Source organism: Vombatus ursinus, unplaced genomic scaffold, assembly GCF_900497805.2.
Source record: "Vombatus ursinus unplaced genomic scaffold, bare-nosed wombat genome assembly UNPS02005659.1, whole genome shotgun sequence".
In the NCBI taxonomy this organism is placed as follows: domain Eukaryota; kingdom Metazoa; phylum Chordata; class Mammalia; order Diprotodontia; family Vombatidae; genus Vombatus; species Vombatus ursinus.
This window is the reverse complement of record NW_020945437.1, coordinates 147640-291818: the sequence shown is the minus strand read 5'-3', so window position 1 is coordinate 291818 and position 144179 is coordinate 147640. Positions and strand designations below refer to the sequence as shown.

General features: G+C 37.3%; 2 protein-coding genes across 2 annotated transcripts in view; both read right to left on the bottom strand.

Annotated features, from left to right (window-relative positions):
- Nucleotides 1-19407, bottom strand: part of EBPL (EBP like) — a 43768-nt gene extending 24361 nt beyond the window's left edge. The window contains exon 1 of the mRNA XM_027848294.1: nt 19118-19407. Within this exon, the coding sequence (XP_027704095.1) occupies nt 19118-19294 (177 nt within the window). The 5' untranslated portion in view covers nt 19295-19407. The remainder of the gene's footprint in view (nt 1-19117) is intronic.
- Nucleotides 19408-32159: 12752 nt separating this feature from the next.
- KPNA3 (karyopherin subunit alpha 3) lies at nt 32160-143443 on the bottom strand. Its single transcript, XM_027848318.1, has 17 exons — nt 143237-143443; nt 83397-83441; nt 73732-73821; nt 73525-73554; nt 73388-73440; nt 73148-73243; nt 60846-60931; nt 59669-59755; nt 59136-59305; nt 57809-57853; nt 51515-51646; nt 43976-44104; nt 40677-40781; nt 40424-40495; nt 40074-40236; nt 35059-35153; nt 32160-34409 (listed from the first exon to the last, which is right to left on the bottom strand). The coding sequence occupies exons 1-17, from the start codon at nt 143303-143305 to the stop codon at nt 34311-34313; spliced, it is 1566 nt and encodes a 521-aa protein (XP_027704119.1). The 5' UTR covers nt 143306-143443; the 3' UTR covers nt 32160-34310.
- Nucleotides 143444-144179: the final 736 nt, after the last annotated feature.

Genomic DNA, 144179 nt, shown 5'->3' with positions numbered 1-144179 from the left:
ACAGGAAAGAGAAATCATAAGAGACTTATTAAGGTTGAACTGTTTACATTCCTGCAGGGAAAGATGATATTTGTAAGTCATGAGTCCTTTGTCAGTATTAGGGTAGAGGGAGGGAAAAAATTATATGTTTGTATAGATAGATAGAGGACACAGGCTGAGTTGAAGATAAAGGGATATCTGGAAAATAAAATTAAAGGGTGGGAGAAGATTATACTGGGAGAAGGAGAAAGGGAGAAGTGGAATGAGGTAAAATATCTCACATGAAACAGACAAGAAAAGGCTTTTACAGTGGAGGGGAAATGGGGGAAGGTGAGAGGGAAGGAGTGAATCTTATTCTCATAGGATTTGGCTTAAGGAGGGAATAACATACACAATGGGGTATGGAAATCTATCTTACTCTACAGGAAAATAAGGGGGGAAGGGGACAAGAGAACAGGGGGTTGATAGAGGGGAGGACAGATTGAGGGAGGGGTTAATCAAAAGCAAACACTTCTGAGGAGGGACAGGATCAAAAGAGAGAATAGATTAAATGGGGGGTAGGATAGGAGGAAGGGAAATATACTTAGTTTTTCACAACAAGACTACTATGGAAGTGTTTTGCATGACGACACATCTATAACCTGTATCAAGATGCTTGCCTTTTCAATGAGGGTGGGTGGGAAGGGAGGAAGGGAGAAAATTTGTAATCCAAAGTTTTAAAAACACTTGTTAAAAATAAAAAAAAAAAATTTAAAAAAAAATATTATTCTGAGAAGGGGCTCCTGGCTTCATCAGCACTGCACAGAAAAGGCTGAGAGCCCCTAATCTGGAGCAGTGACTCAATGAGTAAGTGATCTATCTCTAAATTCACTTCCACTAATAGTCCTAACCTTCTCTGCTTCCTGCAATAAGCTGTTAGTCTGATGCTATGCCCTCACTGGCAAACAGTACAAGGTTATGTTGCCAGAGGCTGATGTGCAAGCCACCAGTGAAACCTGTCAACTGACCTCATTACTGACCACCTCCAGGAAGGTACAGCAGCCTTAGAAAAAGACATGCCCCCTCTTCTCAGTCTGCCACAGGGCTTAGGACACAGCAGTTTCAAACAATTTGTGCCCATACATGCTAATAAAACAAATAAAGCTTCTTGAGAGGGTCAGCTATCTAAAGTGGTTGTAAATAACTCAGAGTCTAACCGTGCAGGGTGACTCATGTTCAGCTCACACGAACATATATGAAAACCACCTTCTGCTCCCAATGAGACAGCAGAGTATAATGAAGGAAAGGGACAGATGTTTCTTCATTCTCTGCATCAGCCCAAAAAACCAAGTGAAAAGAAAAGCAGAAGGAGTTGGCTATACACAGGTTTTAGCACAATGCTTGGCACATAGTCAGTACTTAATAAATGCTTTTCCACTCACTTATTCATTGATTTATTCATACGAACTAGAGCATCCTCTTAGGCTGCTCAGAAACACCAAGTCATTTGCCAGCCCCTTTTGCTACCAGACAAGCTTTAATATTAAACAAACCACTGTTTAAACAGTAAATATTCATGTGAGCCACTTGATTATCAAAAGCTGTAACAAATATGCAGTACAAATGGGCTTACAATAGACACTCATCCTTTCTGCCAGTCCCATGAATATCATCGCTTTCAGCACCATGACTACCACCAAGCAGCCATTCAGAAATGTGCCTGTGCATCAGGAAAGGTTTTCAAAGACATAGCCTGTGTGGTTCTGAAACTGATGGAGGCCCCCATGGCTCTCATGGTATGGCTCAGGGTACCATAGTTACATGGTACTCTCAGCAATTCACCAGAACCAAGTCAGGTTTCCATTTCTGGTGACACAGTGAAAAATAAATGCTAGCACAAAAAGGATAAAAATGACAGACAAAAAGGAATGGCTCAAAAGGAAAAAGGGGGGAGCAAATTTTATCTTTCCTATTCATTATTCAAGGCTATCAGTGGCCATGCTCTCATTGGGTATGTCCCATCCAGAGTTGTGACGTTCATTTCTTCCAGGCCCTTTGCAGCACACACTAGACATGTCATCCTGTAAAAATTTCCTGCTTCCACTTAGAAAGCCACTTTCTCCTCATCCATCAGAGCGAGGCCGTGCCTGCTGATTATCACAGCATCTGCAGTGTTTCCCCTTGGGCCAGAATACTGCTGTTTCTGTAGGCTTTCCTTTATACTGCTCCTGTTTCCTCCAGTGACTTATTTAAGATGCAAACTGTTCTCCATTCTACTAACCTTTGCAGTACTAATGCAGAAGGGGAGCTGGATGACAGTCAAGGTTTTTGTTTGGTCCATTTCATTTTAACTTCCACGTGTTTCATAGCAATTAAAGAAAACAGAAAAAGATGTGAAATTCCATATGACCTCTGAGAATCCATAGTGAATTTGCTCCTAGTACAATGCAAACTCTTTGCAAACAGGGGGAGTTTTCATGTTTTTTCTTTAAATCCCCCATGCCTGGAACAGTAGGCACTTAATAAATGCTTGTTGAATTGACCTCTCTCAAAAAGGACTGGGCTATTAAATAAAAAATAGCAATTCTGAAAAATCCTTACAGTATAATGTCGAAGAAGAAAATCAGTCCTAAACTGAAATCTCTCATCTGAAAAACAAGATCAAATGACCAATTTCTAGTCTCACTTCACCTAAAAAGAATACTGAATTTTTACAAAGTGCCTTGATATCCTTAAAATAGAGCTCTTAACCAAGACATTAATAAAAATAAATGCTTAAATGAAGGAGCTACTGGGGTATAATCAGGCTGTTTCTTAAGGGAGATGTACTGAATTTTTTAGTTTCTAGCTTTAATTTAAAAAAAAAACCTCAAAGAAATGTTATGGAAATTTCAATAAAAGATTCAATTTAATTAGAACTGCAGTTGTATGAACATGTGTTTCAAGAGAACCTCAGGGAACACCATATAACATTTAGTGATGTTAGGTACAAAAGAAGCAGGACTGGTATATTAACTCTGTCCTAAACTCATTAGTTAGTTTCAAACCTGAATCACAAAAATGGTAGTCAAATGAGGGTTGATGTTGTCACGTCATGGCAACAAGATATAGCCCCATTGACTGAAGGATCAGCTGCCTCGACCTCCTAGGGCTGTGCTCCGTGACTAGGCTTTAGCACCCTTGCAGATGTGTGCTGCCCAGCTGTCCTTCTCCTAATGATATAATGACTTTCATTTGATGGGAACTGGCCATAGTGAACCTGCTGCCTCATGAAATTGAGATAGGACACAGGCTCTTTCAAAATGATGATAAATTAATGGATCAAATGGCCATCCCAGGTGGTTACCTGCCACATGGTAAGTAGGTTCTTGCCACCAGGGCTTCCAACACATTTCTCACCTCTTACCAAAAAAGAAAAAAGGAAAAAAAAAGCCTTTTTCTGCTTCACAAAGAATGATATTTTGAAAAGATGCCTTGAAACACATTTCCTAATCCAATTCACAGCATGGCTTGGTAGATGGAGTACTGGACTTGGAGTCAGAAGGTTGACTCTAGCCTCAGATGTTTAATAGCAGAGTGATTAAAAATAAATGACAACCTTTAACTTCACCTTAACCCCTCTAAGCCTTTCTCATCTATAAAATAAGCCTAATAATAGCACCTACCTCACAGGAGGCTGTGAGGATCAATTAAGATATTATATACAAAACCCTTTGCAAACCACAACGTATTATGCAAATAGGAACCATTATTATTATTTTAACTGTTTAATATAGTGACTGGATGAAGAGAAAACAAACCACAAATACAATCCTAGGCTGCACAAATAAAAAATCCAGGTAGAACAAGGGAAGTAAATGTCTTGATATACTCTGCCCTGGCCAGACATCTGGAGTGTTGTGCTTAGTTTTGAGAAACATATTTTAAGAGGGACCCCGATAAACTCAAATGTATCCAGGAAAAAGAAAGTAGGACGTTGCAAGGTCTGTAAGCCATGCCATAACAAGGAATGATTCAAAGAACATGAAGTATTTAGCCTGGAGAAGTGAAAATTAAGGTTCAAATGAGAGCTGACTTCAAGGACTTAAAAGGCTGACATATGAAAAAATAATTGGACTTATCTGAGGCCCAATTAGAAGCAATGGAAAGCTGGGATGGGACCAGTATCTACTAGGGTTCCATCTTCCCCTCTACTCCCCCACCAAAAAAAAAAAAAAAACAAAAACCCAATATGAGTTAGGCTAGTTTCCTCATCACCAATTCAGAGCGCTAAAGGCTCAAGCCTCTCCTCCCTTGATGAAGTTTCCTGGTAGCCTCTGGTCATATTGATAAACTTCATGTACACTTCAGGGCATAACAAAAAGGGTTCACTAGGAATCCCAGGCCTTAGGGTTTGGCAGCTTTCATAAGATCCAGAGTCACCACACTCTACCCTGTAGACCAGAAGCATTTCCAGATGGAGATAATGGAGTCATGCCTCTCCAGGTTTCAGTGCAAAGTGTCCGTCCTATGCTATGTAAACAGCTATGTAAACCTCCTTTTATTTACTGTTGAATGACCTATGATCATTTTGCAGAGCCTGATCTAACAGGACCCCAGCAGGAGTCAAACCTGCTCCTAACAAAAGCAATGGATACGAGTTCCAGGGACATGGATCTGTCCCAATTTGACCAGGACTTTATATATATATATATTGAAAGAAATAATTATTTCTCTCTTATATTAATAACCAATTATTAATTGAGATTAAGTTTTTTCCTTTCTATTTCCTCATTTGGAAATAAATTCCTGTAAATTATTTAGCCAGTCTCTGAAGGATATTGCTGATAGATGAGATTGCCTAAATCCTTGGGGTACTCCACCCAACTAGGAGACCTTATAAACAGAATCCAGTCTAACTGAGGTCTTCCCTTAGGAAATAAGCCCCTGTCTGTCCTTGGAACCTTCCATTAGAATGTAGGGCGACCCAGCTATGAAGGTGAAAACCAACCCAGAGAATTCTGGGTGCAGATGGATTCTTTTGCCCAGATTGCTGGAGGTGGCTGAGTCTCATAATTAGGTCATGTTTTCTGCAGGAGTTGCTGAAGACTTTTTGCCCACCTCCTCATTAATACGTCTACCCCCTCATTGATTGTTAACCAATCAGAGTTGATTTCCACCCCCAGGATATGCCCTTTTCCACGGACTTTTTAAACATTCTGTATTCTCCAGGAAGGGTTTTTGGTTTATGAGAGAAAGGCAAATGACCATCACTTAATTATCTGCTAGCTGTAATTAATAAAATTGATTATTAATGATCCAGAAGTTATGTCTCTCAAACTTTTCATATGTCACAATATCTAACAAAAACTGAAGCTATGTGGTGCTTGGTTAGGAATCAGGGTGTGTGAACATGATGTCCTACCCAGGATAAACTGACCATCTAGAATCTCATCATCATGCTGATAGCTCAGCTTCCTAACTCCCTCAGCTTCCTCTCCCCTCTGATTGGATGGTGGAGCCCTAAACTCCTCCTACAGCTTTCCTTTACAGAGGGTTGGGATCTAAACTTTCCAGCCAACTCTCCACTTTCTCCAGCTCTACTTGGTTTGAACTCTGCAAAACATGATGCCCTATGGCAAAGAACTGGAAATTGAGAGGATGCCCATTAACTGGGGAATGACTGGACAAGTTGTGTTATATGAATGTAATGGAATACTATTGTGCTACAAGAAATGATGAGCAGGCAGATTTCAGAAAAACCTGGAAAGACTTGTATGAACTGATACTGAGTGAAGTGAGCAGAACCAAGAGAACATTGTACACAGTAACAGCCACCTTGTGTGATGACTACCATTGATAGACATAGCCCTGCTCACCAATGTAAGGATTTAAGACATCCTCAAAGGTCTCATGTTAGAAAAAGCTATCTACAAAGAACTATGGAGTTGAATGCATACTATTTGCTATTTTTTTCTTCCATTTTGTTTTGTTTTCTCTTTCTTGTGGTTCCTCCTATTGGTTCTAATTCTTCCTTACAACATCAAAAATGTGAAAATATGTTCAATAGGAATGTATGTGTATCGCCTATATCAGATTCCATGCTGTTTTGGGGAGGGAGGTGGGGAAGGAGGGGGAGAAAAATTTAAAACCCAAAAGTTTATGGAATGATTGTTGATAAATCAGAATAAATTAATAAAAAAAAAGTGATGCCCTTGCCGGGTACCCCATCCCCTAATATGTCCCCTTTCCCCCCCAGTCTTCATTTGTATTCATTAGATAGAGAACTCCATCAGGGCAGGGACTGTCCTTTTTCTTATTTGTATCTTCAGCACTTAGGGCAGTGCCTGGGAATACAGCGGGCTTAATAAATGTTTATTGAATTGGATTGAATTGAATTGAATCAGGGTATGTGAATGGTCCAGACTGCTAGAACTTCTTTACAGGTCCTAGTAATCTTTCTAGTCTCCAGAGTAAATTTCCTAATGAGAGCTGTCCCCAAGTGGTATAGACTGTTATTGTGAGAAGTGAACTTCTCGCTACTTCAAGGGTTTTATCAGAGGTTAGATGACCATTTGTGAAGGAGGTTGTAAAGAATATTCCTTCCTATACTACATAGGAGGATGGATTAGTGTATCTCAGGGCCCTTCCAATTCCAAGTCTTTCCCAAGACCCCAGACACTGTACCTTAGTACACACACTACAGCCCTTGATCCCAGAAGCTCACAACTGACAACCACTACCACCCTGGCTATGCCCCTTTTCTTTAGAAATAAATAGCTAACAAGATACTGAATGAATGAATGAGTCAAGTAGGCCAGGGGAGCTGGAATAAGACAAATGAGTCTCTACTAAATGGACAACCACTGGAGCAAATCCTAATCAATTGTCTTTTGATTAGCTGAAAACACCACCCTTTTAAGCATATGATTTCTACAGAATTTGAAGCTGATATTCATAAAGCACCTTTAACTCTAAGGGATGAAAATGTTTCCTAACACCAAAGGACAAAAAGGACAACAACAGACAATTAAATACTCATGAAGAGTTGGCTCTTGCTTCACAGCCGTATAACGAAATAGAAAATTGTCTAAAGGAACAAATATCCTAAAGATAGTCATAGAATCGTGTCTATATATATAATATATATAGATATAGATATATAACAGATATAGATATAGATATAGATATAGATATAGATATATAACAGATATAGATATAGATTATAAAATCAATAGATTTAGCACTGGAAGGGTCATGAGAGGTCATTGAGTCCAACCCTCTTATTTTACAGAAGAAGAAAGTGAGGACCAGGTTGTTGCTGTTCACTCATTCAGTTATGTCTGACTCTTCATAACCCCATGAACCACAGCACTCCAATACTGTCCTTGGAGTTTTCTTGGCAAAGATACTAGAGTGGTTTCCCTCTCCGGTGGATTAAGGCAAACAGGGTTAAGTGATTTGCCCAAGGTCACAGAGCTAGTAAGTGTCTGAGGCTGGATTTGAACTCGGGTTTTCCTGACTCCAGACCCAGCGCTCTGGGAACTGTGGCCCCGCCATCTAGCTGTGGCTGAAGACCAAGTAGGTTAAATAATTTGCCTAAGGGTACTTAGAGCACATGCTGGAGCTGGGTTTCAAACTTAGGTGTCATAAATTGAAAGCTTGTCCCCTTTCCACTGCTCCATGCCAGACAAATTATTTTTCTGTCTGAATTCCCCTGTCCCAGTGTGTTTTCCACTTGTGGGAGGCCAACCAGTTGTTAGTAAATATACAATTTTTTACAATTTGAAAGAAAAAAAGGGAACCAAAAAAGTGAATGATCAAGTAAACAAAAAAGAGACTAAATCACAAATTAAGCCACAAAGTCTAAACTATTTGCATAGTGATACAATTTATTTTCTCCCCTGTGTTTCATCTCTATGTACACTGCTGTTCTGATTCTGCTTTCTTCACTCTGTACCAGTCTGTTTTTCCATATTTGTCATTTTTAAGTTCAATAGTATTCCCTAAATATTAATTTATTCTCCCTATTTCTTTCACTGGGGGGGGGGGGTGGGCAGCGAGATTGCAGCTTCTCATCCTTGAGTGGGTCAGAAGAAACTTCTCAGAACTGAGATAGGAGATAGATTGTGAGTAGAGGGAAAGGAGAGGAGAGGCCCAGAGAAGAATAAATATTGTGTGCAAAGGCAGAAAGGTACTAAGCAAGTTTCCTTTAACCCTCCTAAGGAAGTAGGCAGAAGGTTAAGAGGCAAAGAGCAAGAGGGCCTAAGTACTGAGAAGTAGAAGACCTTGATATAAAGGGCTATTCTATAGGAGGACTTCATTATAATACAGCTGATTCGGGATTTTGGGGTGGTTTTTTTTTTGGATGTGCTACAGGTCAATAAAAACTTACCATAAACCATACTGGGCTTTCCCCCATGGCAATTCTGCAAAATAGGGAATGCTACAATATTTTTCACTGGGTAGCCTACATACCCTCTGAGTCACACTGAATTTGGAATCTGAAGACCTAGAATTTTACCAGTGGGGATGCTCTTTCCACCAAGGCAGATTACAGTCTATTGCAGAACGGAAGTTCTTAATCTAGGGTTAACCTATCAACTTGTTTTTAAAAATACTTTGTTTAACTGTATTTCAATATAATTTTTGGTTTCCTTTGTAACCCTTTGTATTTTTACATTTAAATACAGTTTTCTGAGAAGGGGTCCACAGGCTTCACCAGATTGCAAAAAGGGTCCATGACACCAAAAAATTAAAAACCCCTGCTCTGCCTAATCTTTTAAGCTGCTGGAGAATAAGAGGGGTTAAATGACATGTCCACAGTTACATAATTACTGTATCTGAGGCTCAGTTGAACCCGTTTTCTCATTGCAGCATAGCTCAGGCACTGGGTTTGGAATCAAGATCTGGCTTGAAATCCCACTTCTGGAGAGGATTCTGGGAAGATGGTGGAGTAGGTCAGAAAAATTTCAAGCTCTCAAGATTTTCCTCCACAAAAGAAATAAAATAGCACCTCTAGGTGAACACAGAGCGGTGAAAACAAATAAGAGTAGGGGCAGAAGAGGGGTCCTCCTGGGACAATGGGAGAAGATCTGAAGAAAAATTCCGGACAAGATTTCCTCCCTGTGAAGAGGAAACACCTCCAGGCTAGGGTCCACTTCAAGTATAAGTGGACAAGCTGCTTAAACGACAAGCGGCAAGCCCTGGGGTTAGCTGGTTTGGCAGGCTGCCTCGGCCCCAGCTACTGGAACTTTTACCCCCAGGACAGCGAGGGCACACACCTGGTAAGTGCAGAAGCAGTGGGGTGGGGATGCCTCTGTTGTGGGCACTTACAGGACGCTGGAGGTCTTGGTTTGAATTCAAGGTCAGAAGGGTGAATTGAAGAGGATTAGAGGCACCATCCTTCATACCCCAGGACTAGAGGTGATTATAAAAACTAAATTATTACAAAAAAAAAAATGCACAGGCAAAGGATAAAGAATCCGACCACAGAGAGATATTATGGGAATAGAGAAGATCGGGGTTCGTCTTCAGAGGAGGATACTGAAGCAAAGAAACCCTCTTCTACCCCAAAGAGTAATGTCAAATGGTCACCTGCCCAAAGAGAACTCATTAAAAAACTTAAAAAAGACTTTAAAAATCAAATGTGAGAGACCAAGGAAAAACTAAAAAGAAAAGTAAGAATAATATAAGAAAAACAAGATTATGAAAAGAAAGTCAACCAATTAGAACAGGAGATCCAGAATCTCAAGGAAGAAAATGACTCCTTGAAAATCAGAATTGGGCAAGAGGGAAGCCAGCAAAGTCATAAGAGATGAAGAAACAAAACAAAAAACAAAAACAAAATATAAAGAATGAAAAAATAGAAGAGAATGTGAAACATCTCATAAGAAAAACTACAGATCTAGAGAACAGATCAAAAAGACAAAACATAAGAATAATTGGGCTACCTGAAAGTTCTGATAAAAAAAAGAATCTTGATACAATAATACAAAAATAATTAATGAAAATTGTCCTGAAGCATTAGAATGAGAGGGGAAGGCAGAAATAGAAAAAAATCCACCTATCACCACCTGAAAGAGATTCTATGAGGAAAACTCACAGGAATATTATAATCAAATTTCAAAACCCCCGATCAAGGACAAAATATTACAAGCAACAAGAAAAAAACAATTTACATATGGTGATACCACAATTAGAATCACACAAGACCTAGCAGTGGCGACACTGAAAGAGGGCAGGTCTTGGAACACTGTATATTGAAGAACAAGAGAACTGTACTTCCAGCCAAAAATATCATTTCCAGCAAAGCTAAGCGTAATTCTGAACAGAAAAAAAATGGACATTTGATCAATTGTCAGACTTTCAGATCTTTGTTAAAAAAAAACCCTGAACTCAATAGAAGATTCAACATACAAGAGCCAAGAGAAATACAAGGTACATACTAATGACCGATTGCAAGGGGCTAAATAAAGATAGAATGTTTACCTTTTATGTTTGAAAAATGTAAAACCTATGTCTAAGATTGTTACTAGTAATTAGGTAACTTACAAGAAAGATTGGGGTAGACCTGAGTATGATACGCCTTCAAAAAGTAAAACCATTCAAGTACAGCTAAAAGAGTAACTATCTTTTACAAATGAAGTGCAAGAGGAAGAACCAATACAGAGGAATTAGATGGGGGAGGGGGGCTGTTAGTTCTGGAGACCTACTGTCATTGGGAATGGGTTTAAGAGGGGAAATACATATACATCTAGAAGAGTATAAAAGTCTCCTAAATTTAGAAAGAAATAGAACTCTAAGGGAATAGGGAGGGGGGAGGAGGATAAAGGAGGTATCTTTAGAGGGTAGAGTGTGGAAATAGGTTAAAAGGGAGATATAGAAGAGATTTTAGATTTAGGGGAAAGGGTGGAGTGGGGGTAGGTTAAGTAATAGGAGGAGGTAGCAGGTAGAAGTAAAGTAGAGGAGTTAGGAGAGAAAGGAAAAATAAAGAGATATGCACAAGCATAAAAACAAAGATTAGGAGTAGAATCTCTTAGGGACAGTATATGAATGTATATGTATGTATGTGTATGTAGGTATAACTGTATGTATATATCAATACCTATATATAAATATATCCAATGCTTAACTGTAGCCTTGGGGTGGTGGGTAGGGGGAAAAAGAATAAAGTAAAAAGTGTACAGCAGAGAACAAAAGAAAATCTACAAGGAAGCAAAGAAAAGAAGGATAGCTTTCAACATAATGAACATTATTTAATATATAGGCTTTCTTGAAATGAAAAGTTATTACTATATAATGTGAATCCTTTCCTATGTTCTGCTGTGCACATGACATTTTTTTTTGTTTTTTCTTATTTTATATTTAAGTTTATGTTTCTTTTTCTTATCATGTATTTAAGTTTTAGCATTTGTCTAAAATTAAAAGAAATCCCACTTCTGATACCTTCTAGATGTATGAGCAAGTATATAACTTTAAGCAAGTTATGTAACTGCTGTGCCTCAGTTTCCTCACTTGTAAAATGAAGTTGTACTTGATGGCCTTCCCTCATTACACGAGGCTTTGCCTCTCACCAAGATAAAAACAAATACAAGGTGCCCACATACACACACACACACACACACACACACACACACACACAATGTTGTATAGGGTTGTTGCTTGTAATCACATGGCTTCAAAAGACTGATTTCCAGGTGCCTGGTTTGTTTTCAGACTGTCCAAAAGTCCTAGCACATGATCTCGCCTTTGTGAACAGGTTCCCAGGGCAGAGTTCTGGGATGTGACTGTTCATCTTTGACAGCAGTGACCTTGCCTCAGCTTCCTGACAGGCCTCGTGGTCTCCTGGAGGCCTCTTTTGGACACAGCATTCCACAGCTGCTCTACTTTGATTAGACAAGCAGGGCCAATGGAGAGAAAGAGTCCGTGGATTACATATAACATCCACTCATGTCTATCACAGAGTCACAGAGAGAGTGAGGCAGACAATAGGACAGCAAGAGAGAGGAAGAATAAGGTGTAGGGAAGGGGAAGATTGGGCTTTATGACTCATAGGACCCATAGGATTTAGAGCTGGTAAAGATCTTACACACTACCCTAACCTCAGCATTTTCCAGATAAGGAAACTGAGGCCCAGAGAAGGAAATTGATTTGCCTAACGTGACCCAAATAGTAAACAATAGAGCCAGGGGTCTGAACATAGGCCCCCTGATTCCAAATCTGTTTTAATACTGAGATAAAATATAACATAACATAACAATTTTAGGGCAGCTAAATGACTTCTTCATGAGGTCAAATCCAGCCTCAGACGCTTACTAGCTGTGTGACCCTGGGCAAGTCACTTAAGCCTGTTTGCCTCAGTTTCCTCATCTGTAAAATGAGTTAGAGAAGGAAATGGTAAACCACCTCTGTATCTTTGCCAAGAAAACTCCAAATGGGATCATGAAGAGTTGGAAACAACTGAAAAATGAGTGAACAATAAATATAATTTAAAAATATAATACCTAAACTGGAATCAAACCAGAGTAAGAAAGTGATACAAATATCTCTAAAAAACATCGATGCAAAAACTTTAAATAAAACATTAGCAAAGTGGCTGCAGCAACATATCACAAAGATTATGCACTATGACCAGCTTTGATATTTATAATGTGTGGATTTATTTATGTAAAGAGAACTGGGCTGCCCAGTGGGTAGAAAAGGGAGAAACAGGGACACATCTTTGTAAAATGCTTAACACAGGGGCATCTAGGTGCATAGAGCACCGGCCCTGAGTTCAAGTTCCGCCTCAGATGCTTGACACTAGCTGTGTGACCCTGGGCAAGTCACTTAACCGTGACTGCCTCCCAAAAAAACAATCAAAATGCTTAACTCAGTCTTTTCTCATGAGCTGCACTGTTCAGTGTTTCCTTGAAGGATTCTAGCAATTTTTGACAAGGGGGTAAATCACCCCTTACTTAATACTGCAGGAACACTGCTAGTTTAGAAATTCTAAGCAACATAACGAAACCAAGGAGGACACAATAGAAAGGGAAGTCCCATTCAAAAGAACTGCAAAATGCATAAAACAGTTGGGAGCCACCAATCTACCAGTGAACAAACAAGATCTGCATAGGTACAATTACATTAATCAAGCTGCCAAGGCGATATTTAAGAAAACTGAATATCAAAATTTACTTGGAAGACCAAGAAGTCTAGAATCTCCAGAAAAACAATGGAGAGGGAGCAGGTGGTGCAGTGGATGGAGGACCAGCCCTGGAGTCAGGAGGAGCTGAGTTCAAATCAGGCCTCAGACACATAACAATCACCAGCTGTGTGACCTTGGGCAAGTCACTTAACTCCAAAAAATAATAATGAAGGGAAAAAAAAGTAGGAATGAAGGTAGGTCTAAAATTAGGCTATAACACAGGGGCCATCAAGATTATTTAGTACAGGTTAAAAAATAGAAAAGCAGATCAGTGGGACAGATTAAATAAAGAATCAGAATCAAATGAATTCTTTATTTGGCAAGAACTGCGGGGAAAACTGGAAAGTGACTTGGCAGAAATGAGGCTTATACTCCTATCTAATACCCTATCCCACAATAAGTTCAAAATGGTGACTTGAATATCTTTTTTTTAAATAGAAAACAAGATTAGGCACCTGACATGATGACTAGGGAGAAGAGTTCTTAACTAAACCAGAGACAGAGATGATCACAAAAGAAAAATATCACATTACATGTCAGTTATGTGAAATTAAGGGAACTTTTGGTTAAGGTGGTGACATGAAAGATTACAGAGATGCCCATCTCTGGCATATATACTCCAGTAGGATCTGAAAAGAGCACTGATTGATAGAGGGCAATGATAACGAAAACGGAAAAGAGGCAGAAATAAGTTGCTCCATTCAGTCCAAAGGTACAAAGCCAGAAGGCAGCAGATGTGTGGGAGAAGAGGCCTCCGAGGGAAGCTTAGAGTGAGCTTCAGTTAATGAACCAGAAGCCTGCAGGGCAATCAATGGGAAAGGAGTCACACCAAGATGCCAACACAAACTCCAGGAAACAGACCTGAATCTAGCCATTGCTAAGAATTCTCAAGAAGGAAAGTTTTCCCATAGCCCCTCCAACCTTTTCCTTTTTCTTTAAAAACTATTCAATTTTTTTTTCCAATTACATGTAATGATAGTTTTCAGCATTCAATTTTGTAAGATTTTGAGCTCCAAATTTTTCCCCCTCCCCAAGACAGCAAGAAATCTGATATAATACATGTATAATGTATATATGTATGTACTATATAATGTAATATAGTAATGTACAATCATGTTAAATATATTCCCATGTTACTCATTCTATGAAATAAGAATCAGAACAAAAGAGGAAAACCATGAAGAAAAACAAAAACAAAAACAAGTGAAAATAGTATGCTTCAATCTGCATTCAGACTCCACAGTTCTCTCTCCCCTCCAATCTTTTTCATTTTCTGTTTTTGTCAGCTTTGCCAATCTGCTGGGTGAGATGATGAAGTTTAGGGTGGCTTTAATGTGTATTTCTCTTATCAGTGATTTGGAGTATTTTTTTCATATGGCTATATATAACTTGGATTTCTTTCTTAAGAACTACTTGTTAATATCCTTTGGCCATTTTTCAGTTGGGGAATTACTTCTTATAAATTTTAATCAGATCTTTATACATCTTGCAAAAGACATATTGCAGAAACTTGCTACAAAGCTGTTTTTCCACTTAACTATTTCCCTTTTAATCCCAGTTGCGTTTATTTCTTTGTGCACACCTTTTTAAATTTTATGTAATCAAAATTGTATATCTTATCTTCTGTGATCTTCTCTAACCCCTGTTTGGTCAGGAATTCCTCTCCTGTCTATAGGTCTGAGGGGTAATTTATTTTGCTTCACTAATTGTTTATGTGACCTTTTTTACTTATGGGTCATTTACCCATTTGGAGATTATCTTGTCATATGATGTGAGATGATGGCCTAAACACAATTTCTGTCAGATTTCTGTCCAGTTTTCCCAGCAATTTTTGTCAAACAGTGAGTTCTTTCCTTTGTAACTGGAGTCTTAGGGTTTATCAAATAATAGGTTTATTTGCTTCTCTACATTGTGTACTTACTCTGTTCCACCGAACAACTTCTATTTTTTAACAAGTAACAAACTGTTTTGATGATTATTGCTTTGTAGTAAAATAAAAGGTCTGGTACTGTTAGGCCCCCTTCCTTTCTACCTTTTTCATTCCCTTGAGATTCTTGACCTTTTTTCTTCTAGATGACTTTTGTTAATTTTTTTATAGCTCTATGAAATAATTTGATTGGTGTGATATCGAATAAGTAAATTAATTTATATAGTATTGTCATTTTTATTATATTAGCTCTGCCTACCTGTGGGCATTTAACATTTCTCCAATTATTTAAACTTGTCTCTCCACTGTAAAGATTATTTTGTACTTGTATTCCTATATGTGTATATCTTAGTAGGTAGACTTCCAGGTATATTACAAAGTCTGTAGAAATTAAATTGGAACTTTTCCATCTCTTCTTGCTGAGTTTTGTTGGTAATATACAAAAATGCTGATAATTTGTATGGATTTATTTTATATCTTGCAACTTTGCTGAAGTTATTGTTTTGATTATTTTTAATTGGCTTTCTAAGGATCTGTAGTAAACCATCATATTATTTGCAAAGAAAGTCTTTCTTCTTTACCTATTCCTTCAACTTCTTTTTCTTGTATTATGGTTATAGCCAGTATTTGTACCACATATTAGAGAAAAGCAGTCATCCTTGCTTTACTTCTGATCTTACTAGAAACACTTCCATTACATAAGTTCTTGTTCTTAGTTTTAGAAAAACATGCCTTATTATGTTAAGGAAAGGTCCATTTTTCCTATGTTTTCTAGTTCTGTTTTTTTAAAATAGGAATATGTGTTATATTTTATTAAAGCTTTTTTCTGACCTTACTGATTTTTTGTTGTTCATGTTAACATGGTACATTTTGTTGACAATTTCCTATTATTTAGCCAACCCTAATTTTTTTTTTTTGAGGCAATTAGAGTTAAGTGACTTGCCCAGAATCACACAGCTAGTGAGTGTTAAGTGTCTGAGGCCACATTTGAACTCAGGTCCTCTTGACTCCAGGGCTAGTGCTCTATCCACTGTGCCACCTAGCTGCCCCAAACCCTGAATTTCCAGTATAAATCGAACCCATCATAGTGTATAATCTTTGTGACATGTTGCTATAGTCACTTTGCTTATGTTTTATTTAAGGTTTTTGCTTTGATACTCATTATGGATATTGGTACTTAATTTTCTTTCTGTTTTGACCTGCTTTGGTTTAGATGTTATATATATTTTATTATGTTATGTTACATCATATATATTAGGACTACATTTGGAGAATTTTATAGGACCCCTTCCTTTCCTATTTTTTTCAAATAGTTTTTGTAATACTGAAATTAACTATTTTTGAAATGTTTGCTAGGATTTGTTTGTAAAATCATCTGCCTCCCCCCCTTTTACCTTTGGGAGCTTGTTCAATTTCCCCTCTTTCTTTTCTAATCTTTGCTTTAAAGGATGGCTTTCTGGATTAGGCAGTGAGGGATATGTTGTGAAATAAAGGTGATGTAAAAACAAAAGATAGAAATGTTTTTTTAAAAATCATCTTAAAGAACATTGGATGTGACAGTCAGAACTGAGTTTTCATTCCTGATTAGCCACTTGCTAGGAAACCAATGCAAAGGTGGAAGGGGCTGTAACAATCATCTATTCTAACCCATTACCACCATTTTGCAGAAGAAACTAAGCCTCAAGAGAGAGAAGACATTTCTCGTCAATGTCACACAGATAACAAGTAGAAGAGTCATAATTAGAACACAGGTCCTCTCCAGTACTTATTCTGTAGCAACACTAACCTTCTCTAGGCTTCAGTTTTTTCATCTGGAAAATCTGGATATTAATATTAAGTGGTCTCTAAAGTCTTTCCAGCTCTAACACCTACGATCCGATGACTATACAGTAGCTAAGATCCCCTCTCACATCTCCATCTCTTCCTCTCACCTTTCATTTTTGATATTTTGTGATTCTAGGAAAGTGTTGGGAGGAAATAGTTGGGATTTTTATGGCAGATATCATTACCTTATATTTCTTCCCCAAACCCACCCCTTTTCCAGATGTCCCTATTAGTAAAGAGGTCACCACCATCTCTATAGGGACGCAGGCTCTCCTAACAGTATCATTTTTAACTCCTCACCTCACATATCTGAACAATCGCTAAATCTTGTCAGGTCTATCTCCACTTTTTTTCACATGTCCCCTTTTCTCCACTCCTACTGCTACCATTCAAGTTCATGCCACATCACCTCTCATCTGGACTATTGCAATAGCCTCCTCATTGATCTTCCTGTGGTGGCTCTTTCCAACTGTCCTCTCTATAACTACCAAAGTGATTTTCCTAAAGCCCAAGTCATTCCCTTACTCAGTAAATGTCACTGGCTCCTTATTGATTCTAGGATACATTTTTTCATCTTTAACTCCTTTTAAAATTTAAATGATAGGATAAAATGATAGGCTTGGGATAGCTAAATAGCTCTATCAGCCCATGAGTTGCCATCACCTGTTGAATCTTGTATAAATTTCTTCTTTCAGCATTCAAAGTCCTTCAAAGTTTATCTCCACACTACGTATCCAACACTACCTCCCACTATGCCTTTTCATATACCGTATTCCCCAGCTACCCCAACTCCACTACTATTTCCCAAAAACATGGCTTGTACTTTCCAGACTTCCTCTTAGGCTTTGTCCACTTGATCCCATCTTCCTGAAATGCCCTTCTACCAATCAATCAACATGTATTTATTAAGTGTCTACTACATAGCTGGCATATCTTCTAGGTACTGGGGGTATAAGTACAGAAAATGAAACAAGCCCTAGCAATGGAATACTACTGGATCATAAGAAATTATGAAGGGGATCGTTTCAGAGAAACCTAGGAAGACTCTATAAGAACCAATGCATAGTAAAGTGTGCAGAACCAGGAGAACAATTTATTTGATAATAACACTGTAAAACCAAACAGCTCTGAAAGACCTTTAGAACTAGGATCAGTACAATGACCAACCATGAGTCCAGAGGGCTAATGATGAAATATACTACCTATCTCATGACAGAAAGGTGATAGAAAGTGAGCTGTAGAATGAAACACATCTTTTGGACATAGACAATGAAAGAATTTGTACTTTCTCTATAACTATGTATATTTGTTACAAGGGTTTTGTTTCTCTCTCTCTCTCTCTCTCTCTCCCAAAGGAGAAGGGGTGTGGGGAAAGAAAATACAATTTTGCTCATTGAAAAAATTAAATTAAAAAGAGAAAGTAACAGGTTAAAATTTTAAAATGAAGCTCTAATAGAGATTTGCAGTTTCATATACTGTCTTCTCTGTTCTATTTTGCATGTAGGAACACTTATTTTTTGCGTGTGTGGTTTAAAGGTGGAATAAAAAATATATAATGTTTAAAACTGGAAAACAATCCCTACTTGCAATGAGCATACACTCTAATAGGGGAGATAAGTACGTATAATCATACATGCAGCATGAATATAAAGTTCATTAATACAAATATATGCAGAGTAATTAAATACAAGGTAGTTTGGGAGGGAGGAAGGGCACTAGAACTTGGGGGGAATCAGGGAAGTGTTCATGCTTTACATCGGGTTTGTTTATGTTTGTTTTTTATTTATTGGTCTTGATCTCTGAAATCACTAGGGTAACCAACACTTAGTGAGGAAACTCCCAACACTAACGCAGATTGGCATCTGCTCCCCTACGGTATTAGAAAGTTGCTCAGGCTTGCTCAACCAGTGGGTACCAGAAGAGGGACTGGAACGCAAGGCTTCACGCCTCTCAGGCTCCTGTTTGTTACACACACACTACGATGCCCCAAATGTGGGTGCAGTGGGCAGCCTAGGGTGAGCGGCCTCCTTCTCGGCTGGCAGAATCCCACTGTGTAGGAGGCGCACTACTCTGGCCTCGGTCTGTGCCGAGGGCTCCCGGTAAAGGGCTCCGGCCTCCGTGCGCAGGGGAAGGCACAGCTCTGGTCTCAGCGCAGCAGCATCCTCCGGGCGCGCCAAGTAATCCCGGCCCAGGAAGGAAGAAGGGACTGCACCGAAGGCGGCAGGCCTCCACTCACTTACCAGCGTGAAATGCACCAGGGCGTCGTAGCAGAGCCAGACCAGCACCCAGCGGTCAGCAGAGCTCGCCCCGCAGCCCAGACTGCTGCCCAGGGCGTAGCCCGCCGCCAGCTGCGCGGCACACAGGAGCAGCGAGCCGGCCGCCGCCGGGCTGCTCAGCTCCGCGGGCCACAGGGTCATCCTGGCCAGCGCGCAGGCCCGTTCCCAGGGAGAGAGAGGAATGGAGGGGCAGGAGCTGAGGCAGAACCCGGGAGAGAGGCAGGAGGCTGGTGATAGAAAGAGACAGGGGAAGGGGAGAAAGCCTGCGCCTAGAAGCCCGCCCCAAAGAGGAGGGGCGTGGGGAAGGAGAGGGAAGTAGGTAGGGACCCGCCACACAGGCTCTAGGAACGGCCACAGACGGGTTTTTTCGTCTTTGTTCTCTGTTCTCCCTCCCTCCCCTCCGGTGGAAAATCAGGCTTCATCTTCTCGCCTAATTTACCTTTCAGGTTCCTTCCCACCCCGTATGTACTTTGAAGAATTCAATAGGGCGGGGAGGGGAGGAAAGTCGGTTTGTTTTTGTTTTGTCCTTGTCCACACAGGTCCTTCAGTAATGAGGGTGGACGCACTACCAAGTTTTTTCGAAGGTCACCACAGGCTTGCAGGGACCCTAGGCAAAATGATAGGATAGACGAGATCTGGTAATGGAGGGGGCTGTAGCGTAGAAGAGGGGTTCCTTGTTCTTTTTGGTAAAAGTGGAGGCAAAATCAGGTGACCTTGCCAAGGGGTCAGTTTAGGCTTGATCGTAAGAAAAGTTTTCCGACAATTAGAGCTATACAAAGATCTAGGAATAGGCTGGGGGAGTCTTAAAGTAGATGCAGAATGGCCATTTGTGGGCTATGCATGCCGCATGACCGGGATAAGAACTCTGCTTTTATGCTTCGTGTCCTGAGGCTTGCAGCCTCTGATTGCCTTCCTCTCTCCCCAGGGCCCTCATGGTTTGTCTCCTCCATCTCCCCTTCCTGTCAGAAAATGCTCCTTAGGATCTTAGTTGACACTCATTTGGAAATAACTGGGGGACTGAGAACGACTTAAAACTTTGACATCATCAGCAGGCATCTAATTAAAGGACTAAATCCCTGATTATTGCATTTCAAATAACAACTGGGAGGTGGGAGGAAGCACGGGAAAGAAGGCCCAAGGTTCAATTTACTTGGCCAGAAAAATCCTTTCGTAAGAGCTCTCTGCTCCCAACTCCATTTCAAGTTTAGAAGAGTAGTTTTAAATATTGGTAACAATTGGTGACAGTGGGGGCAGCTTGGTGGGGCAGTGGATGAGGACTTGAGTTCAAATTCGGCCTCAGACACTTGACACTAGCTGTGTGACCCAAGGCAAGTCACTTAACACCAGTTGCCTCACCAAAAACAAACAAAAAACCCCAAACAATTGGTGACAGTGGTAAAACCAAGTGGGCGTTGCACATTTGTTGGGATTGCCAGTCCCTATAGATGCCACTAGTGTTGAGTAATGCTGGGGTAGGGGGAGGAGGAGAGGTAGTGTTTGAGGGGGATGGTTAGGATTAGGGAAAAAATGAGTCTCATTTATATTGTGCTGTAAGGTTCACAAAGTGCTCACAGCCATTATCTCATTTGAGCCCTACAAACAGGTGTTATGGATATCTTTTCTGTCATAATAGAAAGATAAAGAAGGAAAGAGAAGTAAAACGGGCAGGAGAAGTTTCTTAGAAGCACAGTGGTTAGAGTGCTGGGCTTGAAATCAGGAAGACTCATCTTGAGTTCAAATGTGACTGTATGACCCTGGGCAAGTCATTTAACCTTGTTTGCCTCAGTCTCCTCTTCTGTATAATGGGCTGGAAAAGGAAACGGCAAACTACTCCAGTATCTTTGTCAAGAAAACCCCAAAATGGGTCACAAAGAGTCAGACAAGACTAAAACAACTGAACAACAAAATAGTAGAAGGGTAAAGGCTGCAGTACATTGTAATGAAAAGAATGTGAAATTTGAAGTCATAAAACCTGGGTGTGAATCCCAGTGTTGGGGCTTACTAGTGTGAAAGATGGAATGAAAAACATTCAGCACTAGCAGCAATGAGCCAGGCAGAGAGAAACCAAAAGGAATGGTCCCTGCCCTTAAGGAATTTGCATTCTAATAGGTGAGAGCTATTTACTTCTACTGAGTTTATAGTAGAAAAAATCAGTTTACTGGATTTAAAGGATCCAATAACTCAGCCACTCACTCTTCACTATGCAGTGGAAAGATCTAGAGTGAGCATGATTTATTGACTAGAGTACTGGTCCTGGAGTCAGGAAGACCTGGGTTTGAATTCTGCCTTAGTTATGTGTCCTTAGGCAAGTTCCTCACTATGGGCCTCAGTGTCCTCATCTGTAAAATAATGGGATTGGGGCTTGATGACCTTAAGATACCTCTCAGTTTCTAAATCTATGATACTACAGTTATTCCTTCCACATGGAAGAGGTTAGGGGTGCACACCTCCTCAATCTGGAAAATCCATGTAAAACTTTTTGACCTTCCCTTCATACCAGAGAAGAAGTCTGAATTTTTTTCTTTTTCTTTTATGGGGTGTTACAGTCCCTTGTTGTAAAATTTGGGTTGCTGTTATATAATACTGTACTTACATTTTATGCATCTCCGAGTTCCTAAACTTTTTTTATGTCGTCTGCTGGCCTTTGCATGTCATCTTCGGCTTCTCAAAGACTCTCCCCCAAAATGCTCATTTAATTTTTTATATCAAAACCAAGTTGGGGAAAGTCTTGAAGTAGAAGGGATATTCTAGGCCAGTAGTTCTGAGTACTGGGTTCTAATTCTAGCTCTGTTGCTAATTGGTTGGATACTCTTGGGTAAGTTATTTAATTTCTCTCTTGGTTTGTAAAAGGAGATAGGTAAGTTGACACAACTGCCTAAGTGATGTTACCCCAGGACAGTGGTGCCAAATTCAAATAGAAATAGTATGGAATTGCGTTTTGTCTTTGAAAATCACAAATTAACATTTTTTTTGTGTTGTATTGTATTTTTGTTTATTTTGTTAAAAATTTCCCAGTGACATTTTAATCTGATTTGGCATGTGTAAGTTTTGCAAGCATCCATCAGGCCTGAGTTTGACACCTCTGCCCTAGATTGTCTAAATGGTGCCCCAAACTTAACATGTCCACAACTGAGCTTAGTATGTTTTTTCCCAAGCTATCCAACTTCTTCACTCTTTCTGTCTGTGGCACTCCAACGCAATCTCACATAGTGTAGTTACTGGTTTCATTGTTGACTCTTTTCTCTACCTTATGTCTCTCAGCCAATTACCAAGTCTTCTTGGGCAGCTAGTTGATGCAGGCCTGGAGTCAGGAGGACATCTTTCTGAGTTCAAATCTGGCCTCAGACACTTACTAGCTATGTGTCCCTGGGCAAGTGACCGAACCCTGTTTGCCTCAGTTTCCTCATCTGTAAAATGAGCTGGAGAAAGAAATGGCCTATCTCTCCCTTATCTTTCTCCCCCCACCCCAAACCCAACTAAACCCAGATGGGGTTACAAAGTATCGGACACAACTGAACAACTTAATTATACCTTTGCAACATCTTTTGAATCCACCCCAGCTTTTCTATCCTTACTGCCATTGTCCTAGCACAGGCATTCATTACCACCCACTCATACCACATCTTTGGGCCAAATTTGGAGAGCTAAGAATGTCTTTTACATTTAAAAATAAAGTCTTATTGTGGTCAGATTTGGCCCTGGTTTCTTGTTTGCTGACCCCAGACCTCGATTGTTAACAACAGCTTCCTAACAGCTTTTATAGCCTGGCTGGCTCATAGATCCAACACACTGGAAAAGGTAGGAATAAGCATGCTCTTTACTTCTCATTGCCTCATCCACAATACCCTTCTATTACCATCATTCACTTCATCCACATAGAGGGTATCCCAAAAATCTTAGTGCAGTTTTAAATTTTAACAACTTCAGAAGCATAATGTTATAAACTTATGAAACAAAATCATTTGAAAATTTATTTTCATTTTTATACTCCTTTAGTTTTGTGAATTTTGAATAGCAACCTTTTAGTTTTAATAAGATTGAGCAACCTGTCATGCATTACATATGCAGCAATTTCTGGATGACACAGTTTTAGACCAGTAGATCCATAGGAGGTCCTTGATCACCTGGTCTATCTCCATTTTTCTCATGGGGCTATGTCAAAACTTGCGTGCCTCAAAACCTCATACTTTGGATGATTTTAAGACTAGGGTTACAAATGCCATCCTTTTAGTCATTGAGCAGCAGCTGATCAAAGTTTTATAAAGTTCAGAATTAGTTCTAGAGCACAAGATAGTGGTAATGTTGAGTATTAATAAGAAAGATTTCAGTATTTCAAAATTTTCATAGTTTGAAGTTGCCAAAGTTTAAAACTAAACTAAGACTTTTGTAACACTCTGTATATCAACCTACCCGGATGTTGGTAGAAGTTATCTGCTGGCTACCAGGTCATTTGCCCTCCTTTTTTGTGTTCTGTATCTAACTTTTAGGCTTTCTTTTTTCTCTAGCACTGGTTATTGTACTTGAAGACTTCAACATACATCTTAATCTTCCCTTAAAAACACTTCCTTTCCAGGAGCTGTGCCTTCATTCCACTTCAACAACAAATAGGAATGGTCGTACCCTTGATTTCATCATGAGTCCCCTCGTGTTCGACCTTCATGGTCTAGATCTGAAATCTTTATCTACTGCTTCCTATTCGCCTCTCCCTCTGAGTTTTACATCCCTCTGAAATTCTTTCTCCATCCTCATTCCACAACTGCTTTGTTGATCATTTGGCTCCTTACTTGCTTTCCTTCAAAATCTTGATAGTTAATCAGTTTAATTTTGTGCTGTTTTCTTGCCATTTAATCCCTTGCTGCCCTGTCTTAACATTCTTCATCCCTTTCTAAACTTCAGATTACCCTCACCGTGTAAGATGTTATACAATCAAACTAACTAGATCCACTGCTGTAAGCCAATGCTTTTACTTTTCCCTAGTTGAGTGTTTTTCTGCATTCTCCATGGTGTCTATTCTCTCCTCCAGCAATTGACGCCACCCTTTTGCCCTTCCCTCTCATCAGCACTTCACCTCATATTCACTGGAAAATTTGTGGCCATCTGTTTGAGCTCCCATTTAACACCCCAAATCTTTTCTATATCATTCCCAATTTTTTCTTCCTCTACTGAAGTCTCAGAGGAAGAGGTGGCTCTTACCCTTGCCAAGGCTAGCTAACTCTTCTATTTATGTTCTTGATCCTATTCCCTCCCATCTTCTCCACAAGCTTGCCACTTTAATTATCACTTTCAAATCTTCTACTTTTCTCTATCCACTGACTCTTTTCCTGTTGCACACAAATATGTCCAGCTCTACCTATTTCTTAAAAACCATCATTTGAACCTACTATTTATTCAATCTATCATCCTATATCTCTTCTATTACTAGCAAGCTACTGGAAAAATAAATCTGCACTCATTGCCTTCACTTACCTCCTATTCCTCAGCTCCTTACAATCTGGTTTCTGACCCCATTTGGCTAGATCTTCTTTCAAGATGATTCCAGATTGCTTAATTGATAAACACAATGGTCTTCTCTCAATCCTCAACCTTCTGGGCCTCTGTAGCATCTGATATTTGTTGATCACCTTTTCCTTTTTTTTTTTTTTTTAAACTCTCTGTCCTGGGCTTTCATGACATTGCTCTTCCCTCATTCTCCTTCTGCCTGTTTTGATTACTCCCCTTTTGCAAGATTACCAGCTGTCAACTACATGTTCCTATAAGTGGATGTTCCCCAGAAAGCTGTCTTGGATTCCCCTCCCCTTCTTTTTTGGTGATCTCGTCAGCTTTTGTGGGTTCAGTTAAAATGACCCCAGACCATATTTCTCTCCAGCTGCAGTCCTTCATCTGTAATTTCCTGCTAGACATCTCCACCTGGATGTCCCATTTGGGTAGCTGTGTAGAGAATGGGAATGGAGAAGCGAATAACAAGACAGGGAGGCCAGTTAAGTTCTGGGCAAAAGGTAACTAAGGATATCATCTCAAACGAGGTGGTCCAGTCACATAGGAAGAACAAGGCTAGTGGATGGACGGCACACATTGGTAGTATCTACATAATGTTGAGATTTGGAGGAAGGCATTGTTACCTGGGTGGAACCCTGTGGAGGATTTATAGGAAATGTAGCCAATAATCACACATGATAAGACTTGGATTGGTCGTAATTTGTACCACTGGAACCAGTGCCCAGGTAGATGAAATTACAGATTCACTGAAGTATCAGTGGTTCGAGGTTGGGGGAGATACCACAGACATAGTATATGTCATGATGTCTGCAAGTCATGATATTCTTGTGCATAAAGAATAGCTAGCATTTATATAGTACCTTAAAGTTTCCAAAGCTTTCACAAATATTACCTCATCTTATCCTCATAAAGTACTGAATCTAAATGCAATACTGAATGAATGAATCTGGAGCTGAATAAGTAACCATACTCAAAGAGTATGAATGACTCTGCCTTTGGCCCTGACGTGATCATTAATGACATAGGTGAAGACATAGAAAGCACTCTTATGAAAGCTGGAGGGAAAATTACTGATCATAGACTCAGGATTCCAAATTAGGTTGGAATGGCAATGGCATGGCAAGTTTTGTCTTGTTGGTTTTGGTCTTACCACCAGTAAATATAAATCAGAGGCAGTACAGTAGAAAGGGCCCCAAATACGAAATCACAGAGCTAGCTTTGAATCTCAGCTCTGCTGCTTATTGCTATAGGATGTTGGACAAGTAACTTCACCTGTTTCTTCATTTAAAAATGGAGTACAGCAGGTGTCAAAAATGTGGCCTGAATGATGCAGTGCAGTTTACTGGCCTCCGTTTCTATTTGAATTTGACACAACACGACTAGATAGATGAAGGGATCAAGGTCCCTTCCAGCTATAAGCCTTGTGAACTTAAATTTAGATTTAAAAAGTTAGTTGCAAAAGTATTGCTTGGGGGAGGAGAATCTGGCTTAATAGCAGTTCACATAAAAAAGATGTGGGTGTTGTATTTAGCACCAAACTTTATATGAGCCATTGATGTGAACTGCATCCTAAAAAACCACCATCTTCAGTTACAAAGGTTTAGTGTCCAAACCACTGGATGGAAGAGTATCACGTTACATTGATCAGACCACATTTGGAGGAACCCTGAGAAACTGGATTGTGTCTTGATGAAGACAACACAATAGAAAGATGTCTAGATAAAATGTTAAAAGAACAGTTGGAAGAATTGTGAACATTTACTTTGAAGATGACTAAAGGATATCATACTAGCCGTTTTCAAATGTGTTCAGTTGTGCCTTCACTTATCCAATCAACAAAGATTTAAGCACCTCCTATATGCATAGTGCTACTGGTGAGGGAGGAGAAAGTTGTGAGGGATAAGGGAGAGTACCTTAAGGGATGGCAGGTAGAAGTGGGGGATGAGTTTTTTGGCTGCTCAAAAGGCTAGAATTAGGAGGATTTTGACACAATATCAGACAAGTTTCTAACAGATGAGCCAGCTACCTGGTATAGTGGATATAGAGCATTAGACCTAATCAGAAGAATCAGAGGTCAAGTCTAGGCTCAGACACTTATTAGCTGTGTGACTATGGATTAAGTCACTTAACCCCTGCCTCATTTTCTTATTTATATAATGGGGATAGTAACAGCACCAACTTTCTAAGGGTTGTGGCAAAGATAAATTGAGATAATTGTAAAACATTTTGCAAACCTTGAAGTGTTATGTAAGTAAATTCACAATACTATACAAGTGCTAACTATTGTTATTATTGTCTAACAATTGACTTGTCCAACAATGGAATGTACTTCCTTGAGAAGTAACTTACAATTCCCTGAAAAAGTTCAAGTAGAGGTTGGTAGCCTATCCTTAGTAAAGGTTGAAGGGCCTACAGCACTGGGTGAAAGGTTCTAAGATTCTGGTTTTCCACATGTTAGTTAGTCAACACCACAAGTTTGAGAAACTTATAAAGCTACTTGGGGCTTTTTTTCACTTTTTTACCTGTGTTCCATAAGTATATATGGGTTGGCTTGCTGACGGTACCATAAATGGCTAGCTGTTTCTCAAGACATAAAAGAACAAAGGGTGACTTGTTGCCAAGTCACCCATCTCTAATGGGTGGCCAAGGTGGGCCACCTTCTTGTGGGAACAGAAAATGCTATTGAGCTTCTTGGTGAGGTTAGAGGAATACATCAATGATTTCTTTAAAGCCAATAGTGACTAGAACCTTAGGAACTCTGAACAATTAATATGAAAAAATTAACGACCTATTCCAGGGAGGTACCAATAAGGAACTGGTATTTTAAGAATTATGGGCTCAGAAGGCAAAGGACCTGGCATTTTTATACTATTTGTAAAAGCCTACTATAAACATTTCAGTATGTCACAGATTCAGGCTAAATCACATCTCTTGTTTTCACAGCGATACCCTAGTGTATCTCACCGTAGCGCATAAAAGCTAATGTGGGTATCATCTCATCAGCATTCATCAGCAACTTTTACTAGGCCACATGAGCTTACGTAGCAAAATGGCAGGATGAAAGGCTCAAATGCTGCCTCCTACAACAGCCTTTCATGATTCCTCCACCTGTTAGTGCTCCCCTCACCTAGGAAATTATTTTGTTCTTACTGTACACCTTATTCCATCCCCTCCATGGAGTGTGAACTCTTTGAGGGTTTAAAAATGTCTTGTTTTTGCATACTGAGAACCTAGCCCAATGCCTGGCACACAGTAGTTACTTAAGAAATGCTTGTTGAAAAATGAATGTCAAAGTTCAGTGTTTCACCTGCTGTGCCATATTCCCTCACTACAGCAGTCTGTGAAAAAGAAACCAACAAAAACCAAAACTACGCAAAGGAGTCCAAAACAAGGTGAAAAGGAAGAGAAGCTTTAGAAAAGTAAACTTTCATAATTGATACTATAAGGAGAACCACAAGACAGCAAGAAAGAGAGACCTGAACAGGAGAGAAAAAAGGTGAAAGAGAAACAAGGCATGGGGGAAATTTTTGGAAAGCCACTAACTAGGCTGATGAAAGGAACACCCAACTCCATGATAACAGTACTACCCCATTTTGTTCTTGCTTCAAACAGCATCATAATTAATATAAAGGAAAGCTCTAGCAACATAATTAACTACCACTGTTGGAGTAAAAAACAAAAAGTGAACATGCCTAAACTATAATATGCGCTAGCAAACTATTATTGTCATATAGGCACATTCATATTTGAGTTTAAATTTCTTAAATGTTTTAAAAGTTATCTTAAAAAAAAAGCTGCCTAAATAGCTGTTATTATATGGCTAAACTAAGGGAACTATGAGTGTACATGGAAAAAAAACCAGACCTGTTAAGGAGAAATCAAAGTCCAGTTTCAAACAGTGGTGGAATGCTGCTGAACAACAGGAGTGGCTTTTATTACAGAAAAACAAACCCCCCCTCCCCCCCCAAAAAGCCTCATTGATTCTGTTATCTTTGCCAGAAGTCATTCTGTATTATCTGCTTTCCTCATCTTGGTTAAATCCCAAGTTTTGTTGTTGATCAGTCGTGCCCAACTTCATGACCCTATTTGGGGTTTTCTTGGCAAGGAGACTGGAGTGGTTTGCCATCTCCTCTAACTCATTTTACATATAAGGAACTGAGGCAAATGAGGTTAATAGGGTTAATGACACATCTGGGGGCACACAGCTAGTAAGCGCCTGGGGATGGATTTGAACTCATGAAGATGAGTCTTCCTTATTACAAGTCTAGTGCTCTATCTACTAAGCCGCCTACTTTCTCTTCTCAACCCTGTGCAACTTTCCTTTGACCTCATCTTTCAACTGACACTCCTCTCTCCAAAGCTACCAAAGACCTCTTAATTGTGAATCTAATGGCCTTTTCGGAAACCTCATCCCTTCTGATTTCTCTGTAGCATATGACATTATTGATCACCCTTTTCCTGTCTCAGGTTTTGTGACATTGCTCTCTTGGTACTTCTACCTGTCTGGCTGCTCCTTCTGTCTCCTTTGCTGGATCTTTATTTTGTTCACCAAGCCTGTCTTGATCTGTCTTTGCTTTCTCTCTTAACTGATTGGTTTTAACTCCCATGGTTTTAATTATCTCTGTACAGATCATTCCCAGATATATACATCCAGGTCTAGTCTTGCGACTGAGTCCTAGTTTCACATCACCAACTGGCTCCCGAACAGCCTAAATTCGATGTTCTATCGGCATCTCATAGCCCAAACATCCCAAACAGAAGTCATCACCTCCACCCCTCCCTTTCTGTGAACTGCCCTATTACTATCAAAGGCACCACCATCCTCCCCGGTCATCCTCACCCCACACAGTGTCACATTTTGTCTTTTCTTTCTTTACAGAATCTCTCTCATGTCCCTTTCTCTTCATTCGCATGGCCACCACTTCAGTGCAGGCTTTATCACCTCTTGTGTTGACTACTGCAATAGCTAATTTGTCCTGTTGCCTCAAGTCTCACCCCACAGATCCAAAGTGATTTTCCTAAAGCATATTCTGACCACATAACTTCTCCCTACTGAATAAATTCTAGTGGCTCCCTATTCACTACAGGATCATAGATCAAATCATAACTTGACCCATTCCTACCTTCTAGTATTCCCATACTTTACTCTCCTCTCCACATTATATAATCCAGCTACCTTGTCCTACTTAATGTTCCTCAAACATGACACTCCATCTCCCATCTCAATGCCTCTGTACTTGTCTCCTGTGCTTGGAATGCTTTCCTTTAACACCTTCTTTTGAAATTTCTGATTTTCTTCAAGAGTAAAGTCAAATGCTACCTTCTGTAGGAGGCTTTTTCCTCTAAGGTAACCTTCCATCTACTCTGTATGGATTTACATATTGTCTTCTCCATTAGAATGTAAGACCTTTAAAACCAGGCATTGTTTTTACCTTTGAATCCCTAGTGCTGAGAATAGCACCTGGCTCATGTTTAAAAATACTTGATTATAATTTTTCAGTGAAAAACACAAATCTATGTATTTCATAATTTGGCACCTAAAGCACATGTGCCAAATGAAGAAATTTTAGGAGGCTGATGTTTGGTACTAGGACAGAAGTCACAAGTAGGCTTTCAGACTGAGTCTTTCACTGAAGTTACAAAAAGCCAGTCCTTTCCTTGTAAGAAAGGAGGTGGAAGTGTATAGCCTACAGTAGAGGTCTGTTAAGTACTTTATGTTCATTCAACCTTTATTGATCATGAACCATACTGAAGGACGTGTATGAACAAGTCTTAATCATCAACTTTTGCTGTTGGAGCTGTTTGGTTTTTTCAATCACATCTGACTCTTTGTGATTCCATTTGGGGTTTGCTTGGCAAAGATGCTGAAGCAGTTTCCATGTGCTTCTCCAGCTCATTTTACACATAAGGAACCGGGGCAAACAGGGTTAAGTGACTGCCCAGGGTCACAAAGCTAAGTGTCTGATTTGAACTTGGAAAGACAAGTCTTCCTGACTTCAGGCCCGGCAGTCTATCCACTTCACCACCTAGCTGCCCTAATCATCACAGATGTTTCAAAGTCTTTTTTAGTATTGTTTCATGATGCTGTGGCTACCCACCTGCTGGGCATTGATCACAGCTGACCCTCTCCTTCAGGACCTGAGGGTAAAGAGAGTTTGGGTTTTGGTAGTACTCAGTTCTTATCTGGATGTGTTAATTTGAAGACTAAGGCTGTGACTGCTATGTAGCACCAGTATGATTAGGTTACAATGTTTTGTGTGTGTTTGTTTTTTTTTTGCTCCAGTTCAAGTGCTCTTACAGCAAGGGTAAGTTTATATCAGAGTTTTTTTTGGGAGAACGTGTGGGGAAAGGTTATGTGACCAATAAAATTTTTTAAAAAATACTTTTCCCCTTAAAAATAATTCCATCACCCCCCCATATACAGTGTCCCAAAAGTCTTAATGCAGTTTAATATGCCTTTAAAGCTTAACATATTAAACCAATAAATAATATTGAGACAACACCCATAAATTTTTTTGTGCTACTAAAACAGAAAACAAATATTTGCATATTGGAACAGAAGACACATCTAGAGAAGATGTGGCAGGATTATTTAGGAGTCAAAATTTTCTCATATTTGGATGCCATTTCACACCAAACTCTAATTTAGTTTCTTCTTATTTTCCAAACTAATTTGCTCTTTTGTTATTGGACTTACTACTGCCAAATGGTTCAGTCTTACTGCAGTTACCACCATCAATGATGACATGTTTTTAAGGACTTGGGAGAATCTACAAAAAAGAGCTCTGTATTTTGATGCTAGTGGTTTTAAGAAAGTCATTACTGCACTGTTTTCTCTCATGGCTGATCATTCAATAGTTACAAATATAAAACTCCATCCTCAAATAGTACCTGAGACTACTGGGCTGCCTTAGATTATATTACAGTGTTCTAAAATTCTCTTATTTTGAAACTATTTCTTCAGGGGAAGAGGATGGAAAATGTTGTAAAATTAAACAATAAAAGAGTATTTGAGGTCCAAAATATCTGGGAATCATTGCTTTGGCCTTTTGGATATTTAAAAAGAATTCTATCTTTTATAATTTAGTCAGACAAAAAGAAAAATAAAACTATTTGAGAAACCTAAACAATTTCAAAATAAGTTGTGCATGGTCTGTAGTATTTGATAGCAGCTTTTTATTGGTTACAAAACCTAAGCCCATATACAAAATTAGGAACACATTTAGATGCCTCTTTTGAAAGAATGTTTTAGTCTATTTTAACTGATAGTTTAAAAAAAATAATAAAAACAATGCAATTTTTAAACACTGTTCTGAAAACGTAAAAGTGCAGCAATATATTCTGTTTCCTTTAACTATGAAATGGTGCAATTTCAATCCGAAACTGATAAGGTCACAACAAAGAGAATCAAGTAACTGCATGGATCTATCTGCTTTGCCTGACTCTATAATGTTCACTTGGATGTGGTCTGCACTTTCAGTGCAAGAAAAAACTGGAATCTTCACAGTAGTGGGAAAAATGTTCATTTTAATCTCACTGTAATATCAATGTGTGCAAAGTCAACAGGGTAACTGTCAGTATATGCAGTATGGTCATCAGAAATCAAGTTGGAAGGGGAAAAGGATTTTAATTCACCATAGCATCTGGTGGATTTGGACTTTTCAGTTTCACCAGTTTGTGACCTTAAATTACTCTGACTTTGTTATACCTATTTTTAGTGAACACCACACAGTTTTAAGATTTTAGACTTTGTGTGAATAGGATGCAGTTACCATATGAAGCTTTTTAAAACTCAACTTTTGGGGAAAGAAAAAAAAGGCACAATGAACTTCAACTCAATTTTATGTGCACAAGAGTTGAAAAGTCTGAGCCACCTTAAAGAGAAATTGATTCTAAAATTTATAAAACCTATAAATAATCAGAGGCCAAACCACTATATTAAAACAGATTCTCTAGCAAGTAAAAATCTTGCAGTTAAACATACGCTTGTATCCATTTAAGATACAAGACAAAACTCACTCTTTAAAGTGGCTCCACCTTGGCAGATATATACTTTTAATGAATGCACACCTGCTATGTGTTGTTCATCAGTGAAAAAAAACCAGCTGATTCACAAAGCTCTGATGGCATCTGTCCTTGTCTTCATCACAGTAAATACACCCCACGTCGGATCACTATATTAGTTTAGATTTTTCTATCCCTTCACATGAATGCATTGGGAAATCACACCCAGTAAACAATGGCAACAAATCCATTTTTGTGATAGCTTACAGAGTTTCAAATTGTTCATTCCCACTCCAGCAATACCATATCCTTTTGTAAATAACTGGGTCAGACAATTTTACCAAAAGCAATGACTTCACATAATACCACCAGATTATGCAGAACTATTTAAAGATCACTGCAAATCAGATTTATGCTGAATAATGGCAGCTTCTTCTATACAGCCTTACACATACTTGTCGGTATCTTTTTTAAACAAGGGAATATGGTTTAAGAGTAGGTTCAGAATTAAGCTTTTCTGATACTCAAAAAATTAAGCTTTTTATGACACTTCTTCTAAACAGTTGCTGGTTTGTTGCCAACCACATTATCAAAAGCACTGGTCACTAAGTAAAAAATAGTTTAAGACTAAATTACAGTAAACATGAAAGCTCCACAGTTTAAACCCAATATAAATCAACCAGATTCAATTATTAATTTAAAACAAAACATATTGACGACTGCAAGGTGAAAGCAAGACTCTCATGATCAAGGAGCCTTTTTGTTTCAGACTTCTCTTTCCCCCCAAGTCAGGGATCTTGCTTTCAGCTTAAACAGAAGTCCAAGTCCAGGACAGGTTGCAGCTCAGGTAAAATACCATGCACAGCATTTGATTACTTCAAAACAGCAGGAACACACAGGCTGAAGTGAGTGGCCAAAGAGGGCTTGCTGTTCTCAGTTAGGGATAATGGCAAAAGCGTCACCGGTCCAAATCTAGAGCTCTTTCTCCAACCCTGGCTTCTGAGGCAGGTAATGAACACATCAATTACTGATAGATGAAGTACAGTTTGTTTTTTAACTTAATTGTTTAATCAATAACCAAGTTTTCTTTTTTGTTTCATTTTTTAAAGTTACTTTTTTTTTCAGTTTCACCAATGAAAATCATTTGGCTCACATTTTAAAATCTATTCTTCCACATAAAGTATATGAAAATATGTTTGTGGAGGACAGTGATAGAGGCCCAGGCTGAACTGTGCCCCTGTAAAGTCTTCCAGAATGTACGCACGCATCATACTCAAGGTGTCTTGATCCACAGCGCACCATTTTCCAAAGAAATGCTCTGTGGAAAGCCGACGTGCCACTGCTATGAAATCTCTCTAGCAAATGTGCAGGCTGTGCTGTCAGCACGTGGCACCAGGAAAAAGAAGGAGAAAATAGGAGAGTTGGGACTGTTGAAAACTCTAAAACAGTTTAGGAAATCATGCATATGCATTTATAGTCCATGTGAGAGTGACTTTTGGCAACTGCAAAGTGACCGATACACGGCTTGCTTTAAAAGCATCAAAACGAAGAGGAGGCGTGTTTGTTTGGGAGCCTTTTGATGTTTGTTTTTGTCATTTGGTAGCCATCTTGGTGGTGCTTCAGGTTGATTGGGGAGAGAAGCTGCCCTCTAGGGAACTTAAAAATTAAATTCTTTTGTCTGAAGGTTGGCCGTTGGGTCAAAATTGTAAGTACCTCCTTGTGTTGCTTCAGGAATGAGGCTAGGATCTTCATCAATCTAAAAAGATCACAAACAAATCCATTTAATGTTAAAATGTGGTTAATGCTATATCCTTGCCCTTACAGATATAATACTTTCATGCAGTGTGACAAGTTGGCTTAAAAGCTTTATTTTTTTATTTTATTGCACAAAAATGGTTTAAGTGATTCCATAATTATTTCATTAGGAGAAATACAGATAATCTGAAAACAATTTCCTGGAAAATGATACCATATCCAAATTAATAGCAATCTGGTATAACTTAATTACGATGTTAGCTGAAATGTTCAAATGGAGTATTTGTTAGGAGAATTAAGGCATTTAAAATTAACCCCCTTTTAAGCTCTAGCAATGGATTTCATTTGTCTATCATAATTAATAAATGTCCACCTGCCATTTATTTTTAATTAACTGATTCCAAAGCAATAAGAAGTATCATTACAAACAACTTTTATAATGAAGTATGAGGAGACTATTTTAGGGAGGGAAAAATAATGCAGAGTATGCCTAATGGAAAAATATTTTGATTCAGATTGCCTACACAACTAGAAAAACATCTTTGTTTTGTTATTATAGGAAAGAAATCATAAATACATAAAACAGAAGTTCTAGGAAATTCATAAGGTAAGCTTCAATCTGCATTTACACACATAATTGTTGTACTTACATCATCACCAGAGAAATACTGATCTATGATCTCAAATGCTAATTTATAAATATCCTCATTTTCATGTTGCTGTAATGCTTCAATTTTCTCCAAACCTATTAAAGTGAAATCAGTAACATCAATAACCACATGAAAGACTACTCCAAATCTCAAATAAGAGAAATCTCAATTAAAACATCTCTGAAGTTTTACCTTATACCTCTCAAATTGATAATGATGATTAAAAACAACAATAACAACCACGACCCAGTAACAGTCAACACTAAAGGGATTATGGGAAAACTGGCATAGTAATACAATGTAGATTGAATTGTGATGGGTTCATTTATTATGTAAATCAATTTAAAATTATGGAAAATAATCCCTCTGAGTCATAGATGCTACTATCAGACATATACCATAAGGGGGTGAATAACAGAAAAGTTTTATATCACCCACACCTACACACTGCCTAAGGAATGGCTAAACAAATTCTGGTATGTGAACATAATGAAATGTCCTGTCAAAAAAAAAAAAAAAAAAAAAAAAAGATAAATATGAGGAATTCAGAGAAATATGGAAAGTGATGCAGAGGTAAGAAAGAACTAAGGGAGTATGCATAATAACTATAATAATTTTTTTTAAAAAGCAGTTGAACTGTGATGAATTGTAATGAGCATTGGTCCTGAAGTACTAAGAAGGAAACACCTTCCTTCTTCCTTCCTTCTCTCAATAAAAAGGCAGGGACTACAGATGTAAAAAGCAGTGTCTACTGCTAGATTCAGCTGCTCAGTCAGTTGCCTTGCTCAAATGTTTTGTTTTTGCTATGAGAAAGAATGTGACAGTGGGAAGATGGTTAGGGAGAAATGACTAAGTGTAAAAACAAAAGGCAACGATAAAACTTTTAAAAATGGAATAAAAAAAATTAAAGCAAATATAAAGAGGATTTCTAGTTTCCATCATGGCAAAGGCCAGTTTCTCTAACAGCCCTATGAATTTCACAGGATCAAAGATTTAGACCTGGAAAGTATTTCAGAAGTCATCATTTCTCATTTTGCGGATGAAGACATGGAAGGCCCATCTAGTATTTAAATGATTTGCCAAAGGTCAAATACATAGTAAACGGAAGTGCCAGAATCTGAAGGTCCTCTAACTCAAAATACAGAATTTTTCCATTGTACTGTGCTGACTATGGCATCCCCAGGGCCTTTAAAAAAAAATGAATAGGTTGACGCTACAGAATATCATTGAACAGATATCAAATTCAATAAACTCAGTCTTTCCTTCAATTGTCCTATTGGTTACAGCATGCTGGAAATATCTGTTTAGGAGGAAACAATGTATCTGCTGCAGTGAATGTTAGTAAGTAAAATAAAGGGTAGGAATTTTTAACACAGAAGACAGAAGGGATGATTTGATAAAAGTGGGTGAGATAAAATTGAAATTTCATAGAATGCAGAAGCTAAAAGGTTTTATAGGTCTTATAAGGATAGATTAAATGCTGTCCCACTTCAAACAAGACCAAAAGTGAACCCCTCCTTTCCAAAGCCTGTTTATATCATTTCTAATTCTCCCATTTCTGATATCTTTCTTTCGTCTACTCTATGTTTAACAGCCCAGTCATTCTTGACCCTTTCCCCTCTCTCCATCGAACTCAATCAACAAACATTTATGAAGTACCTCTGACGTGCCAGGCACAGTGCTATGCTTGGGGAATCAGTCCTGAGATCCAACTGGTTGTCATATCAAAATAATCCTCCCTCTGAAAATATCCTCTGTCCTTCCTACTACTATTACCTAGTTCAGATGTGTAGTCTCTTACTTAAACAACTGTAAGATCTTCTAACTGTTCTTCCCTTTCCAATCCAGTGTAAAATAATCTTCCCAATACATATGTGACTCCCCTCATCAAAAGGCTTCAGTGGCCAAACAGCTGTCATTAAGATAAAGGACAAACACCTTTAGCCTGCGTTGAAGACCTTCTCCTGGAAGCAACACATGTTATATTTGGAAATCTCTTTGGTTTGCTACAGACTTAGATTTGAAATATAACTGACAATGATGAGTTGTGGGGTCTGTGACCCCAGACAATTTTGATAACCTTTAGCTTCATGTTTCTTATCTAAAAAAGGAGGATAATACTTGTACTGCTTATTTGTACTTCACCGGAAGCATGTAACCATAAACCATTTTCCCTCCCTGGGCCTCTTGCACTAACATATGTTGTATAGTACAGTTACATGTGAACATGCCTTATTGCTCTATCAATCTGTAAGTTCTATTACAAAGAAAATGAAATTTCTAAAAAGCACCAAGCATAGAGTCAGCACTCTAGAAGCACTTAATAAATTTCTGTAAGAGTTAAATTCAGTATCTTATTCCCCTGTGGAGAGCAGAATGTAAGCTTCTCAAGTGTTTATTTTCATAAAAAAAAAAATCAAGCAACCAATCCAAAAGTATTTATTAAATACTTACTATGAGCTGCTAAGCACTGTGCTGGGTGCTAGGAATAAAAGTCCAAAGAATAAAACAACCCCTCCTGCATTGAAGACCCAACTGAGATTGGATAATTAAGCAATGTACTTTGTAAAGGGGAAGACAACAAGGAGAAAGAGGATGGGAGGAAGGGAGAGAGTGACAGAGAGAGATGGGGGGAGAAGAAAAGAAAGGGAGGGAAGGAGAGACACAGAGAGTGAAACAGGATGGGGAGAGAGGGAGGGAGGGAAGAGGAGAGAGATGGAATGAGAAAGACTGAAATGAAATACAAGGCAGTTTGGAAAGGAAGGCACTGTAAGTGGAGGGTACCAGGAAAGGCTTTCTATAAAAATCCTGCCTCACTTGCATCTTAAAGGAAAAGAGAGACTGTATGAGGCAGGAGTAAGGAGGAAGTGCATTTCAGGCCTGTGGTTCAGCCAGCGCAAAAAAGGGGAGTGAAGTGTTACGTGTGAGAGAAATTCACTTTGGCTGGACTTCAGGAGGCAGGAGGGAGAGTGATGTCTAATGAGGATTGAAAAGACAGGTTGGGGGCCATGTCATGCAGGGCTTCAAAAGCTTAACAAGAGTTTATATTTTATCCTAAAGGCAAACAAAGTCACTGGAGACTGAGTAAGGGAGTCACAAATTAGCTCTGAATTTAAGGAAGAAGACTTTAGCATCTGTGTGTAGGATATCTCCACTGGAGTGGGAGAGAAAGGAACTAGGGAGACCAATGAGGAGCTGCTGTATTTATCTAGTCAAGAGGTGGTAAGAGTCTGAACTATTGTGGTAGCTGTACTTAGTAGAAAGAAGAGGTCAGATGGGAGAAATGTGAAGATAGAAATAAAAAAATCTGACAACTGACTGGTATGTAGGATAAGAGGCCTGCATACAGGATAATATCAAGGTTCTAAACAGATGGCTGTGCTTTTTGTCAGAAACGAGCAAGTTTGGAAGAGGAGAGGGCTTTGGGGAAAGATGGTATGCTCAGTTTTGGACATGGTGAGTCTGTGATGTCTTCCAGAAATGAAGTCTGAAATGTCCAACAGGCAACTGGTGATGCAAGACTAAAGGAGATAATATGCTCATGAGAGCTAATGAGGTTACAAGAGAGAATTCATAAAGGGAGAAAAGCAGATGGCTTAGGACATAACCTTGGGGTACACTCACAGTTAGGCATATGAATGAGCCAGAAAAAGAGACTAAGAGTAAGTAGTCAGAAAGGAAAGAGAACCAGCAGAGAGGAGTGTCATGAAAACCCAAAGAAAATATTCAGGAGGGAAGAGTAGTCAACAGTGTCAAATGCAGGAGATAAAACCTAAAAGGATTAGGACTAAGATTAAATTTGGCAATTGAGAGATCACCAGTCAACTCTGAAAAGAGGAGTTTCAGTTGAAGCCATGTCAGAGGCCAGTTTACAAAGGCCTGGACAGTAGGTAGTGCTTAAGAAGAGAGGCAATGTAAACAATGTGTGTAACTCTTTTTCAGAGTTTGGCTGAAAATGAGAGGATTGATATAGGACAATAGCTCGAGGGGATAGAGTCTAGTGAAGGTTTTTTTTTTTAAGCAATTGGGGTTAAGTGACTTGCCCAGGGTCACACAGCTAGTAAGTGTCAAGTGTTTGGTCTGAGTCCGCATTTGAACTCGGGTCCTCCTGACTTCAGGGATGGTGCTCTATCCACTGCACCACCTAGCTGCCCCCATGGTGAAGGTTTTCCATGATAAAGTAAAAGACAAGGATTTCAGCTGAGAAGTGGAGGACAGAGAGGTATGAGAGGCTCGACCGATGACAGAAGGTTTGGAATAGCTTCTGCAGGAAGTCAGACAGGGAATCAATTAGTGGGGAATAAAAGGACTGCCCTGCTGCAGCGAAGCCCCAACTGAAGCTGGATAATATGAATTTGCAATATACCTAGTTAGCACGGTTGAGACTTCCTGCAATGGGTAGGGTTCAGTTGCTTGTGAGTAGGAGTAATCCAGGACTCAGCAAAAGAAGAGGAGCACCGGGGCAGCTAGGTGGTACAGTGGATAGAGCACCGGCTCTGGATTCAGGAGGATCTGAGTTCAAATCCGGCCTCAGACACATAACACTTACTAGCTGTGTGACCCTGGGCAAGTCACTTAACCCCATTGCCTAGCCAAAAAAAAGAGAAGAGGAGCAGCAGGACAAGAAGGCAAGAGATTCAAGAGCAGAGGACAGAACAGGGCTGAAATAACTCCTGGGCTGACAGAGAATGAAGTGAAGTCAGAGCAGGGATAATGGTCTGAGAAAGCATTCCTCTTAGCAACAACTCAATATTGGAGCTGACTGAAATAGAAGTTTGGGTTCTTTTTAGCTCTAAAATTATATGATATTCATTGTCTCTTTAAAAATATCACTCATATTAAAATGAAGCCTGACTATTCCCTTGGACTTGAGTTATGGCAAAGAAAAAGAACTATTAAAAAACTTATTTCAGAAAAAAATAAAGGTTCTGGGTAAGTGAATATCATTAACCTTTTCCCATAAGTTTAGAAAATAACACTGAAAATTAGCTGACTTTAAGTACAGCGTGTCTTACCTCCACATTCTTCTATTATCTCAGCTATTGCGCTGGCTTCATCACCAGCCATTATCAGAATGTTTTTCAGACCATCTAGAACCACCTGAACCACCTGAGAGTCTTTCACTGACAGTAGGTTACAGAATGGTGGTATTACATTCTTCTGCACAAGGTACTCGACCTAAAAAGAAAAGGAAAATTGTTACTTTTTACATATATGTAGAATCTTTTTTTCCCAGTGAACTCAAGGAATTATGTACCGAATAAAAAAACCCAATAATTTCTTAAACAGCATACAAAGTATATTTGCATATCTTAATGAACAATTTAAAATAATTTGATAAGTATTTCTTGCAGTTACTTGGTACCTGATCTTTTCGCCCACTTATCGTCAAGTTGCTGATTGCCCAAGCAGCTTCTTTTTGGGTTCCAAAGTCCCCCTGAGAATTGAAAAACAAACATAAAATGTACTAATTGTTTACTAAGAAGTTTTAGTTATGTTGTATCAGAAATTTTATTTAAAATTTTTTATCAATATCTTTTGCTTTTACATTATCTACATTTCTCCCAGAAAGCCTGTGTCAGACACTTTTAATTAGTCTAACCAATAATATGACTGACCTTAGCCAGCTGGTGTATGATCATAGGAATTAATCCAGCATCTATTACAGCTTGTACTTGTTGCTGGTTTCCTGCTGTTATATTGGAAAGGAACCAAACTGCTTCCTATAATTGGACAAAATACAAGGTACTTTAATTAAAAAAAATTTTTTTTAACATAAGTTGAATTTAAATAAAACACATTAAGATAAATTAACAAAATCACATTAGAGGTACTGACTAAACAAACACAACTTATACAAAATCTTTCATTGATCATATTAGGATCCTATTAACAAACTAGTTTTTATCACATTTTTAAAGTCAGGAAGAGACAAAAAAAAATTGAAACTAAACCTAATGAAACTAAACCTAAACATAGCATTCATGGTGGCATTATATTTTGAATTTGTTCCAGACATCATATTTAGTTCAAAAAAATTTTCTAAAATAATAGTCAATTAATTTTTACCACTAAAAATATTTATATTGCTAATAATGTCTGGGGCCTAGGCGTATTCAATATTCGATTCTAAGAAAGACAGCTTCTTGAGATTCTGAATAACAACTTCTATGTCCACCTAGTACATCTGCAACAGATGTGGGAGACCAAGCTGACCAACAGAACCAGGAAAGTCCAAGACCCTCAGATGACATCAAGAGTTAACAGACTCTTGTCTAAGGTAAGTAGAGATTTTCAGTCAGTACTAAGCAGAGATTGCTCACACCAAGTGGCTATTAAGGAAGAACCAGAACATAGCTATACTAAAGGGTGCTGTAATGTGAGATGGGCAAAATCTGATCATTTTACTGTTTTCATCTGGACTCAAAGACAAAGAGTTCAATGAAGTATGAAGATTTGGTAGTGATGGGAATGTTAATAATGAGAACAAATGTGGGGCTGAGAAAGGACCTAGTGACTTGGGACTTTGATATCCAGAGAAAACAGGTCTGAAATCAAAAAGTAGGCTGGGAGAATGAGCAAACAAAAGAAGAATCCCACCATAAAATGCTTATCACAGTGACAGGAACACCCAAAACACAAACATAGAAGAGAATGACTCCTAAATATCTACAAGCAAAGCCTCAAAGAAAAACATGGCCTGGGAAAAAATTCAACTACAATTCTTAGAAGACATGAGGCAAGAGTTTAAAAAAAAAGTTCAAAATGTTTTTGTAAATGAAATGAGAAAGCTAAAGGAAAAAATTGGAAAAGAACTGCAAATTATAAAAGAAAGAACTGGAAAGGGAATAAATAGCTTAGGACAACAGGTGTAAAACTTTGCCTAAGCAACAAACTCCCTGATAATTAAAATGGACCAAAGAAAAGATACTAGGTGTCAACAGGAAATACTAAAACAAAGTCAAAAGACTGAGGAGAAAAAAATTGCAGAATCACTGGACTATCTAAAAACCATGAATAAAAAAGGTGCCTAGACATCATATTTCAAGAATCTTAAAGAAAACTGCTCAGATAGAATCCATCGGTCACTGCCTGAAAGAAACCCCCAAACGAAAACTCCCAGAAACATTCTAGCCCAAATCCAGAGCTTTCAGGTCAAAGAAAAAAAAAATGCCTCAAGCATCCAAAAAGAAAGAATTCAAGTAACAAAGAGGCACAGTAAGGAATCATATACGACTTAGCACCTACCACTATAAAAGAACAGAAAGCCTGAAAAAAAGGAAACAAGTATTTATTAAACTCCTACAATGTGCCAGGTACTGTGTTAAGTACTTTACAAATATCTGATTTGATCAAATCTGGAAGGTAGGTGCTATTGTTAATCCCATTTTACCATCCCCAGCTGAGGAAAATGAAGTAGTCTGAATGACTTTCCAAAGGTATTGAGCTATTAGGGGTCTGGAACTGGATGTGAACCTAGGTCTTCTTGACTCCAGGTTCAGCATGTTAACCTTTGCCAGTAGGCAAAGATACAAGCTTATAGCCAAGAATAACTTGCCCAGCAAAATGAGTTTAATCCTACAGGAGAAAAAAAAAACGTACCCTCAATGAAAACAAATTTTCATCATTATGGATAAAGACCAGAATTGTATAGAAACTTTAAAGTTCAAACATAGGAGTTAAGAGAAACATAAGAAGGTAAAAACAAATGAAAAAATGATAAAGGAATAAACAAGGATAAACTGCTTATATTCTAATACAGGGAGAGGATATATGTGTCCCTTCTCAACCCTATCATCATCTGGGGTCATAGCTGGAGTCTAATTGGACAGAAGGCATGGGAATGGTTCTGTTGTATCTTGATTTTCTTAAAAGAAGAATGGAAAGGTAGGAGAAGAAGAATACACTGGGGTAAGGGGGAAAGGAAGGTTAGGAGACATCTCACATAATTAGTGGGCATAAGTAGAAGACTATGAAAAGAAAAAAGGAAGAAACAGTTGGGGGAGGGGGAGAATGGTTGACACCTGAATGCTTACCTGAACTGATCAAAGGACGGAAGAATACATACACCACTGGGTATAAACATAGGAGGAAAAGGGGAGTAAGTAAAATTAGAGGGAGGGTAGGTTAAGGGAAGACTTAATCCTTAGTAAAATAAATTCTAAGGATGTGTGAAAATATTTATTCCTTTGAAGTGACAAAGAATGGGAATCTTAGGGGGTGCCCATCAACTGGGTACTGGCTGAGTTAGCATAAAAATATGATGGAATACTATTGTGCTGTAAGAAATGAAGGGAATGGTTTTAGAGAAATCTGGAGAGACTTGTATGAACTAATGCAGAGTAAAGTATGCGGAATTAGGAAAATAATTTAGACAATGACAACAATATCATAAAAACAAACTTTTAAAGACTTAACATATAACAGCCCTGATGGAGAGGACAAAGACTCAGAGAACAGAATGATATAGCTCTATCTATATGCATAAATTTAGATGTCTGTATGGTTTTTTCCTTTTAGACATGGTCAATTTGGAAATCTGTTTTGAATTTGAAATTTGCCTGAATTAAACCATTAATGATTGTAGCAGGTTTTGTTTTTCTTTTATTTGCAATTGGGGTGTGGAAGGGAAGGGCAGGAAGTAGAAAGGACAGATTCTTGACTGAAAATAAACAAATGAGTGAATAACTAGGTTAGTACTGGTCCCTACTTTTCATCAAACTAGTTATGTTAATGGCAACAAAGAACAATGTTACTCATACAAAACTGGCCTGATCAAAGCACTGCTCTAATATTGTGTCACATACACAGATCAGTTAATAGTTGAAACAAAATGAACTCAGAGGTAATTGTAATATTCTTTTATTAACTGAAAATGATAAAGAGCAAAATGTAATAGGAAAACTCTACTACATACCTTATTTATCTTCTCTTTTGGGTGAGACAAGAGATTTGGGAAGTGTGAAAGAACATCACAGTTGAGAACAACTTGGGTCTGCTCATCAGTGCCTGTCACTATGTTGCCCACTGCTCTCAGAGCTGCTGTCTGTAATGGCAGGAGAGGAAATAAATTTTTTTTCCTTAAAGAAAATTCATTTCTTCTTTAAATCATCTGGCTGGACTTGAGAATATTGAGAACTCAAGAGAGGAACGTCTAATACTTTACCCTAACCAAATACTTTATCCTAACCAAAATACTTTATTCTAACCAAATACTTTATCCTAACCAAAACCTAGGTGTAAGAATTTCTGAATTTTCAAATGAAGCGTATGTTAGTCAGTCAATAAGCATTTATTAAGCACCTACTATGTTCCAGGCACAAAGTAAGTGCTGGCAATAAAAAAGGCAAAAGGTCTCTGACTTCAAGGAGTACATAATCTAATGCTTGTGAAAAATACAGATTAAAAGACCCCAATAAGCAAAATAATAGGAAAAAAAGATTAACAAGTGGAATGTAAAGAGAAAACCAAAGGACTAGTAATTCAAGGCTCATTCTTTACTTCTTAATAATAACATCTTGATCTATTATAACTATATTCCTCATTAAGTCAATTTTGTCTCAATAATCTATTTCATAATTTTTCTCTATTTTCATAATACTGGCTGAAAACAAGATGACTTCTTGTGCTTTTAAGATCTATATCAATATTTATAAATTAAAATCATTAACAAATGTTCTAGATGGATTGTTTCTTAGCCTTTCATTTATGAACGATAAGTTATATGACAATATAAATGCTGAAGGCTAAAACGTAAAGCATAAAACTTTCTGTCAAAGTATACATATGGTAAAAGTATGAGTTATACAAGGTTTGTCATTTTTAGAAATATATTGATATCTACTCCTGTAAGATTTTTTGCTAGGTATATAAGTGGGTTTTCTTAACCTTCTAATTACTCTTTCATATATTCAGTCATTAAAAAATATATAGAACATCTACTATGTGCAGGGCACTATGAGGCATTTTGTTAAAGAGTATTAACATCTAACAACTTATTCTGGCAATGAAAACTAATAACTAATATACCAATATATGTAAGTAAAGATATAAACTATTCTTTCTTCAAAAAAAAAAAAAAAAGGACCTACTTATATTAACTAAAGCTATGTATGGAATTTTAGAACTCCAATATTTGGGGCCCACACTAGAATAGAAACTAGAATTCAATAGTCTTAATCACTAATATTAGGATTGATATTATAACTCAGAATTAACTGTGATAGATTTCCTTAGCCTTGATGTTGGGAACAAGGTCAAGGCAGATTTCTTCCCATCTTTTGCACTATCAGTGGAAGCTGGTCCCTTTTCTTGGAAGGTTGAGGCTAGGAGATACTAGTCTCAGGTTTCACACTGGAAGATAATGGGGATGGATGAAAAGAGAGTGGCTACTGCTTCCAGCAGGAAGATGTAAAGGACATAAAGACTTTCTTCAGTTAGGTTTGTTCAAAAAAAAAAAAAGCCAGCCTGCCCATATCCCATTTACCACTATCAGAAATTCCAACAATTAGAGGTTCATCTGAGTTAAAAAGCTCCGTATTTTAAATGCCAACCTCAGTCATTCACACACCTTAGCATCTAACAGTTTAATCACATAGTTTCTCTTTGAAAATCCAACCAAGTTAACTGCTGTGAGAAACTGAGAATTTTGATTAGGGAGGCTATAGAAGAGGAAGGAAACGTAATTCTGAAGTACTGGCCTTCTCCTCTGGAAGGAGGGTAATTATCTTTTCCCCAAAATCCAACCCTCTTTCAAATTTTCCTATTTTTGTTGAAGGCATAGCCATTCTTCCATTCTCTTGGAGTCCTAACTTTGGTGTCATCCTTGAGTCCTCCTTCTATCTCACCCCCCATATATCCAACCTGTTGCCACATTTTACCATTTCTTTCTTTTTTTTTTTTAAAGGCAATTGGGGTTAAGTGACTTGCTCAGGGTCACACAGCTAGTAAGCTTCAAGTGTTTGGCCTGAGGCTGGATTTGAACTCAGGTCCTCCTAACTTCAGGGTCGGTGCTCTATCCACTGTGCCACCTAGCTGCCCCCACATCTTACCATTTCTAAGTGCACATCTGATGAGTGACCCATTCCCTCTATTCTCATAGCCACCACTACCTCAGTTCAAACCTTTACCATCTTCTGCCTTGATCACTGCAGTGGCTTTCTCATTTCTTTTTTACCTCTTCCCATTGCAGCCTATCTCACACACACCAGAGCTATTTTCCTTCAGTGCTGATCTAACCATATACCACCCCTGCTCAATCAACTCTAAGGGTGACTTCCTATCACCTCTATGATCAAATATAAATTTTTCTATTTAGCTTTTCAATTCCTACACAACCTGGCCCTAATTTATCTTCTCAGTCTCAATCTACATGATTTTCTTTTCTGTAATCTGTGATTTTGCCAAATAAGCCTTCTCCAATCTCTGTGCCTTTGCATTGGTGCGCTCCATGCCAAGAATGCACTTGTTTTTTCCCCTCTGCCTCCTAGAATGCTCTTCTGTCAAGATGCGGGCCAAGCACTATTTCCAAAAGGAGCCTTTCCTGATGTCCCTGGCTTCTGGAGTTGTGAGAACCAAAAGAGAATATCTGTTCAGTGCTTAACTTAGTACTTGGCAAAGAGTGGTATATAATACATGCTTATATTCTTCCTTCTTGCCATCCTTTGTATTTATTTATATTTTCATTATATTTATTCTGTACATGCTATTATGTGTAACCTTGGTATGCAATAGTAGAATGTAAGCTCCTTGAGATGGGCTTGTTTTACTCTTTATATATTCAGGGCTGAGCATAGGGTGTAGAATTTACTTAATAAGTGCTTCCTGATTCCCTTTCTTCCCATTTCTTTTTTTTAAAATTTATTTAAATTTATTTTTTCCAATTACATATAAAAACAATGTTTAACATTCATTTAAAAAAAATTTTTGAGCTCCAAAATCTGCCCCCCTCCCTAAGATGGAAAGCTATTTGATATAGGTTACAAATGTGCAATCATATGAAACATATTTCCACATTAGTCACATTGTGAAAGAACAGACCAAAATTCAAAAAAAAAAAAAAAAAAAAAAAACAACACACACACACAAAATAAAGTGCAAATAATATGCATCAATTTGCATTCAAACTCTTATCAGTTTTTCTTTGGATGTAGATAGTATTTTCCATCCAGCATTCCATTTGGAATTGTCCTGGATCACTGTATTGCTGTGAAGTGCTAAGTCTATCACGGTTGATCACTGCGCAATGTTGCTGTTACTGCGTACAATGTTCTCCTGGTTCTGCTCCCCTCTTTGCATCAGTTTCATGTAAACCGTTTCACGTTTTTCTGAAATCGGCCTACTTGTCATATCTTATAGCATAACAGTATATTTCATTACATTCATATACTTGTTCAGTCATTCCCCAAATGATGGACATGCCCTCAATTTCCAATTCTTTGCCACCACTAAAAGAGCTGCTAAAAATATGTTTGTACACACTGTTTTTATCTCTTTGGGATACAGACCTGGTAGTGATATTGCTTGGTCAAAGGGTATGCATGCTATTATAGCCCCTTGGGCATAGTCCCAAATTGCTCTCTAGAATGGCTGGATTAGTTCACAACTACACCAACAATACATTAATTTCTCAATTGTCTCCTCCAACATTTATCATTTTCCTTTTCTGTCATGTTAGCCAATCTGACAGGTGTGAGATAGTACTTCAAAGTTGTTTTAATGTATGTTTTTCTAATCAATAGTGATTTAGAGCTTTTTTTCACATGACTAGAGAGCTTTGATTTCTGTCTGAAAATTGCCTGTTCATATCCTTTGACCATTTGTCAATTGGAGAATGGCTTGCATTCTTATAAATTTGACTCAGTTCTCTATATATTTTAGAAATGACACCTTTATCAGAGACACTTGCTATAAAGATTAGGTAGACTTCTGCTTTCCTTCTAATCTTGGTTGCATTGGTTTTTAAATTTTAAATTTAATATAATCAAAATTATCCATTTTACATTTTGTAATGCTGTCTCTTGTTTGGTCATGAATTCTTCCCTTCTTTATAGATCTGACAATTCCAAGCTCTCCTAATTTGCTTATGGTTATCACCCTTCATGTCTAAATCATGTACCAATTTTGATCTTTTCTTGGTCTATAGTGTAAGATGTTGATCTGTGCCTAGTTTCTGCCATACTGTTTTCCAGTTTTTCCAGTAGTTGTTGTCAAAATAGTGAGTTCTTATCTCAGAAGCTGGGGTCTCTGGGTTTATCAAACAGCAGATTACTATGGTCATTTACTACTGTGTCTTGTGTTCCTAATCTATTCCATTGATCTACCACTCTATTTCTTAGCCAGCAGGAGATAGTTTTGATGACTGCTGCTTTATGAAATATTTTGAGATCTGGTAAGGCTAGGCCACCTTGCTTTGCATTTTTTCCCCCCATTAATTCCTTTAATATTCTTGACCTTTTGTTCTTCCAAATTAATTTTGGTATTTTTTCTAGCTCCATAAAATAATTTTTTGGTATTCTGAATGGTATGGCACTGAATAAGTAAATTAATTTAGGTAGAATTGTCTTTTTTATCATACTGGCTTGGCCTACCCATGAAAAACTGATATTTTTTCAATTGTTTAGATCTATCTTTACTTGTGTGAAAAGTATTTTACAGTTGTGGTCACATTGTTCCTAGGTTTGTCTTGGCAGGTAGATGCCCAAATATTTTATATTATCTGCAGTTATTTTAACTGGAATTTCTCTTTGTATCTCTTGGTGGTGGGCTGTGTTGGTAATATATAGAAATGCTGGTGATTTATGTGGATTTATTTTACATTCTGTAACTTTGCTAAAGTTGTTAATTATTTCAAGTAGTTTTTTAGTTGATTCACTAGAATTCTCTAAGTATACCACCAAATCATCTGCAAAGATTATATTAGTTTTGTTTCCTGACTACCTATTCTAAATCCTTCAATTTCATTTTCCTCTTATTGCTATAGCTCATATTTCTAGTATGATACTGAATTAAGAATGGTGATAATGGACATCCTTGCTTCACCCTTGATCTTACTGAGGGCTTCTAGCTTATCTGCATTACAGATAATGCTTGCTGATGGTTTTAGGTAGATACTACTTATCATTTTAAGAAAAGATCCATTTATTCCTGTGTTCCCTAGTGTTTTTATTTGGGATAGATGCTGAATTTTGTCAAAAGCTTTTCCAGCATCTTTTGAGATAATCATATGATTTCTGTTGGTTTTGTTATTGATATGGTCAATTATGCTGACAGTTTTCCTAATATTGAACCAGCCCTGCATTCCTAGTATAAATCCCACCTGGTCATAGCATATGATTCTGGTGATATATTGCTGTAATCTCCTTGCTAGTATTTTATTTAAAATTTTTGCAACAATATTCATTAGGGAAATTGGTCTAAATTTTTTTTTTTTTGCCTCTTCCTGGTTTAGGTATCAGCACCATATTTGTGTCATAAAAGGTATTTGGTAAGACTCCTTTACCTATTTCCCCAAATAATTTATATAGTATTGGAGTTAATTGTTCTTTGTATGTTTGGTAGCATTCACTTGTTAATCCATGTGGCCCTGGGGCTTAGGGAGTTCACTGATGGCTTGTTCAATTTCTTTTTCTGAGACTGGGTTATTTAAATATTTTATTTCCTCTTCTGTTAATCTGGACAACTTATATTTTTGTAAATATTCATCCATTTAACTTACCTACTTACTTAATCTTGTAAACCTATCACCTATGTAACTGGATACAAAGGTAATGACCCCTAAAAAGCTTCTTCATCTTCTCAAAATTGTTCACTTCTGTCACACTGCTCCAAACCCCATGAATCAGCAATTCATTTGGGTCAAGGAACTTTTTATTTTAAAATTCAAAATCCTTGAGAGGAATAGTGGGTTATTAATCATTCACACTTTGGTGTAAATTAGTTTAAACAGAATGATTTCTTCCTATTACCTAGCTGTTATACAGCACAATAAGGGAATAAATATTTTGATTACAGAGGAGAGGGAAAAAGGTAATTTGGGAGAATGAGTTATAGAAGGAGGGCAAACCTGGATAAGGGGACCAAGACAGGGGAGTCTCAGCCGCAAGAAGACCCATCTTTGTAAAGCTGGGTGCCTGAGTTCGGGGGAGAATGGATGACAGTGAGTGGGAAGAGGACTTGCAGAAAGGTCACATATACTGTGCGATATCTAAGGCTAGTTCTGAACTAGCTTCCCCTTTCTGGAAAGCAGTTGGGAAGATAAGCATTATCAACTATCCATATTCTGAGCAGAGATCGCTTGTAATGTTATTTGACCCTTGCTGATTTTTTTTTAAACTTGCTAACTAACGGTATTCCAGCTTATTATACTGACATTTTGTCCTGTTCTGACTGAAGTATGGTGGTAGAAGTGAGATTTGAGCTAATTTCTGTAGTCTTAAAAAGCAAACCTCTCAACCCTAAGATAAACAGCAGATAAGGAACAGTCCCTTCCCAACTTGCTGCCACATTCCACTTTAGTATCTCATCTCTCATTTCTAGTTCTACTTCTCTGGCAGTGAACGAATTTTATGAAGATACATATGGAAACCCTTAGATGGTTTAAAGGGACTAGTCTGGGGTTAGCTGTTAATGACAAAGAGACTGAGGGTATGCTGCAAAGAGTCACACAATAAAGCATGTTAGAAAAATTCTGACAACTTCTTTTGTTTCTTCCATGGAGCTGAGCACAATGCTAGGCACGTATCACTTATTTCTGTTTAATTTCCAGTTAACTAGGAAATCAAGTTATTTTAATATTCTGGCTAATTTAAATTTTAATTGTACAATCCCGAATGTTGTTTAGAAAAAAACAAATTTCAGACATTCATAATAAATTCATACTGTATAATTAAAATCATGTGGAATGAAAAGTACAACAGATCCAAACAGGAAAATCAGTCGCAAATGAACAACATTAAAAAAAAAACATAAAAATTTTTGTTTCAAATAACCTTAATACTTTAGGGATTCATATTTTCATTAGTGTCAGTACTCCCTCTTTAGCAAAATTATCCTTAGTGGACAATCTTTTTGAATTCCTGTGGCTGAAAAAAAATTGATCATGAAGTAGCTAAGCACCTCATGATGAAGTGTGAAGCTGTTACTTAGTTGTGCAGATTTTCAGAAATGACAGGTCCACACCAATGCCTGAAGTCTTTCTAGAATGTTGAAATCTGTCAGAGTCTAATCTCTACTAGCAGAGCCTTCAAGAACTTAGGGTTTCCTCTACACGATAAATGAGGTATTGATGTAGGATCTTAATAAAGATTCAAACTTTTACTCATATTAAAATAGTTCATTATATTAAGCTAATTTTTGCAATCAAATTTTAATGTTTTTTTGATAGAAATAACTGAAATTTATGCCAGTTTTAAATCAACAGGATTCTGTGTTTATAAGAAAGTGGAACGATACTTACTTGAACTTTAACTTCCTGATGACTCAGAAGAGGCACAAGAAATGGCACAACTCCTGAATCAATCACCATTTGAATCTGTTCATTACCTCCATCAGTTAGGTAAGACAAAGCCCAAACAGTGTCCACAAGAATCTACAGGAAACAATAATAATTTAAAAAATAACCATTTCGCATACTATGTTCATCATTTCATGTACACAAAACATTAGATGGTGGCAGAAAAAGCAGAAAAATATCAAGATTTGCTTCAGGATTACAAATGCCTGGTTACCTGTGATATTGACTAACAAGCTGCAGTTATTCCTTCAGTTGTCATCCCCCTACTTTCAAGATGGACCTCCAACCCAATTCCCTCACGTTTAGATCAGAGAAGCAAGTGTCAGTTTATTGGAATGGAAAATTTCTTTTTTTTTTTGCTACATCTGCCTGGTTATTACTTGAAATACAGATATTTATAATGTCATTGGTTCTTCTGAATGGAAACTTATAGCAGCTATCCTGTCTACTTTAAGATTTACAAACTGCTTACTACTTTGGGTCTTTTATCAAATCAAAGATATTTTATACACACACACACACGAAGGGAGATGTAGAAAGCAAGGCTGGGTACCTTGATCTTTTGCTCTTAAAAAAAAAAAAAAAAAAAAAAAAGAGCCCAAATGTTTTCTGTGTTCTCCTTTACTCTCTTTAAACCTTCCATAGTGTCTTCAGTAAGAGAAAAATGTTCTACCCAAAGATTAACTCATAAAATGTTTTTTATTTTAACTATTTCTGATGGAAATTACCATCATCTGTTATCAGTGAGTCTATCATCACCAAATTACAGCCTGAAGATTCTGATGTTCTCCTCTTGCTCTCTGATTATAACCAGAAACAGAACTGAATGGTTGTAGCACCAGGAGAAAACTACGTAAACAAGCATCTGTATAGAATGAAACCAATATACTCTGTTCCTAACAAAGGATAAAGTACAGTATTTTTCATTGGTCTCTAAGGACATTACCTTTACTTTAAGTCAATAGCTTTCTAAAAGTCTGAGGTTGCTACTAAGTTTGACCACAGGATACATAGGGTATTACTTGAAAACTATGCACTTCGTAGCCATTCCAGCCTGGTCTAACTTTCTCACTTAAATCCTTGGGCACCTTGAAACTCTCACCTTGCTTGACTTCCATGACATTATGCTCTTCTGATTCTTTTGGTCTTACTGCTTTCCATCTCTTTTGCTGGTTTCTGTTCTTCCAAGCCTTTGTCCTCTCTGTTCTTCTTCCCTAGATACTTACTCACTTTCTCTTATGGAAACCTCATCCACAAATATAATTTCAATTATAACCTTCACAAGCTCAGTATTGCTAATTATGGTTTCACTATGCATGCTCTGACTACAGTGATGCCCTATAAGGATATCAAAGTATGGTTTACCTTGCCATTTTATCAAATTCTGCCCCATAGACCACAGGGCTCTTCTCTGATTGAGAGGCCATCAGCATAAGTTCATAAAAACCCTTAATGCTAATGAGGTGTTACTTTTCTTACTACTGGAGAATTGTACAGAGTGTCCCCACTTGCTCTCCCCAACCTCAGCAGAGACTGCTCTTATATTCTCCATTACAAGAATTTCTGTTGCTTATTGACCCTTCTAACCTCTATATCATTGTTCCTTCCAGCCTGTATGTAGCTTCTGCTGTCTCCTCTTTTACTTTTATCTCCTTTCCTCTCATGTTTTTTAACTCATGAAAAATAGCTTTTATATCCAGTCAATGAAAGTACTTCTTTCTCAGCATCCAACTGACCATATACAGAATGTCTTTTGTCATATCTTTGGGTCCTCTGCTCTTCTTGGCTGTTTTAATAAATACTAACTGCTTGATGTTTGCTTCTTTATTGCCAAAGATTCTTACTTTATCATTTTTAGGTATGGAGCTATTCCATATGCTATAAGCTGCTAGAAGACTAACTTCTGAATAGATGAGGGGTTATTGTGCTTTACAAATCCTTTATAAACTACACGTTGATGACTCTATCCCAAAAACATATAAAGCAACAGATATGAAAGGTACTATGGGTCCTATGCAGAGTCATTGTTAAAAATTAACAAATTCTATGTGAAAACTGATACCACATAAGCCTAAGGTAGGGAAATTCTACATGCAACCAAAGATCTTTATCATGAAATCTAAACAGCTAAAAACATAAATTTCTGTTACCTCTACAGCAGACTAATAAAGGTTATAATGACAGACAAAATGGAAGAATACCATAATGAAGAATGACAATTTATATCCTTAGGGAAAAGAGATGATAATGTATATCAAATTGATACAGGATTTTGGGTTGGATAAAGTTTTATAAAATTATCATATCATCTATGTACCGCACCCATTGAAAAAAAAAATTAATTCCTAAAGCAAATCTAGCTTACACCGGGATTATGGCCATGCTAGCTGCAACCTGACCAAGTTCTACTGAACTAGAGATGAAAAAGATGAGAGAAGGATACTGAAACAGTCTATGCACAGTAAATTAAAGTTGAATATAATTGGCAGTAGTATAAATGTTACGAAAACTTAACAGAGATTAATGTTCAATCATAAGAGCAGATTATTAACTGCTAGCAGATTATTAACAAGTGAGGCATTAGAAGGGTAGGTATAACTGGGGAAAAATAATAAGCAAATACTTGTCAGTAATTTTGCAGAGGGAGATTCTTGGTAAAGGAATGGGTTGGACTATCAATCTGACATGAAATCATCAGAAATGGATGCCTAATTTTGATCTAGCATTGAATGGGCAACTTCAGAAGGACAAAGAATCAAGTGAGAGATAACAAGTCTGCCTTGGAATGTAGCCAGTAAAAAATTTATACATGTACTCTACATGGAATGAAAGGGAATACAGATTAACCATTAGCTTTTACTGTCAAGTTAGTAAATGTGGCTGTATAATTTGCAGGGTCATCTTTGACAAAAAAGATAATATGGAACAATTAAGTTTGTAAGCACTTCAGTCGTCTCACAAATAATCACCTATTGTGAGTAACAATGAACAACAACAAATGTATTTTATTACCTGAAACCACCAAAAGTTAGGATAAGGAATAACGACAAATAAACAAACAAAAAAGAAGACTAATAAACATTTACATTTGTTCCCAAGATTGTCTTATAGTACATAAAAAAATGTTTGGGGGTAAAAAAGAAAAAATGTTTGTTGAATTGAAAAAGCAGTGCTTTCTGTCCTAGATAGTGCAATGATGAGTTTATTATTTAAAAAACAGAATTAAATATGTTATAATGTCAACGTCTAATTATTCTCATAAGTATCACAAATAGCTTGTGTGTTTCAGAAATTAATTTCCTCTCAGAGGTGTAGAAGGGAAAACTGAAACTCAGCCCCTCCCTGTGGCAAAGTTCCTTTCTGTTCAATTAATAAATTACTCAGGTTTTTTGATTATTCACAATAATGATCCAATTCATTGGGAGCAAATAATTAAAAATTAATAACATTCCAAGGCTTAACAGTGGCAAGAAAAATAGGCCAAAATAGATAACCATTAACTAAATTATAAGTTGAATTCTAATTTTACTATTTAAAATTAACACATTAATTTAGAAGCTGTATTTTTGCTTTCAGGAAATATTGTTGATTATAAAATCACAGAATTATCATATTGGGAAAGTAATATGAGATTCAATTGGCTCCTTTTACAGATACTGAAGCAAAACCAGAAGGAGATTTTGAGTAAGGACAATGGACAAAGTAGAGTGCATCCAGAGGAAGGTAATCTGATTGGTAAGGAGATTGGGGATGTTTGGTCTGCAAAAGAAATGAAGATGGACTGAACTTAATTTACTTGGTGCCAGAAGAAATAACAAGGAACAGTGAATGGAAGCTGCTGAGGTGAATTCAGGTTTGATGCATGGAAAAAATTCCTAACAATCAGAGCTATCCAAGAGTTGAATGGACCACCTGTGTAGATAGTAGGTTTCCCATTATTGGGATAAATATTAGTCAGTAATTTTGCAGAGGAAGATTCTTGGTAAAGGAATGGGTTGGACTAAATGGCCTCTGAAGTCTTTTTAAACTTAACACCTATGAAAAATATTTGTTTAAGGCCACTTTATAACAGTTTCAAATTTCTTTATTTGATTAGCCAGGAATACAATCTCCATTATTTCTATGAGAATAATTCTGACAGGAAGAAAAATTGTGACTGATTTCCAAGAATGGATTGCAGTTAGAAGCAGTATACTTTTTGTTTTGTGGGGAAACAAAAGATTTAACTTTTTAATATAATACCATTTTTATACTTAATGTGCTTTAGAGTCTACTACGTATGTTCATATACCCTATCTTATCAGAACCTCAAAACAATACTATGAGATAAACAGGTTAGGTTATTTTTATTTCTGTATTGCGTATGAGGAAATGGAGATATGGAGAAGTTAAGTTGCTCAAGGTTACACTGAGTTGAGTGGCAGAGAGAACCCAAACCACATCTTCTAACTCTTAGTCTATGCTGCTTTCCACCAGATCACACTGGCATTACCAGGGTCTTCTTGTATCACATCAGATGAAATCAGTGATGTTCTCTGGATGGAATGGTACCATTGGCCGATTAAAGAAATTGCAACTTTGGATACGCATGATCTTCCAAACCTATTGTTAAGCCATTGCTTCCAATCTCTTACCTCTTTTACAATTCTGAATATAGTTTGTTCACTTGATTACCTGTTGCTTTGCCAAAGCCCCTGACTGCCTTTTGGATGTTACTGCTTAGCAGATTCCTGACCTACTACTATGCTATAAAAATCTGCCCTTGTTTTTATGACATGGTCATCATCTGTGTAGTTGGTTTATGGCTTGTAGCTACATTAAGTTGAAAAGTTTATTCCTCTACTCCTTGACATTTGTTTACTTGGTCTAAACTGAGGTCCCTTGTTTCTGGTGGAGCCTTTCCACCTTACGTGGGAAGCAGGAAGAGATAGACACTCTGAAGAAAAACGATCAGGTAAAGTCAGGATTATCTTGCTTTCCCCTCCTCATCAAGTTCTTTTCTCAACAGTATTTGGGGAACTCCTGGTGTGGAATTTTGTAGACTGACAATGTATTGCCTGGCACACTGTCAGTGAAACAAAGGCAAGATTTGATTCTAGGTCTTCTTGGTACCATGGTTGTTCTGATCACTATACCACCGTATTTCAACTCTTGGATCATATTTCTTCTGTTTTATTTAGGCACCCTCAATAGTTATATTTTGTTTAGGATAAGATTAGATTTAAGGATTCCTGACAGTGAAAAGAAATACTTCATAATTGGGTAATAAAAGTATACCTGAAATTGTCATGTACCCCAAATAAAACACTGACTAGATTACTTGTACACAGGAAATCAAGAACTGATACATATTTCAGTAATTCTTTAAGGTTGCACAAAATTTCTTCTCAGTAACTTTGTAATAAGGAGTTCCTTTTGTGGAAATTCCCTTCCCCAATGCAGACCAATAACTACTCCGTAACTTACAGCATTTTTTGTGGTTCCGCCTATCTTGTCCAGGCTGAAAGAATAGTAGCCACTCATGGGCTTGCTGCTAATACTGATAGGCATGGAAACTTTAATCTGCTTTGTTTTTCTGACCTGGCCTTTCCTCTATTCCTAGAGGCCCACCATATTCATGCTGGATTTAGCGTAGGCACCAATTGCTTTTGGCCTTACTGCCAATCAGGACAGGATTATAAAATTATAACTGCACCTACTACCAGGACACAACCAAATCTGCTCAGAGAATGATCTTAACAGTACCTTGCCAATAGCAGGCAGTTACGTCAGAACTGAAAATGAAATTTATCAAGTATCTTACTTCCTTTAGGTAATTTAACATTTTTATTTATTGGCTTTGGGAATATTCTAAGATCACATATTATCTCCAAAACAGAGGAATTAAATTTACTTCAACTTTGGTCAACAAAATAAATGATCTGCCTGAGTAACAACCTTCATATTTTAAATTTTATTCTCTAATCTTCAATTCTGCCCCTTAAATAATATTCTAGTATTAAAACATGTTGCTATCCAACAAGATTAATATTTATGCTGTATAGGCAATCTAGAACATAAGCCCATTAAAATCATAATCCTATTTTTGAATAATAGCTATATTGCTGAAGCTTAATAAACATAATGAAAACTTTGCTGACATATGTTACAAACTAATATGATCCTACAGGACATATAATACTCCTCCCATCTCAATTAAGAAATCCCACAGCTTAGCTAAGCATCAGTTTTACTTACATTTATATCTGTATGGTATATGAGGACACATAATGCTGGCAGAATCTGAGGAAATAAAGATAAAAGATTTATCAACTTTAGTACTACTTGTTGGACTTTTAAAGCATCAGCAAATTCAATTTATTAGAGTGGCAAGTTCAATGGACAGAGAGAAATAAATGTATCTCCTCTATGAGAAAACAATCATCTGAAAAACTGAAAGAAGAAATTTTAAGTTTCATTTACATAATGCAACTATTCTGTGCTAGTAAGATAATCTACCTGAAGTGGAAAGAAGAAAAACATTTCATGGAATAGTCCTTCCTGGCATACATGACAAGTAGAAGAATGACACTGGAGATGAGAATATTGGCATTTTGTAGCTATATATAAAAAGTTGGTTTTTAAGAGTCAATATTTGGGCTCCTTAAGTGGAATAAAGTTTTACTTTAATTAGCCACTTGTTTGTGAAAAACAGGGTTTATCATGAAGTCTGTGCAAAAAACACACATGCATGATTTTATTTACTTTTATAAAACTTTGATCTTCCAATACTGGTCTTGCATACTTTACTTTTTAAAGGACAAGAGTGCATTTAAATCTTTTTCCATAGCAACAAAAAGCTTATCAAATTCTGGTTGTTCTTGATTAAAGTTGTGCGTTAAAAACAGCATTATGCCAGTCAAATGACAGATGAATAAATGCGAAATATTGATTAAAAAACCCAAAACCTATAAACATTGTTTTTTTAAAAATATGTAAATAAATCTGTATTCACTTAAGTAGGTTTAAATATACAGCATTTTATAGCTTACAAACACGACACTGTTTCGTGATCTTTTTAACAATTGTGGCAGGTCTCTATTTTGCACATGAGACTAAGTGGTTTGCCAAATGACACACGGCTAGTTAATGTCTGAGCAGGGTGGTGAATAACTCTCCTGACTCTTTTTCTAGTTCTTTTTCATTGCACTATGGAGATTTATTTTCAATTCAAGATCTAAGGCCTATAAAATTTTTTATTCTGAAATTGCATATTCCTAGGTAAAGGATTAACGTAAATACGACAGTTAACAGATAAAATAATTTTCTTACTTGTGTAATTTAATAACACAATTCAGCACTAACAAGTTTTCTTTCTCCCCTTTTAAAAGTTATGCTAAAAACTAATTAGGCATTATTCATTATCCTTTTAAGCTATAAAAACATGGCTCTATTAAAAAAATGTAGATGAACCAAGAGTATCCTGTATCTGCAATCAAATACCGATGCATGCAATTGTTCATTAAAATCGAAAGCATAAAGATAAGGAAAATATCTCAACTGGCCATTATAATTCTTTGTTTACCTCCTGTACTGTCTCCATAGGTGGTGGGGGATCCTTATTCCTGCAGAGATTGACTATGACCCATGTGACGTTCCGAAGGAAGGTGATGGGAATGGAGGGATTGATGAAGGACAGAAGAGGTTTGACAACTCCCAGTGATATGACATAATCTCTACATTGAGGACCATCACCTACAGAAATGAAAATTGGTTTTAAAAAAATTACATTCAAGATGGAAAACTTTGAAATGTATGCAATGGCTTATGTTGATAGTCTTATGTTTCCTCACCATTAATCTAAGAATGGTACAAAATATTTCTGTTCCTTCCCCTTCTGATTTGGGGTACATACAATTTAACCTACTAGAACCTGACAGTAAGTCACAACATCTTTTTCAAGAGGGTATGTTAAAATATTCTCTATGAGGCAAAAAGATGGAGTCAAAACATGTTAAATATAGAGGAAACATAGTGTGCAATGGTAATGCCAATGTTGAAGAAGTTAGATGATATTCTTAAATGTCTTAGCCATTTTTCAAATCCAGGACAACTTACCTATAATATTTCCTAAGGCCCATACTGCTTGCTCACAAACATTCTGATGTGGTGAATGGAGAAGCCTCAAAAAAAGAGGTACTGCATCTATAATTATACAATTTAAAAAAATATTTTCAAAAACTGAAAAAGAACTAATTCAGTTTCAACCTTAAAAAATTATTATAAACACAGATATATATGTGTATATGTATATGCACACACAAATGTTTATTATGTCATACTGCAAGCTCCAATTCTAATAATGCATTTTAAAAGTCTTCTAAAACAAAGGTTATAATGTTCCAAAAAGGCACCAGATTGCTAGTCCTGTAAGTAAGCATCCTACAGTAAACATTAAATTAATTAAAAATTAAATTAAATATTAAGTAAATGAAAATAGATAGAAACAACTAATCTTTCCTATTCTGAAAACAAAAGCTATATTAACAGACTCTAATAAGCCTCAATCTGATTATATAAACTCTGTGAGTGTTACTGTATCCATTTAACAGGTTTCTATAATCACTAATCCCTACTGAAAGTTGGTCAATATCATTTTGTAACAGCGAAAAAACTACTTAGTAATCATAAAATAATATTACCTTGCATTAAAGAAATTATATCTAATAGAATCCTTATACTTAATGCATTTTACTTACTGAAATAATCCTTAGAATATTCCTAAATTATTGTGGAAGATTACTGAACTAGCTAGAGCACCAGGGAACTCTTCTTCCTGTCCTTTTTCCCCTTCTGCCTAGAGGCTGACCTCTATTTCTTTGTTGGGCCTCCCTACATTTATTGATGTTCATATGAAGAAATAAGTATGGCAGCTGATTTTGGTAAGAGTAATATTAATTTCTATAATACGAGAAAAATTGCGAAATGTTTTGTAGCTTAAACAGTTTAAACAGCTCAACATTTCAATACTGGAATGAAGAATCTTAAGGCATGCTGTTAGAAAATAATTTGTATAAAAACACAAATCTCAAGTTATCTCATATACAAAACGTATTCTTTAAATAGTAAGAGGAACAAAAATTACCTGATAGGTTAATGAGAAACAAAGCCTTTAAGGGGAAGACCACAATAATCAAGGAAAACACTAGAATCACATACTTTAAAAAGTTAAAAACATAAAATTTAAGCATTTACACTCATTCCAAAAATGAGAAAGGAAGTTTAATTTACTTACTAGATTGTACCACTGCTTGAGTCTGTGCAGAAGTTCCTGATGCTATGTTAGTCAGTGCCCATGCGGCTTCAAATTGTAACGAAGGACTAAAAAGCACATTAAAAAAAAATCCATTAACATGAATACACTTAAAAAACATATCAAAGCTAAGGCTGCACCTATAAAAAAACTGAAATGGGCGAGTGCTTTGCCAGAAACATCCCTAAACTTACCTCTGTGCCAACTCCAAACAACTGTAGTGAAAATGGGAAAAAGTTTCTCATATTTGGGAGATGCTAAGGTCAGTCTGGCTAAAGTTTTCAAAATGGTTTATTTAAGAGGGTAGTAGGAGATAAAATGAAAAAGGCAGGTTAGAGCTATACTACTGAGGTCCTTATGTAGCATAAAGCCAATAAAATTAAGCACCAAATTCTCCTACTACCCTGTCCAACTTTCTGTATTTGATAGGAAGTGAGGTAGAAATTAGCAGAGGAGAATTTAAATGGATAAGCTGGGCACCTGGCCCTTCCTCTTCCCCAGTGTTCTAGTAGAACTGGCAGTTACCAGGGTATCACTCTTTAATCCCCTGCGTTGTCCTGGGGGGAGGGAAGGATAAAGAAGGAGGTTAAAGCATGGGAGTAAAGCTCTACTTTTTAGGTTACTGCTCTGAGGGCTAATGCCTCTGTGTCTTCAAACTAGCGTCTCCACCTCACCAGTTCCTTTTATCCCTTCCTTTTTGTTCCTTTCTCCCATGGCAGATATGGTAGTGGGGAGGCTGCTATTGTTTCCAAGGGTGGAACTAGGAGCAATAAGTGAAGTTATAGAGAAACAAATTTAGGCTGATCATAAGGAAAAAAAAAACCTTCCTAATAATTAGAGCAGTCTAAAAATGAAACGGATAGTTTCTGGAGAGATTATGTGTTAATCAGTCAGTTTGAACAATTCCAGTATTGGGCAATTCACTGTATGACAATAAAAGCCCAATCAAATTTTAGATAACTCTTGGAAATCTCAAACTCAATGTCCAGTAGGCTTCTCAAACTCACCATGTCCAAAACGAAACTAATCTTCTTCCTCTGTCCTGAACTTATCTATTGAAATTCCTACTACTTTCCAAGTTGCCGAGGTTCTACCTCATTATTATCCTCAAATTCTCACTCACACAGACTCCCCTCACATATCCAATCAGCTGCCAAAACTTGTTATTTCTACTTTCACAATATCTCTTGAATATATGCCCCCTTTTCTACATTCACAGTCACCCTCCTAGCTAGTTCAGGACACATCTCATCTTAAAACGACTGCAGTAGCCTTCTGGCTGCTTTCCCAGCTTCAAGTTTCTCCCTACTCCAATTCATCCTCCAATCAACACCATCGTGACTTTCCTAAAGAGCAGATCTACCCATGTCACCCCACTGCTACGCCCTGCTTACCGATCAATAAATTTCTCATAGCTCCCTATTACATCCAGGATCATAACGCCTCTATTTGGCTTTTATAACCTGCCCCTTCCTACTTTTCTAGTCTTCTTACCCCTTTCTTCCCTCCAAATCCTCTATGCAATTGTGACACTGGTCTTCATCCTATTCCTCAAATAGGACACACATGTATATCTCCCAACTTCATGCATTTGCATTGGCTGTCTTGTGCCTAGAATGCTCCTCTTCCTTACCTGATTACTCATTTCCCTGGTTTTCTCAAAGACTCAATTCAAATCCCTCCTTCTGCAGAAGGTCTTTTCTGGTCCCCTCAGCTCTTAGTGCCTTCCCTCTGAGATTACCTTCCATATACTCTCCATATATCTTGTTTGTTTTCTACCTCACTAGAATGTGAGTTTCTCATGGGAAAAGACCATGTTTTGCCTTTTTTTATTTCCACAGTGCTTAGTACAGTGTCTGAAACAGTAAGTACTTAATGCCTGTTGACTTGTTGACTCTAACTGTTTAAAAGTCCTTCTTTATATTAAGCTGCAAACTAGCTCTTTAACTTTCACTCACTGGTCCTACTCCTGCCCTGTGGAGTGATGTACAATAAATCTAATCTCTCTTGCACAGGAAAATTATCAAATGACCCTTTAATTTTTTTGTTCTTCAAAAAAAAAATTTTTTTTTAAAATAAATTATTTTCTCTTCAAGTTACACATCTCTAATTGCATACTGGACATTTCAAACCAGAAGTCTGAAAGGCATCCATTCAACATGTGAAAAACAGAACTCATTATCTTTCCCCAAAACTCATCCATCTTCAAACTTCTCTATTTCCAGGGAGGAAGAAGTCACGCTTCCAGCCACTTAATTTTGCAATCTTTGCCTCAACCTCAACACCTCACTCTTCCTCTCTCCCTCCCACATATTTAATAAATTGCCAGATCTCTCCAACTACCCCTCCTATATCGAACTCCATCCCTCTATTCCCATGGCCACTATTCTTCAGGTTCTCATTGCTGCTTGTGTGGACTATTATAACAGCTTTCTAATTTGACTCCCTGACTCAATCTCATTCCACTCCAATCTCACTAAAGTCATTTTCCTAAAGTGCAAGCTGCATTAGGTCATTGCACTATTTGAAAAACTCCATTGGTTCCTTATCACTTTAGGCTCAAACATAAATTGTTTGGCTTTTAATGTTTTTCAAAATCTGGTCCCAACAGACCTTTCTGATGCTATTTCAGAGCATTCCCCTTCTCACACTCAGCAGTCCAGCCAGACTGGCTTATACCTTACACATGATATCCCATTTCCCTTTTCTGGGCCTCTGTCCTGGCTTCCTTTCCCTATGAGAATTTTGTTACCTTCTAAAATCAGTTCCAAACCCACTTCATGAAGCCTTTTTTGATTCTCTCAGATGCTAATCCTATTAGCCAGAAAATGTCCTTGTGCTGACTCTTTAGGATTTTTTATATATACATGATATATGCTACCATCCCCCAATAAATGCAAGCTCCTTGAGATGGCTGTTCCATTTGTCTTTATGCCCCCAGCACTGAGCACACAGCAGATTCTTGAATGACTAATTCTTCTCCAGGTTAAACATCAATAATTCCTCATACAGTCTGGCTTTAAGTCCCCTCACCATCCTGGCTGCTACTGACAACAACACTCTAGATATGATGGGAATTGGCTGAGTACAACAGGAATATTATTTCTCTTGTTAAAAACACTATACATCAATTAATGAACCCAATAACTTGTGCTAATATATAACAATTTAAAGTTTACAACAAAGCGCCTTCCTTTCAACAACACCGTGAGATGGTTTAAATACTGTTACCTCCATTTTATAGAGCCTCAGGGAGTTTTAACTTATTTGTTTGTAGTCCTGCAGCTAACAAGTCTCAAAGGCAGGTTTCCAACTTAAGAGTACTGACTCGAAGTTCAGTGATCTTTCCTTCTTAAAATTGCATTGCCGCTTAGGAGTGCTTTAGGTTTTGTTGTTGCCAGTTATTCATATGGAATTTGCAGAACATTAAAAATTTTTGTATGACTCAATGTCCTTACAGTGTTTATTTCCTACCCTAAGGGTAGGCTTTTACATTTATCAGTAGTAAATTTTATCTAGTCAGATATGGCTCATTGCTCCTACCTGCTGAAATTTCTTTATATCCTAGTTCTATCACCCAGAGTGCAAGCTATTCCTTCTAATTTGGTATCATATGCAAATCTTATAAGCATGCTTTCTATCGTTTCGGCCAAATTGATGATAAAGGCGTCAGAACGGCAGAACCCTGTGGAACCCTCTCTATAAGCCTCCATCTAGTTAACGAGAACCCATACATTCTCTTTTGATTTGACCTTAAGAATCTATCTGGAGTATAATATAAGTCAGATTTTTCTATCTTATTTACAAGGATATCATCAGAGACTTTTAACAAATAGCTTGCTGAGACAACTATATTTCTGTGAGGTACAAGAACTACCAAAAAAGAAAATGAGATGAGTTTAGGCTGATTTATTCTTAGTGATCCCAAGCTGACTTCTGGTATACAATAATTACTTTTCTAAATATCAGAATCCATGGTTTCCTGTAATTTTGCTGGAGATTAATATTAAGCTCATTGGTTTATAGTTTTTGTAATATACTTTTCCCCCTATTTAAAAAATTAGGACACTTGTAAATTCCAGTCTCTGGCACCTCTTCCATTTCCCCACAACTCCTGGAGATTACCAACTATAGCAATTTTGGGATCATACCTATAAGTTCTTTCAATACTGTGGAACGAAATTAATTTCAGTTGAAAAACCTGAACTCATTTAAATTACCTAGGTACTCCCTTACTACTTTCAATGCTTTGGGTAGTTTGTACTACCTTATTTAGTCTGAAGGCAAGACAGAAATCAAATCAGAGTTGGTTACTTTGGCTTACTCTGTAAATTAACATTTACCCAAAGCAGTGGGCCTATCTTTTCTTTTTTGCTCTTAATATACCTAAGTTCTTTCATTAGCATTTTTTATTTGTGGCTCTCATTTCATTTTGGCCTTTCTAAAATGTTAACTTCCTAACATTCTAAGTATCCCTCTATATCCAATGTTCTCCTTCTCAACATTACAAATGCTATGATTACATATATGTTCACTTTGTCCCAAGGTACTCATTATTTCCACATGCCCAACTAGTTATTTCCTTTGGGTGACACTTAGAAAATTGCAGTGAACACCACTGTCCTCTCTGTCTTCTAAGTACTGTAACTGCAAAAAAAAAAAAAAAAAAAAAAAAAAGTAATAGATCGATCATGAATTTTGCTTTTACAGAGAAAAAATTTGTAACAGATATCCAGATAATTCAAGATCTCCATCAATACCATACTTTTCACTTCAAGACAAAGAAAGAACAGTAAGTGTGCTATACAAGATTGAAATGGGTGACATTATGAAGTGATAAGTTCCCTGCATTGGAAGTGTTTATGCAGAAACTGGATAGCCATCTGTCATCTGTTATTATTGAATGAATCTTTGCATTAGGTGAGGAGGCTGGAATAAATTATCTAAGGTAGATTCCAAACTATTCAGTTTTCATCCATTAGGCATTTAGTAGTAGACTTTGATACGAAAAGTTTTATAGTTTAACTCTCTTTGTTAGAGACAGACAGTAATTCAATCTTTTCTTTGGAAAGGAAGAAATGATAGGAAGAGGGCTGGGGTAAAATGTTTAAGAGAGAGGTAAGATAAAAGAACAAATAGGAATATAAGTGAGAGAAAGCTGAGAATTAAGGTAGGTCATTTAATTTTTTTAGTTTCCATTAATGGCTTAGATTAAAATACAGTCTAAAGAATGTTACAATGTTGTTGATGATTCTGGGCAAGCCACTGGTGTCAAAAAGTTTAATGTATAAATATGGTATTCTATCAGCTAATAGTTGTAGGTCTTTCCCAAGCTAAACTGGTTAATGCATTAAACACAAAGTAGCAGTCAGTTAATAAAAATTTGCTAAGTGCTTACTATGTGCCAGGTACTGTACTAAGTACTGGGAATACAAAAAGAAGCAAAAGATAAACCCCTGTCCTCAAAGAGCTCACAATTTAATGTGGAAGACAACAAGCAAACAAATACAAACAAATAAGCTATATAAAAAATAAAAAGGAAATGAGAGAGAAAGCGCTAGAATTAAGAATGGTTTGGGGAAAGTATTCCTGTAGAAGCTGGGATTTTAGTTGAGACTTAAAGGAAGCCAGGGAAGGTAGGAGGCAAGGATGACAAGGGATGACAAGGGATTCTAGGCATGAGGGACAGACAGAAAAAATGCCCAGGAGAGATGGAATTTCTTGTTTGTGGAAAATAAGGTGGTCAGTGCCACTGGTTCAAAGAGTACACGGTGGGGAGTAAAGTATAAGAAGACCAGAAAGGTAGCAAGGGTCTAGATCACACAGGGTGGTGGGGGGATGAGGTGAGGTGAGGCAAGAAGTAGGTAGACCCACTAGGAGACTTGCAATAGTCCATGTGAGGTGATGAGAATCTACACCAGAGTGGTAGCAATGTCAAAGAAGAGGACATTTTAGAAAGATGTTAAAAGGTGAAGTTGACAGGCTTTATCAATAAATGTTGACATCTGTTACAGAGGGTAGGGGGGAAGAGTTGGGGAAGAGATTGCGAGGAGTTGGAAGATAATACTTAGATTGCAAGTCTAAGGGATAGAAAGAAGGTATTGACCTCTACAGTAATAGGGAAGGGAGTGAGGGGATTGGCTTTAAGGATAAAGATAATGAGTTCAGTTTTGGACATGTTGAATTTAAGATGTTTACTGGACAACCGATTTGAGATGTCTAAAAGGCAGCTGGAGATGAAAGATTAGAAGTCAGCGGAGAAGTTAGGGCAGGATAAGATTTGAGATTTGTCAGCATACATGGTAATTAAATCCATGAGTGCTGATGAGATCATTAAATAAAGCAGTATAGAGGGAGCACAGAAGAGGGTTCAGGAAAGTACCCTGTAAACACCTAAGATTAGAAGAGGTGATCTGGATGATGAACCAATAAATAAGACTAAGGAGTGGTCTGGTAAGTAGGAGAACCAGGAGAGAGTAGTGTCCTGAAAACCTAAAGAGATGACTGTCAAGTAGAAGAGGATGCCAAGGAGATGAGATTAACAATGTCAAAGGCTTCAAAGAGGTCAAGGAAAATGAAAACTGAGAAAAGGCCATTGGATTTGGCAATTAAGAGATCACTGTTAACTTTAGAGAGAACAGTTTTAGTGGAATTATGATGTCAGAAGCTCTACTGTAAGGGGTTAAGAACAGAGTGAGAGAAGAGAAAGCAGAGGCAATAGTTGTAGATAGCCTTTTCAAGGATCTTAGCCACATAGGGCAGAAGAGATATGAGATGATAGTAGGTATGGAAAGATGAAGTAAGGGTTTTATTTAGGATGGGGGAAAAATAGGCACGTTTTTAGGTAGGAGGAAATGAGCCAGTAGACAGGGAGAAATTGAAAACAAGTGATAAAGAGATGAGAGGAGGCAATCTGTTGGAGAAGACCGGATAGAATGGGACTGTTTGTGTAGGTAGAGGGGTTAGCCTTGGTAAGGAATAAGGCCACTTCATGTGATGCAGTGTGAAAGAGGAGATAGTGGCAGAAGGTAAATGAGTAATGCAAGATAAAGAAAAGGGGAGATGATGTAGCTGACAGTCTCAACTTTTTCTGTAAAATATGAGGCAAGGTTCTCAGCTGAGAGGGTAGAAGAGGAAGAGGGATGGGAGGTTTGAGGAAGGAAGAAAAGGCCTGGAAGAGCCACTGTGGATAAGAGAGATGTAGTAGGATTACCGAGCAACAGTGAGTAGCCAGTTAAGATTATGTAACATAAATCTGTAGTAGACCAAATCAGAAAAGCTGTCTAATTTTCTCCACCTTCATTCAGCAGCATATGTGTAGGAGCAAAGGCAGCAAATGGTAGGAGTGATCCAAGATTGAGGCTTGGCAGAGTATAATCAGAAAAATGATAAGGGGACTAGGAAAACAAGAGAAAAGAACAGAGCAGATTTGAATTGCTTTACCCAGAAGGAGTCAAGATGGAGAAAAGAAGAGAATGGTTAGTGAAGGCATGATTGCCTGGGAAAGAATTGAGGGGTCAAGGCAATGGAGCTCACAGCGCAGACAAAGAGTATTGTCTGGTAAAGTACAGTCAAGGGAGAGGTGAAAAGTCAATAGATTATGGTCAGATATGGAGATTTTGGAATTTCTAAACATGGAGGTGGTATATTTGTGGATGACGGAAAGATAAGGCTATGACCATCTTTTTGTATAGCTGAGGGGGATGGAGGAACAAATCATAGGAAATGAACAGTTGAGGAACTGAGTGGTTAGGGGGTTTGAAGGAGAGTCAAAGTATACACTGAAATCCCCTAGTATGAGGGAAGAAGTTGGGGAGGACAGAAAAACTGTAAGTCACGTACCAAACTCATTAGTTTGGAAGGGGAGTAACCTGGAGGTCTATTAAAAAACAGCTACTAGGATTTTGACTGGGTGGGTAGAGATGCATAGCACAAACCTCAAAGAAGGAGTAATGAAGGTAAGGAAAAAACCTGGAAGTGACAAGGGGGAACAAAAGTAGTATTCCAACTCCCCCTGCCTTGACAGTGGGCTAAGTGAAATAAGGTACAGTCAGTATTTAAAAGGGTGGTCAAGGAAGCTCTATTTTCAGGTAGGAGCTAGGTTTCAGTAATAGCTAGAAGATGGAAGAAGTGGAAGAAGAAAATATTTAGGATAAAAGGAAGTTTGTTGTCTATGGAAGGGCATTCTAAAAGGCACAGTGGAAGAAGAGCATGGTGTTTGGTTGGAACTTTGGGATGAGAGGTTTGAGGGGGATGGGAATAAGGAATCAAGTGGTAGAAGATGGAGAATGGGGTCTGGATAATGACCTACTGGGGATTCAAGTCACTAGGATGAGTAAAGTATGACTGGTACATAAGACTTTTTGTATATAAAACTACAAAAGCATAATAAAAACTGAATTAATTTGATGCTGATTAATTTATATTTTCCTTTAGCAAAGTTTCATAGACAAATGAAAATGGGAGGAAGGGCAGAGGAAGCAGATTATTTTATGGGGAATAGAAAGGATTTTATACACAATTTCTTTATCCCCCCCATTTCAATTTATTTTTTTATTTTAGTTTTCGATATTCACTTCCACAAGATTTTGAGCTCCAAATTTTCTCCCCGTCTCTCCCCTCCCCTCAAGATGTCATGCATTCTGATTACCCTCTTCCCTCAATTGCACCCCCCCCCCACTCTTTTCCCATTCTCCTATTTTGCTGTAGGGTAAGATAGATTTCTATAACCCATTGCCTGTACATCTTATTTCTGGTTGCATGTAAATTTTCAACATTTGTTTTTAAAACCTTCAGTTCCAAATTCTCTCCCTTCCTTGTTCCCCACCCACCCCCACTGAGAGGGCAAGCAACTCGATACAGGTTATACATGTGTAGTCATGCAAAACACTTCCATAACAGTCATGTTGTGAAAGACCAACTACATTTCCTTCCATCCTACCCTGTCCTCCGTTTATTCTCCTTTGACCTTGTCCCTCCTCAAAAGTGTTTGCTTCTGATTATCCCCTCCCCGAATCTGTCCTCCCCTCTATCACCCCTCCCTCTCTTATCCTCTTTCCCCCTACTCTCCTGTAGGGCAAGACAGATTTCCATACCCAACTGAGTGTGTATGTTATTCCCTCCTTAAGCCAATTCCTATGAGAGTAAGGTTCACTCATTCCCTCTCAAATCCTTGCTCTTCCCCTCCAGCGTAAGAACTTTTTCTTGCCTCTTTTATGTGAGATAATTTACCCCATTATACCTCTCCCTTTCTCCTCCTCCCAGTACAATTCTCTCATGCCTTAATTTTATTTTTCAGATATCATCCCTTCATATTCAACTCACCTTGTGCCCTGTCTATATATTTATTCCCTCCAAATACTCTAATAATGAAAAAGGTCTCATGAGTTACAAATATCATCTTTCCATGTAGAAATGTAAACAGTTCAACTTTAATAAGTCCCTTATGATTTCTCTTTCCTGTTTACCTTTTCATGCTTCTCTTGAGTCTTGTATTTCAAAGTCAATTTTTCTATTTAGCTCTGGCTTCTCAAGAACATCATTGAATATCAAATTTTCCCCCTCATTGATTACACTCAATTTTGCCAAGTAGGTGATTCTTGGTTTTAATCCTAGCCTTTGAACTCTGGAATATCATATTCCAAGCCCTCTGATCCTTTAATGTAAAAGCTGCTAAGTCATTGTGTCATCCTGATTGTGGTTCCACAACACCTGAATTCTTTCTTTCTGGCTGCTTGCAATAGTTGCTCCTTGACCTGGGAACTATGGAATTTGGCTATAATATTCCTTGGAGTTTTCCTTTTGGGACCTCTTTCAGGAGGTGATCGGTGGATTCTTTCAATTTCTATTTTACCGTCAGGTTCTAGAGTATCAGGGCAGTTTTCCATGATAATTTCTTGAAAAAATGTCTAGGCTCTTTTTTGATCATGGCTTTCAGGTAGTCCAATAATTTTTAAATTATCTCTTCTGGATCAATTTTCCAGGTCAGTTGTTTTTCCAATGAGATATTTCATATTGTCTTCTATTTTTCATTCTTTTGGTTTTGTTTTATAATTTCTTGATTTCTCATAAAGTCACCTGCTTCCAATTTTCCATTTAAGGAAGTATTTTCTTCAGTGAGCTTTTGGACCTCCTTTTCCATTTGGCCAATTCTGCTTTTAAGGCATTCTTCTCTTCACTGGGTTTTTGGACCTCTTTTGCCATTTGGTCTAGTCTATTTAAGGTGTTATTTTTCTTCAGTATTTTTTAGGGTCTCCTTCAGCAAGCTGTTGACTCATTTTTCATGATTTTCTTGCTTCATTCTCACTTCTCTTCCCAATTTTTCCTCTACTTCTCTTACTTGATTTTCAAAATCCTTTTTCAGCTCTTCCATGGCCTGAGACCAATTCATATTTTTCTTAGAGGCTTTGGATGTAGAAGCTTTAACTCTGTTGTCTTCTTCTGATTATATGTTTTGATCTTCCTTGTCATCAAAGTAAGATTCTATAGTCTGAGTTTTTTCCCTGCTGTTGCTTATTTTCACAGCCAATTACTTGACTTTTTAACTCATTGTTAAGGCAGGGCTCTGCTTTCAGCCTGGAGGGTGTACTGTCCCAAGCTTCAGGGGTTTTGTGCAGTTGTTTTCAGAGATACTTCCAGTGACCTGAAAGTTTTCAGTTCTTCCAAGGTGGTATGATCTAAGGAGAGGTGTTTACTCCTCTCCTGGCCTGTGTTCTGGTCAGTGATGACCACAAACACTCTTTTCTGCCCTGGAACTCTAAGGAGGGCTTCCTCTCCACTGCTCCCACAAGTTCTGCTATTCCAGTGCTCCTCCTCACCCCAGGACTGCCATCCAGGACTGCTACCTAGATCCAAGTAAGGGTAAAGCAACAGAATCCTGCCTCAGTGCCAGTGAAAAGAACTCTGTAATCTTCATCTGATCAGTTGTTCAATCCCCTTACCTTCTGTTGGCTGAGAGCTCTGGAAGTAGCTGCTGCTGCGGTTGATCTGTGCTCCTCTCTCACCCAAGTCAGACTGACCTTCTAAGTTGTCTTTGGCATTTGGGGGTTGAGAAGTCTGGAAACTGCCACAACTGCCAGTGATTCAGTCCTCTGATGCCTGTTCTGGGTTTGCTGGGGCCCCGTCTGTGCTGGCATGGCCCATTAGGGACTGCACTCCTGTCCTAGCCCGAGGCAACAGATCTTTCCTGTTGACCATCCAGATTGTCTTGGACTGGAAATTTGTTTCAGTCTGTCTTTCTGTGGGTCCTGCTGCTCTAGAGTCTGTTTATAGAGTCATTTTTTACAGGTATTTGGAGGGGTTTAGGGGAGAGCTCAGGCAAGTCCCTGCTTTTACTCTGCCATTCTATACACAATTTCAAGCACCAAAAAGTAATTAGGAAGCCCACTTCTGAATTATTGTTCAGAACTATTGTTATGACAAATACAGATCATTCTCTTTAATTCCAAACAAGTTCCTTCAGGATATTTATTTGGCAACATACAGGCAAAATATAATTACTCTATTTTAATTACTACCTGTATTTCAAAACAATAAAAATACATGTCCGTTAATATTGTTTATAATTCAGACTTGTCCTACCCAATTAGTCCAAATTGCTGAGCTTTTATGGTATATGATAAATTAATATTCTTAGTTCTTGTTGGTAAATGGTTCCATGTCCCTAAATCCAAATATTGCCCCTTCCATTCCCACCTCCTCACTGCTCTTCCTACTTCCAACTCTTCTAGGCAAGTAAAATCTATTTCCTATTTCTGATAGGCCACAAATAAAGAACACAATATTACAAAAGAGCATATGGGCTCAAGTGCTGCAGAAGCATATGCATAAGCTCAGTGGATCAGCTGAGAACATTCCTGATCTAAGTGGGAGTCACTCAATTCTGGAACAGTTCATGTTGTCTCTGACATGTGGTTAGTCTATATATAGTTTGATAAGAAAGCGCTAAGGCTCTCATAAGAACAAAATTTCAAGGCTATTTTAAAACCTTTTTAAGTAGAGAAATCAATGAATAACGCTACTGGATTCATTCAGAAACAAAAAAATTAAAAGACACTCTAGAAAACACAGATCTTATACGCTCTCAAATGAGCAGAACCTTAAATTTCCAAAGGCAAGCACACCAAAAATACAGTATCAAAAAAGTGTGATGATAAAAAATTAGTACTATAAATATGAGACAGTTGAACTTTAAGAGGAAAGCACTGAACCGAAATGATTATCTAAAAATTCTAAGTCTTTAATTGGGGGAAAATACAAGGCTAGCAAAACAGATCTATACTTACTTATCATCCCTTTCTAGACATTTGACTAGAATTGGTAAAATCCCAGATTTTATTAAGTCATCAATTGGTGGATTTCTGTCACTGGATAAAAGTTTTCTAGAAAAAGAAATGAGAGGAAAGAATTATTATAAAGATCAAAGTCTGAACCAAAAGGATACTGAGGCTATAAATTTCTTAACTTCATAGCTATGCCCTTACACATCATAAAACAGCTCCCTCTTGGGAAAAATTAAGTTTTACCTTGCAGCCTGGACAGCACTCAACTGTATCACTGGGTTATCACTTGTGGCATTCTGTAATACCAAATGTAAAGTTCAGAAATTCAGAAAGCATTAAATACAAACTTTTAAAATGAAAATGTTAAATCAGAAACATACCTGCAATATAGCTTCTAGTGTTACATTTTGCTTAAAAAGAAAGAGAAATAATTCAGCAAAAAGTTGTGCAAAATTATAATCATTTATGTAAATAGTCTACACATCGCAAACAGTTTGAGATAAATGTACCCAGATTTTCTTTGTAAAATTGGTCTTAAGAGTTATTGCTAACTTTTAAAACTGTTACAGAAACAATATTTAACTTACTGCTTTAAAATCAGCATCAACATCAGAATCTTCTAAGCTTTCTTCTTGAGGAACATTTCTCTTTTTCAATAAATGTTCATCTCTTTTGTTCTGAAAGGCAAATGGTAAGTAATTGGTCAACAGGTAATAAAAGATACTATTGATAATTATGACATGTCAATCATCGTTTTTTTTATTATGAACAACTGATTCAAACTAAGATTTTATACCTCAGCTTTAACAGTTGAGCAGCTGAAAACCATATATAGTTGTTTCTATCCAAGATTAATTTGATTCAATTGTGCAGAGTATAAACAGAAAAGAATGTTATACCTTGTTTTCTGCTAATAAATGAGTAACAAACCAAGGAAAGTGACAAATCTCAAATATAAAGCATATAGTATTTGTTATATTATTTAGTTACAATAGGAATATTTACTTAGAAATTGTTTATGTTGCTATTTTAATCAAGTCAAAAATTGAAAATTAAAACTTGTTTGGAAAAAAAGGCTGCAAAACCCTTCTGGGTTATCCAAATTAGCTCTATTTTAATCCATGTATAAGTAAACATCTTTAAACACTGACACTTATAAGATACCCTGGTCATTACAACATTAACAGTTTCTTCTTATATCACTGTACACTGCTTTATTTAGAAAGTACTCATCAAATGAGTTATTCTGAAATAATTACCTTAATGTTAAAGCATTTTGCTGGCTGTTTATAGCTATTAAGTCCAAATATACCTTAGGCACATTACTGCATTGATCGTAATACTGGCTACTTTCAAAGCATATTCTATGAGAAACTAACTTTTAGCTAATTAGCACATATTCCATTAAAAAAAAGTTAAGTAAAAACTGCTGTATTGGGCTAATTAGATCTATGGTCCATCCAACCAAGTAATGGTGGTAAAGGGTTCTCTTCTTACCTAATGTCAATCTCAAAAAATTAAGAAAAATACCTGCTAACACCTCAGATTTGCTTAATAAATTAGAAGGCCATTATCCACTTGCATATCTAAATATTCTCAACCTCTTCAACTACTGTTCTTGTGATTATAAATTACTTTAATGGTAATATCACTTCTGCTTATCTCCACTGATTTTTATTTTCCATCAAGCTTCCTGGACCTCCTTATAGCAATACATCTTCTTAATATACATTATTTTCTTATCAATTGTCGGCTCCTTTAATCAATTCTGTTCTGTTTGAATAAGATGTGTACTTCTAGAGCCCTATTCCTGTCATGAGTCTCATCCCACCAAGTCACAGTGAAATATACTGAATCAAATTTGTCTCCCTGCATTAGCATTGCTGCTTCTTATGACGTGTATCTTTACAGAAACATTTGAGGCCTAGGGTTTTATTGCTAGTTCATTTTTTGGATTTTACGTCCTTTGAAATTCTACTTTTCTCAACTGCTACGTTTCCTACATTGTAGGAATTCTTTATGGTATATAACTTGGCGGATGTACACAGTTTTTTGTTTTTTTTTTGGTTTCTCTCTCCAACTCCTGGTTTATACATAAGAAAAAAAAAAACTCAAAAGGGAACATTCTATACGGCATCCAGTATGATAGAGTTTTAATCAGTTCTCCTGAAATGCACTGTCTTGCAGCTGCCTACGCTGAAGTCCATCAACTACCTTTCTACCTGCTCAAAAAAAGAAATCTTTAGGGGCAGCTAGGTGGCACAGTGGATAGAGCACCAGCCCTGAAGTCAGGAGGATCTGAGTTCAAATCCAGACTCAGACCAAACACTTGACACGTACTAGCTGTGTGACCTTGGGCAAGTCACTTAACCCCGACTGCCTCACTTAAAAAAAAAAAAATTTTCAACATGGTATCTCACTGGTATTGACTATAAACCATTAGATTTAGAAAGATACTTTCTATTACAAATATTAAGTGAAAATGTTAAACACAAGGCAGCATGTAGCATTGAGAAGAACACTGGACTTAGTGGCGGAGAACCTGGGTTTGAATCCTGTATCTGTTTACCTGCTACCTTGCATGATCTCAGCAAGTCATCTACCCTCACTTAGTTTCCTCATCTAAAACAAGGGGGTAGAATTAGATGATCTCTAAGGTTCCTTTCCAGCTCTAACTCTATGCTATAATGATCCTAAGACTAGTCTTAGCATAGATATCTGGAGAAAGTCGGTTTACAGATAATAAATGTCAAGAGTCCTAAAAGCTCTTGGGAATCAAGGTCAGAGGAGGAAAACTAAGGAATACAATGAAGACACTTGGGGGTATATTGGGGAAAAGTGAAGGACAAAAGAAAGGTTAGGATCATTCTTGGGGTGAACAGAATGATGACAACCAACAAAGGAGAGAAGGTAGAGCTTCTTGACTTCTAATTTGTTTCTATTTTCTCTGCCAAAGAGAACAATGTTTGGACTGGAAAGGTTAGAAAAAATTTCTCTTAGAGAGTTGATACTCAAAATAAGTAAAGAATGTGTCCTTGAAGAGCTCAAGTCACCAAGTTACAATGAACTGCATGGGCACTGGATACTTTCTTATCCTGACAGCCAATCAGGGGCCAAGTCCTATTATTTCACTCTTTGATACATCTCTCCTATATGCCCCTTTCTCTCCTCTAACACTGCCATCAATTTCTTGCAGACCTTGATCATCCTATGCCTGCGCTATTACAATAGCCTGCTACTCAGTCTTCTTGCCTCAAAGTCACTCCCCACTTCAATCTATCTTCCACACTCAACTGCTTAGACTGTTCTGCCTAAAACTCAGGTCTGACTATTTCATGTACATTTTTACTTCTTATTTTGTATATTCATTTGGTTATTATTTACCATTAAGCTTATAATTTGGTTTGTGAACATCTGGTAAAATGGTAATCACTAAGCAACAGCATTCTTATCAGACAAAAGACATGCCAAAAGAACAACTTTGCTTGGGGGAGACCAGTTAGATTATGAAGAAAACAGAAATTCCACAGATTAGACTTTAGCCAAGATTTTGACAAAGGATGAAGTAGCTGGGTGGTACAGTGGAGAAAGAATAGGTCTTAGAGTCAGAAAGCCCAGAGTTTAAATCCACTCTCATCCATTTACTAGCTGTGTGACCCTAGGTAAGGCATATAACCACTCGGTGCCTCAGTTTCTTCATCTGCAAAACGGGGATAATAAGAACAGGGTTGTTGTGAGGATCAAATGAGTTAATACATGTAAAGCACTTTACAAACCCTAAAGTGCTTTATAAAGGCTAGCTATTGTTCTTTAAAGTTCCTCATGCTAACCTTATGGACAAGATGAAGAAATTTGGGCTACGTAATAGGGCAGTCAAGTGAATCAACAACTAGTTGAATGAGTAAACCCAAGTTCTTCAGTGGAGTATCCAAGAGAGACGATCTTGGCCCTGTTTTGGTCAACATTTTAAAATAACAAATTGAATAAAGGCACAGGTACTGGGCTTCTTAAGAATACATATGGCAAGGTTACAGTGATGGGGCAAATTAATTAACTAGGAGAAATGTAAAATAATACAGTTGGGATCAGAAAATTTGGTGCACAAATATAGGAGAGGAGAAGTGTGCCTAAACCACAATTTGTTGTAAAAGGATATATGTGGTCAAAATGCTATCCCAGACTGCATTATAAGATGCATAGTGCCTAGAAGGGAAAAGATATCACTACTGTACTCTGTTCTGGTCATATCACATATAGTACACTATTTTCAATTCTGGGGACCCATTTGGAAGTGCATTTGGCTTACCAGGAAGGTAAGAGGCCTGGAGACCATACAATTAAGAGAATATATTTAAGGACCTAAGAGGGAAGAACTGTGATGCATGGGTATGAGCTGCAGAAAGGCATATTTTTGCTTGTTTTAAAGAAAACCTTCCTGACCTAATGTGGAACAGGCTGTCTAAAGAGGTAATGGAGCCCCCATTAGTAGGGCTCTTCAAATGAATGCTAGATCAACACCTCTCAGTAATATCAGTAAGACAATTACTGTTCAGGTAACTTAACTAAATAATATATATGTAGTTTCTTCTAATTCTGAAAGCCTTTGATCCTACTATCTTCTTTGTAGTCTTGAGTATGCATTTTGCATCAAGGTCACTACTAAAAATAGCTTTCTCTCTCTGAAGTCTTAAAAATATCTTACAAGATAATCCCTGTATTACGTTTTAGGATGTGTAATATCTAGTTTGCACCTAATTTGCAACATTTAGTAGATTTCCTTTCATTTTCCTTAACCCAGGTAATTTTTTGAAAGAATTTTTTCTCCCCTATTATAATTTTAACCTGTCAATAATCCATGCAATGTTTATTACTCCCCCTGCCCCCCGCCTTTGTTTTGAGCACTTGGTCTTCTTTATCCTTGGCACACATCTATCCTGGGCTTGTACTAAGGTATTAAAAAGTGCATCCTTCTTCACTTGTGCATCAAAAGGTTCCTGGAAATTGTCACAAAGCATATTTTCATAAGACGGATCCTAATTTTCCACAAGAACAATGATATATTTAAGGTTTCACTGGTAATTAAGGACTTGGTATCAAATCACAGCTATGACTAGAAATATGTCATTAAATATACAATGACATACCACTATAATAATTTAAAATAATAAAATTATGCTACAAGTTCTAGAATCATTACATATTACTATACACATTTATTATACAAGGGGGCTTAATGTATAATAAAATGTGTATATATAATAAAAACCACTCAACTGTATCATTATTTTGACCTAAAACTAATATTGCTAGAAGAAACTTTAATCAACAATAATTTAGAAAGACTTTTCGGAAATGATTTGGAGTGGTGTCAGACTCAGAGACCCCTGGCAGCTACATATTGACTTAGAAAACTACAAATTAACATTATATATGTTATATCTTTATTTATTTTGTTAAACATTTCTCAATTACATTTTAATCTAGTTCTAGCTTGACATCTAGTTTCATATCTCTGATTTGGATAGCCCAGTTCTCTTAAAAAAAATTGTTAAGGAAGTATAAACTTTCCTTTTCTTTTGATGAATTTCCCAGTAGCAGCAGAAACATTCAAAAATCATTCTATTGGTCTTAGAACACTGATAAAAGTAGCAGGTATAAATGAAGGTTTTTTGTTGTCGATGATGATAGCATTATTTCTCCTACTAAGAAAACTTTTTAGAAGTTGGGGTTAACCCAACACTTGTCCCCTTCAACCTCATTTATCTCCTCAGTTTAACCAAAGTTTCAACTGCAGCTGCTCAGCATCAGACCAAATCAACTGTCACCAGGAAACATTTTAAAAAGACATTAAGTCACTCATCTTTCATTGCTATAGGCAGCTCAGCCACTGTAGTTTTCTCAGTCTAGCTAACTTTCCAAAGAAGACTTGGCAAAACACTATATTCATTCAGGCTGTTCTGTCCTCTGCAAAAATCCCACCCAAATCTCTAAAAACAGTGTTCAGAAATGCTACTCCCTCTCTTTCCCTCACACCAAAACTCTCCCTACAAAATGAAATGAAGTAGGGCAGATTTCAGTAGATAGTGTCATCTATAATGTAGCTTAGAAGCAGAAAGCTACAAATAACTATCGAGAAGTCTTCTGGTACATGATACTTTGTCAACAAGCTATCTATATACTTCATACTTCATGGGAAGCCAAAAAAGCAATTACTAAGTCATTAGCAGACTTTTGTAAAGGTGCTTCAAAACTTTATCTCCCACTAGAGAACTTCTAAAAAAGGCATAAAATAAATGAGATCATATCTTCACTGTATAAACTGCCATGATCTGAGCAGAACAAGCAAGATAAGGGCCTTAATGATGCAGAGGGAATGAGAAAAAGAGAAAAAAGTGGGAATTGGTATGCTTCAGGAATTCTTTTTAATTTTTTCTTATTCAATTTTAGCTGTATTTATATAGTTAATCCCCTCTCCTGTCAGAATGTTAATTTAATGATAATGTGACTTCAGTGATTCATTGAGAGATAATTAATTCCTGTTAAAATACTCAAGAGCAAATAAATGACCAGTTCTAAAAAGCAGAAATTTGTCCTATACCAAAATCTCATCTATCCTTTTCACCACAATCAAGTGTTCTGTCAATCTACACTTAGACAACTTATGTCTTTCATTATTTCTACTTGGCTGCTCACCTCAGTTTTAGATTCCTCAATTGCAGTTAATATTTTTAGCCAAGACCATTAAACTGGTGAGCTGGTATTTCCCTATTGTACTTCTAAGTAGCCAAATTTCAGATTCCATACTACTTCATGGTCCAATACTTACTATTTTTGTTAGCACTTTCCAAACCTACCATCGCTCCTCCAGACCCTCCCCTTTCAGCTAAGAATCTAGGCTCATACTTCATTGAAAAGGTTGAGGTCATTAGCTGAGAGCTCCTTCTTCCCTGCTCTTCATCTCACATCATTCAAATGTTTTCTCCTACTATTTCCTCCTTCATACCTGTCTCATAAAGACAAGGCAAAATCTGACACATGGCTAAGTGGTCCATTCCATCCCGTCTTTTCCAAAAAATCGTTCCCTCTCTATCATCCCCACTATCTCTATCTCTCCCAGTTTACTGGCCACCTCCCTGCCGCCTACAAAAATGCCTCCCTTACCCTCAAAAACTCACTTGATCTATTCATCCCTTCTACTGTCCTACATCTCTACTCTCTTTTGTGGCTAAACTCTTTGAAAAGGCCACTTATGATAGGTACTATTCACTTCCTCTTTCTTTCAACCTCAACATTCAACCGAAACCATTCTCTCCAAAGTTACCAATGATCTCATAATTGTGTAATTTTTCATTTGTTTCCAACTCTTCATGACCCCATTTGGGGTTTTCTTGTCAAAGATACTGGAATGGTTTGTTATTTCCTTCTCCAGTTCATTTTATAGATGAGGAAACTAAGGTTAGGGGACTTGCTCACCGTCACACTAAGTCCAAGCCCAATCTGAACTCAGTAAGATAAGTCTTCTTGACTCTAGGCCTGGCACTCTATGCACTGCACCACCTAGCTTCCCAATCCCAATTTTAATTACCAAATTCAATGATCCTTTCTCAAGTCTGATCTTTTTTGGACTTCTCTGTAGCTTTTAAAACTGTCAATCACCCATTCTCTTCTTCCTGATACTGTCTTCTCTCTAGGCTTTCATGACACTACTGTTTCCTGGTTCTCTTTCTATCTGCTGGACCAGTCCTAAGTCTCCTCTTTGCTAAATCTTCACCCAGGTCATGTCCCACAGATTTCTTTCCTGGGCACTATTCTCTTTTCCCTTTCTATTTCGTTTGGCTATGTCATCAGCACCCATGAACTGAATTACCATCTCTATGTCGAAGATTCTCAAATCTACTAATCCAGCTCTAACTTCTCTCCTGACTTCCAGTCTCTGCTCCAACTGCATATAAGACATCTTGAACTACACGTTCTGTAGACATCTTAAACTCAGCATATATAAAACTGAACTACTTATCTTTCCCCTTAAACCTTCCCCTCTTCCTACCTGCCCTATTATTATTGAACGTACCACCATCCTCCCAGGAGCCCAGGATTGCAACCTATGTGTCAACTTTGACTCTTTGCAGTCTCTCACTGCCAATGTATAATCTGTTGCCAAGATATGTTCATGTAACCTCTGTAACATCTCTCACCTATACCTCTTTCTCTCATCTGATAATACTATCACCCTGGTGCAGGTCTTCATCACCTCATTTCTCTATTACTATAATAGCCTATGGCTGGTGTCCCAGCCACAAGTCTCTCCTTATTCCAGACCATCCTGAATTGAACTGCAAAAGTACTTTTCCTAAAGTGCAGGTCTGACCAAGTTACTCCCTACTCAATAAACTCCAGTGGCTCCCTATCACCTCCAAGACCAAATACGAAATCTTCTTTTTGGCTTTCAAAGCCCTTCATTACCAGGCCCCTCCCTACCTTTCCACATTTCTCACAACTACTCCCCTCTACATCCAGTGACATTGGTCATCTCGATGTTCCTCAGACAGGACACTACATTTACTGACTCTACCAAAAAGATAGAGGGATAGAAAATTATCAAGGTATGGGGAAGCTTATAGATTAGAGTACCAAATTTTACCTAAAGACCAGTAAAGCAGAAAGCTATGAAATTTTTTAAAGTCAAAGATAATTTTATGGGTAAATTAGAGCCATAGTCTTAATAATGATGTAGTGTTATCAATGACCAAATCAATGTCAATCAAACTGACTTTTTCCATGGCTCTCTTCTCTTCTGAAGAACAATAAGGAAAATCTAATCTTTACAGTTATTAGATTCTACAAATACTACCATTCAAAACAGAGGTAAAGTACTAGTATATACAGTTCTCAATAAACATCACTGAATTGAAATGATTTTCCCAATTGCAACAAGAACGTTACTTACATTTCTTATATAACCTCTAACTACAATCTGTTGTTACTTGAAAAATTTCATCAGAAAAATAAATTAACAACAGAAAGGCAAATATCTCCAGAATACCTGCACAAATATATAAACTTTGCTTCTTTAAACAAAAAAACAAAAAGAAAAACAAAAACAGAACTTTAAAAAATGAATTTTAAAGTGCATTTTACTAAAAAAAATTTTTTGGAGGGAACATCTAGACATAGTCCTCATGTTTAGGTAACCTCTTTAAAAAAGTTTAATAAAGAGATAACAATAAAACCAAGTATTACAGTCTAGTTTTAGTTGGTTTCTTGAGGCTTCTCTATTCATTTAGCAGGATTACAGAAAACCATTCTACCTAATAGAAATAAATGTTGAGTCAATCTCAAAGAGCCCATTAATGTAAAAATATCAACCAGAGATAACACATCTGTTAGGAGTAGTATATATAGTGATAAACAATAATTCATTTATATGCACTTTTATAAAGGACAAGGGACTTTCCTTAAAACACTATGTGACGTAGGATATCTGAGCAAATACTATTATTCTTATTTTACAGAGGAGTAAACTGAAGTTCAGAAAAATTAAAAGCCTTGCTCATGGTCATAAAGCCAGCAAATGTCAAAACCAAGATACAAATCCACATTTTCTGACTCTATGCCCGGTATTCTTTCTCCTCCATCATATTCTCAACATTACTATCTTTGCAAATTCCCATTTCCAAATGCTTGACAAAAATCTAGTCTTTACTTCTTTAAAAGTGAGAAGTTTCAAGAAGGTAAATGAAAATGGATTGCTGAGAATGGAACAATTCTAAATAAGGAGTCCAGAGATATATGGAGAGAGATGTAAAGAGTACATATTTTAATTAACAATAAGATAATACTCTTAAATAGAACTGGTTAAAAATTTTGTCTCCTTATCTAGTAATTGATAGATTTTCTTTCATTCTCATGAAAATAAATTTCAGAAATCCTGTTTGTTAGAAAGTCAGCAGCAGAAGATAATTAACAAAAACTATAAAGACAAAACAATGGGCAAAACTGGAATAAAATGATGTGAACACAGTAGGCACACAAATCCTTGTTGAATCAAATATAATACTGTTGCAGGGATGTTGAGGGTTCAGAGAAGCATGCATTGCTGCTTTCATTTTATAACATCATAGTTTCAGAAAGAGTTCTGCATGATGAGGAATAAAGATTAGTTTTCAAAAGACAAATCTTACAATTTAGATTAAATATAATTTTAACATTAGAAAAGATTACCACATGAGTAAAAAAATCATAATCCCCTTACCTTACGGAGTTCAATTGTTACTTCATTTCTGTGTCTTCTCATAGTCTAAAAAGACAAATAAAAGAGATACATAAATATCTAATCCTAAAACAAAAGATCAATAAAGTTTATAATGCTGTGTAATTTTTTTTTAGTCATTATGATACTTAGAAAAATTAAACAAAGGTCAAATATTTTTAAATTATCATTGCATGTTAATTTTCACATTCAAATATCTAAAGATGCAACATTATAGGTTCTGTAGAAATTACTGAAAAGAAAAGTTCATGTCTACTAGTAAGAAGAAAGAGAAATACTTGGCATTGAGAATATAAAACATAAAAATTTCTTGAAAATAATAGGGGATGAAGAATGCAGCCTGCCTGAAAAACTCTCTTACTTCCCTTTGCACACTACACATACACACTATAAATTCTGCTCTAATCTTCTAGCATCTGTCCTTCCATTCTTGTCCCTTCTAGTGCCACTATTATCAATGTATCTTTTCTTTCTACCTTTCTCTGATTAACTTCTAAGTTCCAGAACAAAACAAAGAAATACCTAGTCTCTTAACTATTCTTTAAAAAATATATACTTTTTTTTAAAGACAATTGGGGTTAAGTGACTTGCCCAGGGTCACACAGCTAGTGTCAAGTGTTTGGTCTGAGGCCAGGTTTGAACTCAGGTCCTCCCGACTTCAGGGCCGATGCTCTATCCGCTGTGCCACCTAGCTGCCCTGAAAAAATATATACTTTTAAAATAGTATAAACTTTATAATCTCTAAATAAAGCATAATATCCCTTACTGTTGGAAACAGCAACTAACCTAAACCAGATATAGTACAAAGAAGTCCATGTTAGAGACAACAACTCAGGGTATGAAGGTATCAATTCTCAAAAATATTTTAATGAAGAGAAAATACCACAAGTATGAGGAAGCTTTTAGACTTTATCCCTACCCCCAAAAAGGTGACAGAAAAAAAAATTAATAACTACTGACCCATATATCTCCTTTTCCATCTACATAAAAATGTTTGAGAGTAAGCTAAACACATGTCCTGGACTTAATGAAGATATTAGAATGGAACTAGCAGGTTTTTATTCCACAGGAGATCACATCTCTTTGATGACACTACTGATAACAGGGGTGGGGAACCAGCAGTCTTGAGGCCACAGGTTCCACATCCCTGGAGGATATAAGACATACAATCAATCAACAAGAATATATTGAGCATTTATTTTAGGCCAAGTACTGTATTAAGAGCTGGAGATACAAAGAAAAAGGAAAAATAGCCCTGCCCTCAAAAAGCTTAACATTCTAATAAATGAGGAAATATGAATCACTACATATGAGATGATTACAGAATAGATGGAAGGTGACATTAAAGAGGATGGCACTAACAGGTGGGGGGGTTCCCAAGAAAGGTTTCCTAGAGGAGGTGGTATTTGACTTGAACATTAAAAGCAAGCAGGGATTCTAAGATTTAGCAGTTGGGAGGGAGAGCATTCTGGGCATGAGGAACAGCCCATGGCAAAGGCACACAGATGGGAGATGGAGGGTTTTGTTTGATGAATAGCAACTATTTGCCAGTATCACTATACTATACAGATTTTGTGAAGGGAAACAGAATGTTAAAAGACTGGAAAGGTAGGAAGGGAACAAAACAAAGAGATCTACCTGCCAAAAAAAGAATGTATATTCAATACTGGTACTAATAAAGAGCCACTGGATTTTATTGAGTAAAGGTATGATATGATCAGTTCCATGCTTTAGGAAAATCACTTTGGTAGCTTTGTGTTAGATAGGCTGGAAGTAGAGTTGAGGCAGGGAAAGTATTTAGAAGGCTATTGCAATTATCCAGTAAGAAGTGATAAAGTCTGAAACTAGGGTGGTAGCTATGTTAATGTAGAGAAGGCAACGTATTTGAGAGATGTTAGAGATAACAAATGACAAGATTTGGCAACAGACTGGATATATGGGAGAGAGTGAGGAGTTGGGATCATTCTGAGGTTCAAGGGATGATGGTGTCCTTAATAAAAACAAGGAAGTTGGGAAGGGAGGATTTGGCAGGGAAAGATGATGTGTTCTGAACAGGATGAGTTAAAAAGATTTGGTAATAATCACCTAGATAGATAATAATTGATACCCTGGATGCTGGTGAATCACCAAGTAAGAGAATAAAGAGAAAAAAGAGAAGAGGGCGGGCCCAGGAAAGAACCCTGTGAGAATAGCAAAGTTGTTATCTAACTAGAGAAAAATGTTCCTTAAAGGCTGTCCTTCAACAAGGTGTCTCCTATACACATCTCAAAATTAAATAAGATTCCTTGAAAAACAAAAGAAGTAATCTTATTCAATGACTCATGTCATTAATGTCAAGCAAGTAAGAAAATAGGAAGACATATGCTTGTCAAAGGTCTTTATCATTGTCAGGGAGAAGGTCCAACACAAAATTCAAGCTGAAGAGGGACTTTCTACAGAGGGTAAGGTCCTCCAGATGCTCCTGTTTGTAGATAACATTGTATTGATTACATCAACTCCTAGAATACTGCAGAGCCCCCTGAATGAGACTGATGATCATGCTAAAGAATTTGACCTAATCACTGAGGAAAAAACCAAGTGAATGAAGAATACTTATTGTCCACCCTATGATCTACAATTGGATGGAAAATCTGGAAACCTAAACACAAAGGGTTTCTCATTATTGGAAGTCCTCAAGCAGAAGCTGGATGGTCACTTGTTTAAGGACACTACAAAGGGAGTTCCTGTTTGAGTACAGGCTGGTCTAAGTGATCTCCAATATTTCTATAATTAATGCAATGAAAAACAAAAGAACTGAAATTATTAACAAACTCAAATTAAAAAAATTTAAAACACACACACATAAACCATGGACAGACATGGACAAGTTGGGCCAATAACTGGAACAAGAGGAAGAAAGTTGACTGGGTTGCCTTTAACAAATATGTAGGTTCTTTTAATGATTCTCATATCCCTGAAAAAAGGTTCATCTTTTTTAGTACTAACAGGTCTTCTGGTGATGCTTTATGGCCATAAGTCACAGAATACTATAGGCTTTAAAATACTGAAACTGAGTAACATAGAGGACATAGGAGGCTGTAATATGTAACAGATACAGAATAAAGCATTTATTTCATCAAAGAAATGTATAATAAGAAGGAACAATGGGCTGGTCTTAACCAATGAAGAGTTTATAGGCTCTACTGGTATGAAAAAAAAGGGGGGGGGGATAACCAGTGGGTCTACTGGTACACTTGCAATATCAGAACAACTCAAGGAAAGCCTCCAGCACCTAAGGTTGATCACCATAAGGTGAAATTATGAGAGGAAATGCACAAGAGTTCAATCAATTAACAAGTATTTATTAAGTACCTCCTATGTGCCAGGCACTGTGCTAGGGCTGAGGATACAAGTACAAAAAATGAAACAATTCCTACTTGCAGTAAGCTTACATTATAATGAAGGAGATTATAATATAATACAATATAATGCACAAATATAATGTGAGTAATATAGAGAGAGTAGTTAAATAAAAGGTAACATGGGAGGAAGGGCACTAGCATTTGGGTGGGTGAGGGAGAGTGAGATGTGTATAAATCTAAGATGGCGCCTGAGCTGCATGTTAAAGGAAGAGAGGGACTCTATGAGGCACAAGGGACGAGTACATTCCAGGGATAGGAGACAGCCAGTGCAAAGGCACAGAGATGGGACATGGAGTATCATATGTGAGCAACACAGAGAAGACCAATTTAGCTGGACTGAAGAGTATGAGAGGGTAGTAATGTTTGATGAGGCTGGAAAGACAGGATGGGGCTAGGTGGTATAGGGCTTTAAAAACTAGACAGAAGAATTCCTATTTTATCCTACTGTCAATAAGAAGTCACAGGAGTGGTTGAGTAGAGGAATCATATGGTCAGATCTGTGCTTAAGGAAATACCTTTGCCCAGGATGGACAGATGTGGATGCTTTGACCTACACAGGTCCATCTGAATATAGTATATGATATGGATCTAAATTCACAATATTGATGTCTAATACCTCAAATTGCTATTAAATAAAGATTTTTTTCCAATTTTTCATTATCATAAACTTATTTAAAAATTAACTCTGTATGTATACACAGTGGGGTCTATTTTTAATTTTTCTATTTTATTCCACTAATGTATTATTTACTATCAGATAGTTTTAATATTTGTTGCTTTACATCATGAAATATGATTATCCTCATTTGATTTTTGTCATAGGTATCTTTGAAATTCTTGCCTCTTTCCACATACAAACTGTTAGTCTTTTGTCTAATATTATAAAACATACTATTGTTATTCTGATTGGTATTTATTCTACTAAGTGAAGTTTCCATTTAATTCCACCTGTTTTATGTCTTCTGGCTTTACTTCCAGTAAGAATCAGAGGAATTGTGCAGTGCATAAGACTTGGAGTTAGAAAGACAGGGGTTTAAATCCCACCTCAGATAATTACTAGTTAAGTGGCCTTGTGAAAGTCATTTAAACCTCTGTGTGCTTCACTCTACTCATCTATAAAACAAAGGTAGTTGGATATGATGGTCTCTGAGGACCCTTCCAGCTTTGAATATAATTCTAATGTCAATATGGTTGAGGTTCAATTTCTGCAACAGTATATAAACATTGGTCACTGTACAAAAATCACACAGTGTCAAGTGTTTAAATTAATGTCTATGGTCATTCAATCATTATTTATTAGGTGCCTATTTTGTGCTAAGTGCTGGCAATACAAAGAAAGGCAAAAACAAAACAAACACTCCCAACAAAGTAATTTTCTCTGCTTTCAAGGAATTCAGTCTAATGGTGAGATAATATAAAAATAACTATGTACAAGTGATTTATATGCATGGGTGCGTGTATGTTTATGTGTATGTGTGTGTGTGTGTGTGTGTGTGTGTGTGTGTGTATAGTATGATATACTGGAGTAATCTAAGAGGGAGGGCACTAAGATTAAAGAGGATTAGGAAAGGCTTCTTACAGCAGGTATGGGAGGCCTGAAGGAAGTCAGAGAAATCAGGAGGCAGAGATAAGGAGACAGAATTCCAGAAAAATAGCCAGTGAAAATGCATGAAGTTGGTAAATGAAATGTCTTATTTAAGGAACAGCGAGTAGGACAGTGTTACTGGATTACACAATATGTGCAGGGGAGTAAAGTGCAAAAAAATTGGAAAAGTGGGAAGGGGCCAGGTTATGAAGGGCTTTGAACACCAAACAGGCTACTTTATATTTGATCCTGGAGTCACCGGAGTTTATTCAATGGTGGGGAAAGGTGACTTGATCAAACTAGCTTTTAAGGAAAATCAATTTGATAGCTGAATGGAGGATGGATTGGACACAGTCAAAGAATTAGGGATTTCCCATATCCTCAGATCTCTTTTCTACTAGTTTATGACCATCACTGCAGAAATGAAAGGAGACTACAAGGGTTTAAGGACCATTCGGCATTTTTATCTGGTTCAATGAGAATCACTGGAACATCATATACACACATATGCATTTGTGTGTGTATATATATATATGTATATTTTGCATGCATATACATTCATCACTAGCAGCTAACCTGCAGTAATGAACTTAGACAGCAGACAGAGTCACAAAGTCTGTCACTTGGCCCACATTAGAAGCCTTTCCAGTAAGGGAAATCTGCCAGAATTTGCACTCCACTGGCACGGACTTCAAAGGAACCAGGGTCAACTCCATGTCACGATTAGAGAATGAAGTAGGACTTTTGTAGAAGGCTTCAACCATTCATAAAAATGTGGTCACAACAGAACCAAGAAGAGTTCTGGGACCCACTAATAGAAACTTTCATTCAGGATGACATCAATCCATTAATAAAAATTCTTTGGATCCCGTCATTCAACCAATTTCAAATAAAACCAACTATACCATGATCTCAACCCACCCTTCCCTCTTCTCCAAATGCATTTTTGAGAAAAAATTTTTCAAAAGCCCCTTAAAATCCAGGTAAATTCTATCTATGGTGTTCTCCTGTATCAGTTTAACAAAGTCAAAAAAGGAAATGAAGTTAGTTTGAAGTACTTATCCTTTACTAACCCAGGCCTCTTCTTTTTCTAGGTACTTATAAACCATACTACTAATAATGCATTTTAGAGTTTTGTCCATTATTGAAGTCAAGCTCAATATTGTAATTAGAAGACTACTGCTTCTCCAGATCACAAAGCTATTAAGTATCACAGATGCAATTTGAACCTAGGTCTTTCTGACTTCTGTCTAACAATGTATCATTTTGCCTCATGGGTTTAATGCCCTTAAACATTTTCTCCTAACTGTTGTAGGTCCCATTAAATTAAACAGAAAAAGAAACCAACATATCTTTGTGATGAAATGTGGACTGCGCTGCAGTAACCTTCTATGAAAAAGCTTCTTAACCAGTTGCACTGCTAATTGATTAAACTCATTATCTCCAACCAAGGGGGTCAGTGGTTTCTCTTCCAAAGAGTATCTCATGTCCATGCACTTCATCTGTCATACTCCTTCCCCACTAACATAATCTGCTGCACAACACATTTGGTCAATTGTCAAAAGTGTTCAAATCATTTTACTGTTATACCAGAGATTATTGGAGAAAAAATATATGAATTTTCAGGTTACCAGCATTCTTGTTCAGACTTTTACAGTTTTTCTTCCCAATTCAAAATAATCTCTTCTGCAGCTCTCTCAGACACTTAAAAGTATCACAGACAGTTCTTTCTGTTTTGTATCTGAGCTCCCACCCTTTAGTTTCACATCAAAACTTCTCTATAGCGGGCAGCTAGGTGGTGCAGTAGATAGAGCTCTGGCCTTGGAGTCAGGAGGACCTGAGTTCAAATCCAGCCTCAAACACTTGACACTTACTAACTGACTTAATCTCAATTGCCTCACACACAAAAACAAAACAAAACAAACCAAAAAACCAAAAAACAAAACAAAACCCAACAACAACAAATCAAACTTCTCCATGCAATTCTAGAACCTGCATTCATTATCCTATCCCCTTCAGTGTTTAATAAATATTTTTATCAATCTATGTATTTATCTGCCTATCAGTCACTCTAGTTGCTACTCTTAAATTCCTCACCTGTCATTTAAAAGTTTGCAATTAAAAAAAAAGTTTCTAATAGATAAGGAAAAGAATGCTGGGTATATTGTAACATTAAGCCTGGACCTTAGGAAAACAATTTTCAAAAAGTTAAGAGAAAGACAGGTGGGATCACATGGTCAGAGACTCTGGAGAATAATTTTGATAAGGTCAAAAATCATTCCTTTGAGGAAATAATCATAAAAAGACCAATTTGGCAACATAGACAGCTCTCAGATAACCTCAAATTTTAAAAGGTCACATTCAGAAGATGGAATCAAGGATTAATACAGAAGAGTGGCACAGGCCAAAAAAAAGTGTTATGGTTAAGAAGGTAATATGCAAAAAGCTTGCAAAAATGTTAAGGACAACAAAATAGGGCTTTAAAAAACCCTGTTTTTCAAAAAAAGGCAAAGAGACCTATTTGTCCAAACATATTTATAGCAGCTCTTTTTGTGGTGGCTAAGAATTGGAAAACAAAGGGATGCCCATCAATTGGGGAATGACTAAACATGACTGTAATAGAATATTATTGTGCTATAAGGATGATTTCAGAAAAACCTGGAAAGACTTACATGAACTGATGATGCACAGTGAAGTGAACAGAACCAGGAGAACGTTGTACACAGTAACAGCAATACTGTACAATGAAGAACTGTGAATGGTTTAGCTATTCTTATCAGTATAATGATCCAAGAGAATCCCAAAGGACTGATGATGAAGCAGAGAAAGAACTGATACTGACAGTACAGACAGAAACATGTTATTTTTCACTTTCTTTCATTTTTTTTTCTGTTATTCAAGTCGTCTTATATAAAATGACTAATATGGAAATGTTTTACATAATTGTGCATATATAACTATACCCGATTGCTTACCATCTCAGGGGCGGGGGGGAGGGGGAGGTGAAGGGGGGAAAGAGGGATGAATTTGGAACTCAAAACTTTAAATAAAAGTGATTTCAAAAAATTGGGAAAAAAAGGTAAACTAGACTACTACTTAAAAAAAAACAAAACAAAACCAAACCCTATGGTTGAGGGCAAAATTGCAGGATTATATATCTAGAACTGAAAGGAACCTATAAAGTCAAATCTAACTCTTTCATTTTACAAATGAAACAACTGGGGCCCAGAGAGGTTAAGTGATTTTTCCATGATCACTAAGCTAGTAAACATCTTTGGCAGGATTTTGAACCCAAGTCTTCTTGACTCCAAATGTAGCACTGTACCAGGATAAGTTCTTTATAGACAATATATGATAGGCCAAATTAATGCAAAATTCCTCAACTCTTATTTTGCTTCTGTCATCTCCATGAAGGAAAATGATCTTCAAAAACTAGACAGGATGGTAAAAAAAAATTAACTCAAATCCAATATAAATGTAATAGTAAGATTATTACTTGCTTTTTCCACTAACTTCATATGTTACCCAGTCTGGATAAATTACATCCCAGTATATTAAACCTACAGATCTGACTGTTGAGTGGTTATTTCCAAAGAATCAAGGAAAATGGAGAGGTGAAAAGTACTGAAAATAGGTCAATGTCCCTCGTTTCAAAGAGTCAAAGATAAGAGACTGCAGTCTCTAAGCTGATGAGTTTCATGTCCACTCCTAGAAAAATTCTATAAATGATTAAAAGATGGTCTGAGAACATTCGTAAGGAAATCAGTGATCACTATAAGGCAACATGGGTTTATCAAAAACAAGTCATTCCAGACTAACCTCATTTTCTTTTTCACTGGGTTACTAGATCAGAAGTTATGCAGGAATGTTGTAGATATAGTACACCTGAATTTCAGCAAGTGTTTGGCAAAGTCTGATTTATAGGATTTGGAATTGGAAGGTACCTTAGAGATCAGAGACCATCTGATAAATCCACACTCTCATTCTTCAGATGAGAAAACTGAGACTCAGAAAAGGGAAGTGATTTATCCAGTTATACAGCTGGTGGATTGGTATTTTTTTTTTAAGATTCAAAAAATTAAACTATATTTAATATTCTTTTTTAAGAAGACAGGCAAAACATAATGCATTTTAATAATAATTTCATCCAAAAATTTAAAAGGGCTATTAAGTAAATTAAATAAAAAAGTAATAAAATTCAATTAAAAATACACAAATCAAATGAAAAAACTAAATAAATCTTTGAGGATGCTAAAAAAAAAAACAATTCAATTTGTGTATCTGTTCCCTGGCTTCATCACCAATATGCTAGGGGAAAAGAAATCCATACATCCCTCTCTGTTCCCTGTTTGCTACCACTTTTAATAGTCTTCCTAGGAATGCTTTTAGGTGTCTTTGTGTCCCTGACCATCTTCTATAAGTAGGTCTTTCTACATGGAGGTACACTTTATAAATCTATAAACATTTATGGAATACTATGTGCAAGGAACTGCTTCAGGCAGTTTGGGGATACCAAAACAAAACCATCAAAAAAGTAGATTGGTATTTTTAACTCAAGTCCTCTGACTCTATAACCAATCTTCTTTTTACTATATACCATCTTGCCTTTCATATCCTTGTGGATCAAATGGAAGATCTAAACTATATGATCATATGGTCAAGCACATTGAGAATGGGTTGAATGACCAATAACAATTAGCATAATGGATTCATGTCATTGTGAGAGGGGATCTCCACTGGACTGACCCAGGGATCTGGCTTTATTCCAGCTGCATTTATCATTTTTATCAATGGCAAGTTATCAAATGCATAGGCTTGTTGAGAAGAAAATACTTTGTACACAGTAAGACATTACACAAATTTGAGTGATTATAAAATCATAGGTGGCATGCTTATCAAAATTTGCAGATGGCAAGAAGCTGAGAAGTGTAACAATATGATGGATAACAGAATCAGAGTCCCAAAAGATACTGACAGGCTAAAATAATGGATTCAATCTAATGAGATGAAATTTAATGAGAATAAATTTTAACAAAATCAATTATGTAAAAATATGTGGGGGAGAAGTCTAGACAGCAGTTGGGGGAGAGAGGGAGATTGCTACACAAATATATTACTATGATCTATTCATAGTATAAATGGTCAAAGGGCATGAAATTTAAGGGGAAAAAAAAGTAAATTATCAACAGCCATATGAAGGACTGCTCTATTCTTCCAAATGATTAATAATAAGAGAAATGAAAATTTAAGAAAACTTTGATGTTTGACATTACATCCTGCAAACCGATCAAGAGTCCTACAAGACAGTCAGTACTGAAGGGACTGTTGTTGATGGCACTGGGAACTGATCTGTTCTGGAAATTAATTAGATATACCAAAATATTCACAGTAGCATTATTTTGATAGCAAAAAAACTGGAAACAGTGGGTTCAAACCGACTAGGGGATGGATAAAAAGCTACATGAATGTACATGAATGTAACAGGATATCGTGCAATAAGACTAGCAGGAATAACATAGACACTCAGTGGGGTGTAGAAATCTATCTCACCATACAGGAAAAGTAGGAGGCAAAGGGTTTAAGAGAAGGGGGTAAGGGGTGACAGAAGCGAGGGCAGATTGGGGGAGGTAAAAATCAGAAGCAAAACATTTTTGAGAATGGACAGGGTGAAAGGAGAGAGAGAGAGAGAGAGAGAGAGAGTAAGATAAACACAGGGAAAATCAGATGGAAGGAAATACATAGTTGGTAATCATTATTGTGAAAAAATTTTTAATAGTGAGTTTCTCTGATAAAGATTCCATTTCTCAAACATATAGAAAAGAGAGTCAAATTTATAGAAATAAAAGCCATTTCTTAATCGATAAATGGTCAGTGGATATGAATAGGCAGTTTTCAGACAAAGAAACCAAATCTATCTATAGTCATATGAAAAAGTGTTCTAATCACTACTGATTAGAGAAATGCAAATTAAAACAATTCTGAGCTACGAACACACACCTATCAGATTGACTAATATGTCAAAAAAGGAAAATTACAAATGTTGGAGGGAATGTGGGGAAATCAAAAGACTAATGCACTGTTGGTGAAGTTGTATACTGATTTAACCATTCTGGAGAGCAGTTTGGAACTATGTCCAAAGGGATATAAAACCAAGCATACCCTTTGACTAAGTAATACCATTACTCGGTCTGCATCCCAAAGAGATTAAGAAAAAAAAAAAAAGGACCTATGTGTACAAAAATATTTACAGTAGCTCTTTTAGTGGTAGCAAAGACATGGAAATTGAGGGAATGTCTGTCAATTGGGGAATAGTTGAACAAGCTGTTGTATATGACTGTGATAGAATACTATTTTGCTTTAAGAAATGACAAGCTGGATGCTCTCAGAAAAACCTAGAAAGGCTTACATGAATTGACACAAAGCAAAATGAGCAGAACCAGAAAAACACTGTACACAGTAACAGCAATACTGTATGGTGATCTACTACTGTGAATAACTTAGCTATCCTCAGAAATACAATGATCCAAGACAATTCTGAAGGACTTATTATGAAAGGTGCTGTCTATCTCCAGAAAAAAGAAAAAAAACCTGGTAGAGCCTGAATGTAGATCAAAGATACTTTTCCTTTACTTTTATTTTTCTTGGGGGTTTTTTTGGTCTGTGTTTTCTTTCATAGAATGACTACACTTCTATAACCTATGTCAAATTGCTTGCCTTTGCAATGGGTGAGGGAGGAAGAGAATTTGGAGCTCAAAATTTGAAAAAAAGAATGTTAACTTTTTAAATGTAATTGGGAAAAAATTAAAAATTAAAAAAAAAAGACTAACAGGCAGAAAATCATAGGGAAGATCTACATGAACTGAGGCACAGTGAAATAAACAGAAAGAAAATACACACAATAAATAAAACAAAGTCATTATAATAATGTAAATAAAAAGATTCCTAAAATAAAGCCAAATGTGGTGCAATGTTAATGACCAATTTTGGCTTCAGTTAATAGATGATGCTTTTCCTCAAAGGAGGGAAACAACAAGGCTGGAAGGATATGAACACTGTGCACTGTAGTCATAAAGAGATGCTCATGTCCTCTAATAATCAGTAAAAAAAAGAAATCAAGACAATGTTAAGATACACTTCACAACCACTATAATGGAAAAAATAACCAAAAAATAATAAAAAATCCAATGTTGGTAGAACTGTCAGGAATATAAGTTTGGCAGGGCTGTAGATTAGTGAAATTTACTTTAGAGAGAAATTTGGCACTAGCAAATGACAATCAAACAACTGAACACATCTCTTCATCGAGCAATTCCACTACTAGAACTTTATTCCTGAAACATCATTATAAGGAAAAAAGAACCTATCTTTATAGAAATATTCATTCCTAATCTATTATAATAGCAAAAAATTTACAATTGTATGTTCAACAATCACAGAATCTATCCACTACAATTTATTAATATGTTAGTAAGGTACCATGAAAGACAATAAATATGAAACATACAAAGAAAAAATATCATTGGTTGCGCCTTGTTAAAAACTAGAGGGTCTAGTTAAGATTTGCTCCCTTGTTCTAGATGTTTGATTGTTCATGTTGATAATTAGCGACAATTATTTTTTTAATGAGTATCTATTGAAATTTAATCTTGGCATTTTATCAGGCTAGAGTCAAATATAGCTGCTACTGCCGATCTCTACCCTGCTCCAGTGCCAATAGCAAGTTTAATGTAGAAAGTCTGTCATCACTCCCCTCTCTAAACTTTGGAGAAATCAAAAAAAAATCAAAGTACACACTGTTGAAGGAAAGAAGAGCCTTTTCATATTATTTGGTCTAACCCCTACATTCTGTAGCTAAGAAAACTCATGCCCAAGTAGTAAAATGAGAGCCCAAAGTCTCATAAGACTTTATGTAACTCTAAGATCAGTACTATCTCCAGTATATCACACTGCTAACCATGACCCCCACCTTAGATGGAGCCCCCTCTTCTTATAAAACCAAACTAGTTTATTTGCTGTCTATCTTATTTATTTATTTTATTTTTTTTAGCTAGACAATGGGGTTAAATGGTTTGCCCAGGGTCACACAGCTAAGTGTTATGTGTCTGAGGCTGGATTTGAACTCAGGTCCTCTTGAATCCAGGGCCGGTGTTCTATCCACTGCGCCACCTAGCTGCCCCCCATTTGCTGTCTATCTAAAATATGCTCTTTATTTTCTAGCCTTTACATGCCTTTTTTTCTCCATCTCTACCTGCCTATCAAATACAACTGCTAGCTAGTATCTTTAAGTTGCTTCAAGGTTTGCAAAGTACTTTACATGTTATCTCTTTTGATACTCACAATGTAAAGTAGGTACTATTATTAACCCCCTCATTTTACAGAAGAAATTGAAGTTGAGAGTTTAAATAACTTGTCCAGGGTCACAAAACCAGTCAGTATTTACGGCAGAATGTGAACTCGGGTCTTCCTGACTCTAAGTTCAGTACTCCAAGCTGCCCCTAAATCCTACTCTCTCAGCCTAGAGGACTGAGCTCATATTCCAGCTCTTCTGTGAAGCCTTCTTTGACAAAGATACCTTTTCCTATTCTGAGCTCTGACAGCAATAAATCTATGGATCCTTCATTTGGCATCTACCATTTACTACATCATAATGTCTGACATTTTTTCACATGTATTATGTCTTAACCTCACAACTAGACTATATGTTCCTTGAAGAATGGGTACTTATTTTATACTTCTCTATATTGCCTGTAACAATGCCTTACAACTCTGCACAGTAATCAAATATTTGATTAAAACTTGAATGTCATTAAGAACTATTTAAAGACCATCATTATAATATAAACCCATATAAATCATCATCATTTCTATATATCACCAACAAAACCCAGCAGGAAGAGATGGAGAAATTCTATTTTTTTTTTTGATTATTCAACAAACACGTGAGTAAGTTACTATGATGTATAAAGCATATTATTGATCTTGTAAAAGGATTCCTTTAAATAACAACTTTCCAGAGATATATAAGCATTAGTTTATACAAAGAGGTGAAGGGAAGTAAAAACTTTAAGCAAAAGCATTTGGAGTTGAAGCCACGCGAAAAATGAAGATTAAAAACAGCTAAAAAATACTGTTAGTGGGAAAATATCTAGCTTACAAAATTTATTATTTATTTTTCCCAGTTTTTTAAACATTTTTAAAGTTTTGAGTTCCAAATTCTCTCCCTCCCACCCCGTCACCCCTTCCTGAGACAGTAAGCAATCAGAAATAGATTATACATGTGCAATTATGTAAAATATTTCTAGACTCAAATAAAAGAAAAAATGAAAGAAAGTGAAAAATAGCATCCTTCAGTCTGTATTCAATCAATATCAGTTCTTCCTGTAGAGGTGGATAGTATGCTTCATCATTAGTCCTTGGGGATTGTCTTGGATCATTGTATTGCTGAGAACAGCTAAGTTGGGGGTGGAGCCAAGGTGGCAGAGTAAAAGCAGTGACTTGGTTGAGCTCTCCCCCAAACCCCTCCAAATACCTGTAAAAAATGGCTCTAAACAAATTCTAAAGCAGCAGAACCCACAAAAAGACAGAGTGAAACAAATTTCCAGCCCAAGACAGCCTGGATGGTTGATTGGAAAGGTCTATTGTGCCAGGCTGGAGGAGGAGTGCAGTTCAGCATGGGTGCATAGCCAAAGACCAGGCCTCAGCAAACCTGGAGCAGCACTCAGAGGACTGAATCACAGGCAGCTGTGGCAGTTTACAGACTTATCAACCCACAAACGCCAAAGACAAGTTAGAAGGTCAATAGGAAAAGTCTGTGACTCTGGTGAGAGAGAAGCTTGATCTGAGCCCCAATCCTGACACAACCCTGGTGGCGGTTGCTTTCAGCCCATAGACTGAGGGGGAATCCAGTGGCTGATCAAACGGGATCTGCAGGGATCTCCTTTGTTGGTACTGAGGGAGGAATCTCTTGCTTTACCCATGCTTGGATCTGGGTCACAGTTCTGGGTGGCCATCCTGGGGCAAGGAGGAGCGCTCGTGTGGTGGAGCTTGTGGTAGTGGTGGTGGAGAGGGAATCCTTTTCCCAGTTCCAAGGCAGAAAAGAGTGCTTGTGGTCACTCATAGACCAGAGCACAGGCCAGGAAAGGAGTAAACACCTCACCCTTGATTATACCACCTTGGAAGAATGGAAAATTTTCAAGTCCTTAGAAGTATCTCTGAAAATAGCTTCACAAAACCCCCAAAGCTTTGGACAGTACATTCTCCACACTGGAAGCAGACCCCTACCTTAAAAAAGAGTTTATAACTCAAGTAATTGGCTGGGACTATGAGAAACTGCACAAAAAACTCAGACCATAGAATCTTTCTTTGGTGACAGAGAGGATCAAAACATACAAGCAGAAGAAGACAACAAAGTCAAAGCTCCTACATCCAAAGCCTCCAAGAAAAACATGAATTGGTCCCAGGTCATGTAAGAGCTCAAAAAGGACTTTGAGAAGCAAGTAAGAGAAGTAGAGGAAAAACTGGAAAGAGAAATGTGATGCAAGAAAATCATGAAAAACTAGTCAACAGCTTGCTAAAGGAGACCCCAAAAAATACTGAAGAAAATAACATCTTAAAAAATAGCCTAACCCAAATGGCAAAAGAGGTCCAAAAAGCCAATGAGGAGAAGAATGCCCTCAAAAGCAGAATTGGCCAAATGAAAAGGAAGTCCAAAAGCTCACTGAAGAAAATACTTCCTTAAATGGAGCAACTGGAAGCGAGTGGCTTTATGAGAAATCAAGACATTGTAAAACAAAACCAAAAAAATGAAAAGAAAAAAAAATAGAAGACAATGTGAAATATCTCACTGGAAAAACAACTGACCTAGAAAATAGATCCAGGAGAGAGAATTTAAAAATACTGGATTACCTGAAAGCCATGATCAAAAAAAGAGCCTAGACAGCATCTTTCAAGAAGTTATCAAGGAAAACTGCCCTGACATTCTAGAACAAGAGGGTAAAATAGAAATTGAAAGAATACACAAATCACTTCTTGAAAGAGATCCCCAAAGGAAAACTCCTAGGAATATTGTAGCCAAATTCCAGAGTTCCCAGGTCAAGGAGAAACTATCGCAAGCAGCCAGAAAGAAACAATCCAAGTATTGTGGAAATATAATCAGGATGACACAAGATTTAGCAGCTTCTACATTAAAGGACTGGAGGGCTTGGAATATAATATTCCGGACGGCAAAGGAGACAGGATTACAGTCAAGGATCACTTACCCAGCAAAACTGAGTATAATCCTTCGGGGGAAAAAATGGAAATTCAGTTAAATAGAGGACTTTCAAGCATTCTTGAAGAAAAGACCAGAGCTAAATAAAAAATCTGACTTTCAAATATAAAACTCAAGAGAAGTACAAAGAGATAAACAGAAAAGACAAATCATAAGGGACTTATAAAGGTTGAACTATTTACATTCCTTTATGGAAAGATGATATTTGTAACTCATGAGATCTTTGTCAGTATTAGGGTAGTTGGAGAGGAAAAAAATTATATGGATGGATAGATAGATAGAAGGCACAGGGTGAGTTGAAGATGAAGGGGTGATATCTGGAGAATAAAATTAAGGGGTAAAAAAGGATTATACTGGGAGAAGGAGAAAGGGAGAGATAAAATGGGGTAAATTATCTCATAAGAAAAGGCTTTTACAGTAGAGGGGAAGTGGGGGAAGGTGAGAGGGAATGAGTGAATCTTATTCTCATTGGATTTAGCTTAAGGAGAGAATAACACACACAATTATTTATGGCAATCTATCTTACCCTACAGGAAAACAGGGGGGAAGGGGATGGGATGAGAGTGGGGGGATGATAGAGAGGAGGGCAGATTGGGAAAGGGAGTAATCAGAAGCAAACACTTCTGAGGAGGAACAGGGTCAAAAGAGAGAATAGAATAAATGGGGGGCTAAAAATAATAAAAAAAAAATAAAAAGAACAGCTAAGTTGTTCACAGTTCTTCATCGAACAATATTGCTATTACTGTGTACAATGTTCTCCTGGTTCTGTTCATTTCACTGTGCTTCAGTTCATGTAAGTCTTTCCAGGTTTTTCTGAAGCTATCTTGCTCACCATTTCTTATAGCACAATAGTACTCCATCACAACCACATACCATGTGTTGTACTGTTCCTGGTTATAAACAGAGAGCAAGAGGAGAATAGCAGAATCTTCAGGCTATAATTTGGTGACGACAGACCCACTGATAACAGTGAGATGATGGTAATTTCCATCAGAAATGGTTAAAATAAAAACAGTTTCATGAGTTAACCTTGGGGTAGAACATTTTTCTCCAACATCTGCACAAATGTGTTCAAAAATATTTACAGCAGCTCTTTTTATGATGGCAAAGAAGTGGAAATTAAACAGCTGCCCATCATTTGGGGAATGGCTCAATATGTTGTGGTGTATGATTATGAGAGAATACTATTGTGCTGTAAGAAATGATGAGCAGCGAGGCAGTTAGGTGGCGCAGTGGACAGAGCACCGGCTCTGGATTCAGGAGGACCTGAATTCAAATCAGACCTCAGACACATAACATTTACTAGCTGTGTAACCCTAGGCAAGTCACTTAACCCCCACTGCCTAGCCCCCCCCCCCAAAATGATGAGCAGGATGGCTTCAGAAAAACCTAGAAAGTGCTGAGTGAAGTTAGCAGAACTAGAACATTGTACACAGTAACAGCAATACTGTAACAATGATCAACTGTGAAAGATTTAGCCATTCTGATCAATACAATGATCTAAGAAAATGCTGAAGGACTCATGATGAAAAAATGCTATCCCCCAGAACGATAGAACTGATGATCTCTGCATACAGATTGAAGCATACTTTTTTCACTCAATACTTCTTTCTTTACTTGTGGCAACATGGCTAATATGGAAATATATTTTGAATAACTTTACATGTATAATTGATATATTGCTTGCCTTCTCAATGTGGGGGAAGGGCTGTAGAGAAAGAATTTGAAACACAAATAATGCTAAAATAATGAGTTTAAATTTTAAAAAACACATCATCTTTAGCATATATTCTTTAAGTCTATCAGTTTACTCTAGTAAATGCTCAAATATGTAGATAATCAAAATTTAACTGCAGACCAGCCTACTATTTCAACCGAACCTCTTCCTTTTAGTCTCTTGGAAAAGTACTAGTAAATATCTGTGTGTTGCATAGAAAATGCTACTGCAATATTTAAACATTTTTTGTCCCATTCTGTTTAATGCATGCATGAGTCACAGGCAGTCATTCAATTCTAGGTACTTTAGGTATTGAGTGGAGTACCCAAATGACACAGCTATACTTGTCAACATGACTCATCACTGGTATATTTCTAGTCTCTGAAACACCAATGTAAAATTGCAGATGACAGTAATAGTAAGGTTAAAAAGGATTACTAGACTGTAAAATGTTTTTCTTTAGAAATACCCTTATTAACACACACAGTAAGGCTACAAATGCTTAGCTTTTAAAAAGATCTACAAATATTTTAAACAATTTGCTTATTTTGATTTACATATTACAGACAACACATTTGGATAATTTTAAGTTTCCCAAGGAGGCATTAAATTAAATCATGATATTTAATTAAAATTATAACAAATTATTTATATTTCAAAAAATTATGCTGATTATAAGTCTGAGGCAAAACAATAATAGTGCCTAAATACATACATGGATCTGTTATCCAACTCTATTTAACTCTGAAAAATATAATTATTACACCCACACACTACAATTAACAAACTTCAAGATAATATTGTCAATAAGTAATCAGATTTTAGTCACAGCCAAGGAATATATTAAAGCTGTCACAAGAAAATAAAACAAATGTTATATTATATTACGTTATATTAACAAATGTTACATTATGAGTTAAGAGTGACCAAATACCAACAAGACCATGAAGAAAATGTTGTCCTTCATATATAAATTTATTTCATAGGCATAATCCGTGAGGCAGGCAGGTAGGTGGCTAAGTGGATAGAGTGCTGGACCTGGAGTCAGGAAGACTCATCTTCCTGAGTTCAAATGTGGCCTCAGACACTTATTAGTTATGTGACCCTGGGCAAGTCACTTAACCCTGTTTGCCTCAGTTTCCTCAGCTGCAAAATGAACTAGAGAAGGAAATGGCAGACCACTCCTGTATCTTTGCCAAGAAAATCCCAAAAGGGGTCATGAAGAGTTGGACATGACAGAGCAACAACAATTCAGTAAGGCATATATTTTGGATTGTTTTTGGGTAGTGGTGATTAAGTGCCTACTATGTGTCAAGCACTGTGCAAAGTACTGGTGATACACAGCAAGAAAGTCTTTGCTCTCCAGCAGATCATGCTCTAATTCAAAAATACAACACATACAGGAAGGTTTAGCTTCAGGCAGAACAGAAAGTCCCAGAATCCCTAAGAGTTCAGAGTTCAGATGGCAAGATCCAGGTATTGTCCACCCCCACCCCCAGATTTGTATTGATAACTTTTTTGTATCACTTACATTTTTCCCCTATATCTTTCCCCAAGAGTCACTGCTTATAACAAATAATTTTTTTAAAGAAAAGAAATTCGGTAAAATCGATTTAAATACACTGAAAAATCTGACATCACATGCAATACTCCACACCTGTGGCCCTCCAGCTTCTCTGCAAAGGAGTATGGGCCGTCTTTTCATATCCTTCTTTGGGGTTGTTTATTCTCTGTCATTTTCCGTATTTATCATATTTGTCATATGCACAACAGTGTCTATCACATTCACGTACTACAATACGTACAGCTATTTCCCAATCAATGGGTACCTATTTTGTTTCCAGTTCTTCAATATCACAAAAAATGCTACTTAAATTCTTTTGTTTTATATGATTATTTTCCTTTTATCAATTACCTTGTTGGCTATATAGCTAGCAGTGGAATTTCTGGGTCAAAGGCCAAGGGTATTTTGGCCATTTTATTTACTTTATGTAAGTTAAATTCCTTTCCAAAAGGGTTGTACCAGTTCATAGCTCCACCAACAATGCATTAACATGCCTATCTTCCACAACCTCTCTAACACTGACTATTCCCATCTTTTACTATCTTTGCCAATATGCAAGGTCTGAAGTAAAACCTTAGGGTTGTTTTGATTTGCATTTCCCTTAGTACTAATGATTTAGAGAATTTTTGATATCTGTTCTTTTAAGAACTATAAGTTTGGAGTCAGTAAGGTTGAACTAAAGTGGTGATTGTGTGGAGAGAAGAAAGAAGATAAATGAGAAATAATTCAGAGGTAGACTCAACAAAACTTGGTAACTGATGAAATAAGGTACAGAGGGAAATTAAAAGGAATTAATAAGAGGAGTTGAGGATTACTCTAAGGTGGCAAGACAGGATATTTTAAAAGACAGTGATGCTCTCAAGAAAAACAGGTAAGTTTTTAAGAGGGTTAAGTTTAAAGGAACATAACAGGTCACAGGGAAGGCTATAGCTATTTTCTTTGTAAATGACTATCCCTTGGATAGTTAATTTAAAATTAACTTTTGGCAGTTTTTTCATTATATTGTCACAGTTTAAACACAAGCATTGAATATTCCTCTAGCTACTTAAATAGTTCTTTATTTCAATAAGGAGCATTTTGGAATTGAATCTAAGCAAGTAGTGAGTGTTTATAGATTGATTCTCAAATTCTATGCCTTTTGTAGTTATTTTAAATAGAATTTCCCTTTCCACTATTGCCTCTTGGAATTTAGTATTATGTAAAAATACTACTGACTTTTACGGTTTTATTGTGTTGCCAGCAACTTTGCTAAAGCAAATAATTATTCTTAGTTCCTTTGCTGATTCACTAGGGTTTTCTAAGAAAAACATCATGTTATAAGCCAGGAGGGACAGTTCTGTCTCCTCTCTGCCTATCTTTACACCATTAATTTCCTTGTCTTTTTTGTCTTAATACTTTTGCAAGCATTTCTAGAATCACATCAAATAATACTAGGGGAAAGGAACATGCTTTCTTTATTCCTGGAAATAGAAAAAGCTTTTAGTATATTCTGATGAAAAAGATTCCTGGAATTCCTGGATTTCCTTTATTCCTGGAAATAGGACAGCTTTTAGTATATTCTGATGAAAAAGATTTATTCTAATCTAAAGTCTCTTACTCTATCCCCTTTATGACCAATGGTATACATATGTAAGACAACCAAAAATAGACATGTGGTCTGTAACCAGTAAACAAAGAGAAATTAAATGGCTGAGACTAAAATCAATTCGCTGACATTGATTCTGGTTGCGAACAAACCAACAGACACTAAACAGAATTATACCTAAGGAATCCAATAAAATCTAATCCAGTCTAATATGTATTCACAAGGTGTCTTCTATGTGCAAGAGATATAAAGATACAAAACAAAATGAAAAACAGCCCTGGCCTCTTTACTGAGAGTGAATATATAAACAGATAAGATTACATGTGATTCATGCACAAAAGTATTTATAGCAGCTCTTTTTGTGGCGGCCAAGAATTGGAAACTGAGGGGATGCCCATCAATTGGGGAATAGCTAAACAAGTCGGAGTATTACAAATGTAATGGAATACTATTGTTCCATAAGAAATGAGCAGGCAGACTTCAGAAAAACCTGGAAACACTTGCATGAACTGATGCTGAGTGAAGAAAGCAGAATCAGGAAAACATTGTACATGGTAACAGCAACACGATACAATGACCAACTTCAATAAGACTTAGCTTTTCTCAGTAATGCAATGATCTAAGACAATTCCAAAAGACTCATGATAGAAAATACTATCCACATCCAAAGAAAGAACTATGGAGTTTCAATGCAGATCGAAGCATATTCTTTGTTTTTGTTTTTTCTTTCTCATGGATTTTCCCTTTGGTTCTAATTCTTCTTTACAGCATGACTAATGTGGAAATATGTTTAATATGATTCTACATGTATGGCCTATATCAGATTGCATGCCATCTTGGGGAGGGGGGAGGAGAAGGAGGAGAAAATCTAAAATTCAAAATTTTATAAAGGTGAATGTTGAAAACTAAAAATAAACAAACAAATAAATGTGTGTGTGTATATATATACACATACATATATATGTATGTATATATATATGTTTTTAAAAGGTTATATGTGATTATATGAAGGAAAGAGCACTAATAACTGGGGTAGGTTATAAGGAAAAACTCCCCAAGGAAGGTGGCTAGGGATTCTAAGATGTAGTTGTGAGGAATGTGTGCATGGGAGACATAAACCGGATCGCAGTGTGTATAAAGAGTGTATAAGGTGAAATACACTTGTAAAGGTATGCTGGAACCAAACTGAAAGGTCTCAAATGCCAATCTGAGGTATCTGCACTGAAACAGAGAGGGAACTGGGAGCTACTAAAGGTTCTTGAACAAGGGAACAATAAATACAGCTAGACTTGCTTATTTTAGTAGTTATGAGGATGGAATGGAAAGAAACTAGAAGTTTGGAGTCAGGTAAAAGGGTACTGCAACAGTCCAGAAGAAGGTTGAACTAAAGTGGTAATTGTGTGGAGAGAAGAAGATAAATGAGAAATAATTCGGAAGTAGACTCAACAAAACTTGGTAACTGATGAAATATGGTACAGAGTGAAATTAAAAAGAGGTAATAAGGTGGCAAGACTGGATATTTTAAAAGATGGTGATGCTCTTAAGAAAAATAGGTAAGTTTATAAGAGGGTTAAGTTTAAAGGGATATAACAGGTCACAGGAAAGGCTACAGCTATCTTCTTTCTAAATGATTATAGTTTCCTTCTATTTCTTTCATTTTTTTAAAAGTTAGGAAATAACTTAAAACAATGAACTCTGCCAGAATGATACTAAAACTGTGTGCAAGAAAACATTTGTGAACGTTAGCTAACAAGTATCTTCGAAATCTAAAAAATTCACCTTGGAAATAAAAAGCAAACAACTGAATGGAGAACACAAGGGACAGGCCAAAAAGGAATTCTAAGAAACAGGAATTAGTGTTGTGGGCAGGCATGATAGATATACAAACATACATACCAACACATTATTATATGGATTTTCCTTATATCACCACTAAAACTTCTTCAGAAGATTCTGGCAAGTACTCAACTCAATAACATTTATTAAATACCAATTTTGTGCTAGGAACTGAGGATACAAAAACAAAAACTTAAACAATCTCTATTTTCAAGGAACTTACAATAAAGTATATGCAGAGTAGACAACGACTATAGGTAGTTAAATACAAATTAGTGAGGAGGACACTATCATTTGGGAAATCAGAAGAGGTTTTGTGTAAAAGGTGGTGTTTGAGCTACATCATGAATGAAGAATGGGATCCTATGATATCGATGTTCATCCTTCATACTGAAAGAGGACCAATGACATCACGATATTTGGGTCAAGGTACAGTGTGTTCAACTCTGGCTGATCAGTCCAACATGAACTCAGAACGCTCTCCAAAGGCTGGGCACAAACAGCCTGTTTGAACACTTGGGATGGAGATGTCTCTAAATTTGCATAGCTCACATTTCCTCTGTGCTTTGCTCATTGAGCACAAGATCTTCTTTGATGTGGGCATGCCATGCTGGGTGGTCCTGTGTCAGCGACTCCCATGTCTTGCAAATCAACACTAAAGTTCTTCAGAGAGACCTTGACAGTGTCCTTGTACACTTCTTCTGACCTCTGCGGAAGCACCTGCCTTTATGTAAATTCCCTGTAAAATAATAGTCTTTGAGGTAAACGTGTTTGGAGGTAGGGTAAGAAGAGTGTATTATAAGTAAAAAGGAAAGGAAGGAAAGGCATGGAAATAGGAGATGGAGTGTCACATATAAGAACAGAGAGGAGAGTCTGAATGGATCTCAGAGTATAGGAAATGGAGTAATGGATAATGATGCTGGGCTTTAAATGATAAAAGGAAATTTATATTTGCTCCTACAGGCAATAGGGAACCACTGGAGTTTTCTGAGTGGAAGAGTGGCATAATCATATCTATATTTGAGGAAATTACTTTGGTAGCTGTGTAGGGGATGGATTGCAATGGGGAAGAGATTTGAGGCAGGGAGAACAATTAGGAAGCTACTGCAATAGTGTAGGTGATAGGTGAAGAGGGCCTGAATAAAGGTAGTAACTATGTGAATATAAAATGTTGTACTAGAGAAAGATTTTAGACATAGAGAAGTCAAAGGTTTGGATATTGATTGGATGTATGAGGAGTGGGAGTGGAGAGAAGATCAAATATGAATGGGGCAAAAATAGAGGAGTAGAAGACATTATCTGGATCACCAATCTGGGAGCCTGGAAAAAACGGAAATAGAAAAGTTTGCAAGAGGTGTGGATTGGGGGTAGGAGTTGAAATAATGAATCTGTTTTAGACATAGTTGAGTCTGAAATGTCTCTGGGATATCGAGTTTGAAATGTCCAACAAGTAAGTGAGGTGGGACTAAAGCCCGTGAGAAAAACTAGGGCTGGATGTATAGATCTGTTAGTCACCAACATATAGATGACAGGAGAATATATAGAAAGAGAGTAAAGTCAAACGGGTCAAATACTGCAGAAAGGTCAAGAAGGATAAAAATGGAGAAAAGATAAGATTTAGCAATGAGACCATTGGATTTGGAGAAAGAAGTTTCCGCCAAATTATAAATGAGATCAGAAGCCACATTTTGCAAAGGGTTAAGGAGTGAGTGCAAGTCTAGGAAGTGAAGAAAATGAATATAGATAGCTTTTTTTCTAGGAGTATGGCTCAGAAAGAGACAGTAATGCTAGGGTCCAGTGACGGTTTTTTAAGGAGAGATTTGGACATATTTGAAGGCACTAGGCAAGGAATCAGTAGATAGGAAGACTTTGAAGACTATCAAGAATAACTGATGGAACAATCTGCTAAGGAGAATGTGATCAAGAGCACATGTAGGGGCAGCTAGGTGGCGAAGTGGATAAAGCATTTGCCCTAGAATCAGGAGGACCCAAGTCCAAATCCAGCATCAGACACTTGACACTAGTTGTGTGACCCTGGGCAAGTCACTTAACCCTTACTGCCTGGCAAAACAAAAAGAAAAAAGAAAAAAAAAAGAACACATGTAGAAGTGGTTGGACTTTAGGAAATAGAGAAAAAAAGAAAATAGGGGGCTATTTCAAGGAGTTTTGAGATGAAGTGAATGAAAGAGGAAGGCCTACAATGAATGACCTTATTTTCCCCAGTAAATTTGGAGGTAAGGTACTCACCTAAAAGGGTGAAGGAGGAGGTGTTGTCAGGGTGCTGAGGAAAGAAGAAGTCTAGAATAGCTTCTGCAGAGAGGAACAAAAGTACTGCCTTGCAGTAGTAAGGGCCCACTGAATTTAGATAACATAAATTGAACTAAATAAAGAAGAAATCTAACGAACTTAGAAAACACAAATACCCAAATGAGATACTTTTGCGAAGATCATCAAACAATATGTACAACAGGATCTTAGAGACAACTGTGTAAAAAAGATGTGGTCCAACAATATTAAACTGCATGCAAAGCCTGCTTTTTCTCTTCTATTCTTTTATCTTTTCAGAAAGAATACCCTCAACATGTACAGAGAACTATATTATGAAGATTGTATAATATAAGAATTAAGGTATATAAATATAGTTACTAATATCATACTGGTCACTTTTTTCTTTCATTGAAAAACCACATTTTAAAGCCACATCTCTCACATTCTCACTTCTTTTTGAAACAGAAATTGATACCTGAGTGCTTTTAAGTTTACATCACCTTCAATTTGGATTTTTTCAATGTGTCAAGTCTAGAATTCTACGTATTCTTTATAGAATCGCAGACTTGAAAAGGAACTTACAGGTTATCAATTTCAACCCCTACCCAATGCATAAATATTGTCTGCTACATTGTCATCTTGGCTCTAATTGAAGATCTCCTGTGATAGGAAATTCATTACCTTCCAAGCAATCAATCAACAAAAGTTCCTACAAGACAATGCATTTCATTTTTGGACAGTTCTAATTGTAAGGAAGTTTGGGGTTAAACTGAGTCAAAATCTTCTTTCCTCCAACTTTCATCTACAAATGGTCTTTCATACAAAACCAAGCTGAAGTTTAAAACCTCTTACATGCAACCATCCTTCAGATACTCTAAAACAGAGACCATATCTCCCCCATTTTCTTTTCTCCTGGCTAAACATCCTCAGTCCCTTTATTCAATCTTCATATAACACTGTCTTCTTGACTTCAGTCTCTTCACCCTCTGTGGCACTTGGAATGGAAAACAATAGCCCCAATGGAGTCTGTCCAAGGATATTTTATCACCTCCCCTGATTTGGAGGATGCCCTCCAAACATTAAGATTGCTTATTTTATCTTCCACCTCACATTAATCTAATAGTATCCTAAAACTTGTAAGTCTTTTTCAGAAGAATTCCTGCCTATACTGCTGTGTCAGGGATAAAACTTTTACATTTAATCTTAATAAATTTCATCTTATTTGCTTCAGTTCACCATTCAATCTGTCAAGATAAATTTCTTTTAATTTTCTACTTTTATGAATATAACCATCAACAAAGATGAACATTTCCATGTACAAAGGATAGAAAATGAGGACTGTACACAAAATTGTCATTCTATTATATACAGTAGCTTTTCTTAAAAATAAATATTAAATATGACTAACTGCCTTATCTTTGTCCCCTCTTCTGTCTTTTGCATTTTTAAAAACATTTCATTGATGCTTTTCCTTCCTTTTCCTTCCATTTTTTTCCCATCACTGTCACTATTCCCCATACCCCCCTTTCCTCTCTACCAAAATAAAATCCCTCCTTTATAACAAATGTTTAGACAAGAAAATCAAATTCACACCATCAACCCTGAATGAAATTTTGTCTCATTCTATACCTTTAGTCCATTATTGCCCCATGCCAAAAGGTGGGAAGCATGATTCATCATCAGTCTACTTTAGTCAGGATTAGTCACTGCATTGAACAGCTTTTTTTTTTTCCAATTCTTTCAAAAAAATTTTTTTAACATTATTATAGTTATATAAATAGTCCTCATGGTTTTGTTCATTTCATACTACATTAGTTCATACAACTTCTGTTTCTTCATTTCCTATGGTACAACAATATTTCATTACATTTATTTACTATTATTTGTTCAGCCATTCCCCAACCGATGGGCATCTACTTTGTTTTTAGTTAATAGTAATAATAATGATGATGATGATAATGCTAACATTTATATAATGCCAGATACTGTGCTAAGTACTTTACAATTATTTTCTCATTTAAACCTCACAATAATGCTGGGAGATAAGTATTATTATTATCCCCATTTTACAGATGAGGAAACTGAGGCAAACAGAGGCTAAGTGACTTGCTCAGGGTTGCTTAGCTAGTGTCTGAGACCGGATTTCAACTCAGGTTTTCTTGACTTGGGCGCAGCACTCTATCCACTGCTCCACCTACTTATAAATATATATGTAGATATGAATCCTTTTCCTCTTTCACTGACTTCCATGGAGGTATATACTTCATAGAGGTATTATTACCAGGTCAGAGTATGCATACTCTAGTGACTTTGGGGTCTAGTTCCAAATTGCTTTCTAGAATGGCTGGACTAATTCGGGACTCTACCAACAGTGCATTAGTTTGCCTGTAAATCAACCAATCAATAATCACTTATTAGGCACTTCCCATGTGTTAGACAATGGATTTACATTTCAAAGAACAAAACAATCTCAACTGAAGGTCCCCCCTACAGTTCCTTTAAAATATTTCATTTTCCCTTTTTGTCATCTTGGTCGATCTAATTTATGTGAGGTAAAACCGCAGAGTTGTTTTAATTTGCATTTCTCTTAAAATTAATCAGTTGGAACATTTTTTTTCCCCTTCCTTCCTTTTCTTTCTCTCTTTTTTAAGGCAACTGGAATTAAGTGATTTGCCCAGGGTTACACAGCTAGAAAGTGTCAGAGACCGGTTTTGAATTCACCTTGTCCTGACTCCAGGGCTGGTACTCTGTGCACTGCGCTACCAAGTTTGCCCTAGCACATTTTTATATGGTTGTTGGTAACTTGCATTTCTTCTTTTGAAAAATGTCCATTCACATCCTTTGAGCATTTATTTCTTGAGAAATGATTTTTGTCAATTTCCTATATATTTTGGCTATTGGGCCTTTATCAGAGAAATCTGCTATAAAAATCTGCTTCATTCCCCACAAAACAAACAAACAAACAAAGCAACCAATAAAAAAAAACCCCACAAAACTTCCTTTTAATTCTAACTACACTGGTTTTGTTTGGTAGAAATCAGTTAAGATCCCTATTCTGATTTCCAACATTTGGCTCAACATCAACCAAAAAAACCTTTCTAAAACAATTAATAATTCCTAAAAATTCAATTAACTGTCTTATAAGGTAATGAGCTCAGCATTACTGAAGAGTTTCAAGTGTAGGCAACAAGTATTTATTAAGCAATTACTATACGCCAGGCACTGTGTGGGATTTATGACAATTTGTCAGAGATGTCGCAGAGGATTTAATGATTCAGGTACAGGCTGAGCTAGACAACATCGAAGGTCCCTTCCAATTCTAAGAGTCTATGAATTCTGTCCAGGATTTCAGAAAGTGATGAACAGGTAAAATCCAAATAGTCACATGTCAAACACCTAAAGGCAGTAACACTGAAAACTATTTTAAACATATTTTACTTGACTGCTATGATCTAATATTAACATATTTCAGTACAATAATGTTTAATACTGAGTTTCATTTACCTACTAGGTATACAGTGTTATGGCCTTATCAGCTAAATAATGGAAGAAAATTTGGTATTTGAAAATAAATTCCTTTCAGCACTACTATATTCTTCCTTTCTTGCCATCAGATCTCCTGGTAACCTTAGTATTATTGTATTTTGAAAGCTTCTAATGAAAGGTAGTAGTATGAATTGCCAGGAAACAAAAGCAGACAGGTAACTCTGGTACCTAGAAATTACAGCCTTGAGAACTCTTTTCAGGTAAAGGAAGCAAGCAGCCTTTGAGGGAAAATAACAGTTTCAACCAGCAGCTAGAGATTCTGCAAGTGGTGACTACAACCATAAACCAGAGGATAGACTTTACTCCAATTTAGCTTAAGAAAAAAAAAAAGAAACTATTAGCACTATATTGATATTTTCATGAAACAGCCAAAGGTAAAAATGAATCCACATCAATAGCATTATCTTCAGACAGGGAGGTACAAAAAAGCATATAAATAGTGTTTCCAAGAAAATTATTTAGTGGTTAGCAATGTTTGCATTTTAAAGCTGGAGAAAGTGGATACAAAGACTACAAATGACTTTCCTGTTCACCCAATGAGTTATTCAAAGAGCTGGAAATGGGACCCAAATTTTCTGACTCTTCTACTGCTTTGTCAATTATTATTCTAGCATAAAACTGTTATCCAAACAATTGGGGTGGGTGTGGGGTTGGAGATGGTTAGGCTTTCACTACAAAAAATGCCATCTTAAGTAGAGAAGTTGTATAAAGAAAACTTGATAGAACTGAGGCTCTGATAATTACTGCATTTAGGACAACTCAACTGTAATAAACTCTCTGGTAAAATCTAGCTGAAGTTATGAGAGATTATTAAGAATAGCTCTCCTTGTAGAAACTAAGTGACCATTCCTTAAAAAGTCTAAGTTAGGCTTTGTGTATCTGGTCAGATCAAATGTTGTGTATCTAAAAGTTCACTTCTGAATGACACTAATAAGAGAATGTGACAAGAATGGAGACAAATAAGAGTGTTTCCAGGAAGGCAACTGATGAGGGGTCCCTGAACCATGTTACCTCAGGAATGGTTGAAGGAGGGGACTTCCAGCAAAGATGTCAAAGTCAAAGATTCCAGCCAAGTCCAGCTCCTCTAAGAAACACTGCAGCAACATGTTTCTGATGAAAAAGGATTCCAGATGAAACTCCAGTAAACTACTCCATCTAGTCCAAGACTTCACAAGAAGATGACCAGAATCTTGTGGGTATTTTGGTCCCAGGGTCATTCAGGGGAATCTGAAGTTAGTCTTAGCTTTGGGAAATGAATCCTGAAGCGAATGGTCTCTCAGGCTCCAACCTGTCCATGCTACAGCAAGGGATAAAAACTGGTAAATGACTGACCTAGGAGATAAGATGTGAAGAACAGAAGATCCCAAGCAACATTAATCTTGGGGCCTTCTACGAGGCAAGAAGCCAGACTGATTCATCTCCCTTAAGTTAGGGACCTAAGGATAACAACTGACCAAGCCAGTAGCCAGCTCACAGAAAATGACTGTACAAGGCTGAGGATAGCAACCTGGTACCACCTATAGTGGTAGCCAAAGCCTTATCCCAGGGCTCAGTCACCCCATCCAGAATTGTGGCAAGACAGCAAAAGTTGCATCCAGATTAAAATGGGGATGGTACCTGGGCTACCAATGAACATGGGAAGGGGCAGATCCTGGACTTGGCAAAGTTCCAACCCAGAAACTGAGGTGGGAGCTAAAAGTAAAAACAGAAGAAAATCTCCTGTGGGGAGAGGGAGGGAGAAAACAGCCCCAAAAACTATAGAAGTGGTTAGAATAAAATGAGAAGTAGAAAAAAACTCAGGCCCTGATGGATTTACAAGTGAATTTTACCAGTCAAAGAACAATGAATTAGCTTTAATGCTGAACAAATGATTTGCAAAAATAGGGAAAGAAAGCATCCTATCAACTTCCTGAGACAAATATGGTCCTGATATCCAGACAAGGGAGAAGTTAAGCAGGGAAACAAAACTAGAAACCAATATCTCTAATGAATATCAATACAACAATATTGAATAAAATATTGTTAGTAAGGAGGCTACAGCTACATATTTTAAAAGTATAGACTTATAATACCAAGTTGGATTTACACCAGGAACATAGGATTTGTTCAACATTAGGAAAACTATAAATGAAATAGAACATAAAAAATGGAAATATATAAATTACATGATAACAGCTGCAGAAAAAACCTTGAACAAAATAACATATTTATGTTAAAAACACTAAGGGCACCTATGTGGCACATTGGATACAGCACTGTCCTGGAGTCAGAAGGACCTCGGTTCAAATCCGGCCTCAGACACTTACTAATTTAGTTGTGTAACCCTGGGCAAGTCACTTAACCCTGACTGCCTTAAAAAAAACAACCAAAAACTTAAAAAAAAAAAAAAAAAAAGGGAATAATGCTTTCATGAATATGGTAAACAGTTTCTATCTAAAACCAAAAGTCAGCATTAACAGGAGTGGAGAAACAATAGAGGTCACCACTATTATTTAACATACTTCTAGAAATCCTAGATTGCAATAAGAGATAAAGAAACTGAAACAGGAAGTATAAGCAAAGTAGCAAAATAATCAGTATCTACAGGTGATAATGAGGGTCTATATCAGTGGTATCAAATTCAAACAGAAATGGACTTCATATGTTGCATTGTATTTTTACTTATTTTGCTAAACATTTTCCAAATATATTTTAATGTGGTTCCCAGTTGCACTGGGGAGCAATTTTGATACCTCTGATCTACATTAAGAATTTCAAACATGAGTAAATAATTAAACGACAACACAAGCAAAGTAGAAGAATATAAAATAAATCCACAAAAATTATCAGCCTTTCTATATACTAATAACAAAACTTGGTGGGAAGAAATAGAAAATCTCCAGTCAAAATAATGAGAAAATATATAAAATATCTGGGAGTCTGTCTAGCAAAAGAGTGTCATGGTAAATGAATACAACTACAAACACTTGTAGAAAATAAAGGAAAACAAATCATTGGAAAAATATTAATTCCTTATGGCTGAGCTATGCTAATGCAATAAAAATGATGAGGTAGGGGGCAGGTAGGTGGTGCAGTGGATTGAGCTCCAGCCTTGGAGTCGGGAGGACCTAAGTTCAAATCCAGTCTCAGACACATAACACTGACTAACTGTACGATCCTGGGCAAATCACTTACCCAATTACCTCACCAAAAAAAAAAAAAAAAGATGACAGTATGTAAATTCATTGATTTAGTGCCATATCAGTTAAACAACCAAATAGACTGAAGCTGAAGGAACTACTTGAATAAAGGACTTCTGAACTGCAAATAAGCTAAAGTTCACACTAAGTTCAGCGCAAATATGATAAGCTCTTGGGAGTACCTTATGAGGGGAAAACCAGGTTAGGTTTAAAAAAAAAAAAAAAAGGAGGCAGTCAAAGCTTCTGTGTTGGTCATTATTAGGATTTGAAATTGAGAGACCCAGTCTCAAAACAAAAACAACAAAAATGTAGAAAGGACTGTCTTGGGAGGCAGCAGGTTCCCCTTCACTGGAAAGCTTCAAAGACTGGATAGCTTCTTGTCAGGTATATTGCACAGAGCTTCTTGCTTAGATAAAGGCTGGACTAAGTGGCCTCTTGGGATCCTGTGACTCATGACTAGAATCATGCTCAAAAGAAACATATCTGATAGAAGGTGAAGAGTACTCTATTATAATGTAATGGAATAGCACTTTTAAAACATTTACAACGTGCCAAGCACTGCATGAAACTCAGAGGATACAAATAGAAAAGGCAAGGCAGTTCTTGATCTCAAGGAACTCACACGCTAATTAGGAGAGACAACACATATAAGAAGAGGACAGTTCAACTTCCCAAAAGATGGAAATGCCACTTGGTCATGGGATTATGGTTTTAGAGCTAGAAAAGACCTCAGAGGTCAATAAGTACATCACTTTCATTTTACAGAAGAAACTGAAGCAGACAGAGGTTAAGCGACTTGCCCAGAGTCATATAGCTATAAGTGCAAGGAGGCAACATTTGAACTCAGATGTTCCTGACTCCAAGTCCAGAACTCTAAACACTATACCACTCAGCTGTCCTTAGGGTCTGGAGGGCAAAGCAACAGGGCAGATAGTTAAGTTCCAGTGGACTTTGGAAAGCAACAACAGCAGGGCAGATGGTCCTTGACCAATGACTGCTGGGGGGAAAATATAGTAGAACCAAGGATCAGAGTAGATAAGGGCTGTAGAGTACTTTAGGCAGAGGTGAGGATGAGACTATCAGCATCCAATTGAATGCAGCTGGTGGGAACAGAGCAGTGCGAGAAAGAGAAAGACGAAAGAGGGTAGGAAAAGGGCTCCCCAAACGCTGCTCCTGCTGGGTCCTTGCGGACTGCTGGGGCAAGGGAGGAGAAAGTCACCGGTTTCCCACAGCAGAACCAGACATCCTCCCCTCTGGACAAAGACATACACATGTAGTAATCTAAATGGGAAAGCTTAAAGGGGAGTGTGCTTGGCGAGTATAAAAGTCAAGCAGAAATTATATAGTTGTGGGAGTACATTATAGACTAGTCAAATGGAAGAAATGAATGGTGAATTCCTGATACAGATCATAAAACCAGCAAACAGGAAAGATATAATCTTGATTGGGGGGGTGAACCTCTCAACTTTCTGAAAATCAATCAGCTAAAGGTTTCTTTCTATTGAAAGAACATATTTCCTTACTTTCTTCTAACAGTTTCTTTTTTCAGAAAGAAAAGGAAGTGATGAAGGAATTGTTGTTTTGGATGTAATTCTGACCAACAAGGTTGTTCAAGTGGAAATGAAAACTATAATTAAAAAGTTATCAGATCATCTTTGACTTGGTGACATCTAAGAAAAGAGACTTTTTGCATAGTCAAGTATTTAATTGATCTGGGTCTGTGTGGTTTCATTGGTATCTTTTGGGCCAGGAAACTACCTCAACTAATTCAGATCAGCAAATCACTTGTAATTTATAATAACCTCACTTTGCACAGGGAGGTTAAATAACCTCTCCAAAAGCCAACCAGTGGCAGAAGCATGTCTTGAACACAGGTCGTTCTGACTCCAAGACTGAACCAATGTACCATGAGAGATCTGTTAAATGGGAATCCTAGACCAAAAAGGGTGGAGCAAATACAATTTTAGATGAAACAACAAAAAAGAAAGATGGTTAAGAAGGACAGATGCTACCGAGAACAAAAATCTGACATTACAGTCATAAATGATAATGATGAAGAAAAATAGGTGTGGCTTTCACGGGGAACTTTCTAAGAGTTCAGATCTTAAAAGAACATGTAAAAATTTGTCAGTAGGGATACAGTTCTAAGAAAAAATACAAAACAGTGGAATAGATATCTAGGAACAGTGTCAGAAAGGTGGGGGGGTAGGAGAGCATTAGATATGGGTGAAGGATTCAGGTTTGCATTCTGGACTTGGACAAATAATTTTCTCTAGAGCTCTATTTGCTATCTGTAAAATGAAGAGATTTTCCTGCATTACATGTAAGAGAGTGGTTATAAAGAAAATGTTTTGTAAATCATCAAACTCTTATTAGAATTGAGAATGAATAGAGTGAGGTTAACAATAGCTGCTAAGGACATTTAAAAGCCTTCACATGATTCTATAAGGATCAAGGAATGGCTGTTTTTGTTCCTTAGAGTAAAATGGTACAGGGTTAACATACAACAGAAATGGAAACTGCTCACATTAAAGGCCTACTATTTGCCGGGCACTGTGCTAAGGGATGAGGATACAAAAAGGACAAAAGACAGTCCCATGCTGTGAAGGAACTCACAATCTGATGGGGGAGACAACATGCGAACAACTATGTACAAATAAGCTACATATAGGATAAATCAGAAATAATCATCAGAGGAAAGGTAACAGAATTAAAGAGGGATTGGGGAAAACTTTCCGTATAAGGTGGAATTTTAGCAGAGACTTAAGCCAGAGAAGTCAAGAAGTGGAGATGAGAAAGGATAGAATACTAGGCATAAGGGATAGCCAGTGAAAATGCCTGATTCAGGAGTTGGAATGTCTTTGTCAACAAAAAGGAAGCCAGTGTCCAGCGATCAGAGGATGTGGGGGAGGGAGCAGTATAAAGTTTAAGAAGATTGGAAAGGTGTGTGAAGTGGCAAGAGCTAGGTTTTGAATATTCTACAGAGGATTTTATATTTGATCCTGGAGGGGACAGAGTCACTGAAGTTTACTGAGTGTATGTATGTATGAGTGAGATGGGAAGAACTGCACTTTAGGAAAATCATTTTAGTAGCTGAATGGAGAAGAGAGAGACTTGAGGCAGGCAGATCTGCCAGTAGGCTATTGCAACAGTATGCAGGGGTAAGGAGATGAGGGTAGTGGTACCAGGGGAGTGATAGTGGCACTGCCAGAGGAGAAAACGGTGATTGCATCATCTTCCAAGGATGTAATTATCATTTCTATATTGACGAGTTTCTTTTTTTTTTAAACTATGGAATGCTTCCCTTTTTCTCCTCTTACAAAGCAAATCCGTGAAGTGTTCCATAGTTTAAAAAAAGAGGAAAAAAAAGGAACTCATCAATATAGAAATGATAATTGACTCCATGGAAGATGATGCAATCACCATAAGAAAGAGTAATGAAGGCAGAAAAGAGAGCCCAGGATGAAGACTGAGAAAAGGCCATGGAATTTGGTAATTAAAAGATTATTGAGAGGCAGCTAGGTGGCACAATGGATAGAGCACTGGTTCTGGAGTCAGGAGGACCTGAGTTCAAATCCAGCCTCCTACACTTGACACTTACTAGCTGTATGAACCTGGGCAAGTCACTTAACTCCAGCTGCCTTGCCAAAAAAAAAAAAAGACCATTGGTTAACTTTGGGGAGAGCAATTTTGGTTGAACAATGACACTGGAAGCCAGTGTAGAGTTAAGAAAAGAGAGAAGAGGTAGTGGAAGCACCTAGTACAGACAGTCTTCTCAAGAAATTAAGGTAAGAGAGATATAGTGATAGCTAGCTGGGGATGGATGGATCAAATGAGGCATTTTTGAGGATTGGGAGACATGGCATATTTATAGGCATTAGGGAAACAGCCAACAGATAGGGAGAGATTGAAAATAAGTGAGAGAATAGGGATGACAGAGGAGGTAATATACTGGAGGAGACAGGATGGAATGAGATCACTTGTGTATGTAGAGAGGTTGGCCTTTCTAAACTACTGTTAACCTTCATTTTATGGGTGAATTCATCCCACTCACATTCAGTTAAGATTGTTAACTGTATATTTCTCTCCATCCTATCCTCTTAAACTTTTTCTTCTCTTTGTTTCACATCTCTCTTTTTAAAAGAGGATAGTGAGAGAAGAGCAGTATCCTCACCATCAGTGCTCTAGGCCTGGTGCAGTCTGCTCCTGCACTTCTGGCTCTCTTTTCCTCACTCAGAGAAGGTTCTCATCCTTTCTTTTATTTTAAATTCCACTTCACCATTCACTCTTCCTAGTCAGAGTTTGTTTTGCTTAGAACTACTTCCTCCCTTAACTTATCCTATTTTCCTCTTCTTCCACCTTTGCCCTTCTCTTGTTTCCCTCCTCTTTCCCTATTAAATAAAATGTATTGCTTTACTCAACTCTGTGTGTTTATGCACAGGTGTGGGTATTATTCCTTCCGCTGACCAATTCAGATGAGAGTGAGGTTCAAATATCACCTTCTCCACCTTGTTTGTACTGTCTTCCACTTGCACACCCTGATTATGATTCAGTCTGATGTGTTTTCCAGATCTTCAGTGGAGTTTTCAGCTGTACTTCCTACTACTCTTCCACCTTGGCTCTTGTTCAAATATTTAAAAGATTTTCATACAGAAGAAGCTGTAGATTCACTCCATATGTGCTCTACAAGGGTCAGTCAAGGAACAACAAATGGATGTTCTAGAAAAGCAAATTTTAGTTCAAAGTTAGGAAGAACATTCTAAAAATTGTAGCTGTTTGAAAATGGCATGGGCTTCCAACTAGGGGTTTGTGAAGCAGAATGGATAACTGCTCCCATAGGAGGGTATGGAGAAGAATCACACATGTTAGGTAAGTGAGCTTTAAGACCCCTTCTAACTTTGAGTCTATGATGGTCTGAATCTAAAAATTCTCATAGCAGTTAAACATAACTATAAACTTTATTTTTTCCTTAAAGGGAGGTATATTTTTACATATTTTATCTTTGAACTCTAATGTGAAATGGTGTGAAGTAATTAACTAAAAATCTATCTTACACTGACTACCATACAAAATTACTTTAGAAAGAAAAATATCAAATTATAAAAGCAATGTGCACAAAAAAAGACTTCCAAATTTTTTTGTTGTGCTGATATCTAAGAGATAGGCATATCAGCAAAAGATATGTAGATGGAAATATGAATGATTAAGTTAAGGATCAAGTCTAAATGAACAGCACATATACCTAGCTTTATACTACAGTAACAGTCCTAAAAAAGAAGGTAAATAGGGCTTTCATTTTTTTAAAAAATTATTTTAAATGAATTAGGAGAGTCTGCTATTTAAAGGGATATCAATGTGAAGCCTTTGGTAAAATGAATACCACCCTCTTTGCAGTGTATCTTATTTGACAAAAAATAGCTACACTATTACAATAATATCTAACTGGTCTCCCCTTCCAATTTATTCTACATACCACTGCCAGTTTAGTGGGAAAGAGTGCTAGATTTGTCAAAAGTAAAAACCTCTATTCAAATATTCCTTCTCCATCTCCTGTCACTTACTACCTGTGTGATCACAGGCAAGTCATTTAACCTCTTGGCCTATTTCCTTATGTGTAAAATGTGGAAAAAAGTAATATTTGTAGTATATATCCTATGTAGTTGTATGAATCAAATGAGAAAGTATGTAAACATGATTTTCAAACTTTAAAGCTTACTATATAAATGTCTGCTAGTGTTGCTGGTTGTGGCAGTAGTAGTAGTAGTAGTAGTAGTAGTGGTAGTAGTAGTGGTAGTAGTAGTGGTAGTAGTAGTAGTAGTAGCAGCAATAAGTAGAAACAATAAGTATTAGTAGTTACTTAGTATTTTTAAGTATGGTACAATTCATTTCTCCTACCCTCGTTCCCTTCTAAAATCTTCACTGGCTCCTCTATACATATTGATAAAATACAGCCCTAAACTGCCTTTGAGTTTTGCTTTCCACTCCCCGAGTTGCCTTCTCAGGCTATTCCCTTCGTCTGGAAAGTCATCCATTATTTACCCTTGATTTCAGCTTCTGTATACATTCTAGCCTACCAAGTCTCTGATCTTGATGTTGGCTCTTTAAACAGCTCCTTCAAATTGCCCACCATTCCAGACCCAGCATTGCTTTATTTTCTAAGGACACCAAATTTCCCCTCAACCGTTACCGGTTTATCTATCATGTGGAAATTACACAGCAAATTCATCCTTCAGATAAGGACTTAACTAAAACACCTTTAAGGTCCCTTGCAACTCATATTCTATGATTCTAAGAATTACAAGAACAAGAGATGATCATGGGCAAGAAGGATAAAGGAGGAAATATATACCATTTTAAAAAAGCAAAAGGTATTAAAATTCCAAATAAAAAAGCAATCAGAAACTTGTACAATGACTGACTTTTGACAAAGTAGGTGATGATTTTAAATTTGTCCTTTTGACCCTTCTACTGATACATATAAGAAAAATATAAGTATAACATCTTACCTTTTTTCTAATACATGACAATGCTAATCTACGTATAATGATATAATTATGACATTCAAAATATGTGCAGTCTTCCTTAACACTGAAGCTACCAACAATAAGTACGTACTGCAAACGACTTCTGATAATGAAATGGGTATTCCCCTTATTAATTCAGATTACAACCAATCCACTGCTTTTCATCCTGAGAGTCTTGTTCAAGACTTTTCTGAATTTTCCAGATAGGGCTCAACTACTGTGCTAAAGGCCTTCTGTTGAGTCTTTTAACATTACATGAGGAAGAGAAAAACAAAGATGGCAGAGTAGGAATAATCAGTACAGCCCAGTTCTTTCCTACAGCTACCCCCCAACACAGATGGAGAAAGAGATAATTCTAATAAATTCTAAGAGACGATGAGGAAATCAAAGGAGAAAAACCATGACCACAGAGGGTCAAGAGAAACATGAAAAGTTAAATATATTCAAGCAAGAAGAAGAATGATACAAGCATGAACTGTTTATATTCTAACAGCAGGAGGGGATGTATGTTCCCCTGAGGGCCCCAAAGTTAACAGGCAGAGGTCATAAAGAGGGTTAAATAAAACAGAAGGGTGTTTTTATTGTGTTTTAATAATTTTTTAAAAGAAAGAAAAGGATGGTAAAAAGAAAACACTAGGGAAAAAAGGAGGGGAAAGATTTAAGGTTAAGGAGGGTAGGTTCAAGGAAAGATTACTCAAACAAAACAAATTCTTACCTTGGAATGTAAATCATAAAGAGGGGTTTAAAAAGAAAACAAGACTGGGTAAGAATCTCTGACTGGGATCTGGGTAAGTAGAGGAGAGGAAGAAGGACAGAAGCATACAACATCAAGAAGCATGGATCACTAGCGTGGGGCATACTCCTCTCTCAACACATTTTTCTTTGTCAAGAGGGAGAGAGGAAAAACATAAAGGAACAGGTTGGAAGGACATACATAATTAATGAACATACCTGTGAATGTAAAGGAAATAAATTCACCCATAAAACGGAAGAAGATAGTAAACTAGATTAGACATAAAAATCTAACAACACATTTCAAAGGGGAAAAAAAAACACACCTGAGTCAAATAGATTCATAGAGGTTTTAGATGCTTATAATCTAGCCAATAGCTCTAATGTTCAGACTCCTTAAGGGTCTGCCCAATATGACTGATGCTCTAATAAACCTTGTCTTCGGCTGGAAAAAAAAAAAAAAGGCTAGAAAATTTGCCTGATTCTATTCAGAAAATGAGACACAGCTTTATTGTACACAAATGAGCTTTCTCCCACTTAGTCTTACCTCAGTGAAAGTATTTGTAGAACATTTAAATCCAGTTGGCCCCTACTAGGTAAAATCATTTCAGCAGACATTCCAATCTCATTACTTTGTCAATATATTTTCAAATTTTGCTTATCTGACTTGAAGTTGATATTTTCCTATCTTAGAAAGACAATCCGAAGTGAAAATTATTTAAGAGATAATGCTGAAGGTCTGAGCAATATAGCAGACAAGTGATGATATTCCAGATAAAATGTGCTCAAGAAACAAAATATACTTTTTTTGATATGTCCTATGTAGGAATTGTTTTGCTTGACTATGCATATTCATTACAAATGTTTAGTTTTCATAATAATAATAATGATAATAATTCTTAACATTCAGTTAGTTAGGCACTGCCCTCCCTCACTTAAATCCAAATCACTTGCATGTCATGGCATCACCTCCCTGATATCATGGTCTTCTTCGAGAATGAAGGACAAACAACAACAACAACAACAACAGTCCCAGCATTACCTCCTTTGATCCTCACATCGACCCTGACAGGTAACTAAGCCTGGAGCGGTTTTGCCTGCTGCTATAGTCCCCGCTATAAAGGACTTAACAAATTGGTCCTAGAAATTCTTCAGAGAAACACATGGAGGAAAAAAACTCCAAGGAAATGCTAGAGAAAGAATTTGAATAGCAGCCTGCAGCCTTTTGAACTGTGGACATGGATGTCTGTTCCCTTCCATAGACGCAGCAGAATGCAAATCCTTCCCAGGCTTGGGTGGAAGCTGGGTTATATAAAAATAAAAAAGATTCATAGAGAATAAAAATAAAAGGTGAGAGGAAAATTGGTTATTCTTCAGCTAAACTCAAAAAAGCAAGGATAACAAGTAAGATCTTAGATGAGGCAAGAGTAAAAACAAATTTGATAAAAGCTAACGAGTGAAACTATATCATGCTGAAGGCACCAAACACGATGAATTAATATCAATAATTAACATATATGTACTTAATGTTATAACATCTAAATACTTAAGAAAACCTAAATGAATTACATGGAGGAACATAAAACTATAACAATTAGGTACTTTCATAAACCCCTTTCAGCTCTAGACAAAGCTAGCAAAAAAGAAATGAGAAAATAAAATTGACGACTTGAATAGAACTTTAGAAAATATGATATATTAAATATGATAGTGTTCTGGCAATTATTGAATGGGAATAAAACGGAATATACATAATTCTCTTCTATGCAGTGTTCTGCATAGAACCTTTACAAAAACATGATCATGTGTTAGGACATTAAAAACCTGACGCACAAATGCAGAAAAACAGAACTATCAAACACATACTTTACTGATTACAATGCATTAAAAATTATATTCAATGAAGGGCCACTGAAGGAGATTAAAAATTGGAGATTATTAAATAACATAATTCTTTAAAAAGGGGGTCAAAAAGAACAAATCATCAAAAGAATAATTTCATCAAAGAAAAGGACAATAATGAGACAACATCAATATTTGGGAGTTGTGTCAAAACTAGGCCTTACAGGGAAAACTATATCTAAACAATTTCATTAATAATTTCAGCTTTTTGTGGTGGTTAAGAATTGGAAATTGAGGGGATGCCCATCAATGGGGGAAGGGCTGAATAAGGGCTGTATATAATTGTGATGGAATATTATATTGTCCTATATGAAAATGATGAGCAGGATGACTTCAGAAAAACCTGGAAAGATTTACATGAACTGATACAAAGTGAAGTGAGAAGAACCAGGAGAACAGTAACAGCAATACTGTACATTGAAGAACTGTGAATGACTTAGCTATTTTCAGCAATACAGTGATCCAAGACAATCCCAAAGGACTCATGATGAAAAATGCTATTCGCCTCCAAAGAACTGATGTTGAATACAGACTGAAGTATACTGTTTTTCACTTTCTTTCGTGTTTTGCTCAAGTCTTCTTGTACCAAATGACTGAGACATGTTTTATGAAATTGTACATGTATAGGGAAGGGGAGGGAAGGGAAGGAAGGAGGGAGGGGAGAGATTATGGACCTCAAAGCTAAAAAAGAAAAGTTTAAAAAAAACAAAACTGTTTTAGGGGCAGCTAGGTGGTGCAGTGGATAGAGCACTGGCCCTGAAGTCAGGAGTACCTGAGTTCAAATGCAGCCTCAGACCAAACACTTGACGCTTACTAGCTGTGTGATCCTGGGCAAGTCACTAAACCCCAATTACCTAAAAAAAAAAACAAAACTGTTTTACCATGTAATTGGGAGGAAAATATATATATATACATATATATATATATTTTTTAAAAAGGGTCTAGCCACGAAGCTGCAACTCACTCATAACAGGGTCCTACAGCTAACCATAGCATGGGGGAAGATAAACATCTACTACTCACTATTGTAGTTCCTAAGTCTCCACTGGTATGCTTCCTATTTAAATAAATCAGCCAGTGGATCCCATTAACTCTTAAAAACTAAACATTAACAGAAGTGATAATTATAACACACAAGTCTATCCATAAACTTGGGCCACACTCTCCCACAAATGTACAGTGTCCATGGGGGAGAGTAGGCACAAATTTACCCAGCAGAGAGGCCCTGAAGTAGGGAAGGTCATGTGCTAGTCAGAACTCTGGACTGGAGGTCTTCATGTCCTTCGTCTCTTTAGTTTTATAGCATGTGTCACATCCTGGTTGAGACCACTCCTCTTCTTGGCCTCTCCAGGTGAGGAAGTCACTTTTCTGATAACCCATATTAATTTCTTTTAGCCTTAAATCTGGCATCTGAAATTTCCCAGATTTACTCCCTTGGCTTAACATTAAAGCAGCATTATATTCTTTCAGTGAAAAGCAGTTCTTTTATGTTTAAGATATTCAAACTTTTCAGATCTATTCTTGGTGACTTGTGAGGGACTTCTTTCTCTCCTGCCATGGAAAGCTGTAAAGAGCAATACAAGCAAACTTCTGAGGGGTTTCCCTCCAAAGCCACAGAGGCACTAGAGAGTAAAACAGACTTTCCCCAGCTAACTCCTTCAAAAACAAAGAATTCTGTTTTTTCCATTCAGCTGCTAGCATCAGATTGTTCCTGCAGTCAGATCAGCTCCCTGCCTATCTCTAGTCAGCTGGTCTTAACTAGGCTCTACTAAGGTCTTCACTCAGATTATCTGCTTCCATTGGTTTCTGTCACCTTCTCTCAGCTTTAATGCTGTGACTTCTGATTCTCTGGTTCTTTATAGAACTTCACCTATTTCTTCACACTTTTCTAGATCATTTTCTACCTGGCTGCTCTATTAGACTTCACTATGTCCAGAAACTCATCATTTTGCAAAATGAAATCAACTCTGAGACTCAAACCACTTCAGCACCTCCAGCCCTCAAGGCCTCTCCCTCTCTCTAGTTGGAAAGAGGTGGGGTGGGTATCTGGTAGTTCCTCCCAGATCTTCTGCCATTTAAGGACGGTACCCAGAATATTCACCTCACCTGGCTCTTCTCCTGAACTTCATGATCTCCCGAAACTCACTTCATGATCTCCAGAAATGGATAATCTTTCAAGATGAAACCAACTTTGAAACTCACGTGTCCTCAGCACCTTCTGCACCTGGGGTCCTTCCCTCCCTTGGTTGGAGAGGCTGGAGGGTAGACAATGAAGAGTTCCCTCCAGATCCTCTAACATTTAGGGAGAGCACCCAGGGCATTTACCTCATCATTTCCCACCTAGCTGTTTTTCTGCACTTCGTGGTCTATAAAAACTCAGCATTCTGCAAGATGAAAACAACTCTGTAACTCACATCTCAGAACACTGCCCACTGGCCTCCTTTGTTCCTTCCCCTTCCTTTTTAGCTTCTTTATATGTAGTGTCTTCCCCCATTAGATTGTGAACTTCTTGCAAGTCTTATTCCTTGTTTCTTGTACTTTCTTACTCCTTTCTTTGTATCCCCAGTGCTTAACACAGTGTCTGGCATATAGTAGGTGCTTAATAAATGTTTACTTATTGATTCTGACCTCTCCTACCTGAAATCAGGAACTTCTAATATTATATAATATTATATCTCTATCTTGGATTGAGAAACTCAGAATCCATATTACTATCAAATACAACAACAGTCCACAGTCCCCAAACAGTTCTTTGCTTCAGTGTCCCAGCAATAAACTTTAAAGTCCTAAATGCAGTTATAATTATTATATTAAATTAAATGCTGGGAAACAATGTACTCTAGGCATCATTACCACCAATTAATGTTTTTGCTTCTGAGGGGCTACCTTCTTTTAGGTCTTCTCAGAGCTATCCCTGTTTCTTCTCAAACTGATTTTTTTTTTCTGTGCTTCTCAAATTTTTTTTTCCCTTCCCCTTTCAGTAAATAAAATGTTCACATGGGAGATATGACCTTATATCAATATCCTTGTATATTGAAATAAATTCTCTACTACAGAATCTATTAGTATTTATATTCCAAGAAGATAGGTTAGGTCATTTCCTCAAGTGGAAGGACCAAGACCTTTCCTCCTCTGAGGTTTTTAAAACTTTTCTTTTGAGATTCTGTATATCCATCACCAAGGTGGGATAAAAAGCATCCTATAAGTTAGCATGGTTTCACAAACTGCTAAGCCCAAAACAATTTATCATTAACCCCTCAGCTAAACTGGTCTCAGCATGACAGTTGAGCTCCAGGTCTATACTCAAAACCTTTCCAGTTTAGTAAGATCTGCCAGAGCTAGCACTAGACTGCTGTAATCTTTAAGAATCCAGGGGCACTTCCAGGCCATAGTGAGGAATCAGAGCAGGACAGAATAGGCACATACTAGTCACTTAATGTTTGTTCAACTAAATTTGAACAGATTGGAAGCTGACGTACACCATTAGCAGGGAAATGCATCAGCTGACAAGTATAGCAGCAACCAAAATTGTTTATACCCTTTAACTCAGTACTGTATCTAAACAATATTACTGATAAAGGAAGAAAAAGGTCTCTCAATAAATATTTCTATTTATAACAGTAAAAAAAATTTCTATTCATAACAGTAAAACAGTGGAAACATGCCAGAATGGGGAATGGTAAACAAATTATAGTATACGAATACAATGTAACATTATCATACCCTAATGACAAATATGAAGAATACAAAGAAATATGGGAAGACATTTAAAGTGATACAGTAAGGAAAGCCTAACTAAAAGACCATTGTTGGAGGGACTATGGGAAGGCAGGCACACTAATGCACTGTTTAAGGAGCTGTGAACTGGTCCAACATTCTGAAAAACGGTTTTAAACTATACCTCTAAGTCACTCAAGTGCTTACATATACATATACCTCAAAGAGGTCAAAGACAGAGGAAAAGAACCGTATGTTGAAACACTTATAGCAGTGCCTTTGGCTATAGAAAAGAACTGGAAACAAAGTGGGCATCTATCAACTGGCAGACAGCTTAACAAACTGTGGAACAAGAATGCAATGGAATATTATAATGCTGGAAGATTTGTGTGAATTGAAGCAGTATAAAATAAGCATGACCAGAAAAATTTCCAAGATAACTACAATACTGTCAGGGAAAAACAAAGATTTCAGAATTCTCATCAATGGGGTTGATTAATCATGACTCCAAAAAACTGATGACAAACCTCCCATCTTTTGTCAGAGAGGTACAGAAGGAGACAATCATTTTCAGACATGATGATTCATTTTACTAATCTATATTTATTTGTTACAAGGAAGGGTTGCTATTGGTAAGTGGGAGGGAAGGGCAGGGGCTAGTTACTGGGTAGAGGTAAAAGATAAAAAAAGTAAACAGCATCACTAGAACTTTAAAAATTTTACATAACAAAAAAGTTCACAAGGCGACAGAAATTTAACATATACTTTTAAAACAAACTATATATAACAGAAGTTCAATCTTTCAGATAAAATACTTTTTTTTTGTCCTTTGTATACTAAAACATTTGTTGATGCAAAGAACATTTTAAAAAATGATGGCCATCAATGATTAAGAATAGGGTTATTAAATAGAACTTATCCTTTTCTTGATGAAATCATTTCACTCCTAATCTTTTAAAACAAGCAGTATTTTGAGGTTTAAAGGAATAAATTCCCAGCTATCCTGAACTAATTTCTTGAAGGTTCTAGATGGCTGAGATTGTTTTTCTTTTATGGTACTATAGCTATTTAATTTTTAGCTAGTGCTCCTCCATATAGTAACTTCTCAAAATTATGCTTTCTTAAGTCATAATAAACATCTGATGAATAGAAATAGTAACTGGACCCATGAATTCATACATAGAAGAAATTTCCAGTAGAGGAAATTCCCTTTGAGAGATACCCAAAGCATTGAGAAATTGAATGCAGGGTCATTCAACCACTATGTATTAGAGGTAGAAGTTCTGCCCAGGACTTCTTGGCTTCAAGGTTAGCTTTCTATACATTCCATCTTACAATTCTATAACATTCTAACATTTCCAAAGCACAAAATTAGTGTGTGAAAGATAGATGTCTTTATACCGCACAATTCCGCTCTTTGAGAGCTTGACAGAACTTACTATCTTCCCCTTCCTCTTATTTTCCCACTACCCCCTCACCATAAAAGCTCCTCTCTTCTGAACTTCCCTATTACTTATCCATATTTCCAGGCATACATGCCTACACTCTAAAATCCTCATTCATTCCCCACACACATGAAACCAATAGCCAAAACTTTGTCATTTCTATTTTCATGTTTTTCATACACAACTCATTCTTTCCTCTTCCACAGTCACCAAGTTCAGTCTTTCATCATCTTTTGCCAGAACAAATGAAAGTCTTCTAATTTGTGTCCCTACCTCAAGTCAATCCCCACTCCAATCCACCCTTCCCTCAGCTACCACAGCAATATCTTAAATGTCTGACAATATTGCCACCCTTATTAAAAAAACTCCAGTGGCTCTCTATTATGTCCAATAAAGGCTTACTGACATCTGTATTTCTAACTTCCAGAATTAGATGGCTGAGGAAATTGAGACCTTGGAAATAAGGGAAGGGCATGCAAAAATGAATATTACAAAATCAGTTATCAATTAATTAATGTATCTACTGGACACACTGCATGAGTCCCGAAAAACTCAAAAGCTATCACAATATAGAAAAGGAAGTTCATTTTCAGAAGTGTTGTTCCTGAAAAACTGGACAAAATTGAATCATATTATATATACCCTAAAAAGGTTTGTTATTTAAAGGACTCCTCTAGCAATTTCTTTCTGTGTGTGTGTGTGTGTGTGTGTGTGTGTGTGTGTGTGTGCTAAATCTACTTTTAATTTATGTTTTCTACAGCCCTAACTTAGACAATCACAAGTTTTGCTAAAAGTGTATAAACCTACACCATGTAACCAGTTAGCTATGTTGTCACAAATGTGTAATTTTCTTTCCTGCTGAGCCAATGATGTGCTGCGCAGTCCTAGAAAATCATTACATATGGAGCATAGACAACATATCTCAAGTAGACAACAGATTTCAAATAATCAACTCATCACTATCAAATTCAATATGCACAGAGAACTAAAACAAATCACTAAGACCAAAAGTCATTCTCCAACGATAAGTGATCAGTTATGAATAAACAGTTCTCAAAATTGTTTTGTACATAGCAAGCACTTAATAAATGCTTTAATTATTAATTCAAGAGAATTGTAAAAGAAAAACAACCATGTGAAATATTGCTCCAAATCACTAAAAATAAGATAAATGCAAATTAAAAGAACTTTGAGGTTTCACCTCACCCACAGCAAATATGCAAATATGACAAAAGATGGGAAGTTAATGTTGGAAACATTGTGGAAAAACATACAAACTAATACTACAGCTATGAATAGGTCCAAACATTCTGGAAAGCAACACTGAAAAAAGTGACTAAAATGACCATGTCCTTTGGCCAAGAAATCCTGTTGCTAGACATATATATTTCTCAAGGAGGTCAAATTGAGAAAAGAAAGTTCCCCTAAGTACAAAAATATTCAGAGCAGCACTTTTTTTGTGGTATCAAAGAACAAGAAACAAAGCTGATTTCCCCTTATTAGGGAAATAGTTCAACAAATTCTGGTGCATGAATATAATGGAATTTTACCATTAGAAATTACCATTGCCATAAGAATGGGTGAATATTAAGAATTCAAAGTAGCATGAAAGACTTATATGAGCTGATTAAGAGTGAAGCAAGAAACAATACACCCAGTGACTACAGTAATGTACATGGAAAAGAAAAACAACAACAAAAATAAAAATGTTGTACAGTTATAATGAAAAAGAAGCTGGGCCCAGCATAAGAGTTTTGAAAGCATCTCCCTCCCTTCTTTGCAGAATTGGGGGAATGGGGGAAGCTGGAGCAGGGCAGGATGGACATGCAAACAGTTTATGTATTTGTTACTTGGTTTTGCTGAACTACTTTTTCCCCCTAAGTTGCTTGTTGGATGCGGGAATAACGGTATCAAGAGAGGGAGGAAGGAATATATTCAGAAACTAAAGTGATATGAAAGCAAAAAACATCATTAAAAATAAATATGGACTAGTCTTGGGGTTTTACTGAGTTAGGCACAGGTCTTGACCAAAAGCCATTCTTCCTAATCTTATAGTGAATAATAATAGAAAATAGATTGACACTTTTCAATCCGAAGTGGCATGTAGCTTGTCATAATCTGCAGTCCAAATGATATGGAAAACAATTTCACTAATGTGTAACTTAGGGTATTTTCACACCTGTGGTTCTAATTTTGTTTCCTACCACAGTACCTCCCCAGTTCCCTGGAGACATTGTATATAACATCTTGCCTGGAGACAAGGGAAAACATTAGATCACCTCAAATCATAGCTGGATGATCTATGGACTGATCGTTCTATGTTCATTGTTTCTGGCATTAGCTTATATTTCAAAATAAAAGTTGTTATAAATAATATATTGTAATTACTTGATCAAAATTTCATCAAAAGAAATTCTGCATTTTGAGTGGCATGTGGGAGCCAATAAGGTATAAAGTCTAGCATCATAGGATCACATATTTAGAGACAGAAGGAATCTTTAATGTCATCTAGTCCAATCTGATAATTTTACACAAATTGAAATCCTGAGAAGTTAAGTGATTTGCCCAAGATGACACAGTCAGAATGTGAGTCCCTAGATTTCTGGCTCTAAATCCAGCACTTTTCCCATTGTATTATATTGACTCCTTATAGGTCCTTAAATCTGAAAACTATGAAACTAGACAAGTTTCCAAGGTCCCATGAATATGACAACACATCTCTCAAAACATATAGATGGATTTCATGTCATCACATTAAATCTACTCTTATTTACATGAGATGGTAAAAATAACTACCTTGGGGGCAGCTAGGTGGCACAGTGGATACAGCACTGGCCCTGAAGTCAGGAGGACCCGAGCTCAAATCTGGCCTCAGACATATAATACTCACTAGCTGTGTGATTCTGGGCAAGTCACTTAACCCCAATTGCCTCACCAAAAAAACAAAAACAAAAACAAAAATAACTACCTTGGACTCTATACTTTTCTTCCCCAAAGTTTATAGTTTATTAATCTATATTATATTTTTAATCTATATTATCTATCTTCATTCTCATTTAAAAACGCATGTGTGTAAAATTTAGTACCAGTCACTTATAAAACTTACAAAAGTTTTATAACTGGAACTTATAAAAAATTAAGTGACAGACTACACATATTTTAACAAGTCAATGTGTTGAAAATATATCACATTAACTTATCTCAGTAGACAAATTTATAGTTATGTAGGTAAGTTTCCTATGGAGTTTGCAAATGGAATCTCTGAATTAAACGACTGTCCAATGAGAGGCTCTTAAAGTGCATGATCAGAAAATGGAATAATTATTCTAAGATATGCAACTTGATTAAGAAGGCAGACAGGAGAGAACTCATACCACCTCTCAGAATCTCAATTTTCTTATCTGAAAATAAGCATGTTGAATCAGATGATCACTAAGATCCCTTCCAACTTTAAAAATTTATGATTCTAACTTGGCTTCATTATACCACTTTTTAAATTCAAAACATCACAAAAGGAAATTAAATGCTGAAATCACAATAATAACATGACCCCCCCCCCCCTTTTTTTAACATGACTTTAAAATACTGCTGTGGACTTAGAAAAAGGAGGAATATTTATAGGAAGCAAATGTGGGCTTAGTATAAGAAGGAACTTCTAACAATCAAAGCTGTCCAAAAATCTAACGGTTGACTTAAAAGACAGTGATTCCCTGTCACTGGAGAAGTAAAAGTAGTAGCTGTATATTTACTTATTGGTGAGATGATAGAAGGGATTTGTGTTTCAGGTATAAGTTGGACAAGATGACTTTCTTAAGGTCTCTTTCAATTCTGAGATTCTAAGAACAATCGGCAGATAGTAAGGAAGGTATATGTCAGCCAAGAAAGACAGAGAGGATCCAAGGGACAAAATAAGACATGATTAAGTAGGAGCATAACCAGGCTATTCCAGGGACGTAAGATAACCTGAGTAAAGGTATAAAATCAGCTAACAGTATACTGATGTAAATCTAACTGAAACAGAGGACCCTGCTAGAAGTTCAGGGAAAGATTAAATTAGATGGGATTCATTCAACATAAGATCATTAAGCAGACTTTTGTGTAAGGTGCTATGCTACTCAATGGGGATACCGAGCCAATGATGAAGATCACAATCTATTCGTACCAGTGAGACTCTTGTCTATGTTCTCCAGGAAGTTCCCCACAGGGAGTCCATTCAATGTGCTGGAGGACTTCCATGATTTCTCAAAACATCAATGGATAGCAGTGGAGCACATGAACTGTCCAGTGGTTATCAGTTATTTTGGAGAAATAACCAGATGTCTTTTTGAATCATATTCTTTGCCAACGATGTCCTTTACTCCAATACTTCTTCAAAGTTCCTTATTTGTTTTCATCTGTTGCTGATAATATAGATTTACAGGACACAGATCCTGCTTTAAAGGAGCTTGTATTCTAAACCAGGTTAAAGGCATGTAACAATAACCAAGTAAAGGTAACAACCAAGGTGTAAGCAAGGCAAGGTCAGCTAAGTGCAAAGGGGAAGGTCAGGAAAGGCTTTCAGAAAAAGGTAATACCTGAGTTGACATTAAAGAGAAGTCTACTATACTGAAATTTGGGGAATGCCCATTTCAGAAATTAATATGAGCAAAGGCACAGAAATGGGATGAATTGAAGACAGACCATAACCCAGTTTCCCTGGAACATAAACTACATGAAGTAAAGCAGTAGTAAGAAATAAGACCAGAAAGGTAACTTGGACCAGACTATGAAAGACCTTGAATACCAAGATCAACTTTTTTGTTAGGTAACAGAAAATCACTGAGGCTGGGACGTATGGTATAGTGAAAGGGAAAAGAAATGGATTCTGAGTAAGAAGACTTCCATTCAAGTTCTAGCTTTGCTACTTTATTGAGAGATATTAGAAAAGTCACTTTATTTCTCTGGGGTTTACAGTTCCTTCACATTTAATATAAAAGGGTTGGATTAGATGGTCCCTTTAAACTCTAACATTCTGCTTTTGAACAGTGGAAAGATATGATGATTCCAGTAGCAATGTAAAGGTTAGAATGTACAGTGGAAAGAGACTGGATACAGAAAAAAAGTCAGGAGTCTTATAATAGGTCTAGGGAAGAACAGATGACAGTCTAAACCAGTGTGAGAGTGGAGAAAAGGGGGACAAATTAGTTAGAAAACTCTTAAAATTCTAAACTGTTTTATTTTTATTTAGAGGGTGACTCAAAGCCATTATAGGGATCTAAGTAACATTATGAGAAGATCCTTTTAAAGGCAGAAACAAATACTACTACTATTACAAGTGTGGAAATGAAAGCAGAGGGGTTAGGTGATTATCACAAAGTTACAGTTTAGGCAACCCCAACAGAAAAATAACTTTTGCTCATTTGGGAAGAGGCTTTGCAGACAGTTAAATATATGGGTGCACACAGATTATTTACAAACATGCTAATATTTATTAACAACTAATAAACAGTATCAAATACCCACTTTTTCAACCCAAATAGGGTCATAAAGCACTCAAAAAGGAAATTCTGCGACGTAATGCTGATTTGCTAGATACTTGCATTTTCTCAAGAAAATTATTTTCAACCATGTTTAATGTAAAGTTCAAATTTCAATTTAAAGGACTCACACTAAAATATATTCAATGCCTGAGGACCTCCTTCCTGTTTTTTCTAAAGAAACCTTTCCCAACTAATCTCCTACTTGCTATGGGTTCCTAGCTTTAGCAAGAAAATCATAGGATCACAAATTAAGAGTTGGAAAGGAATTAAGAAATTATAGATAAGGAAATAGGGGTCAGGGAGATTATGTAATTTGACGAAGGTCATATAGACAGTAAATGGTAAAATTAGGATCCAAACCCAGGTCTGACACCAAATCCACTCTTTCCCCTGCACACCTTACCAGTGATCTTTAACTCTTCTTTCCCTTCATTACACATCCACATGTACACATATGCATACATATATGAATGCATCATCATGTAAATTCTACCTCCAGGCTCTCATCTCCATCCCTTCCTCTCTATTACTACAGCTATTACCATAGCATATGACCTCATTGTCACATGCCCTGTCTCTTCCAGTAGCCTCCTAACCAGTCTTCCTAACCTGTCCTCTAATCCCTCATTCACATTGCTGCCTGATTAATCCTGCTCAAAATTCTGCAATAGTTCTCTATTGTCTACTAAATAATCTTTCAGTGTGTAGTGCGGTGGTGTTAAAAAGAAACAGATCCCCGCAGACTGCATACTGACTTAGAAAACCACAAATTAACATTAAGTTGTATTTTTACTTATTTTGTTAAACATTTCTCAATTACATTTTAATCTAGTTCAGGACTCTAAACTGTTATGTCACTTGCTGCCACGAGCCCTAAATTTGGCACCTCCAGTATAGAAGATAGAGTGTTAGACTTAAGTCAAGAAGAACTGTGTTTAAATCCTGCAACGTTACCACTTACTAGTTCCTGTAAGTAATAAGTTACTTAACATCTATGATGTTTGTAAAATGAAGAGAATAGGGTATCAGGACCTATATGTCATTTACCACCTGTCTGTATTACTTGGGGATTTCACCATGCCCAAGGAAGCTTATCAATGAGAAAACCTCATCATCCTGCAAGATCCAAATAGCCTTGGTTACTCACACCTCATCAAAACCCTCTGCTCCTCTGATTGGAAAGTTGAACCATGAACTCCAAAACCTTTATTTAAGGAGGGAATTCAGCACTCATTTCCCACCAGGCTCCACTACTTTCGGACTTCTCTGATTTTTCCACTATGTCAAATATATAGAGCACCTCCTCCTCCTCTCACTTTCCAGCTTTCTTTGTCTTCTCCCTTTAGATTGTAAGTTTCTTGGGGGCAGGCACTGCCTTTCTTTACTTAGTTCAGTACCTAGCACATAAAAGGTACTTAACACATATTTAGTGACTATTGACTACAGCTAAAAGTGACTTCAGCACTCCTGTATTACAATGCTCTTTATCTTACAGATGAAAAAAGATGAGATGAGGCCCAGAAAGTTTAAGGGACTTGCCTCAATGTCATAAAGGTATGAATTAGCAAAGCTAGGGATCAAATTCAGGAATTGTAACTCCAAATCCATTCCTTCCACTGCATGATGCTGCCCCCTCTGAAGTAGCTACCTCATAGGGCTGTTAGTTGGTTCAAACGAAATCATGCATGTAACGCTCTTTAAAAAGATTACTATCTAAATGCCACTCTTAATCAAAAGACCTCCAAATAATTGATTAGAGAAATGCAAATCAAAACAACTCTGAGGTACCACATCACACCTATCAGATTGGCCAACATGACAAAACAGGAAAATGATAAATGTTGGAGAAGATGTGGAAAAATTGAAACACTAATGCATTGTTGGTGGAGTTGTGAAATGATCCAACCATTTTGGAGAGCAATTTGGAACTATGCCCAAAGGACTTATAAAAATGTGCTTACCAGGGCAGCCAGATGGTGCAGTGGATAGAGCTCAGGCTTTGGAGTCAGGAGGACCTGAGTTCAGACACTGGACACTTTCTAGCTGTGTGACCATGAGCAAGTCACTTAATCCTGATTGCCTCACCAAAAAACAAAAAAAAAAAACCCCCCAAAACAAAGTGCATACCCTTTGACCCAGCAATAGCACTTCTAGGGCTGTATCCCAAAGAGATCATAAAAATGGGAAAAGGACCCGCATGTAAAAAATATTTATAGCAGCTCTTTTTGTGGTGGCAAAGAATTGGGAATTGAGGGGATGCCCATCAATTGGGGAATGGCTGAACAAGCTGTGATGTATGAATGTAATGGAATACTATTATGCTATAAGAAATGATGAGCAGGTGGACTTCAGAAAAACCTGGAAAGATTGGTATAGACTGATGCTGAGTGAAGTGAGCAAAACCAAGAAAACACTGTACACAGTAACAGCTACATTGTGCGATGACTAATGTTGATACAATTAGCTCTCTTCTTAGCAATGCAAGGATATAAGACATCTCCAAAGATCTCATGATGGAAAATACTATCCACATTCAGAGAAAAAATTATGGTGTTTGAATGCAGATCAAAGCTTACAATTTGCTCTTTTATTTTTTTCTTTTCTTCTGTTTTGTTTTGTTTCCTCTTTCTGGTGGCTCCTCCTATTAGCTCTGGTTCTTCTTTGCAACATGACTAATGTGGAAATATGTTTAATAGAAATGTATATGTATAGCCTGTATCAGATAACGTGCTGTCTTGGGGAGTGAGGGGGAGAAAAATGTAAAACTCAAAAGCTTATGGAAGTGATTGTTGATAAATCAAAATAAATTAATAAAAAAAAAGAGACCTCCAAATACTCTATACTTGAGGTAGCAAACTCAAATAGAAAGAGATGCCAACAACTGCATGTTGACTTGGAAAATCACAAATTAACATTATCTATGTTGTGTTGCATTTTTATTCATTTTGTTAATCATTCCCAATAACATTTTAATCTAATGGTTCAGCCTCACTTGGGATTTTGCTGACCATTTGCTCCTTGCAGGCCACAAATCTGACTGACATATTTTGCTCTACACTCTTATCAATTGGAATAATCACCATCACACACTACTTCACTTTCTTGGTTCTATGACTTTGATTATAAAGCAAAGTCTTTACTGACTGGAACACCCACGAAACAAGCCTACTAAAATCCTACCCATCCTATAAAGCTCAGATCAAATGTCACCTCTTCCATAGAGGCTTCTTTGAACCCCTTTTGAGTAATGTTATCTCCTCCTCAGTCCTCCTTTTAATTAATTAATTTATTTTTAGTTTTCAACAATCACTTCCATAAGCTTTTGAGTTTCAAATTTCCTCCCCCTCCCTTTCTGCACCCCACCAAGAAGGCGTGCCAATCTGACATAGGCTCTACATATACATTCCTAGTAAACACATTTCCACATTAGTCATGTTGCAAAGAAGAACCCGAACCAACAGGAGGAACCACAAAAAAGAAAAAAACAAAAAAAAGAGCAAATAGTATGCTTCAATCGGCATTCAAACACCATAGTTCTTTCTCTGGATGTGGACAGCATTTTCTATCATGAGACTTTTGGAGATGTCTTAGATTCTTGCATTGCTAGGAAGAGCTAAGTCTATCAAAGTCAGTCATTGCACAACGTGGCTGTTGCTGTGTACAACGTTCTCCTGCTGTGTACCAACGTTCTCCTGGTTCTGCTCACTTCACTCAGCATTTGTCCATACAAGTCTTTCCAGGTTTTTCTGAAGTCTGCTTGCTCATCATTTCTTATAGCATACAGAGCCCTCTTTTTTGTACCCCTTATGAGATGCCATACGATAGTAACTAAAATTTATATCATGTTTTATGGTTTACAAAGTTATTGGTGTGTGTCAGAACTCATCTATCAGCCTATAATTTCTATGAGGACAAGGATGCTTTGTCTAAACTTTGCATCTCCTCCCTCACCTAGCACAATGCTCTACCCATACAAAATACTTATATGTTGTTTGAACTGAAACAAATGTATTTGTATATAAGCAAACATTTTACATATATGTATATACACAGTCACAGTAAAGCCAACAACAAATGCCTTGTCTAGCTCCTACACATCACCAGGTCTCAAAATTTTTTTCTCCAAGACCTCTTTCACAGCAGCAACCAATTCTAAAAATTATCATTAAATTCTTTCTTGCCCACTGTTCTGTTCATGTCACCCCTCCCTTAGAATTCTGAAATTAATCAATCAACAAGCATTTATCAAATAACTACTCTGTGCAAGGCACACTGCTAGATACTAGGGAGAGACAAAAAAGCAAACAAAAAACCCACCAACAGTTCCTGTACCCAAGGACATTACATTCTATTGGGGGCTACATGTTTATAGAGAAGTAAATAAAAGATGGGCAGCTAGGTGGTGCAATGGATAGAGTGCCAGGCATAGAGTAGAGAAGACTCATCTTCGAATCTGGCCTCAGAAGCTTATTAGCTGGGTGACCCTGCACAAATCACTTAACCCTGTTTGTCCTGGTTTCCTCAATTGTAAAATGACTTGGAGAAGGACCTTTGCCAAGAAAACCCCAAATGGGGGTCATGAAGAGTCCAACAAGACTGAAATACCTGAACAAATAAAGCATATAATTTAAAAGATACAAAGTGATGGGGAGAGGAAAAGAGTGGAGGACTAACAACTACGGAAGTCAAGAAAGGTACTTGGGATGAACCTTTTAAGAGTTCCAGAAGGCAGAGGAAAAGAGGAAGAACATTCCAGGCATGGAAGACATGTGTAAAGGTATGGAGACAAGAAACTGAATATCATACAGTCCATTTGGGCTGAAGCATGTGTGAGAGAGAATTTGTGGGTAATTAGCCTAGAAAGATAGGCTGAAGCCATAAAGGGCTTTAAATGCCAAACAGAAGACTATGTATCTATAGCAACTCCTTCAAGAACCTCCTACTAAAACAAAGCTCCAGTCCCTGTATAGTACCCATCCTCAAGTTACCCACAAGATTCCTTCCCATCTCCACTATTTTTTGTCCTTCCATTCTAATTTGTCTGAATCTGTGCTAAATCAATGCCTTTTAATATATTCCTTCTAAGCTTGTAATGTCCTCCCTCAAAAATGCACCAAGCTTCTTCTCTTCCCTCCAAAGACCTATTAGAATCCTTTTTCTGTGAAGCCATTCCTGACTGGATAGATATGAAACGTTTTCCCCTAAAGCTCATCTCATACTCAATCCTACAAATGTATACTTATGGGAAACCGTATTATATTTCTGATGGTCCCTTCTGTCTTACTTACAAAATTTTTATTATGTTTGATTTTTCTTTGTATATGTCTAAGTATTCTCTGTTCTGTATTATATTCTCTGTTCTGTATTATAAACTCCTAAAAAGAAGGAATGGCAGTTAAAATCAATTTGCACAGTACCCAGCACTTTGTGCATAAAATTACTTTTTTTCCTCCATGTACATAGTACATGACTATGATAACTATATGTCTTGGTGTGGTTTAAAGGACAGACCACCAGTAAGTAATCAAAAGCCCTAGATTCTAGCCTTGTTTTGTCACAAACTAATATGATTTGAGGTTTGAGGGTGGAAAAGGGTTTGTCTTACAACCTTTGACTAAAATAAATGAGTGAAAAACAATTATCTAAACACTAGAGTGTCAAGTACTTTGATAGGATCTTGGGGATACAAATAAAAAAGCCAGATGGTTCTTGCCCCCAAGAAATGTATATCCTAATGCAGAAAGATAACATACATGATTATATATATATATATATATATGGGAGTTATAGAAATGGAAATGGGTTTTGGTCTGTGGAGACACTGGGCAGTCAATTCTCACAATCCATAAGCAATAATAGTACTGACTGAGAAGAGAAAGGTCTCTGGAGATCTGGCCTAGAAGGTACTGTTCCAGCTGGCAGAGGAGGGAGAGAAGGGGGCATAGCAACACGGTAAAAGGCAAGATAATTGGCAGTGGATGGCCTTTCTATGCCCAACCTTGCCAATCTGTAAAATGAAGGATAATTACTGTTCTTCCTGAAATATTGTTTTAAGTCAAAAAGTCTACCACTACTCATCCTTTAAGATACTCATGAAAGCATATAACTGCTTATATTTAAAAGACAGAAACTGATGTCAGGAGCAGCAAACATTTGACGTATATTTATTACGCATATGGAATAAAAGTACTGAATGTCACAGGGATACTGAAACAAAGAAAAGGGGAAGGGGGGAGGAATCATAAAAGACAAAACTCTACCGAAGCATCCTAGGGACTCAGGGAGTAAGATAAATTTACCATACCTTCTGGGGGAAGGTGGCTACTTTTGCTTTTTCACATTTTCTAATATAGGAAGGCTGCAGCAGGTGGAAGGACTTGGTTGCAAATGGTCCTTCACTGAATCCAAGACACTAGACTCAATCACTGAGCAGACCAAGAATAGGCAATTTCCAGCTTTCTGAATTCCATTTTTTATGGGTCTTAGATTCAGGGCAGGTGTCTGGTGGGAAATACAGTAAAGGCTAGGACATACTCATGCAGAGAAGTCTCAGTTTTCTCTTTCATGAAATGAGATCTCCACAGTAATCAGTTATTTTCAAAATAATATATTCTGAAATGCCTCCTGATTTTGTCAGTGTAACTCTGCTTTTGAGAACTACCATGTGTCTGTTTACTCATTATAAAAGGCAAGTAACAAGGATGATTCCCTTACAGTAAAGCTATTTGGATTAAATTTCATTTGCAAAACGTACAAAATCCTTAGCATATTATTTCAAACCTACAAATCATATAGTTCGAAAGAGGATGGGGATGGGATTGGTGCAGGCTGGGGGTTCGAAACACTGGGTGTGTGTGTATACGTACATATATCTCGACCACAGGGTACTGATTAAGTTTGTACATTCCACTTACATGCTTTAAATAGCTGCATAGAGACCCCTAGCTCTGCTTAGGATGAGCCGAGTTTGAAAGTAGTACCTGCTCATGTCACCTTAATGAAACAATGGCAACACACGAGCGGCAGTACATTGAGTGACCCACACAATGTTTACAATCTTGCCACAAAAATAATCACTCGACTACCTTACAGTGGGAGCCAGAGGTGAAAGGGTGGAAATGCCTTGACAATATTCCAATAAAAATACTTTCCAGAAATGATCGATCGGATCATGCACACATCATATACCCCAAGAAATGGAAAAGAAATCAGGTGGAGGGAATGGAAAGGACACCCCCGCCTTTTTTTCCTCCCAGAACAAGAACACAATAGATCACAAACTATTGTCTGCCCCGCATCCTGATCTAAATGCCAAGCGAGAGGGGAGTGGGAGCAGAAAGAATCTCCCACGGTTAGCGGGGTGGGGGGGAGGGGGCGAGGAAAATGGTCCTGGTGCATCCCTCCCGCCCCCGCCCCCGCCCCCCGGCGCGAGGCGGTTACCCGGCCTTGCCCCACGCCGAGCCCGGGGCTCGGGCCGCGCCCCCTGCCTGGGCCCTCGCCGCTCCCCCTGGGCCGAGGGGGCCGCGAGGAGCCCGAGCCCTATGTGGAGCCGCTCCCGCTGCGCATTGAGAAGCCGGCCCCTCCTGCGCCCGGCGGGCGTGCGGGGCTGAGGCGGCCCGGCCGGCGCGGGGAGCCCGCCAGGCGAGGCGAGGAGGCGGCGGCATCCCCCGCTCGCTCTCCCGGCCGGCCCCCGGCGGCGCCTCGCAGCCCCACATCCCTTGCTCGCCTCCACCAGGCCGCGCCCGCATGACGGAGGAGAAAAACCCCAAGGCTCTTCCCTCGTCTCCCCCGCCAGCCGGTGCCTCCGCGAGGCGGGGAGGGGGAACGGGGTCGCGGCGGCTTCGACCCCTCGCCCACCCCCGCTCAGCTCCGCTCCCCTCGCCGCCCCGCGCTCCTCCCGCCCCGCCGCCCGCTGAGGAGAAGGAGAAGGAGGCTGCGGCGGCCAACTCCACACGGCTAACCGGCGAGAACCAGCCCCGCCGCGGGCGGCCAGGCCCCGGCCCCTCGGCCGGCGGCGGCGGCGCGACACTCACCTCCACATCGCGGCCCTTATTCTTGAAGCTCTTGATGCGGTGGTTCTCCAAGCCGGCGTTTTCGGCCATGGCTGTGGGCTGCTCCGGCGGCGGCTACTCCTCCTGCTGCGGCGGCGGCGAGTCTCCGGCGCGGGAGGGGGAAGGCTAGGTTGGGGGAAGGGTGAGAGAGGGAGGGAGAGCCGGGGAGGGGGAGAAGGAGGAGGGGGGCACGTTCCGTGACGCCTCTGAACGCTAGGGGAGGCGTGGGGCCGGTAGCGAGGTGGGGGTGGGGCGGGGGTGGGAGAGAGGGGGAGGATGGAATCTAGGAGGGGCAGGCGCAGGGAAAGGGCTCCGGCCCATGTGACACCCGGATGAAAAACGCTACAGCCGGCAGCTTGGGCTGCGAAGTGCGCGGGTTCCTAAGGTGACACACCAGAGCAAGCCTCCCACTTCCCCTCGCCGCCTCGGGGCTGCATCTTATTTGCATAAAATGGAGCTGGGCCCAACGGCTTTTCCTTCTGGCACGCTGGAGTGAAGGCGGAGGACTACAGTTCCCGGCATGCCCGGCTCTAAGCGAGGGTTATATTCCACCGCGGTGGAGAGAAAGTGGTGTATGCCGGGATCCCTCGGCGCGAGGCGGAGTGCCCGGACGAGGAGCGCTCTGCCCGCCCTCGGGTCTCCACCCCAGGGGACGCCTCAGGGAGGGGCATCCTGGGGAGTGCGCCCCGTCGTGCTAGGCTTCAGTCCAGCAAGCGTAAAGTGAATGGGATTTCTCTGCTGGACAGTATGTAGGGAGGGCCCTGCTTCGTGTACTGTACCCGTTGCACCTACACACCCCTCCTCCCTTCCCACCAACACATCCATGCACCTCTAGGGAGGGAAGGAGAGTGGAGAGCGAGGACAATTCGCACAGGTGACCCTGGCTCTTTCCTACCTTTTAACCAAATACTTGTCATTTTCTCCA

Excerpts from the sequence above, each read along its gene's own strand:
- KPNA3 (XM_027848318.1), bottom strand. The coding sequence starts at position 143,305 with ATGGCCGAAAACGCCGGCTTGGAGAACCACCGCATCAAGAGCTTCAAG. Across the intron at positions 59,306-59,668 it reads GGCCTTAGGAAATATTATAG|GTGATGGTCCTCAATGTAGA; the intron begins GTAAGTTGTCCT and ends TCATTTCTGTAG. Across the intron at positions 34,410-35,058 it reads AGTATTTCTCTGGTGATGAT|ATTGATGAAGATCCTAGCCT; the intron begins GTAAGTACAACA and ends TGATCTTTTTAG.